Below are 144,179 nucleotides of genomic sequence, written 5' to 3'. Positions count from 1 at the left end.
TGCAAATAAGCTGAGGAGTCCAGGGTGAAATACGGATATTCTGAGCTCTGGGATCACCACAGGACAACCACACCCCCATCCTCCACAGACACCCCAGAGCACAGCCCTCACCATGGACTGGAGCTGTGGAGCCCTCTTCCTGGTGGCAGTGGCTGCAGGTGAGGGGGTCCCCAGGCTCTGGGATGAGGGGGGATCGGGAACCAGTCGGTGGGTATCTCATCCAGTTGTGTCTCTTGTCGCCAGGTTCCCACTTGCAGGTCCAGCTGGTGCAGCCAGGGCTGAGCTGAGGAAGCCTGGGGCTTCAGTGAAGGTCTCCTGCAAGGCTTCTGGATACACCTTCACCAGCTACTACATAGACTGGGTGCGACAGGCCCCTGGACAAGGGCTTTGGTGGGTGGGAAGAACTGACCCTGAAGATGGTGAAACAAAGTATGCACAGAAGTTCCAGGGCAGAGTCACCTTGACTGCAGACACGTCCACCAGCACAGCCTACATGGAGCTGAGCAGTCTGAGATCTGAGGACATGGCCGTGTGTTACTGTGCGAGAGACACAGTGTGACCACCCATGTCCTGAGTGTGACAGAAACCCTGAGGGACAGGGAGGCTGGGCTGGGTTGAGGTGATGACAAAGCCATTTAGGTGGCTTCTGCCATAGAAAGTGGGGTTAAGTAGTTTAAACTTGCAAAATAGATACATGTATTCACTAGTTATATGGGAAGATTTCCATAAATGAACCGTCATTTCAGAAAATTTCAGGGACTGAAAAAATGCTCTAGTCAAAAAGCTGATGTAAGCATTCCCACCATGGTAACTGGGTGAACATGAATTTTCAGTGGACTTGGGTCAATTCATTGTAGTCACTGCGCACTCACATGGTAAGAGTACATCCAAATCCAACAGAAATCTTGAGCATCTTCTATAGTGGCTGCCGTGTGCACTCCCACCACCAGGTGGATGGGATTCCCTGTGGCCCCACATCCTCACCCACAGCTGCTTCTGTCAACATGCTGTGCTTCAGCCACCCTGACATGTGACTCAGAGCATCACATTGTCGTGTCACTTTATATTTCACTACTTATAAGACCAAGCCAATCAGCTATTCATAGTTTAATTAACGAGGTATCTCTTCAGCTTGTTTGACACATTTTGGTTGTATTTTTTTTAAATTAAGTGTTAGTCCTTGTTTATGTGATAACATGATCCCTTTAGGAAACATGCAGTTGGACTCGGAGAAGACGGCGGAGTAGAAGGGCACTCGCAGCCCACCCTCTCCCACACATGCACCGAGACCCACATCCACAGACCCACTCAGCCGACCAGAGCACCTGCGGAACTCCGACAGAACATCGCCCTCTTTAAAAGGTAAAGACGCCAAAAATCTGGTAGGAGAAAAGGAGAAAAGAAAGAACAAAACGCAAAGCAGTGCGGGATGGGTCCCACGGGGAGGGAGCGGCAAAGGAGGACTGGCGCTCGCTCGCTGGGTCTCCCCTCTCCAACTGAGAGGCCAGCGGGACGGAGGGGGAGCCTCTAAGGCTCGGATCTAAACGGAGCAGCCCTTGACTGACAGAACTAAGTTAAACGGGCACAGAGGGTCCCCCCAACACCCAGCCTGAGACGCGGGCCGGCAGCGGGGGGCAGGGCCAGGCTGCCCAAGCCGGATAGAGGACGGGGGCGGCTGCACGGAGGCAGCCCTGGGGGAACGCAAGGGGCTGCGCGACGTGGCTGTGGGTGCACAGGGCAGAACAATCTGGGCCCTCCATAATACAGCATGGTTGATGTGCCCTGGGGGGAAGGGTGCACACCCCCATCTCTGAAAACCCGCGGAAACTTTTCGGGGGAAGAGAGGCGGGGCTCAGGCACAGCCGCCATATCCTCCGGCGCTTAGCATCCAGGCCGGGGCAGGGGCGAAACCTGCATCCGCACCGAAGGGCTTAGCAGCCTCAAAGGCCAGACTGAGACTGGCCTGCACCCCGGGGCAGATAGGATCCTTCCATCCTGGTCCCTCAGAGAACTTGCTCTGCCAAGACAAACAAGAAGCTGAACTCTGGCCCGGAGCAGAGACAAGGCTGTCCCTCGGTCTTCCCCAAGGCCACCTGCGTAGCGCCGACCAGGGCGGGGCGCCGACCACGGCGGAGAGCGCAGCCACACAGAGCAGCGGAGCTACCGGCAATGCAGGGAGAGGGAGAGCGGCCCCCCGCCTTTCGGGCAGGAACGCAGCCCCTGACCGAGGTGCTGGGAGGGGGCACGACCCGCCCTCCTACCCGGCCAGTCTGCAACATCTGACCGCGGCATCGGGAGGGGCAGTGACCCGTCCGCCCACAGCAGAGGAGAGCTGCACCTGACCCAGTGTTAGGAGGAGGCGCGATCTGCTTGCCGACAGCTACTGGGAGCAGCACAGGAGAGGGAGCCTACGGAGGTCCTCTGAAAACAGCAAGCTGAGCTTCCAAAACAGGACAAAGACAGAAAGACTTCACACAGACTCCAGAAGAACACCGACAACCCCCTCTTTTTTTCTTTTATCTGTTTTTACCTGTTTTACTTTCTATTACCCTCTTAATTTTTACTTCTTAATTCATTTCTATTTCTCTTGGGTTTTGATGTCCTGTTATTGATTAGACACAGGTTTCAAATACATCTATTCATCACCCCCCCTTTTTTTAAAAGGTTTTAAAAGGACGTCTCAACCCGATTGATACTCTGCTTCAACTCGCTCTTCTATTATTCACTACACACTGTTTTCAAACCTTCTTTCTCCCTTCTTTTAAAATTCTTTCTCTCTCTCTCTTATTTTTTCTAAGTCTTATTCCTACATAGGCATTAGATAGATAAACTCCTTGAGGACCAAAATAGACAACTGATACTCCATAAACCACAGTGCCAGAGAGGTTTGTGCAAGATGAAGAAGCAGAGAAACCTTTCCCAATTAAAGCAAAAAGAGAAATCCCCTGAAAGAAAGGTCAATGAAATAGATATCGATAGCCTACTAGATCAAGATTTCAAAAAAGGAGTGATCAAGTTGCTGAAGGAATTAAAAGAGATAGTGTTTAGAGACATAAAATATATCAAAAATGAAATTGAAGCTATAAAGAAGAGCCAAGTAGAATGGGTAAACTCATTGACAGAGATGAGGAATGATCTAATAGCTGTGCAAAGCCGACTAGATAATGCAGAGGAACGAATTAGTGATCTAGAAGACAGGACAATAGAAAGCACCCAATCAGAAGAACTACAAGATAAGCAAATAAAAAATAATGAAAATAGCATAAGGGACTTATGGGATAATATAAAGCATCCCAATCTTCGCATAATAGGGGTCCCAGAAGGGGAAGAAAGATCAAAGGGGATTGAAAAGGTTTTTGAAGAAATCATGACTGAAAATTTCCCAAACTTAAAGAAGGAATCAGATATCCAAGTACAGGAAACTCAGAGGGTCCCAAACAGGAAGAACCCAAATAGACCCACACCAAGACATATCATAATCAAGATGGCCAGAGTCAAGGATAAAGAAATGATCCTAAAGGCAGCAAGAGAAAAGCAAAGAGTAAGTTACAAGGGAACCCCCATAAGGCTCTCAGCTGATTTCTCTACACAAACACTACAGGCCAGAAGGGAGTGGCAAGATATATTCAAAGCCCTGAGTGAAAAAAAAGATGTAGCCTAGGATCCTTTATCCAGCAAGGCTATCCTTTAGGATAGAAGGAGAAATAAAGAGTTTCACAGACAAAAAAAAAAAAAGCTCCAGGAGTTTAGCAAACTAAACCCATGCTAAAAGGAGTATTGAAAGGGCTGTTCTAAATAGAAAAGCAGCAGGATGCTACAGAAATGAGAAACTCACAACTGGAAAGGTGATAACTCATGAATTACAAATAAAGTAAACACGAAATTATAAAAGAAGACGTACAAATCACTGAGAGTGGGAGAGGGAGGCAGGGAAATATAGAATATATTTTTTTCTTTCTTTTTAAAATTTTTTTAACAGTAGGATGGGTTTGAGATCATGTTACTATCAGTTTAATAAAAACAGTTATACTAATGGGCTAATAGATTTACAAAAAAGGGTAACCACAAGCCAAAAACTTACACGGGAGTCACAAAAATTACATAAAATCCATGATAATACAAAGGAAAATTACTAAACCACAAAAGGAAGAAGAAAGGAACAAAGAAGATATACCAATTCAACTGAAAAGGTAAGTTCAAAATGGCAATAAACACACATCTATCATTAATTACTGTAAATGTTAATGGACTAAATGCTCCAGTCAAAAGACATAGAGGGGCAGACTGGATAATAAAGCAAGAACCTTCAATATGCTGCATACAAGAGACCCACTTTAGGGAGAAGGACACATATAGATTGAGAGTGAAAGGATGGAAAAGCATATTCCATGCAAGTGGAAAAGCCAAAAAAGCAGGTGTTGCAGTACTGATTTCAGACAAAATAGACTTTAAAACAAAGGCCATAAAGAAAGATAAAGAAGGACATTTTATAATGATTAAAGGAATGATACAAGATGAGGATATTACACGCGTTAATATATGTGCACCCAATATAGGAGTACCTAAGTACATACAAGAATTACTAACAGAGATAAAGGGGGATATTGATGGGAATACAATCATAGTTGGAGATTTTAACACTGCATTAACATCACTAGACAGATCTTCCAGACAGAAAATAAACAAGGCAACAGAGAAATTAAATAATACAATAGAAAAACTAGATTTGGTGGATAATTGCAGAGCATTACACCCACAAAAAATAGGATATACATTCTTCTCAAGTGCACATGGAACATTTTCCAAGATCGATCATGTACTTGGGCACATAAGAAACCTCACCAATTTTAAGAAGATAGAAATTATCTCAAGCATCTTTACTGACCACAACGCCATGAAACTGGAAAACAACAACAGAGAAACAAAGGAGAAAAAAAGCAAAGCATGGAGATTAAACAATATGTTATTGAAAAAACAATGGGTCAATGAGGAAATCAAAGCTGGAATTAAAAAATACCTTGAGACAAATGATAACGAAAGCACAACCACTCAAAACCTATGGGACACAGCAAAGGCAGTGCTAAGAGGGAAGTTTATAGCGATATAGGCCTTCCTCAAAAAAGAAGAACAATCTCAAATAAACAATTTAACCCACCAACTGAATGAATTAGAAAAAGAAGAACAAACAGCCCCAAAAAGCAGCAGAAGGAAGGGAATAATCAAGATCAGAGAGGAATTAAATACAATAGAGATTAACAAGACCATAGAAAAAATCAACCAAACCAAAAGCTGGTTTTTTGAAAAAGTAAATAAAATCGACAAACCTCTGGCCAAACTCACAAAGAAGAAAAAAGAGAGAGCACAAATTAGCAAAATAAGAAAGGAAAATGGAGAAATTACAACAAACAAAATAGAAATACAGAATATCATATGAGAATATTATGAAAAACTATATGGAACCAAACTGGATAACCTAGAGGAGATGGACAAGTTTCTGGAAACATACTGTCCACCAAGACTGAATCAAGAAGAATCTGAACACTTGAACAATCCGATCACTAGAAAGGAGGTAGAAATAGCAATTAAAAACGTCCCTACTAATAAAAGTCCAGGACTGGACAGCTTCACCGGGGAATTCTACCAAACATACAAGGAAGAACTCATACCAGTCCTTCTCAAACTCTTCCAGATGATTGAAAAGGAGGGAATACTCCCAAACTCATTCTATGAAGCCACCATCACCCTGATACCAAAACCAGGCAAAGACACTACAAAAAAAAAGAGAATTATAGGCCAATATCACTGATGAATATAGACGCCAAAATCCTCACCAAAATTTTAGCAAATAGAATCCAACAACACATAAAAAAGATTATACATCATGACCAAGTGGGGTTCATCCCAGGGACACAAGGCTGGTTCAACATACACAAATCAATCAATGTAATACATCACATCAACAAGAGAAAGGACAAAAACCACACGATCATCTCAATCGATGCAGAAAAAGCATTTGATAAAATTCAACACCCATTTATGATAAAAACTCTCGCCAAAGTGGGTATAGAGGGAACATATCTCAACATCATAAAAGCTATATATGACAAACCTACAGCCAGCGTAGCACTCAACGGTGAAAAACTCAAAAGCTTCCCACTAAAATCTGGGACAAGACAAGGATGCCCACTATCACCACGCCTATTCAACATAGTCTTGGAAGTCCTCAACACAGCAATCAGGCAAGAGAAAGAAATAAAAGGGATCCAAATTGGAAGAGAAGTGGTAAAAGTGTCACTGTATACTGATGACATGTTACTAAATGTAGAAAACCCTAAAAGGTCCACACAAAAGCTACTAGAGCTGATTGAGGAATTCAGCAAGGTAGCAGGTTACAAACTTAAGGTTCCAAAATCAGTTGCATTTCTTTACAGTAACGATGAGTCAACAGAAGAAGAAAGTAAAGAAACAATCCCCTTTAAAATAGCACCCAAAATAATAAAATATCTGGGAATAAATCTAACTAAGGAGGTGAAAGAATTATAAACAGAAAATTATAAACCATTGATGAAGGAAATTAAAGAAGACTTTAAAAAATGGAAAGATATTCCATGCTCTTGGATTGGAAGAATTAATATTGTTAAAATGGTCACACTGCCCAAGGCAATCTACAGATAGAATGCAATCCCTATCCAATTACCCAGGACATATTTCACAGAACTAGAAAAAATCATAATAAAATTTATATGGAACCATCAAAGACCTAGAATTGCCAAAGCATTCCTGAAGAGAAAGAAAGAGGCTGGAGGAATAACTCTCCCAGACTTCAGACAATACTATAGAGCTACGGTAATCAAAACAGCATGGTATTGGTACAAAAACAGACATAGGGTCCAATGGAACAGAATAGAGAGCCCAGAAATGAACCCACAAGCTTTTCATCAACTAATCTTCAACAAAGGAGGCAAGAATATACAATGGAATAAAGACAGTCTCTTCAGCAAATGGTGTTGGGAAAACTGGACAGCAGCATGTAAAACAATGAAGCTAGAACACTCCCTTACACCATATACAAAAATCAACTCAAAATGGATCAAAGACTTAAACATAAGACAAGATACAATAAACCTCCTAGAGGAAAACATAGGCAAAACATTATCTGACATACATTTCAAAATTTTCTACTAGAAGAAATAAAACAAGAATAAACAAATGGGACCTAATGAAACTTACAAGCTTCTGCACAGCAAAGGAAACCAGAAGTAAAACAAGAAGGCAACCTACGGAATGGGAGAAAATTTTTGCAAATGAAACTGACAAAGGCTTGATCTCCCGAATATATAAGCAGCTCATACGACTCAATAAAAAAAAATAAACAACCCAAATCAAAAATGGGCAGAAGACCTAAACAAGCAATTCTCCAAGGAAGACATACAAATGATCAAAAGGCACGTGAAAAAATGCTCAATATCACCAATTATCAGAGAAATGCAAATCAAAACTACAATGAGGTATCATCTCACACCAGTCAGAATAGTCATCAGTCAAAAATCCACAACTGACAAAGGCTGGAGAGGCTGTGGAGAAAGGGGAACCCTCCTACACTGCTGGTGGGAATGCAGTTTGGTGCAGCCACTATGGAGGACAGTGTGGAGATTCCTCAAAAGACTAGGAATAGACTTACCATATGACCCAGGAATCCCACTCCTGGGCTTGTATCCAGAAGGAACCCTACTTCAGGATGACACCTGCACCCCAATGTTCATAGCAGCACTATTTACAATAGCCAAAACATGGAAACAGCCTAAATGTCCATCAACAGGTGACTGGATAAAGAAGAGGTGGTATATTTATACAATGGAATACTACTCAGCCACAAAAACCGACAACATAATGCCATTTGCAGCAACATGGATGCTCCTGGAGAATGTCATTCTAAGTGAAGTAAGCCAGAAAGAGAAAGAAAAATACCACGTGAGATCACTCATATGTGGAATCTAAAAAACAAACACAAAAACAAACAAACAACAAACAAAAACAAAGTGTAAATACAGGACAGAAATAGACTCATAGACAGAGAATACAGACTTGTGGTTACCAGGGGGGATGGAGGGTGGGAAGGGATAGACTGGGATTTCAAAATTGTAGAGTAGATAAACAAGATTACACTGTATAGCATAGGGAAATACACACAAAATGTTATGGTAACTCACACAGAAAAAAAAGGTGACAATGAGTGTGTATATGTCCATGAATGACTGAAAAATTGCACTGAACACTGGAATTTGACACAACATTGTAAAATGATTATAAATCAATAAAAAATGTTAAAAAAAAAAAAAAGAAAAGAAAGAACATGCAGTTAGAAAGCACATTATCCAAGTCTATTCTGGTCTATTCATTCAATTAATTTTTTTCTCAGAAAAGAGGCTTTAATTTTGATACAGTAAAATTTGTCGCACTGTTCATTCATGGACCATGTTTTATGAAAAACATCAAAAATTGGCTGTGAATTTCAATATCATGTGGAATTTCTAAATGTCCCAAAGCTCAGGCCACAATCGAGGGGTCAGAACTAAATCTCCACCTCCTGGTCAGCAGACAGTCAGCTAAGATTTATTGAATATTTCTTTGTTGAGTTGTCCCTCTTTTAAAAGTGTTTTCACTAATTGAATCATATAGTACTCTCAGTAATGATCAATGTCTCTACATCGCATAATTTGGATTAAGATAAAATGATAAAATATTAATTTTGATGCACAAACATCCGCAGGGTTTAGCCACTGGGAATTCTTTCAGGTTGGCCCCTGCATCACTTTGAAAATGGCCAATCCTTTGGATAGTTGAATACTTTATTACTCTCTGGAAATACTAGAATCTACAGTCTCATCTCTTACTTTCTATTGTCTCTCTCTGTCTCTTCTCCCCAGGAGTGGACAATTCATGGATGGACCAGAGCTCCCTTTTGAGAATGATACTAGGAACCAAGATTCTGAGCACTGAGACATGGGTGTGAGTGCTTCTAGGAGCACACAGCTAACAGACCTCAAGAATAGGTGTGTGTACGAACCCCTGGGAACACACACACCTACATCTATTTCTGGAGCTAAACGTTACCTGTGGAAAGGTCAACATGAGAATGCACAGCTGTCTCCTGTCCTGACTCAACACCACACAGACCACATTAGCCTTAGCTCCTTGCTCGCCTGGAACCACCATCCCCAACCTTGATGAACCTGGCTCCCCCCATATCCCATGTGAGGACTTTATTGATTTCTTCCCTGTGGACAGTGGTGTCAGACTGTGAACCTCTATCCCAGCTGGAAACAGATAACTCAGCTAGAACACAGTGTTTATGTGCAGTTTACCGGCTCTAGTCTTACAGACCCCACTCATGTCCAAAGTAACGTGGGTCAGGATATTTTAGCCCCACCTTCCTTGGAGGAGTCATTTCACAGGTGTGCAGTTGAATTAGATAATTCTACACAGTCTGCACTAAATCCTGGAATCCTGGATCATAAAGAAAGTTCTGTGAGAAAATAAAAGAAACAAAACAAACCATCAAAAACACTCCACAACTGCACATTTGGGTTACATTTGTGCCCTTTAGCTCCATATGTGTTGAAACATCACAGTGTCCTGCATAAATCATCGGAATCTCATAAAGGGTAATCTCACTGCCTACTGAATACCTGCATTTCACCTGCTTTAACCTCTCCTCACATACCTTACATCGTATGGTTCTGCGTTCTACAGAACAAACAAAAAATAAAATCACACAGTATGAACCATTTTTAGACTGATTTCTTTCACTCTGTAGGCATTAAATCTTTTGTGGACATTTCCTAGTTTGGCAGTTCATTTTATAAGTTGCTGAATAGAATTTGACTGCAGAGGTGACCCATAGGTTGTTTGTTCATTCCCTGAGGAAGGACATTGTGTTCCTCCATTTCTGTCATTTCCGAATGGAGCTATGTAATCATTCATGTGCACTTTGTTGTGTGGACATGTCTCAAGGCTAGTTACATAATTACCTAGGAGTGTGGTTGCTGGGTCACAGAGTAAAACTGCATTTAGGTTTGCAGGAAGTTGCCCAGAGTAGCGACTGTGAAGGGGGCACCAGCTGACCCAGTGACCTGTCTGGGGTGCAGCCCCGTGCACAAGAAGAGGCCCACAGGGCTGGATCCCAGGGCTGGCCCTCAGCCCTAACTCTGCTTGCAGCCAAAACCACAGCCAGCATCCAGACACCTGAGCACAAGAGGAACAGACCCTCCAGACATCATCCTGGCACCTCTGAGGGCACTTCTGGGTAGGAAAGCCCTTATTCTCCAGATGCTCTCACATCACAGGGTCCTAAGAATCGAGTGCCTGATGTTGTATCAAGCTGCCAGGGGCTGTGGAAATTTCTTCTGTCACAATCAACACCTGGAACAGAATGATGCACCTTCCACGGAAACCCACTTCTCCACCTCATACCCGAGGGGAAGGTGACAGTCTGGTTAAATGACTGGACAGGGCCACATGCAGGTGGTGCTGCTGGGAAACAGCCCCAGAAGGTCCACGTCCAGAGCCCAAGGTGCTTCCGCTTCACTCTTCAGGGAGGACCTGGGAGCTCAAGGACGCTCATCTGGATCCTACGCAGAAGGGAAACGTGCAGAGACCACCTCCCCTGGTTATGCTTTAGAAACACCAGGTTGGTCACAGCGATGAGATACTCGGGAGACAGGTGTGACAGTAGAGCCCAGAGGTGATGGTAGCCTGGACTCGTTTGCATCCACACCAGGGCGTGAGATTAGGGTGGTTCAGTCCACCCCCCAGCCAGCAGCCTACTGAGCCTGGGGTCTGCGGTCATTACCAGGACCTCTCACGACACCTCAGCTCACCTGTGAGAACTGGGTGATTCTGTGACCACTAGACAGACTCCCAGAAGAGTCTCCTGAGCTCAAACCTGTTGATGAACATGAAGTCTACATGACTTTGTGGCGAACAGTTTATAGACAGGTGAGCATGCCCGCATCAAACATTGACCCTGGGACGTCAGGTGTGTTTCACAGCCTGCTGATCCCCCATTGTCCATGCAGGGTTTATAACAGAGGTAAAGTTAGGCGGAGAATGAGGCAGGAAGGGCACTTGGGAGGCTGAGTGCAAGTCTGTACATTTGACAGTAGGGAGTGGAACGGGGCTGGGATGGGAGTGGCCAAGGGGCTTGAAGCCTGTGTGATTAGGGTTGGTATCACTGCTCCTAGACCATCTAGTAGGAATCCAGTTCCAGACGTGCTGAATCAGTGGTGAACCTGGGGGATTAAAAGCAGAAGTGAGGTCCAGGCTGAATATAGAGCCAGGGAACAGGCAGAAATTGATCAGAGCTTCTCATTTTTAGATGCACTTGTGTCTTAGGGAGGAGTTGGTTTTGAACCCAGCGTGTCTGTCCCCTTCCCTAAAAAATGAGCATGCGCCGTCTGAGTGAGGCATCCGTCCCCCACCTCCCCATCTCTGTCTGCAGAGGCGGGGGTCCTTGGGGAAAGCCCTGAAGCTCTGGCTTGTCAGCACCTGCTTCCCCCTCATCCTGCTGCCTGTTGTTTCTGACTGTGCTCCGATGAGGGTCTCCCTCTCAAGGTTCTGCATCTTGTCTCATTTTGTGTATAACCCCCCCTCTCTGGACTTCCATCATTCTGAATTTGGACACTATCACCTTATTTTCTTTATGAAAATCACCCAATTCTATAAAGAAATGTCTAATAGGATAATTTATTCAAATCAATGTCTTCCCCATCATCAATGCAAACGCTATCCAGGATTCTGACATTAATTTTCTCAAAAGCGTGTAAAACTCAGTGCAGCGCAGCCCTTCTGAGGGTGGTGCTGAGAAGTCAGGATGAAGCCTTGGATTCTGAACCCACATCCTGAGTGTTCCTGGGCTCCTGACAGAACTTCCCTGCGGCTGAGGGCTCAGTGCCAGTTTCATCACCCACCTTCCCCCTAGTCATGCTTTCCTACTTCTGACAACTAAGACCCTCACCTGTATGGCTGAGTCTAGACCAGAATCCTTCACGTGCTGCAGGTCTCTGGTCAGAGGACAGCACAGCTGGTTGGGGAGTGGTTCTGGTGCAAAGCAGTTTGAAATGATGAACCTGAATCTTGGTGGGAATGACCCTCAGTCTTCACACCTGGCAGTTCACACTCTGAAGTTTAACACCTGGGATTTTGCAGTTCATCCAGGAGTTCCAATTGGACCTTCTCCCAGCTCTCATGCCACCTGGAGATGTCAAACTCAGGTAGGGTGAGGCTTGGTCACATTTCTCACGTCACATAAACTTTCTATCCCACTATGTGTAGATTTCAACATGCAACACTGAGGTGAGATTTATAGCATATTCTGTAGTTTGTAACTTGCATAAAAATAAAATTACAAAGTATATAACAAGTATTCATTACAGCCCAATCACTAGTAAAGACATTTTCTTGAATGTTATTATTGATAGAAATGCATTGAAATGCAGAGACTGTTGAAAATAATCCTCATGAATTCTGCTTACAGATTACTGGCCAACAGAGTAACTGTCAAAATCATCAAGATCTCATCCCCGAAGCGGGTTGGGAAACCTGATGAGTCTTGTCCAAAACTCTTTTGATGCTGACTCAGCATCAGTTATGTCCAAGAGGAGGAGTAAAGGTGAAAATGCTGGACAAACTCTCACCTAACATGTGTCCCTGCACAGACCACAATGTGCTACCCGTCTGGGGGCTGCGTACATCACCAATGTGGGAGGAACTCTGGCAGCGACATCACAGCATCCGTGTGCACACGTAATAAAAATACAGGTTCTAAGAGTTTACACTGAAAACTCACACAATAAACATGATATTTCCAAATGTTACCAACACCGGCAAACCACACTCACAGCTGCTCAGGGGCCTGGCCCTCTCTGAGGCCAACAAGGCCCCGACTTGCTATATAGTGAGATGACATGCAAATAGGGCCTCCCTCTGAGGATAAAGCCACCCAGCCCTGGCCCTGCAGCACTGGGAGAGGAGCCCCAGCCCGGGATTCCCAGCTGCTCCCGTTCTCTGATCAGGACTGAGCACAGACGACTCAACATGGAGCTGGGGCTGAGCTGGGTGGTCCTGGCTGCTCTTCTACAAGGTAATTCATGGAGAAAAAGAGCTACTGAGGATGTGGGTGGTCGAGAGTGAAGGAATCAGAGGACGTGTGACAGTCTCCTGATCAGGATGTCTTTGTGTTTGCAGGTGTCCAGGCTGAGGTGCAGCTGGTGGAGTCTGGGGGAGGCTTGGTGCAGCCCGGGGGGTCTCTGAGACTCTCCTGTGCAGCCTCTGGATTCACCTTCAGTAGCTATGCCATGAGCTGGGTCCGCCAGGCTCCAGGGAAGGGGCTCGAGTGGGTCTCAGCTATTAATAGTGGTGGTGGTAGCACATACTATGCAGACTCCGTGAAGGGCCGATTCACCATCTCCAGAGACAACGCCAAGAACACGCTGTATCTGCAATTGAACAGCCTGAAAACTGAGGACACGGCCATGTATTACTGTGCAAAAGACACAGTGAGGGAAAGTCATTGTGAGCCCAGACAAAAACCTTGCTCCCTGGGGCACCCACAGCCCCCAGGGGGTGCTCACGACCCACCAAGGGCAGGGCTGAGCCCCAGAGCAGGTGCAGAGGTGTGGGAGGAGTTTGTAGTTAGAATCCTTGGTTTCCTTTTCCCGCCCATCAACTCTACTACAGACCCTCTGCTGGTTTCTAAATTTTCATTGTTGAGGTATGTGTTGCTTTCTGACAATAATATTTGTAATAAGGATGTAGTTTTACAACTGAAATAAAGCTCCAAACAATGTTAAACTTTAGTATAATTTTAAAGGTGACTCAGAAAGTTTCGAACCTGATGAGTACCCTGAGAAGGCACAGGCACTGGGAAAACACGTGCAAACAGTTGCTCACCTTTGTCTCTGCTCCCGGGGCAGGAGGCTGCACACCCTCCATCTTTCTGTCAAAGGGCACGCAGGGTTTGCAGTGAGCAGGATGCATGTCACAGACGCCAGTTCCAGACTGCCCAGGACTGCGTGTGCAGGGATCCTCATTGCTCACGGAGTCCGCGGTCTACAGATCACATCCGGGCAAAATTTACTTCTAGCAGAAAATGAAAAATGTTGCATTTTCTGAACTCCTGGACATTTACAACGTGGGCAGCACTTTGAATCTCCAACACACTAACATTCCCACCTGAGGTCAGTCGGGGTGATGTTCTGCCCTCTTGTTTCAACTCCCATCACGTAAATGAGTCTCCTTCCAGGTCCAGTTAGTGCCATGTTTTTGACACTTTGTGGTATATGTAAGAATTTTTCCTGTTTCAAATGGCCCATGTGTTGTCCTGAAGTGCAGTCCAGTGTCCCTGAGCACAAAGTGCTGTGAGCTGACTTAAGGAGAGAGTATCTGTGGCAGACAAGCTCCATTCAGGCATGAACTATACTGATGGGGGCTGTGAGTGTGATAATACTGTTTAAAAAATAAACATCATTTTTCTAAATGTAATACAAATCTCACTTTGGGTATTTGTGTCAGCCTTGGAAACTGCACAATTCCAAACACAGATGGTAAAATGAAGTCTTATGGCCAAGAAGATGGTGATGTTGACCGGGCGGAAAACCACTGTGAGGAGACTTCAAGGTCAAGAGGATTCTGGCTACATTATCTCCAGAGGATTCTTGATGAAGGAGGCCAGGGTGGTCAGATGTTCCCTAGGAGATGGTGGATGAGGTGAATTAGATCAAATATTGAGAGCAATCAGATTTCCAGGGTGAGGATTCTCACTAACCAACTCAGCAGGTTTCTTGGTAAAACTGGGACATGCAACGATGGACACAGAATCCCACAGGCCCAGAACTCGTGGAGAAAACATCTCAAGCTGCCTGACTGATGAATGACCAGAGGGTCATTGTCGCCTTCAGAGTCAGGGTTCTTATCTTCACTGACATGATTCTCAGTGAGCAGAAGGCTTAATCCAAAGGGACACGTACTCCTTCTGGTCAATCCACCTCTGGATGGCTCGTCTCAGCTCTGAGCACCTCCTGGGTCTGAGGAACATTGACCTTTGTGGATGGTGCTGTGAAGTGATATTGTCTTTCTGTTTCCAGTCCCCAGGTGTCCTGTCCCAGGTGCTGGAGAAAGAGCTGGGCAGGAACATTGAAGACCCTCCACCTCACCTACTCTGTTTCAGGGCCCCGCCACCTCCATCAAACACAGTGGTTACTGGTGGCTCTGGGTCTGTCTCACCCCAGTGAAAGGACTGTGTGACTCGGGTGCTTTGGGTTTGGGGGTAGCACAGTGTAAACCCTATGTCTCCAAAAAGGCCCCTCTATATCCAGAGACACATTGCGGAATTGTTCTCCCTGCAGCACAGCTCTGGGGTCTCTGAGGACACAGCCATGTGTCATTGTCCCAGGAGGCAGAGTGAGGGAGGGGAAGTCAGGGTGACCCAGACACAACCATCCCTGCAGGGAGGGCTTAGACCACCAGGGAGCACCCAGGGTCATGAGGAAACCAGAGGACCCGTTTCAGAGCAGGTGCAGAAGCAGCCATGGTCGGGTTTCCTCCCAGAGACTGTGGATCCTCCACTGGTTCACCGTCTCCCCTGGAAGCTGATCCATAATAGTTCCAGGGAAGCTTCCTGTTTCAGAACTTGGGCCTTTTTAATGGAGTCAGAATTGTCTGTCTTTCTTTTCCTCATTTATCTTAGGACCAGACACAGAAGAAACATTTCTTCATGGGACTTTCATTTGAAATTTAGTCACTACCCACTCTTTTAGTTGTCGGGTTACAGATACTTAATGACAGAAATGAAACTTCTGCAGAACCTCGAGTCTGCCCTCCACCCTCAATGTATTTCCAGGCATTTCATCCTCAACAGGGTCCCCAGTCCTGTTTCCTGCAGTGCCTTTCCCTACAATAGCATGAGGAAAGTTGTATATTAGGAAATTGATGTCTGTGTGGCACTGGAGTCATTCTGTTCCCCAGAGGACATTTAGAAATGTGTGGAGCCAGGTGGGGCTGTCACATGTGGGCTGTGCTACAGGAACCTAGTTACCCAGTGGGCAGAGTCCATCACTGTGGCCGTGCATCCCTCACTGCACACGGCAGCTCCCACAACAGGAAACTAGCCTCAGATGTCAGTAATGTGGAAAAACTCTGACAGAAAGCTTTGTATCTCATCAACTTCATAAATATGTAGACATGCAGAAGGTAAATTTCTATATGTGCATCAACATCAATGAATGAAAAGATGAACAAACACCAAACCTGAGTCTTCAGTTCACTCACAGGCTCCTTACAGCCTATTCACAACTGTGTGCTGGTTGTGGGCCGGAGGGTCCTGAGCACAGGCCTGCAAGTGAAGGGGACAGTGGAACAGAGAGCCAGCACTGGGGAGGGGCCGTGTTTCTGCTTAACCTGAGTCCCCAGAAGACAAGACATGGCCAAGGCTGGATCTGGTTTATCTATTTACAAAATCCTAGCTAGTTAAATATTTCACATTTTTACTTTGCATTAAAATTAATTTCAGTATTAACTGATATTTAACATGTTTGATTTATATCTAGAATAATTTTGACTGTAATTTTTTAATTCATGTTAATATATCAAAACATGCCATTTGTATAACAGACACATAGTAATAGAAACAGCCAGACCTTCACCAGCATCCACACACCCTCCCCCAGGGGCTCACAGCTACTCTGCCCCTCCCCTCACCTCCTGCAGGCTAGCCATGGCTCCCTGCTGTCTCCTACACAGGGATGCTGCTAGGAATGTCTGTGAAGGTATGACCACATGTGCATCCCAGTGAACTTCTCAGAAAATAACAAAATAAAAAGTAAATAAAGTAAAATAAAAAGTGTTATGGGAAGTAAAGGTTTTTGATGTAAAACTCACTGCCCATTATCTCAATAGCAAAGCTGGGTTTATTTGGGAACAACAGAGAATTACAGTTTGGGGTCTGACGTCCTGGTGAGCCACATGCAAGTCCCCAGTGAAAATAGAGACATGACTCTTCTACAGAATTAAAGGGGAGGCGAGAGGGCTACTGTGAACAGGAGTCCATGGATTTTCATTGGCTGAGTCCTTACCAGGAAAGAAGAGGAGGCCTTGCTTCTCCCTGTTGGGCTCAGACATGAAGTTCCCAGGTTCCAAGGTGGAAGCTGCAGTCCTCCTGCCTGAGAGCCACTGTGAAAAGGCTGCTTAGAGGGGCTTCTTGTAGGTGATCAGGACTCAGGAGGTGGTCACTCGGTGTGACGCAGTCATGAGGGACTTCATTGCTGACGGAGGGGAGAAGCGTAGATGTGCTGAGGTTGAGACAACATAGCACAGCTCTGTGAGGAGCAGGGAACAAAAGGGCATCTTAGGAGGGGAGGCAGCTGACTGAGAAATGTTGGCTGTGATGTGTGGACCTGAACAAAGGGGCAGAGGCCGTGCGGACCCCAAGGCAGTGGGAGTCTCCCTGTGCCACAGCATCCGGCTCACGGCTATGAAACCCTAGAGGTCTGCGGTGGTCCTTGTGAATTTGGTCAACACCCCAAGACCTCCCCTTGCTTTTATACAAAAAGGAGAAAGGGGTCTGCTAATCAGGTTGCCCACAGAAGGATAGGCTCTTAATATGCCCCTTTAAGGACTTGAATCTGTGTCTTCTGTTTCTTCCCTTAAAATGGAGTCAGGATTGCCAGTGTTGAGAAAACTTCATCTAGGTTTCCATGAGAAAGAACTCTGGAGTCTGTCTCTACAATAATCAGCTAGACTCCATCCCAAAAAAGCACTCACATTTCACACTTAATTTTGGGCTTTAGTAAACTCAGAAAACCATGATGCCTTTCTGGATGTAAGTAGTGCCTTGTTATGACATCCGATGCCCTAGACATCAAATATGATGCTGGGAAACTGCAATTTTTCTTTAGCCAACTTTAGTTCCTTAGAGGGTAAAAGTTTGTAACAAGTGAAGGCTGTCTTCCTGCAAGAATGTTCAAGAAGACACTCAGGGCCATGTTGGAGTAGAACAGGATGCTCGTAGCTCACCCTCTCCAAATACACCACAACTCACATCCACAGACCCACCCAGCCAATCAGCGCACCTGCTGAACAACAAAAGAAAATCGCACTCCTCAAAAGACAAAGACACCACGAATCTGGTGGGAGAAAAGGAAAAAGGAAAGAAGAAAAAGCAAAATAGTTCAGGACCAGTCCCACCAGGAAGGACTGGCAAAGGAGGAATAGTGTTCATTAGCTGAATCTCCCCCTCCTCAACAGAGAGCGCAGCGGGACGGAGGGGGCGCCTCTGAAGCTCTGATCTGTACGGAGCACCCCTTGACCAACAGAACCAAGTTCAATGGGCACAAAGGGTCCTCGTGACACCCAACCAGTATATTAGCTGGCGGTGGAGGAAAGGGCAGGTTGCCCGAGCCGGGTAGAGGACTGGGACGGTTGTACTGAGGTACTGAGGCAGCCACGGGGGACTGCAGTGTACTGGACATTGTGGCTGGGAGGGGATACAGAGCAGGACAACCTGACTTCCCCATAAATTACGGATAATAAAAAAGCAAAGCAGCACTGCTGGTGTGCCCTGGGTGAAGGGCGCCGTATCCTTTGTCTCCTCAACCCACAGCACCATTACTGGTGCTTCTCGGGAGAAGAGAGGTGGGGCACAGCCACAGCCGTCATGTCCTCCTGTGCATAGCACCTGGGCAGGGATGGAACCAAGACCTGAATCTGCACCTGGGGGCTCTACAACCTCCTAAGAAGGACTGAGACTAATTCACAGCCCAAGGCACAGAAGATATTTCTGCCCTGGTACCTCAGAGAACTAACACCACCAAGGCAAACAAGGAGCTGAGTTGGGAATGGAGCAGGGGCGGGGCTGTTCTGCATCTTCCTGGAGCCCACCTACGGAGCGCAGACCACAGATAGAGTGCACAGGTGCACAGAGCAGAGGAGCTACCAGGGCCAGGAGAGGGCCCGTGGCCACCCACCTTCCTGGCAGGAGTGCAGCATCTGACTTTGGTGCTGGGAGGGGACGCGATCCACCCACCTACCTCACCCGAGCACAGCATCTGACTGCGGCATCGGAAGGGGGAGTGGCCTGCCCGCCCACCATTTATGAGCGCAGTAACTGACCCAGTGTTGGGAGGCAGCCCGATCTGCTTGCCGACAGGCACTGGGAGCGGCACAGATGAGGGAGCCAGTGGAAGGCCTCTGGAAACAACAAGCAGACTTCGAGAAACACAGCAAGGACAGAAACACTTCCTGATAAAGTCATTAAGAGTGCACAGAATCTATGAGAACACAACCACTTTTTAAAATTTTTTATCTGTTCTAATTTCTATTACCTTTATATCTTCACCTATTAAACACCTGTATATGTCTACAGTTATAATCCCTTTAAAATTTTTCTTTTAAAATCATTTTATTATTATTATTATTTTTAAAAATGCACCTAATTACATTTTTATTTCTATTGGTTTTTATCTCCTATTATTGATAATACACAGGTTTCAAATATTGTTTATTGAATTTTTCTCCTTCTTTTAAGATTTTTAAAAGACATATTAACTGGAATGCTAGTATGCTGCAAATTGTTTTTCTATTATTAACTATACAGTGTTTACAAATCACTTTTCTCCCTTCTTTTAAATTCTCTCTTGTAAAATCTTTTTTAATTTTTTAACATTTTTTATTGATTTATAATCATTTTACAATGTTGTGTCAAATTCCAGGGTAGAGAACAATTTTTCAGGTAGAAATGAACATACATATATTCATTGTCACATTTTTTTCTCTGTGAGCTGCCCTAAGATCTTGTGTATATTTCCCTGTGCTACACAGTATAACCAAACAACCCAATCCAAAAATGAGCAAAATGGGGGCTGCTTTATAACACGTTGTAGACACAGGATGTGAGGTGAAAGCACGAGGGACAGACTAAGGAAATAACAGAGCACGTGCTGTTGAACACGGTTCACTACTGTTGTAACAAAAATGCCAACACACTATCAGGAAATTGCTATTTTTTCAGTCTGACGTCCAGGAAAGAGCACAGCCTTGTTTAACAAGCAGCTCAGAGTCAGAGCAGAGATGCAGAGCAGGTGAGCAGGGAGCAGAGGGGACCGGGGGGGCTGGGGGGCACGAGAGTAGGAGGGAAAGTAGGTCCTGCTCTGCTTATGGTCACTCCCCTGCCCTCCGACTCTCCTTCGCCTGAACTCCCTGCTTTGGGAGGAGAGCATCTGTGGTCAGTGAGCAGAAGGGGGGTCCACCCTGGATATAAACCAGCACCGCCTCCCGAGCCCAGAGACAGTGCCTGACCTGACCCTCCGTGGTCGTGTGGAAACACGACCACACGTGCATGCGAACCACACCCAGGGCTCAGGACCATCACAGCACCTCTGCCACCCAGGGCCAGGGTCTCTCTTCACTGACGTCACCCTCTGAGGGCCAAAGGCTTAGCTGACAAGAACATAGACACCCCTCTCCACCACACACAGTGCCTCCTGGTGGGTCTGGGTCCATCCTCCCCCAGGGAAAGCCCAGCAGAACCTGGGGTGCTTGGGTCTGGGAGCTGGACTGCATACACCCTGCCTCTCCAAAAATTCCCCCCCATCTCCAGAGACACATTCAAGGCCATGTGTCCCTGCAGCTCAGCTCTGGGGTCCCTGAGGACACAGCCGTGTGCTTTTGTCACTGGAAGGAGAGCAAGTGAGGGGACATCAGGGTGACCCAGACACAAAGGTCCCTGCAGGGAGGGCTCAGGCCACCAGGGGGCACCCAGGGTCATGAGGAAACCACAGGAACAGTTTCAGAGCAGGTGCAGAAGCAGCCATGGACGGGTTTCCTCCCAGAGATGGAGGATTCTCCACTGGTTCACCGTCTCCCCTGGAAGCCAATCCAAAATGTTTCCAGGGAAACTTTCTGATCTGAACTCGGGCCTTTTTCATGGATTCAGGCTTGTCTGTCTTTTATTCATCATCTAACTTAGGAACAGACTCACAGAAATATTTCTTCATGGGACTTTACTTGATATTTATGCACTAACTACAGTTTCTAGTCATCAACTTTACAGATACTTAATGACACAAATGATTCTTCTGGGCATCCTTGAGTTTACCTTCCACCCGTCATGTATTTCCAGGCATTTCATCCTCGAGAGTGTCCCCAGTCCTGTTTCCTGCAGTGCCTTTCCCTAGAATAGAATGAGGAATGTTGTATATTTGGAGACTGATGTCTGTGTGACACTGGAGTCATTCTGTCCCCCAGAGGACATGTGGAAATGTCTGGAGACAGGTTGGGCTGTCACATGTGGGGTGGGCTGCAGGTACCCAGTTACCTAGTGGGCAGAGTCCCTCAAAGCTGCTCAACACTCCACAATGCACACGGCCTCTCCCACAGCAAGAAACAGCCTCAAATGTCAATAATGTTGTAAAGCTGTGATAGAATGCTATACATCCAGGCAAATTCATATCAGTGTTGACACGCAGAAGATGAATTTGCTGTATGTAAGTTATTCTCACTAAATGAAAAAGACAGACAAACAGACACCAGACTTAGCCCTTCGGTTCACTCAGAGTCCCCATTACACACTAGTCACACAAGTCTCTAGGTCTGTGGGCAGAAGGGCCCAGAGCATGGACCTATAAGTGGACGGGGCAACAGAGCAGGGACCCAGGACTGGGGAGGGGGCCCACGCCTCTGCTTCAGTGAGTCCCCCGAAACAAGACAGGGCCCAGGCTGGACTTCATTGTTTCAATATTTACAACTTCCTACTTATAATTGTATCAGTCTTAATATTTGCAGAATTTTACTTTTGAGCAATAATTTATTCTAATATTAACAGATTTTCCACATATGGAACATGTCACAAATTATTATTTATTTTACATCTATAATAACATTGCTTGTAATTGTAAAACAATATCAATATACACAAGACACATGTGATTATATCCCTGCCCCACTGTGACCCACTCTCACAGAAATCACTAGACCTTCCCCAGCACCCACATCCCCTCCCCCTCAGGACTAACAGCTCCCCTTCACCTCCCCTCACCCCCTGCAGGCTGGTGGGGGCCACCTTCTCTCCTCTGAGCTTGGATGTGACCAGGAACGTCTGTGGAGCTTGGAGCTCATGTCCATCCCAGGGACCTCCTCGGTAACTTACAAGAAAACCGAAAGGAAATAAGGGAGACAAAAGTCACCATTCTCATGGGAAGTTAGCCTTTTTTGATGTAACACAAATAGACGAGCAGTTGTTTCAATAACAAAAGTGGGCTTACTTTGGTCCAGTAAACAGCTTCAGTATGGCGTCTGCAACCCTGATGAGCCACATGCCCGTCTTCAGTAAAAGGAGACGCCTCCTTCATCAAGGGGGGAAGGGAGCTGAGAGAGCCCGAGGGAACCAGAGCCCGTGCATTTCTCTTGGCTGAGTCCTGCCCAGGAAAGATAGGGAAGCCTTGCTTCCCCCAGCTGGGCTCAGAGGCCATCAAAGGGCATGCGAGCTCCCCTCTGCTCACCCAATTTTACTGAACTGAGGTTTTCCATTTAATTAATTTCTTTAGGTACTTTGATGTCTACTATCAAGTTCTAGAATTATTCTCTCTGTGGAGACACAGTAATTCTAGAATAATATTTCACTAAGGAGCCTCATCCTAGTAAATGGATAGAGCTGGAGTAACTGAAGTGCAAAAGGTGTGCATCCCTCAAAGGCCTAAACACAGGGGGCAGGCTCAGGGCACTGGGCAGGCTCAGGGCACAGACCTGCTGAGGCCCGTCACAGGTCCCCACTGTGGGAGTGGCTTCAGGGCCCTGAGCCTGGGCTGCTCTCAGTCGTTCAGCTGAGCAGGGAGAGTGCGGCTCCATGACCTTCAGGACTGGAGGAGACTCACCTCCAATCTGGAGAGACCTTAGTTGAGAGAAGGGACTGGGGAGACTTCACGTGTTCGCTCAGAGCCACTGGGAACCAGGAGGACGTCGGGAGGGCTGCTCAGAGGGTTGAAGGTGCCTAAAGAGCAAGCATTTGTAACAATCTCTTTCCCAATGTCCTGGATCTAGCAGAACAAAAGCAGAAACTAGGAGGGTCTGGGTTTCTGCAGGCGTTTTAGTTGCCGGAACTCAAGTTTAAGAATTTCAGCATTCCTCCCTCAGGTGACTCTCCTGTAGTGCGAGAGAGACGGTCTGTCAGCTTAAGGAAATCTGGAGAGGACATGGTTGCCCATTCCACCCTGTTCCTCTGTGAATAGAATGGAAATGTCCTGAGTCAAACTATTAATGAACACAGAGTAAAGTGTTGCCTGCGTTGAATAAACATATGAAGCAATACTATGATTTTCTTTTAAAATTACCTGAAGTTGATTGTAATAAACATGACCAGATTCACCCAATTTTCATGGGAAAGCTGGACTTTTATTCCAAATAACAGTGTTGGAAAATTCTCAGGAAATGCCCAGTAAGTTTGCCAAGTTACGACTAGAGATTTTTATATAATAAGTGAGTGGACGCTTCTCCTCGTCGCAATTCTAAACACCTTTCAGGATTCTCCCAGTAAGCAGTTTACACGCAACGCCAGGCCTGACCTTCAGCAATAACTGCAGGAACTGGACGATGTAAGTCAGAGAAGCCGGGCCGATGAGTCTGAGGGGCCCCATTAAATTCCTCAGTGAGGAACGTTGGTCGATTTGGACAATCGTTGACTACAGTTCAGCTTTAGTCCAGGAAAATAAGAAACAAGGGGGTGGCCCTCTGGGTCCTCATAAAGATGAAGTTTAGGATAACAAGACCTGACAAGTTGGAGGAATGAATATGGAGAGAATTTCAGAGGAAGCGGGAAGTTGGCTGAGACACTGACTGTGGAAGATCTGAGGGTACAGAGGAGGTGCAGGAGTAAGAGGAGAGGGAGGAATTGGTGCTGGAGGGGAACCTGAGACACACAGGCCAGGGAAAGGGAGCCCGAGGCTTCAGAGGCCCAGTTTTCTTCCCTTAGTCCCTGTTTGCCTCAGTTAATCTTATGATCATAATTTACAAGAGGTAATTAGATGTTCCAAAACATGTTTGAAAGGCTCAGAATAATGAGGCAAATAGCTGTACCATTCAGTTTTGGAGATTTTACATAGTTCTTCAAGTCGGTTTTAAGAAAAGTAAGTTTGAGATTTTCTAAAGTCCCCCATAATGTCCTTTGACATGTATATATAATGGAAGCATGAATCGCCTTTGGCCAGGCCTGTCCATTTCACTACACATTTCCACAAGGAAGGTCCGTGGTTTTAAAACACAAAAGCAGCTGGGGTTCCTGTAGCAGAGGTGACCTCAGAACAGTTAGATAACTGGGACCCCATTTCTCAAAAGGTTTTCTGGAGAGAAAAGGAATCATTTCCAAGCAGCCTAAAGGGTCAAACAGCTCAAATAGTGCAAATAGCCAGCAGGCCTAACACCAGTCAGATCTAAGGGATCAGTCTGGTTCTGAAGGAGCCAGCCTGAAGGCTGCTCAGCACAGGCCCAGTAGATCAGCCCCTATTCCCAAGGAGTGGGAGGAAGGGCAGCCACTTCCAGCTGGAACATTTTGGTTTCAAAATCAGACTGAATGCCAAATAGTTAATTGTATAAAATATGAGGCCTTATGCCAGAAGGATAAACCTAAAAGTAGTTCTCAGATAAAGCCTGCAGAGCTTCCTACTGCACAGATGTGGAAGCTGGGCTCCAGGAGAATGACTTAGACTCAAACTCCATTGTAGGTGAGAATCACAGGGCGAAGCTATGGGCCCAGTGTGGGTCCCACACCTGTTTGCTCAGCAGCCTCACAGTCATACGGGGTCTTGTCTGATTCCATAAGGGCCATGAAAATGTTGACCTGAAACAAAGGGATGGCCGGTTTTTTCTCCAGCAAAAAGAAATGTTTTAATCAGGGATCAACAAAGATTTGCCCTCAGTGCCTGGAATCACAGTGAGCCACCTGCAGGCCTTAGCGTACACGGGGATAAGAACTATTTTGCAAATGGTAATAGATGTTGGAGGAGGGGCTGTAGTGAACAAGGCACCCAGGGCTTCTCACTGGCTGAGCTGTGACCACCCCTCACTGCCTGAATCTTTGCCTGGAAGAAAGAGGGGGTATTTCTTCTCCATGTTGCTGGACTCTGCCATCCTGGTAAGACATGAGATCTCACCATGCTGTCACCAAACTCTATTTAGTTGAGGTTTCTGTGTATTTAGCATTATTGTTATTTTCCCCAATTTACAAGATTTGATCAGTTTTGTTGCAGAAGCTCGGCTGCCCTTGTCAGGCAACGCTGGGCTTATGAGTTCAACTTCATGGTGAAATAAAAGTGAATCACGTGGATGACAAAAAATGACTTCACGTATTAGAGACACTCATTGGAAGGAAACTCCACACCAGATCTGGATTTTGGAGGTTTTTATATTTAAGACTGGAGTCGGAGCAGAGATCAGACTGTGCTAAACCCAGTACCCAGAGAGCAATTATGTTGTTCCCAGCATGTTCAGATGTTCTGAACAAGGAGCTACATGCAGATGAGACTGTGTTATCAAGACCCCTCCCCATGACTGAAGAATAAGGGATAATGAATGTGATAATTCTGTAATATAAAGAGGATACAGGAATAAAGCAACATTCTGCTGATGGGACTAAAACCTGGAGCCCCAACTACAAAAAAACTGCCACATTTTAGAATTTTTAGCATCAACTCACCATGAAATGAACTATTCCAATACTACCTACATCACTGGGTGAAATCAAAGCTCACGTTCACTGAAAACACTGTGTGCAGGTGCTCGTGGGGCCTTCACACATGCTGAAAAGTGGAAACAAGGACTAAACCCAGAGCTCACTGCAGGGCCATGTGCTGATGGCGTCTGAGGTACAATTAAGCCGAGCATCGCAGCCCTTGTCATGGGATCCAAGAAAACAGAGTCGCTCAGTCATTACTGGAAAATCCTAGAACTCCACTTTCCCTCAGATGCCATCAGTTTCCTGTCACAGGACTATGTCTTGTGTGTGTCGGAGACAATACTTGGACAGAGGAGGTTTGGATGCAGATATGATACAAGAGTGTGAGTCTCCGCATGTATGTGCATGTGCACCTGTGTGCATGTGTGTGTGTGTGTGTCCCTGCACACAGATGGGAGCCCTGGTTACGTGTGTGATGAGGGCTTTCTGGACTTCCGCCTTCCTCTGAATTTGGATAAGCCCAGCTCATTTTCTTTATAAAACCAACAATAGTCTTTACAGAAATTTGTAATAGGAATATTCATTCAAATCACTGTCTTCCCAGTCATCAGTGGAAGCTCGAACCTTTGATCCTCTATCCAGGATTCTGACGTTAATTTTCTCAGAAGCATGTGAGCCTTGGTGCAGCCCAGGCTTTCCAAGAATATTGCTGAGAATTCAGGATGAAACCTGGGACTCTGAATCCACTTTCTGTGTGTCCCTGTGCCTCCTTACAGAACTTCTCTGACTCTCAGTCTCAATGCATATTTAATAAACTCTCCCTCTTCCTCATTATGCTTTCCAACTTCTGAAGCTAAGACCCTCACCTGTGTGGATGAGTCTAACCCATAAGCCTTCGAGCTGCTCCAGGCTTTGGTCTGAGGGCAGCACACGTGGGTGGGGAGTGGTTTCTTGAAAGACTCGGTATGAAAAGATGACACAGAGGAGTTGGCAGTGACCCTCAGGCTGCACACCTGGCAGTTCACACTCAGAAACTTCAGTCACCTGGGATTTGGCAGTTGATCCAGGAGTGCGGGGTGAATCTTCCTCCCAGCTCTCATGTCACATGGAGACGTCAAACACAGGTAGGTGACGTTTGGTCCCATTTCTGACATCACATGGACAATCTCTGCATCTCTGTGTACATTTCAAAGTGCCGAGCAGAGGGGAGATCGACAGCACGTTACATTGTTCATGTCATTTATGTAAAAATAAGACAACACAGTGGAAATTAAGCATCTTTCAATCACAATCCCACAATAAGTAAAGATGTTTTCCTGAATGCTGCCATTGATAGAAAGTCAAATATTAGAGACTCCTGAGAATACATGCATGACCCCTGCTCACACATGATCAGATACACACGACCATAGAACAGAATCGTCATGTTCTCATCACAGGAGGAGGTCCAGGAACCCTCACCAGGCTTGTCCAACTCTGTCTTAGAAGAGATTCTGGACCACTTACGTCCAGACAGGCAGAGCAAACGTGAAAACCCTGGGACAACCCATCACCAAATATGTGTCCCTGGACAATCCACAATGCTCTACACTTCTGGGGTTGCTTAAGTCCCGAGGATGGAGGGAACACTGACAACTACACCACAGGATTTCTGTGCATGTGTAGGAAAAAAAATGAACGTAGCAGGGTGCTAAGAGTTTACCGTGAAACATTCACATAAGAAAAATGATATTTCCAAATGCTACCAACACCAGCAAACCACAGACACTCACAGCTGCTCTGGGGCCTGGCCCTCTCTGAGGCCAGCAAGGCCCTGACTTGCTATATAGTGAGATGACATGCAAATAGGGCCTCCCTCTGAGGATAAAGCCACCCGGCCCTGGCCCTGCAGCTCTGGGAGAGGAGCCCCAGACCCGGGATTCCCAGCTGCTCCAATTCTCTGATCAGGACTGAGCACAGACGACTCACCATGGAGCTGGGGCTGAGCTGGGTGGTCCTGGCTGTTCTTCTACAAGGTAATTCATGGAGAACAAGAGCTACTGAGGATGTGGGTGGTCGTGAGTGAGGGAATGAGAGGACGTGTGACAGTCTCCTGACCAGGATGTCTTTGTGTTTGCAGGTGTCCAGGCTGAGGTGCAGCTGGTGGAGTCTGGGGGAGGCTTGGTGCAGCCTGGGGGGTCTCTGAGACTCTCCTGTGCAGCCTCTGGATTCACCTTCAGTAGCTACTGGATGTACTGGGTCCGCCAGGCTCCAGGGAAGGGGCTGGAGTGGGTGTCCAGTATTTATACTGGTGGTGGTAGCACATACTATGCAGACTCCGTGAAGGGCCGATTCACCATCTCTAAAGACAACGCCAAGAACACGCTGTATCTGCAAATGAACAGCCTGAAACCTGAGGACACGGCCGTGTATTACTGTGCAAGAGACACAGTGAGGGGAAGTCGGTGTGAGCCCAGACACAAACCTCCCTGCAGAGAGAGACAGCGGAGGAGGCAGGGGGCACTGAGGACCCTGCCTACATAGAATCCTAGAGCAGCCACATGTACAGGGGGACTGGTAGGGGCTTCCTCTGGTGATCAGTGATTTCCCCTTCCTCTTCCAGCTCCCAGCTCTCCTCAGGGTCCTTTCCTGTTATGTTCTTTCTGGCTTTATTGTACACATATTGTCTACAGACCCTAGTGGGAGGAGTAACATTCTCTGTTTGCAGATGGGTCCTCCCTTTATCCAGCCCCTTTATGTCCCTGATTCCTTGTCACAAAGAGTCATGGAATTCTAGCCTCAGACATGCACCTGCTATCCCCTCATGGCACTTCCTTCCACCTGCACGAATGACCACACGTGCTTGTGGTCAGCCCCCCTGGTCTCTGTCCTCCTTGAAGCGTGTTGTGCTCCTGGCCCTCGTCCACTCAGGGGGGACATTGGTGTCAGGGATCCTCTTCTGTATCAGCACTTCAGGAATCCCCTGAGGATAAAAGCAGCAACAGGAGGACAAGTAAACCCGTGGCACTAGGAAGATTCTGCACAGAAAAGGAAACAGTATGCATAGTAAAGACGCAAACTATAGACCAGAAGAAACTGTTTGCAAAACATAGTCTAATAAGGGATTAATATCTAAAATACCTAAGAAGTCCTAACAAAAAATAATAACAATACTTTGGTCAAAGTAATTCCAGTTAGGAATTTGAATGGATGTGTCTCTAAAGAAGAGACACACTTAGCCATCAGGTACATGCAAAATGGATCGGTGTCAGTAACCATGGGGGGAATGCAAATCAAAGCCACAGGAAGAAATCACTCTAAAGGTGTCAGGATGGCCCACCTGCAGCGAAAACTTTGTCAGGTGGTTGGGCCAGAAGCCCCCTTGCCTGGTGTCTCCTCTTAGTCCTTTTCCGTCCTCTACCCATCACCCACTTCTTGGATATGGGTTACAGGTTATCCTTGTTTTACTCAGAGCTGAGCCCCATCTCCCCCCTACTGCAACGCTCCATCACAATCCCCCTGGGTTAAGCCTGCCTTGCCTCTCTTAAACCAGTGTGAGCATAAACACTATTTTCCTTTAATGCTCCTCCCCTGGGTGTGTGAGTCGATTATGGAAGGTGTCACACCTGCTGTCAGCTTGGCCCCACCAGGAGAAAACCCACCTTCCACTTGGTGCCCAGCCTTGGTGCCTTCAGATGACACCCAACTTGGCAGGCAGCAATCTGTCCTAACCAGATTCACCACATTGCAGTGCAGCCCTGCTTCTGCTCCTGGGGCTTCCTTCCACCAGAACTGCTGCCCAGGTGCTGGACGTCTGATGCCCTGGTGGGAGGGCCCCTGTGATGTGGTCTGAGGCCAGGAATCTGGTGGTTGTAGAGGGGCACATGGGACCTGGTGGGGAAAAAAGGGGGCTGATCCTCGTGCCTGCAAAGGGGTCACTGTGTGTTTGTCCCCAGATCTTCTAGGGCATAGTCTTCCAGGAGACAACATAAGCCCTAAAGCAAAGTCCACTGTGGGCAGGTCTGCCACGCCCATCTCAGCACAGTGGTCCACATGGAGTGCTGCAGCCCCAGAGTGAGAGCACCAGGTCTGGGAACGGTGGCACAAGTAGAGTTAAGTCCTTTCAGCAGGGATGGTGACCATGTGCAGGATTTGACTTCAGACGCCCACAACTGAGGCTGTGATGACTTACAGGTGCCAGTTCTCAAGAAGGAAGGCTTCCTCAGTGGGCACAGGAAGGCCTCCACTGAGCCTGAGGCTGTGGCTGTTGCCTGGTCTGTTGGTGTCCTCATGACTGTGGCTCAGCCCCAACAGAAAGAGTTACTATACCTGTGTTGATAAGTGACTCCTACTGTGTTTTGAGGTGAGCCGGCCGCTCCCCACAGGGACAGAGAGGAGTCCTCTGGCCTGGGACGTGTCTGTGAGTTTCCCATTCCATTCGACACTCAGAAGGACCCTGGCATGAAGAACACCTGATGGTAGCCGGGTGGGCAAGGGCAGTGGGCACTCAGTGTATGAGGTGTGGGCCACCTGCCAGGCAAACAACACACAGTGGCCCCCTCTGAGAAGAGCCAGGTGCTGAAGAAATGCAGTCTGAGACGGGGAGGGGACGATGGTGGAGGTCAGTAAGGCTGCAGGGCCAGCTGCCCCAGTGGACACTGAAGGCAGACCCACTGACACTGACCTTGTCACTTCTGGGAACAGTGGGGCTGGCCATTGTCTCGAGTCCTTCCTGGCAGAGTGGACTGGACGTGGGACTGTGTGGATGCACCTAGCAAAAGTGGAATTCAGGGACCCACCATGCTGGATTCCTGCTGCTCCTGTTCACGTCCGCAGGTCAGCACAGATTTCAGCAGCAGTTGTGCTGGACAGCTCTGTGCAAGGAGACTGGAGGACACGGGCTGCCCTACTATGGGCAGTGGCCTCCCCAACCCCAAGCCCCTCATCACTTGACTGGCCATTGAAAAGAGAGAGACCCCTACAGGCCTTTCACCAGAGTTCTCAGGGCAGCCTTCCTCGGTGGTGGGGTGTAAGGCTGGGCACCATTTCACTGGGAAGCCACAGAGCCCAGATCAGCAGGGACCGAAGGAAGCATTTCCTGCTCTGGATGGCTCCTTCTCCGTTTCTGGTTGATGGTTTTAGGCTGTTGGTGCTAGATCTATGGGAAAATGTTAAAAAGTGGAAAGAGGGGATCGTGTGGCATGTGCACTCCCAGGCACGTCCTTGTCCCACCCCACCCACCCTGCAACTTGAGGATGACCAGCCTCCCCAGAATCCATGCTTCCAACCACATCTAATTGTGTTTCCACATTCCTGAGGCTGCAGGATTTAACAGCAGATGACTTAAGAGTGGCTGGTTCAGCACTGTTCTCGTTTGCCAATGCCTGACGCCCTGAGTTAAACATAGAAGGGAATTGTGATACAGTTCAGGGGGGCAGAACCCTGGGATCAAGGTGTCAGCAGGGTTGATTTCTTTGGGGTTTTCTCTCATAAGTTTTAGAGGGCGGTGGTGCCCTTCCGCCCTCACATGGCCTTACTCTGTGTGTGTCTGTGTCCTAACGGCCTTCTCTTATAAGGACTGTCATCCTACTGCGTTAGTGTCACCTAATCAGCTCACTTTAATTAATTATCACCACTAAGACCCTGTCTCTGAGTGCAGCCACATTACGAGGCCCTGGGGGCAGCGCTTCAGCATGTGAGCTTTGGGGAAACACATTCCAGCCCTTACCACACTCAAAGTGGGGTTTTATTTCATCCGCACCAGCGTGGGGACGTTCAGGGATAAGCTTCACCCCATTGCTAAGGCTGGGCCAGTATATCTCCACCTGAGGTGCAAGGAGCTGCACCTGCAGAGCATGTTACTGTGCAGCTGCCTCAGTCCTGCCCCGGAGATGCAGGCTCGGGCGTCAGGGCTGGGCCTGCCACTCTGCACCTCAGCCAGGCCCCCTGGAGGCTGCCGTGAAGACCACACAGTGACGGACGCAGGGGTTGAGAACACTGGGCTCACTGGCAGCTGTGCCTCCTGCTCCAGCGCTTCCGTGCAGTGCAGGGCCCTGGGGGCTCCCACCCGAACGGGGTGGGGGAAGGCGGAGTACTGGACATCATCCTGCCCCTCCAGTGAGGCTCAGATGAGGACCTCTCCCTGCCCGAAGGATTCTGGGTTATGAATGCTGGGGAGTCTCACCTGGAGGGTGGGGCAATAAAGATGCAAATTTATGGGGAGGAACTGTCCCTGTAAACCCAGTGCCCCCCTCGACAGTGCAGTCTCCCTCACTGCCCAGCGGGGGTCCTCGAGTGCTGTCCCGTCCTTTCCTCCTCCAGGATGCGGTCTGTCACAGCCATCACCCTGCTCCTGGCTGTCCTCCAAGGTCAGTCAGGGCCCAGGGGTTGTAGGGTCACAGAGGAGGGTGGGCGGGGAGGAGTGAGCCCTGACCTGAGTCTTGCATCTCCCATGCAGATGTCCATGCCCAGGTGCAGCTGGAGCAGCCTGTGGCAGAGCTGAAAAGGCCCGGGGAGGCTCTGAGGATCTCCTGTAAGACTTCAGGGTACAGTTTTACCAGCTACTGGATCGGCTAGGTGCGCCAGATGCCTGGGAAAGGCCTGGAGTGGATGGGGGCCATCTATCCTGGTGACTCAGATACCAGATACAGCCCGTCCTTCCAAGGCCACATCACCATCTCTGCAGACAAGTCCACCAGCACTGCTTACCTGCAGTGGAGCAGCCTGAAGTCCACGGACTCGGCCGTGTATTACTGTGCAAAGGACATAGTGAGGGAAACCACGTCCCGAGAGGGACAGAAACCTGCACCAGTGCACAGCCGCAGAGGAGAGCCCCCAGAGACCTCCCCGGGGGCCTCCCCGATCCAGCACCGGAGGACGCACCATCTGCTGTGCCCGCAGGAGTGAGAACATGAGAGAACAGTTGGAAAAGAGCCTGATCTGACAGGCCTGGAAGGGGTCCCACTCCTGGGTCTGTGATGCCTCCCGTAGGAACATGGTTTCCCTGCAGGAACTCACACTGTGTCCTCAGCAAGATTGGCCCCCACTGTTCTTTCCAGGGTCCCAATCAAGGGCAGCTTGAGCTATGCATCCTACATACACCAGACGGTTTAGTCAGTGCAAAGCCCACACAACACATCACTGCCTGCTGTCCTCCCTTCCCCCTCACGTTCCCTGCTTCCTGCCTTCCTTCCTTCCTCCCACCCCTCTTCTCTTCCTTCCTCCCCCTTTCCCTTGTTAATTGCTTTTTCCTCTTTTCTTTCCCTCCTTCTTTGCTTCCCACTTTTCTCTGTTACATCAATTACACATAAATTTTACACGTTATCATCTCATCAAAGAATGTATGCATTTGCTCCTCTTTGTCAAGATGTGTAAGTGTTTGGTATATTGTACTGGCTTCTTCTCAAAGTTCAGCGCTGCTTTGCTTCATTTCCATCTGTATTTTAACATCCATTTCTATGCTTCCAACTCTAGTGGAGAAACTCTAGTGAAGAAACATGATAACCAGTTGCTGAGCACCGTCCTGCTCTGCATGCCTTGGGCTGGAGTTGGGGGAACCGAGAACTCACAGGATGTGTATTCACAGTGGAAACTGACCAGGAACACAAGCGAGTGAAGACTGCTCAGGCTCCATCCTGCAGTCCGTGTGCGTAAGTACCTGCACATGTGTGCAGAGCTGTGTAGGATTGCCTGCTGACCTGGTCAGGGTGAGTGGGGTGAAATCAATGAGGTAAATCTCTGCAAGGGTCAGAGAACTCCTACGTGGACCACAGCACCACGTTGGCCATGCCCACAGTTCAGGTAGTCCCAGCAATGGACTGGTCTTCAAACCACACCTGCACGTTTGCTCAGGACTCCTAAGCTGTTCCCTGAGGTACTTCCCCTCACAGACACCTGAGCAGTGTTTCTACACAGAACGCTGTGGTGCACTGTTTTCTGACCAGTGTCCTTCTTCTGATAACCCACTGCCTCCAGGGCGATGGTGAAAACCCACAACCCTTTCTAACGCAGCCCTGAATCGCATGGGAAGTCTACGTTTTACTGTGTAAGAAAGTGTCAACGTGTCATCCAAAGACGATGTGCTGTTTCATACTCCCACGAGCAGTGGTGGGGAGTCCCTGTTGCTCCGTGTCCTTGGCAGCACTTGGTGTTGTCAGTGTGCTGGGTGTTGCCCGTTCTAACAGATGGGCAGTAGTGTTTCACGGCTGTCTACAAGTAGACTTGCCTGATGAAAACCATGCTGCACACTTTTTTGTGTCTTCCTCAGCGAGGTGTCTGCTCAGATCCTTGGACTATTTTTCGACTGGTGTGTTCGTTTTCTCTTCTTCCATATTTTTCATGTTATTCATGGTACAGATACACTGTTTGAAAATATATCCTCCTAGGTTATGCCTTGACTTTTCACTCACTCACCAGCATCATTTTCAAAACAAAACATTTTACTTGGATGCAGCAAAGTCTATCTGTTTCTCTTTTCCTTCACTGATTATATATTTGGTGTTATGTCTAAAAGCTCATTGCTAAATTCAAGGTCAGCCTGGAAGTTCTTCCATGACCATAAGTGCAAGCTGCACTTAACAGGAAGTTAAGCTTCACATCCATGAACATGAACAGATGTACCCTCCACTAAACTCTTACTGGAAATGTCCCCAGGGAATAGGAGAGACCCTTGAAAGAGGAGGTATCTATATAAGTTATTTGGAATTATTCTTTAAGAATTATGCTTTATTTATTCAGCCATTGATTCATCTAAGTGTGACTCATATATATTTATTTTATACTTTGATTAAAATTGAATACTATGTGATTAATTTTGGTGTTCGAATTGTTTCAGCTTCTTTGCCTATTGGATACTCTTTCATGTTGGCTCCTGTACCTTTTTGAAATGCCTCTGTGCTTTTGATTTATTTTGGTCACCTCCTTACTGTCTCACTGTACAGGTGTAGCCATAGCCCAAGCTCCTCCACCATGAGCAGCACAGATTTTAAAACTTACATGTATTTTTCTCTCCTGATGAACCTGGAGTGTCTTAGAGGTACAGATAATGATGCGCTAACTCAGAGTGAAATAATTGGCCTTAAGGAGGGGGCAGCTGACCCACCCTGCAGTAAAAGAGGAATCGTGCATAACAGCATTAAGATTACCCTGACCAGAGAGCGTGCCAAGATGGTGGAGTAAAAGGATGCACAGTTCACCCCCTCCCATGAATACAGAGATTTACATCTACAGACTCATCATTTCACACACAACACCTACTGAAATCTGGAAGAATATCTCTCACATCAAAATGCAAGAAGATTCCTCACAAAGACTGGTAGGATTAAAAAAAAAAAGGAAAAAGAACATAAGTGTGGGAGCTGTCCCATGGGTAGGGAGGGACAAAGGAGGAAAAGCACTCTCACACTGGGACCCTGTCACTTCAGCCTGGAGGTCTGCAGGGACAGAACGGGATCCTCTGAGGCCTGGAGGAAAAAACAGCAACCACTGGGTAGACAGAATGAAGAGAAACCAACACAGAGGGTTTCTGTGATCCCCAGCCCTAGACTCGAGCTGGTGGGGGCGGGCAGCCCAGGACTGGCCGCTGGACCTTGGGCTTTCTCGTATGAGCCTTAGGAGAGGACTGGGGCTGAGTGCACACAGGCAGCCTCCGAGGGCTGGAGAGTGGTGTGGGTTGTGGCTGGGAGTGTGTGCAGATCAGAACAGCCTGGGAGCCCCATAAAGAAGCAACACTCCTAGTGCTCATTGAGGAGGAGGGCACAATGCAGCTGGGCCGTAGCCTCCACCTCTGCCCTACACAGTTGTTGAAGTGTCCTCATGAGAAGACAGGTGGGGCTCAGTCATAGCCATCAAAAATGCTGGTGTTCTGCTCCTGTAGTGGTGGAGGGGTTGAAACCTGAATCCATACCCAGGGGTCTGACAACTTCACAGGCAGGGTTAAGATCTGACTACAGCTCCAGGCAGAGGGTGCATATTTGCTCTCCTGGTGCCTTTGTGAAGCCGGCCTTTAAGATCTACAAGCAACCGGTGAAGTTCTGGTGCATGACGGGGGTGGATCCAGGCTTGTAACTGAACTGCCTACCACACACAGGGGTGGGGCTGGTGTCTCTGCTGATCCTGGGGCACTCACTGTGTATCCAGGGGTGTGACTGCACGTGCCCTATGTTGAGTCCTAGCACCTGACATGGGTGGATCTGCACTGGTTGCTGTGTAACAGAGAAACATGGGGACACAAGAGTGGGTTGCTGACATTCCTGTGGCTAAGATGGGGACAAAGACAGCATCAACAAAGAGGAGTCTGTAAGCCTGCATAACAAGTGACAGACAACACCACAGAAATCACTTCTTTGTGAGCAGCTCTAACGGAGGTTTACTCAGCAGCTCTTCTTCCCACCCAAAGTACTCCAACCACACCTACCACACACTCCAATGCAGAAACAGGTCTGTAAGACCCTATTCCAAAAACAGGGGAGTGGGCCTGGCTCCTGTCAGGGCGGTGGCAACCACAGAACAAAAAACGAGGCCCTTCTTAACAACAAAAAAAAGAGGAGGCGCTCATCACCACAAAAGCAACCACACCCACAGTCAAAGGGATAACACCCAACACACATGGGAGAAAGAAGTAGCAACCATCTGCACTAAAAACAGCCCTGAAGACAAAATATAAGATGCACACATTCCAAACAGGAGTGTGCCCACTTCAAAAAAGAAAAAGCCCTTCAAAACTACAGTTGATGACTGTTATTCTTAAATAAATTGAGTCAGAAAAATATAAGTAAAATAAAGAAGCAGAGCAAACACCTCAATTTAAAGAAGAGAAGAAGTGCTTTGAAAGAACAAACAATGAGGCCAACCTCAACAGCCTACTAGATCATGACTTCCAAAAAGGGAAGATAAAAGCACTGAGGGAAATAAGAGATGCTATGAACAGAAGTGCAGAATACTATGAAAAGGAAATAAAAACTATAAAGAGGAGCCAATTACACACAGAAAACTGAATGCTGATACAAGAGCTGAGCTAAAGGCAGTCAAAAGCACACTAGATAATGCAGAGGGATGAATACGTAACTTAGAAGACAGGATAACAGAAGTCACCCCATCAAAACACCAAACAGAAAAGCAAAGAAAAACCAAAGAAAGCAATATAAGGGACTGATGGGATAATATAAAGCATGCCGATCTACACAAAATAGGGGTCCCAGAAGGAGAAGAAAGAGAAAAGATATTTGAAGATATCATGAGTTTAAAATACCCAAACCTAAAGAAGAAAACAGATACCCACGTACAGGAAGCACAGAGGGTCCCAAACAAGAACTCAAACAGACCTACACCAAGACATATGATAATTAAAATGGCCAAAGTTAAAGATAAAGAAATGATTCTAAAGACAGTAAGAGAAAAACAAAGACTTAGCTGCAAGGGAACCCACATAAGTCTTTCAGCCAATTTCTCTACGCAAACACTGCTAATCAGAAGGGAGTGGCAAGTTATAGTCCAAGCCCTGAATGAAAAAAAAAAAAATCTGCTGCGATGAATACACTGTCCAGCAAGACTATCCTTTAGAACAGAAGAAGAGATAAAGAATTTCACAAACAAGGAGAAGGTAAAATAATTCCGAAATACTAAAGCTATCCTAAATAGAAAGGAAACAGAAAGTAATAGAACTGAGAAAACCATCATCGGAAATGTGAAAACTACGATGCATGGCAAGAGAATAAGCAGCAAGATGTAAAGATGGACGTGAAAATCGTAAAAGGTGGCGGAAGGGAAAACGAAATGTGGGGTTTTTTTTCTTTTTTTGATCTTTCTCTAGTGTGTTTGAGCCTATGTGACTACCAATTGAAAGCAAACAAATACAGTAGTGGATTCACATGCTTGAAAAACAGGGTAACCACGAGTCAAAAGCATACAATGGGATCACAAAAACCAAAAAGAAACCGAGCTAATACAAAAGAAAATTATCAAACCACAAAAAGAAAAACAAGAAAAAGAAAGGAACAATGAAGAAAGACCAAATCAACTGGAATACCAAATTCAAAATGGCAATGAACACACATCTATCAATTATTACAAATATTAATGGACTCAGTGCTCCAAAATAAGACATCAAGTGGCAAATAAAACTTGGAGAATAAAACAAGAAGCTATGATATTCTGCCTACAAGAGACCCAATTTAGGGTGAAAGACACATATAGACAGAAAGTGGGAGTTTGGAAAAAGATGTTTCATGCAAATGGAAATGATAAAAAGCAGGAGTAGTAATTCTAATCCATACAAAATGGACTTTTAAAAACTTTTTCAGGTCATGAAAAAGGTAAAGACGGACATCATATAACAATCAAAGGAGCAACACGAGATGAGGATATTACACTCATTAACGTATGTGCACCCAATATAGGAGCACCTATATACATAAAACAAATACTAACAAACATAGTGGGAGAAATAAATGGGAACACAATAATACTAGGAGACTTTAACACCCTACTAACGTCATTTGGACAGATCTTCCAAACAGAAAATCAGTAAGGCAACAGAGATACTAGATGACACATTAGAACAGTTGGACTGAATTGATACTTTTAGGACATTACATATCCAAAAAAACAGAATATACATCGTTTTCAAGAGTGTGTGGAACATTTTTCAGGCTAGACCACATAATTGGGCACAAAGGAAGCCTCAACAAATTTAAGAGGAAAAAAATTACTTCAAGCACCTTTTTTGATAACAACAGCAGAAAACTAAAAATCAATGACAGAAAAACAAACGAGAAAAAAGGAGCTGCATTCCTACTAAATAGCATGCCAGTAAAAAACCAACAGGCAAATGATAAAATCAAAGAAGAAATTTAAAAATTCTTTGAGAGAAACGACAGTGAGAACACAACCACACAGAATTTATGGGATGCAGCAAAGGCAGTGCTAAGATGGAAGTTCACAACGACATAGGGCTTCCTCAGAAAACAACAACTTCAAATAAACAACCTAACCTAAAATCTAAGGTAATTAGAAAAAGAAGAACAAACACAACCTAAAGTCATCAGAAGCAAAGAAACAATAGAGATCAGGGGGGAATTAAATAACGTAGGGACCAAAAAACAATAGAAAAATCAATCCAACCAAGAGTAGTTTTTTCTGAAAGAGTAAACAAAGTTGACAAGCCTCTAGCCAGGCTCACCAAGAAGAAAACAGAGAGGACACAAATGAAAAAATATATGAAATGAAAATGGAGAAATTGCAAGCAGCAACACAGAAATCAAAACAGGGAGAGAGGGAGAGAATATTATGAGCAACTATATGGCAACAGATTGTACAAAATAGAAGAAAGTTTCTAAAAGTACACAGTCCACCAGGATGGAATCAAGGGGGAATAAATCACTTGAACAGACTGATTACTAGAAGTGAAAGAGATTCTACAATAAAAACATCCGTACAAACAAAAGACCAGGACCAGATGTCTTGACTGGAGAATTCCACTAAACGTACAAAGAAGAAGACACACAGATCCTTCTCAAACTCTTCCAAAAGACTGAAGAGGAGGGAATACTCCCAAGCTCATCCAATGAAGCCAACATCCCCCTGATATTAAGACCAGGCAAATAAACTACCAAAAGAGATTACAGGCCAATACCACTGATAAACATAGATGCAAAAATCCTCAAGAAAATTTTAGCAAACAGAATCCATAACACATGAATAAGGTCATATACCATGACCGAGGTGGATTCATCCCAGAAACACAAGGATGGTTCAACATGTGCAAATCAGTCAGTGTCTTATACCACATCAAAAAGAGGACAAAAATCATATGACCATCTCAATAGATGCAGAGAAAGCATTTCATAAAATCCAAGACCCAGTTATGAAAAAAAAAAAAAACTCTTACCAAAGTGGGTATAGAGGGAACATAGCTCAACATAATAAAAACTATTTATGAGAAACCCACAGCCAGCATAATAAGCAAAGGTGAACTTTTGAAAGACTTCCCACTAAAATCTGGAAGAAGACAAGGATGCCCACTCTCACCACTTCTATTCAATGTAGACTTGGAAGGCCTAGCCACAGCAATCAGGCAAGAAAAAGAAATAAAAGGAAGCCACACTGGAAAAGAAGAGGCAAAATTTTCACTATATGCAGATGGCATGACCCTACGTATAGAAACTCATCAAAGCTACACACAAAAACTATCAGAGCTGATAAAAGGATTCAGCAAGGCAGCAAGATACAAGATCAACATAGAAAAATCAGTTGCATTCCTTTACACTAACAAAGAAATATCAGAAAATGAAATTAAAGAAATAATTCCTTTGAAAATCACATCCAAAAAATAAAATATTTAGGAATGAATCTGACCAAGGAGGTGAAAGACATAGTTATGTAAAGAAGTACAAAATACTGTGAAGAAAATTAAAGATGACTTTAAAAATGGTAAGATACCCCATGCCCTAGGATTGGAAGAATTAACATGTGGGAGCTCACATCTCTCTTTGCAGACAGGGCTGAGGTCTCTGGGAAGCAGAGCCATGGTCTAGAAGAAGACGAGGCTGTTGGGTTTTCTCCTCGGCCTGGTGACCGCTGGCAAAGGTGACCTGGGTCTATGGGGATGGTTGTTACTGCAGGTGACTGACTAGGGCTGATTCTCCTTGTCCCCAGGTGTCCTGTCCCAGGTGCAGCTGCAGAAGTCATGCCCAGAGCTGCTGAAGCAATTTCAGACCGTCATCCTCACCTACACTGTCTCTGGTTAGTCCATCACCAGTGGAAGTGGTTGGAGCTGAGTCTGACTGCCTCCAACAAAGGGCTTGCAATGGATAAGTTACATAACTTATGTTTGTAGCACAGGCTATGACCCATCCCTCAGAGCTTCAACTCCATGTTCAGAGGCACAGCCAATATCCAGTTCTCCCTGCGGCTGAGCTCAGTGACCACTGAGGACATGGCTGTCTGTTACTGTGATGGAAGCCATAATGAGGGGTGTCAGTGTGATCCCACACATATTTGTCCCTAATGAGAGACAAGAGCTGCTGGGCTGCAGGGGGCGCTCATGACCACAAGGGGGCGAGCAGGGTCCACAGAGACAGAGAAGTTCCCCTGGAGCAGGAGTAGGGGTGGGGATGTAAGGGGGAGGGGCTTCCTGTTGGAACTGGGGATTCCCTTTTCCCTTCTAACTCTCAGATGGCCCCTAGGGACAAGTTAGACTTTGCTCTTTGTGACTCACATCTCACTTTCTCGATGCATGACAAGAAGGAAGAAATAACATTGTTTATTTGCAGATGAGATTTGAACAGCCCTCAGGACCTTTTCACTCACCAGCTTACCATGGGATGCATATTCCTTCCTGGGAGATGATTCCAAGGATTCTCATGATCTGACCTTTGGGAGAAGATTTTAGTTTATTTCAACATACATGGTCTTTAGAAGGAATGCAATCCCCCTACATGGACCTCTGCCCTCAGAGATGCATATACTCTCCCACATGGGCTTCTAACTTCAGACAGGACCCACCGATCCTCACGGGTTTGTGAACAGCCACCCAGGATCTCTGCCCATGTGAGATGAAATTAACATTCTCTCATCAGAATTAGACCTTCAAGCTCTTTCCATGACTCTTCCTGATCTGTGGCCTGCTAAGCAAGTTTATTGAGAATTCCCTCAGCTTTGACATCAAATACAGATGCTCTTCCTAAGCCATTGACATCTAATCACCTCCACCTACTCTCTCACCGCCAATACTTTACCAAGCTGCCACTAGTAATTTTCCATCAACTCATCAACATACTTTTGGCTGTCAACCCTCACTTGTCCCTCTTGCACTTGGAATTGTGTTAAATCTCTCTGCACTGTTGAAATGGTCTTCAGTAAAGTCTTCATGCCACGTTTAAACAGCTGTCAGAGTTCTGCTGCAGCAACTTCAGCAGGACTGTATATCTATAGATGCCTGAACTTTTTACTCTGGATCCCAGGTGCCCATCATGGAAGCCTTTGCCATCACTCCAGACTCCAGACCAGTTGGTTGGGGATCCATTCGTGAGTTCTGAACGGCTCCCATCTCTGGATGACAGTGTGTTGCAACACGTTAAGGACAGGCTCTGTGTCTCAGGATTCTAATACTCTTGAGGTGGGGTAAAGTCCCAGGCTTTATTGTTTTAAAGTTAGCACTGACTTATGTCATGAGAAATTATCATTTTGACTTTGGTTAAATTATGATTCTTTGCCATTTAAAGATTCATTCTATATAGAAATCACATTTGGCTTTATTTTTTATTTCTTTAAAAGATCTCCTTCAGATTCCTTGTCACTGTTGCTCTTTTGCCCAAGGGAAGTGATCATTCTTTGAATTCCTCTCCTTAGAAGGCATCCACTGACTGTACACTGCAGCCTTCAAACAAGTGGATGCTTGCATTTTCCATGTTCCTTGATTTCATGATTTTACACACACTTTTGAAATTCAGTCTTCTTTTAGGAAGTGTAAGATTTCCCCAGAGTGGCTCATCATTACTTTAATAATTTCCCTCTCCATCACGTCAGGTCCTTCTTCCCTTTTATATCACCTTCCACCTGTACTTCCACTAACTTGATATCCTATTGATAGCCCTCCTCTTCTAAACCCTCTCTCCACCATTCCTCTGTCCACTCCAAGTCATTTCCTTCCCCACTTATACCATTCCAACTCCTATATCCACTCAATATTTAGATTCAACCTTCCAGGATGTGGCTTTTGAAGGACTCAAGAGACCCAGAACCTATCACCTGAGAATGAAAATCATAACTGGGAAACAGTAGTGTAGGCCTGTAAATCTCCCAAACTTATGTGTTGAATCTCTAACCCCCAATATAATTGTATTCAGTTATAGTCATTTGGGAGGTTTTCAGGGTCGGATAAATCTCTGTCCTGGAGGAACTGTTGCAGTTATAAGAAGATGCAAAAGGGTTCTCTATGTCTCTCTCACACTCAGAATGCCATGTGAGGTCACAGCAAGAACTCAGTCATGAACAAGCCAGGAAAGAGCTCTCACAAGGAATCAAATTGTCCAGCACCCTTATCTTGGCCTTCCCAGCCTGTTACTGTGACAAATAAATGTTCTATTGTTTCAGTTACCCACTCTATGGTACTTTGTCATGGAAGCCAAAGCTGACTAGGACACTGTCTCTAACATGACCCATCCATGTCCTCTCCACTCCCATCATCTCTGCTTCTCCCTCATCTCATTAAAACATTTTATCTCCCTTTCAGCTCCCTTGAATCTTTAGACATACCCATCCACACTCCACCTCTTCCATCCCTCTATCACCTCAGATAGACCTTCCCTTGCCACTCACCTTCCTGCAGTCACTCAAGGTTTAGTCCCTTTTCTCCCATCAGGGCTCAAGTGACACTCAATGACTCCAAAAGTAACCACCTTATGATGAAAAGTGTAATTGTGAACAGGCTGGAGAGCTTCTCCATTCAGATTGGTTTTGAAGACGCAGAGAGTCATTTGCATTTCCCAAGTTCCCAATCAAAACAGCATGGTATTGGTAAAAAAACAGACATAAAGAGCAATGGAACAGAATAGAGAGCCCAGAAATGAACTCACAAACTTTTGGTCGACTACTCTTTGACAAAGGATGCAAGAACATACAATGGAATAAAGACAGTCTCTTCAGCAAATGGTGTTGGGAAAACTGGACAGCAGCATGTAAATCAATGAAGCTAGAACACTCCCTTATACCATGCACAAAAATAAACTCAAAATGGATCAAAGACTTAAACATAAGACAAGATACAATAAACCTCCTAGAAGAAAATGTAGACAAAACATTATCTGACATACATCTCAAAAATGTTCTCCTAGAACAGTCTACCCAAGAAATAGAAATAAAAGCAAGAATAAACATATGGGACCTAATGAAACTTACAAGCTTCTGCACAGCAAAGGGAACCAGAAGTAAAACATAAGGACAACATACCGAATGTGAGAAAAGTTTTGCAAATGAAACCGACAAAGGCTTGATCTCCAGAATGTATAAGCAGCTCATACGACTTAACGAGAAAAAAACAAATCATCCAATTCAAAAATAGGCTGAAGACCTACACAAGCAATTCTCCAAGGAAGACATACAAATGATCAAAAGGCACATGAAAAAATGCTCACTATCACTAATTATCAGAGAAATGCAAATCAAAACTACAATGAGACATCACATCACACCAGTCAGAATGGCCGTCATTCAAAAATCCACAAATGACAAATGCTGGAGAGGCTGTGGAGAAAAGGGAACCCTCCCACACTGCTGGTGGGAATGCAGTTTGGTGCAGCCACTGCGGAAAACAGTATGGAGATTCCTCAAAAGACTAGGAATAGACTTACCGTATGACCCAAGAATCCTGCTCCTGGGCATACATCCAGAAGGAACCCTTCTTGAAAATGACACCTGCACCCCAATGTTCATAGCAGCACTATTTACAATAGTCAAGACATGGAAACTGCCCAAATGTCCATCAACAGATGACCGAATAAAGAAGATGTGGTATATTTATATGATGGAATACTATTCAGCCACAAAAACGACAATGTAATGCCATTTGCAGCAACATGGAAGTCCCTGGAGAATGTCATTCTAAGTGAAGTAAGCCAGAAGGAGAAAGAAAAATACTATATGAGATCGCTCATATGTGGAATCTAAAAAAAAAAAACAAACAAACAAAGCATAAATACAAAACAAAAATAGACTCACAGACATAGAATACAACCTTGTGGTTGCCAAGGGGGTGGAGGGTGCAAAGAGATAGACTGGGATTTCAAAATTGTAGAATAGATAAGCAAGATTATACTGTATAGAACAGGGAAATATGTACAAGATCTTATGGTAGCTCACAGAGAAAAAATGTGACAATGAATATGTATATGTTCATGTATAACTGAAAAATTGTGCTCTACACTAGAAATTGGCACAACACTGTAAAATGATTATAAACCAATTAAAAATGTCAAAAAAGTAATCAACTACAGAGAAACAAAGGAGAAAAAAAGGAAAGCATGGAGATTAAACAATATACTATTAAAAAACAAGTGGGTCAACAATGAAATCAAAGTTGAAATTAAAAAAAACCTTGAGACAAATGAATATAAAAGCACAACCACACAAAATTTTTGGGACACAGCAAAGGCAGTGATAAGAGGGAAGTTTATAGCAATACAGGCCTTCCTCAAAAAAGAAGAACAATCTCAAATAAACCATTTAACCCACCAGCTAAAATAACTAGAAAAAGAAGAACAGAAAACCCCAAAAGGCAGCAGAAGGAAGGAAATTATAGAGATCAGGGAGGAAATAAACAAAGTAAAGATTAAAAAAAAAAAAAGTAGAAAGAAATCAATCAAACCAAAAGCTGGTTTTCTGAAAAAGTAAATAAAATCGACAAATTCTGGCCAAACTCACAATGAAGAAAAAAGAGAGAGCACAAATTAGCAAAATAAGAAAGGAAAATGGAGAAATTTCAACAAATAAAATAGAAATACAGAATATACGAGAATACTATGAAAAACTATACGGAACCAAACTGGATAACCTAGAGGAGATGGACAAGTTTCTGGAAACATACAGTCCACCAAGACTGAACCAAGAAGAAACTGAACACTTGAACAAACCGATCACTAGAAAGGAAATAGAAATAGCAATAAAAAACCTCCCTACAAATTAAAGTCCAGGACTGGAGAGCTTCACAGGGGAATTCTACCAAACATACAAAGAAGAACTCATACCAGTCCTTCTCAAACTCTTCCAGACAATTGAAAAGGAGGGAATACTCCCAAACTCATTCTATGAAGCCACCATCACTCTGATACCAAAACCAGGCAAAGACACTACCGAAAAAGAGAATTACATGACAATATCACTGATGAACATAGACGCCAAAATCCTCACCAAAATATTAGCAAATAGAATCCAACATAAAAAAGATTATACATCATGACCAAGTGGGGTTCATCCCTGGGACACAAGGCTGGTTCAACATATGCAAATCAATCAGTGTAATAAATCACATCAACAAGAGAAAGGACAAAAACCACAGGATCATCTCAATAGATGCAGAAAAAGCATTTGATAAAATTCAACACCCATTTATGATAAAAACTCTCGCCAAAGTGGGTATAGAGGGAACATATCTCAACATCATAAAAGCTATATATGACAAACCTACAGCCAGCGTAGCACTCAACGGTGAAAAACTCAAAAGCTTCCCACTAAAATCTGGGACAAGAGAAGGATGCCCACTATCACCACTCCTATTCAACATAGTCCTGGAAGTCCTAGACACAGCAATCAGGCAAGAGAAAGAAATAAAAGGGATCCAAATTAGAAAAGAAGAGGTAAAAGTGTCACTATATGCCAACAACATGTTACTATATGTAGAAAACCCTAGAAGGTCCACACAAAAACTACTAGAGCTGATTGAAGAATTCAGCAAGGTAGCAGGTTACAAGATTAACATTCAAAATCAGTTGCATTTCTTTACACTTATGATGAGTCAACAGAAAAAGAAAGTAAAGAAACAATCCCCTTTAAAACAGCACCCAAATTAATAACATACCTAGGAATAAACCTAACCAAGGAGGTGAAAGAATTATGCAAAGAAAACTATAAACTATTGATGAAGGAAATTAAAGAAGACTTTAAAAAATGGAAAGATATTCCATGCTCCTGGATTGGAAGAATCAATATTGTTAAAATGGTCACACTGCCCAAGGCAATCTACAGATTGAATGCAATCCCTATCCAATTACCCAGGACATATTTCACAGAACTAGAACAAATCATAATAAAATTTACATGGAACCATCAAAGACCTAGAATTGCCAAAGCATCACTGAAGAGAAAGAAAGAGGCTGGAGGAATAACTGTCCCAGACTTCAGACAATACTATAGAGCTACGGTAATCAAAACAGCATGGTATTGGTACAAAAACAGACATACGGACCAATGGAACAGAACAGAGAGCCCAGAAATGAACCCACAAACTTTTGGTCAACTAATCTTCGACAAAGGAGGCAAGAATATACAATGGAATAAAGACAGTCTCTTCAGCAAATGGTGTTGGGAAAACTGGACAGCAGCTTGTAAAGCAGTGAAGCCAGAACACTCCCTTAACCATACACAAAAATAAACTCAAAATGGATCAAAGACTTAAACATAAGACAAGACACAATAAACCTCCTAGAGGAAAATATAGGCAAAACATTATCTGACATACATCTCAAAAATTTTCTCCTAGAAGAAATAAAAGCAAGAATAAACAAATGGGACCTAATGAAACTTAAAAGCTTTTGCACAAAAAGGAAACCGTAAGCAAAACAAAACAACAACTTATGGAATGGGAGAAAATATTTGCAAAAGATGAACTGACAAAGGCTTGAACTCCAGAATATATGAACAGCTCATAGGGCTTAATAAGAAAAAAAACATACAACCCAATCCAGAAATGGGCAGATGACCTATTCTCCAGTGAAAACATATGAATGATCAACAGGCACATGAAAAAATGCTCAATATCACAAATTATCAGAGAAATGCAAATCAAAAGTAGGTATCACTTCATAATGCAAATGCAAAACAAGGTATCACTTCATAAGAGTCTGCTGTTGTTGGATTAGAAGCTGCCAGGCTGTTATAAGCCACAATGTGAGCAGGGTGGGACTGGAGTGCTCCCTCGGGGACAGGCTCCTGCCCTGGAGCTGTCTGCTGGGCCATGTGACTCTGTGACCCTGCCTGCCGCCTGGTGCACACGCCCGAAGAGCTCACTGTTGCTGGTGCTGCCCTCAGGGGCCAGTCCATTGTGGGAGAACCTGTAATCCACTCAGGCCTCCCTCGGGCATGCGTGTGCAGCTCTGGCCCCAAAACTCACCAGCACGAGAACCTGCCAAAGATCCATCACTGCACCTGCTGTGGAAGCACCAGTAATGGGCTCAAATGTCAGCACAGCTTCTGCATATACAAACCCATAAATTTTGCCCACCCCAGTGGCCAGACCCTTGCTTTGCTATAAGCATGCCAACAACAGGGCTCCTCAGGTGGACCCATGCTCCATCCTGCACACATCCCAGCCACAGGCTGGGCCACATTCCAGGCCCTTTGGGCTGTCCCCACACAGCCAAACTAAGTCTCCTCCCTGGGTCTGTTTCCTGAAGTCTGAGTTTCAGCACCCAAGCCCTGGGCAAACCAGGAGGTGTGTGTCTCAGGCTGGGATGTGCAATGAGATGACCAAGACCATCTGTGATGATCTCCCTCTTCCCCGAGGGGCACAAGGCAGCTCCCACACTTACCTCGAGCCCCTGGAGTTCTCTCCCTGTCCTGATGGGAAGACTTCCAGCCAGCAGAGGAGGCTCCCAGGATGAGGGGTCATTTCTCCTCTCATAGCTCCCTCCCGGGTTGGGGAGGGTGCAGCTTACACCCCGGTTCTCTTCTTTGCCCTGTTCCCTTTGTCATACCCTGTAATGTGGGGCTCTTTCTTGCAGCTCTGGTTGTCTCAGATCTTCTGCAGGCTGTCAGAAGGCACGCCGTGAGAACTGTTGCACACACGTAATGTGTCTGGGTGTGTCTATGGGAGAGTTGAGCCCCACGTCCCTCTACTCCACCATCTTGACCTCCTCCCATCTCCCCTGGTTTCTTATAATAAAATATGAGAAGAGAGAAAACTGACTTAAAGACATAATTGATATTGGAGAAACCATAACAGGTTTGCCCAGTTTTGATAAGGAGATGACCATTGACTGCCCAACTTAACAAAACTTAGGAGTCATTTCCCTAGAGGACCTGAGGAGAAGCCAGGCCAATTTTCCACCACAATGGAAGAACAACCCCGGGGCCACTTTGGAGCTCTTTGAGGCTGGCCCTCTCATCACAGACCAGAGTGTGAAAGCCTGAAGGCAGGATGGAGACAAAGCGGGGCCCAGCTGGCCAGCCCCGCCTCATATCAAGGGCTCTGAAAGTGGTGCGTCCTAGCCGTGCTCCTTGTCTTGATCGAGGGCTCCCCAGCCTTCACAACCATGAGAAGTAACTTCCCATGTTTGGAAACTGCCCAGGTGGTGGCATTTCATTGTAGCCAACAGAAGCAGACTAGCGCTCTGTGACGCACCATCTCTGACGGGTGTAAGAAGACTTGCGTCTTCCAGTTTTTCAGCTTTTTGCTTGCAGCTGCACGGGAGTGCTGACTTTTGAGCTTCTTACGTGCTCAACCAGAAACCAAAACTCTGTTTGTCATATTCGAATAATGAAGCTGTTATTTCTTTTCCTAAGATTTTACTTCTTTACTTTTGTGAGTCCCATCAGAAGTGTTGACTAAAGTCCTGCTGGCAGCTGTTTGTCTCATTCATGGCTTCCAAGGAAAGTCATTTCCCTTTATTTTTCTTTTTTCATTTGTGATTCTTCCTTTAGTTTTTATTTACTTTTTACCATTTTTTATTGATTTATAATCACTTCACACAGTTGTGTTAAATTCTAGTGCAGAGCACAATTTTTCAGCTATACATGAACATGCATATATTCGTTGTCACATTTTTTTCTCTGTGAGCTACAAGATCATTTCCCTTTAAAGGTGATGTTCTTGGTTAATAGATAGCCTTTATCTGAATAATTAAAGCTTATTTTCCCATGACTCTTGCATGATTTTTTCTGAAGTCCAATGACTTGAAGTTTTAAATCCAGTCATATGAACTTCAACTGATTAGTAATAAAAAAGAGACTGCAGGGACAAAGCGGGGCCACAAAACCATGACGTGACGCCTAAGTTAATCACATCTTAACCTCTCCCAGCGGTGGAGCCTTAAGACAGTGGGTTTGAAATAGCCTGGTCAGCACTAATGTGATTGTCTACCTAACGGACTCCTTCTGTCCCCCACAGGAAGGTGACATTGCCTGAAAGATCCACTGTTGGCAGTGACTTCCTTGATACCCCCTTCTGTTTACACGAGTTTTTCATTTTGGGCGGCCCTTCAGAGCTCCTTTCTGCCTGCTTGATGGATGCTGCCTGAGTCATGAATCATAAAGCAAATGAGATCTTTAACGTTTACACAGTTGACTTTTATTTAATTAGACAATACTGTGTTGTAACGTGTGCTTTTCCCCCCTTAAACTTTTATTTAGTTTTATTCTTACTGAAGTATAGTCAGTTGACAATGTTGTGTCCATTTCTAGTGTACAGCACAATGTTTCAGTCCTACATACACATACATAGATTGGTTTTTATATTCTTTTCCACTTCAGGTTACTACAAGATATTGAATATAGCTCCCTGTGCTTTGAAGAAGAAACCTTGTTTATCGATTGTATATACAGGAGTTAGGTTCCACAAATCTCTGACTCCTAACTTGCCCCTTCCCATCCCCTTTCCCCCCGGTAACCATGGGTTTGTCTTCTGTGTCTGAGCATATGTTTCTGCTTTGACAATAAGTTCATCTGTGTCTTTTTTTCAGATTCCACATAGGAGTGATCTCACGTGATATTTTCCTTTCTCTTTCTGGCTTACTTCACTTAGAATGATGCTCTCCAAGCCCATCCGTGTTGCTAACATGTAGTTTTCTTGTGGACAATTATGGCTGGTTCATCAACACTTCTTTAGGATGTATGCATTTGACTCCATCAGACACACAATTCAAGGTGACCAGATCCAAATGTGGAAGTTTCCCTACACTGGCACCACTTGTCCACTGGAGAATGAGAGAAGAACAGGGCATCACGGACACTGTTCGACAGGGGCTCTGACCAACCAGGTTTGCTTTTCCAGATTCCCTACTCCTGCATCAGCACCTGCTTCTGTGACTCAGGAACCTGCCCTTTGCAGTGGCCTTCGTGATCCTGCCCTGAGGCTCTAGACTATACTCTCCGAGGCTGGAGACCCACTGGGGCTGTAGATCAGGTGTGACCCTTCCATCATTTTAGAGGCTGAACTAGGGGCATTAATTGTGCACCAGCCCCAGCAAACACTCCTCAGCAAAAGCCTAGGCCCTTCTAACTGTGGCATCTGGAGGGTTCTCCTTGCTGGGAGAACATGCAAACCTGAGCTGGAAGCACTTCCCAGGCTCTGCTTTAGTTTTCTTGGCTTTTGTTCTGTTTATCAAAGCAAGACACACACCCAGGCCTTGGATTACTGTAGCACTACCCAGTTGCCAGATACGGTGAGGAAGATAAGCTTGGGGCCCATTTCTGCAAATATCAGCCCCTGGGTATGTCACATATAGGAACGGCACATGTGGAGGGCTTTGGGGTCGCTGTGATCCTGTAGGTGTGGCTTGTCTTCAATGGGCAGCTCCGGCCAGGGGACCCTAAAGGAAAGGGGAGGTGCCTTCAGAGCCCCAAACACTCGGAATGCAACACGGGTGTCGAGTCAGTGCGCATGGCAGCTCCAGGGAAGGGGGAGCCTGGTGGTTTCATAAAATCCTTGCTTGGGGTCTCCCGCAGAGGGTGTGGGTTCAGAAAGGACAATCCACTATTTCTAGAGAGGGTGTCAGGTGCGTATGGTGTCTCAGAAGTGATCGAGCCAGGGAGCAGCCGTTAAGGCTGGACGAGGGACACTGAGTGGTAACCGCCCTGTGACCCTCCACTGTAGAGGTGGGGCTTGTCTGCAGGGGGGCTCAGGACCCACCCAGCTCAGGGTTCCAGCCCAGGAGCAGGTGCAGGGGGAGCTCAAGAGGGATTTCCTCTCCGGTTTCTAGTCTTTCCCTTTAAAAAAAAATCCAAAATAGAAGTTGGCAAGTGCTTCCATGGTGTCCTTAAGTGAACTATTCTATTTTAAGAACTTACTTGACTCAAGGCAGTGAAAAGCAGATTTAAAAGAGGTTCCTTGGGGCTTTGTTATCAGGAGAAGCTAGAGAGCAGGGTGACGCATGCATTCAATGAGAGCAACATTTCACGGGACACCGTAAACCCAGGATTAAGACATTCAAATATCGGAGTCCAGAGCAGGTGCAGCCAATCCGTGTCGTTCAAAACTGCGTTCATGGCGAGAGGCTTGTTCTGCTTACGCTTGCCCCTCAGGGTGAGGAACTCGGCCGGCACGAAGGTCAGGGATGTGGCAGGGGTCACACCCTCAAACAGGCGTGAGGACGTGCGCCCTCGGCACCCCGGGACTGTGTGGGTTTGGTGTCGTCTGTTGCCTCTCCAGATGGGTCCCTTTGTGATAAGAAATATCCTGCTTTATGAATATGCAAACGAGATGAGGAGTACCAGGTTGAATATGCGAGGATCGGAGCCCTGCGGGCATCATCCAGCAACTCGCCCTCCTCCACAGGCGTCCTGGGAGCTCAGCCCTCACCATGGACGGGACCTGGACAATCCTCTTCCTTCTGACAGTGGTCACAGGTTAGAGGCCCTCGGTCCCTGGGTTGAGGAGGGAAGCAAGGCCAGCCAATGGGGATTCCAGCCACTCTTGCCTCTTCTCCGCAGGCGTCAGCTCCCAGGTGCAGCTGGTGCAGTCTGCGGCTGAGCTGAGGGCGCCTGGGGCCTCAGTGAATGTCTCCTGCAAGGCTTCTGGATACACCTTCACCAGCTGTGCTGAGCTGGGTGTGACAGGCCCCTGGAAAGGGACTGGAGTCTATGGGATGGATCAACACCGACACTGGGAACCCAACATATGCCCAGGGCTTCTCGGACCGATGTGTCTTCTCCATGGACACTTCCATCAGCACAGCCTATCTGCAGATCAGCAGCCTGAAGTCTGAGGGCACGGCCACACGTTACTGTGCGAGAGACAGTGTGACAACCCACATCCGGAGGGTGTCTGGAACCCCAGAGGACAGGGCAGCTGTGCTGGGCTGGGGCAGCGACAGGAGCAACTTGGTTGCAGCCTTCCTTTGACTTCAGGTTATGAATTTAAAGCTGAGAAAACAAGGGAACCTAGCTTTGGGACTGTCAACAAACATTTTTAGTGCTAGTTTGGAAAACCAGCACTTGGGAGGGGAGGAGTAGGGAAACAGAACACAGCACCTGTTTTGGTGCTGCTTCCTGATCTCCTTGGTGTAAATACTGTCACTGTGGGCGATGGGCGTGAGGTCACTGAACACGCAGTTCTCGGAGGGTGCTGGGTCCTCTCTCCTGAGCAGCCAGCTCCCTCCCATGTGGTCAGAGACGATGACCTTCAGTCCAGTCTGTGGGTGACACCTGGAAGGACGTTGGCAGGTGGAGAAGTACACGCAGGTCCTTGACATGTCACCCACGTTGTCACTGGAAATAAGACTCGTGGTCAAGGGCGGGTGTGCAGATCTTGTGTGTAAGTGGCGGTGGCAGCTCTGAGAAAATCACCACAACAGGGGGCTAAAACACGGACTTTGGAAGTCAGAACTGGGAAATCTGTTACACTGGGCCTAAATCAAAGTGTCATCACAGGCCAGGCTTCAAGATGGTGGAGCAGAAGGAGGCAGCGCTCACCGTCTCCCACGAATACATCAGAACCCGCGTCTGCGTCAGGAACAGTTCTCACAGACCACCTGCCAAACACGGCAGAGAGTCTCTTACGATCGCAATTACAAGGGAAAATTCCCACAAAACTCGGAAGGGGAATAAAAAGAAAAATAGAAAGGAAACTGGGGAGGGACATGTGCCCCTGGGGAGTGGGTGGCCGAGAAGGAAGAGCACCCTCTCCCTAGGACGCCCCTTCTCCCACAGGGCGGTCAGCTGGGACAGAAAGGGAGCTTCAGGGGTCGGAGGGGAGAGCAGCAACACGTGGCAGACAGAGTGGAGGGAACCTGCAGAGAGGGTCCGGGTAATCCCCAGCGCAGGACACGGGCTGGGGGTGCAGGCCGGGACCAGGCGCTGGAGTTCAGGCCTCCGAGGACAGACGCAGGGAGAGGGCTGGGGTGGACTGTGCAGAGATAGCCCCAGGGGGCTGGAGGGTGGTGCCTCCTGAGGCTGGGAGAGCGTGCAGAACAGCCCGGGTGCACCATAGCAGTCTCCACTGCGGGCACACGTGGAAGGAGGGGCCCTTCACAGCCCAGCCATAGCCACCGCCTCCTCCAGACCAGAGGGCAGCGCTGGGCACCAGTGTCAGCACTGCTCTCTTTTGAGTGGAGGGGCAGGGTTCAGACGCAGCCGCCTCCCCGGCTTGCTCTGGACGGGCACAGTCGCTGGTGCGTGGGTCTGTCGGCAGCTGCACTGAGCAGTCCTATGTGACCCTGATTCACCTTTGAACTGAGTAAGCCTCACCTCATGTGTGATGTGCAGACTTGCAGCGAGGACGCTGAGGCCCAGAGAGTCATGCAGTTCTGAGGTGCAGCCCCCTCGTTACTCCTACTTCTCCACTTGAAAGTGCCGCTGTCGACGCAGGTACTTTAGACTCTGTGTCCTGTACCACGGGGCGTCTTATGAGAAACGTTTCCACAGACACGGAGCAGGCAGGCTTCTTCCAGCTAGGTCTCACGCTGAAGGCCTAGCTGCTCAGGTAGGACTAAAGCGGTAAGTACGTTCACAACGTACTTTAATGACGGGGATGGGATCTTGAGCAGGACTTTCCTTTGTTTTGGGGTTGGATGTACATATATGAAAATGTAGGTAGGAAAATGCGCCTTTAAATAGGAAAATATGATTTTAAATTGATGAGTGGATATATTTTTGCGTCTTTCTTTGAATTTGAGATGATTGTGATGCTGTAACTTCCTTCTAGCGCATTTTCACTGATCTATGAAATTATGTGTGTGTGTGTGTAACTGTGGTCTGCTCATGTAGCTCAGCTTGTACCCAATCGGGCTGATTTGGGGACTGTAAACACTAAGCGTGCAACTTAGAGGACCTGGAAGTCAGATCCCAATATGTTCTGGTAAGCCACTCCATTTTCTACAATGTATATATTTAACTGTGCGTATGAATCAGGACACATCAGTTGCACGCTTCACATCTGTGCAGGTCATTATATGTCAACTACAGTTCAGTAAAACTATGACAAATTAACAAATGCATAATTAGAGGGAAAGATGACAGAGATGCAGACAATGGCGCAATGCGCACGTGCACAGACCTGATCCACTCCACGTGCTACCAGTAAACGCTAAATGCAGCAACTCACACACATTCCCGTGACAAGTAAGAGACTCTGCAAAGCTCACTGGCAACACTAGCTCTGTCCTGGAGTTGCTTCATCAGAGCAGTTGGGCCCAGCGAGGAGCACAGAGAAATGAGGTTGATCTCACCTCAAGTGTGCTCTCAGATGCGTCACGAGAAGCTCTTTGGGCCTGTTAGATTTTCAACATGAAATGGGGCTAAAACTGATAGCGAAATCGAGTTCTTCGTGTGTACATATAAAAGTAAATCACGTGACAAGTGCTAAGTGCTTATCAAAGCACAATGTCATATTAAAAATGAAAATTTCTGCAAGTTTCTTGTTGGCACAGCTTGCCCAGGACAGTCCCATGTCTGGGTCACTGCCTACTCTGCAGGAGTCCAAGAAGGGAACTTGAAATATAGTGAGATGACATGCAAATAGGGCCTCCCTCTGAGGATAAAGCCACTCAGCCCTGGACCTGCAGCTCTGAGAGAGGAGCCCCAGCCTGGGATTCCCAGCTGCTCCAATTCTCTGAGCAGGACTGAGCACAGACGACTCACCATGGAGCTGGGGCTGAGCTGGGTGGTCCTGGCTGCTCTTTTACAAGGTAATTCATGGAGAAAAAGAGCTACTGAGGATGTGGGTGGTCGTGAGTGAGGGAATCAGAGGACGTGTGACAGTCTCCAGAACATGATGTCTTTGTGTTTGCAGGTGTCCAGGCTGCAGTGCAGCTGGTGGAGTCTGGGGGAGGCTTGGTGCAGCCTGGGGGGTCTCTGAGACTCTCCTGTGCAGCCTCTGGATTCACCTTCAGTAGCCACGACATGAGCTGGGTCCGCCAGGCTCCAGGGAAGGGGCTGGAGAGGGTGTCCAGTATTTATACTGGTGGTGGTAGCACATACTATGCAGACTCCGTGAAGGGCCGATTCACCATCTCTAGAGACAACGCCAAGAACGTGCTGTATCTAAAATGAGCAGCCTGAAACCTGAGGACACGGCCGTGTATTACTGTGTGTGAGACACAGTGAGGGGAAGCCGCTGTGAGCCCAGACGCAAAACTCACTGCAGGGTCACAGGGTAGGTGCCAGGGGCGCACACAACCCACCAGGGGGCACATCTGATCCACCAGGTGGTGCTCAGGGTCCACCTGCTGTGTTCAGGGTCAGCCCAATGAGCAGGTGCATGGGGCGGTGATTGTCTCTTCTCATTAAGAAAACCTTTTGTGGGCTTATAACACTTGGCATTTTTATAGGTGATGGGTTTTTTAATTTTAAACGTTATAATTTGTGTTTATACTGTACCTGTGTTTTCAAGTACTCTACAATAAATGACATAATAACCTCTCTGTATACAGTTTAGGTTTTCCAAGGGAACAGAAACAATTTCTGGAGAAACCAAAACAATAGAACATTCATATGTTTTCTAAATACATGGCCATGGAGGCTGAGCAGTGCCACAAATTACTGTCACAAGCTGGACCCAGGAAAGTGGGGGTGTCTTTCCAGTGTGATTCTGATACTGAGAACCAGGGGAGCCATTGCTGGAAAGCCCAGCCTGAGGGCAGGAGGAGGTACGTGTCCCAGCAGAAGCGTGAACTGCTGTGTTCGCCTTTTCTCACATAAGAAGGGATAAGACATGAAAGAAACAAAGACATAAACACACGCATACACACACGTACACACGGATATACACGCATGCACACACGTATACATGTGGCTGCAGCAAAACAAGGGGAAAGTGCGCGGGACAACTACAGCCCTCTTTCCATAACTGCACAGAAGTCTCGGCTCGTATTGCTGCTTCCTCCTTCCTGCCCCCCTTCTGGGTGCCTTTGCCTTCAGCAAGCACCTCAGCTGTGCGGCCATGACCCAGTGAAGTGACCAGAACCTTCATTTCAATGGATCTGGACCAAAACAGTCATCCTTCGGTTGAGTTGTTGTGGTTTTCTGTTCACCTTGACGACAAGACATCCTAATAGGGAGACACAGAAAGGGACCCCTGTCCCCATAAACCCCTATTCACTCCCATGGCGGGGCAGGGCTCCAGCTCCCTCGGGAGTCACAAGCAGTCACCCAGGCAGCTCAACCTCTCCCTTCTTTGCCTGTAGGTTCAGAGGCTTGAGGAGCCAAAAAGCCCAGAAGACAGACTTAAAGAGCAGGTCAAAGAAATCATCGTCCTCTCTCCTGGTGGAAGTGTCCCTCCCTCGGGGACCAAGGCCATAGGCCAGTAGAGCATAAAGACACAGGGAAAGAAGCCAAGCTAGCTAGTGGTCACTGGGGGTAACAATGAGTGGTGCCACCACCCATCCATTTCCTGATTCTGTGACCCATGAATCAAGGCTGTGAGAGAAGAACAACATACTGAGAGTAAATAGTTCACAGTCGGCCGGAGAACCTCACCTCAGCCCTGCAAGGTGTTACTACCCACCTGGCACTGCTGTTGATCTTCTACAGGCAGCTTGTGTTCTAAAACCCAGCAGCTGTGGGATGGTGAGGAATCTAGGACTGGTGGATCCGTGTGCTCGGGCCGATTGATGCATTTCCTCTGCTGTAAAGTGAGTTCCCGATCAGAAGCAATGCTGGCTGCTGGACTCCCGAGACTGTGGGATCTGAAAGTCCCTGGGTGGTGGTTTTGGCAAGAGAATTGCATTCCCTGCATTTTAAGAAAAAATTTATATCCAGCATAAACATATATTTTTAGTAAGAATAGGAGGTTTCCTGTTCTATGAAGGAAGTGGCCCAAAGTAGCCAACCTGCCAACAGGTGGTGTCTGAGCAGCCCAGGAAATGCTGCCAGTCAGGACGTTAGGATTTCTCTCTGCAGCTGGCAGGAAGGGTCCTCACAAGTGACTGGACCAGGAGGACCCTGGTGAGTGGGTGTCCATGTAATTGAGCCCATGCATGTCCTCCATTCCTGCCACCAAGGCCACAGTGACCATAAGCTCATCAGGTGATGACAGGGGCAGCTGGAAAGAGCCAGGCCAGTACCAACATGACTGGCATCATGTCCACTTGACATGAATCCCTTCCCCTCCAGGTATCACCCTTTGGGGATTATTCTCATGAGTCAGAACATGTTTTGCCTTTTTGCCTATTTAAAGAGGACTATCCACATGTCTCCTCCTAAAATAATTTGTCACAAGATTTTCCAAACCACGCTCCTCTCAAGTCCTTGACCATCCAGCCTAATCATTGGTTACAACCCATGAATTTGTATCATGTCAATTACCTGTTCTTTCTCCTTTCAGAAGGTTGAATATCCAGGTGCACTGCTCAGAGTCCTGCCCACTGGGAGGAGTCCCCCACACCATCCTTCAGGGATGTCCCAGGCAGGAAGACAGGGCGCCCACTGTCCACTGTCAGGAGGTGCCTGTGTACCATGCAGAGCTGTCTGTAGTCCAGGTCTGTGTCCCCTTCTCCTCTGTCAATTGACTGTAAGCAAATCCCCACTGAGTCACAGGTGAAGCTTAGGACAAAGGAGGCACCGATGCAGGAGGAGGCACCATGGGCACATGGGCCACTTCTAGGTGTGCATCAGGCCAGCTCAGGCCTCATCAAGTAGAAATACATCTGTTTGGTGATGGATGGCTGCTGTGTGTGCCCAGCAGTATGGCTTGGAGCCGGGAGGGGTCAGGTAACACCCGGGTCCTGATAGAAAGCCCACCAGTTTTAAACTCTCCACAAATACCTGAAATCATTGAACTTTTTTACTACACATGTGATTCTGCATTCTACAGAACAAACAAAAAATAAAATCACACAATATGAACCATTTTTAGACTGATTTCTTTAACTCTGTGGGCATTAAATCTTTTGTGGACATTTCCTAGTTTGGCAGTTCATTTTATAAGTTGCTGAATAGAATTTGACTGCAGAGGTGACCCATAGGTTCTTTGTTCATTCCCTGAGAAAGGACATTGTGTTCCTCCATTTCTGTCATTTCCGAATGGAGCTATGTAATCATTCATGTGCACTTTGTTGTGTGGACATGTCTGAAGGCTAGTTACATAATTACCTAGGAGTGTGGTTGCTGGGTCACAGAGTAAAACTGCATTTAGGTTTGCAGGAAGTTGCCCAGAGTAGCGACTGTGAAGGGGGCACCAGCTGACCAAGTGACCTGTCTGGGGTGCAGCCCCGTGCACAAGAAGAGGCCCACAGGGCTGGATCCCAGGGCTGGCCCTCAGCCCTAACTCTGCTTGCAGCCAAAACCACAGCCAGCATCCAGACACCTGAGCACAACTGGAACAGACCCTCCAGACATCATCCTGGAACCTCTGAGGGCACTTCTTGGTAGGAAAGCCCTTATTCTCCAGATGCTCTCACATCACAGGGTCCTAAGAATACGAGTGCCTGATGTTGTATCAAGCTGCCAGGGGCTGTGGAAATTTCTTCTGTCACAATCAACACCTGGAACAGAATGATGCACCTTCCACGGAAACCCACTTCTCCACCTCATACCCGAGGGGAAGGTGACAGTCTGGTTAAATGACTGGACAGGGCCACATGCAGGTGGTGCTGCTGGGAAACAGCCCCAGAAGGTCCACGTCCAGAGCCCAAGGTGCTTCCACTTCACTCTTCAGGGAGGACCTGGGAGCTCAAGGACGCTCATCTGGATCCTACGCAGAAGGGAAACGTGCAGAGACCACCTCCCCTGGTTATGCTTTAGAAACACCATGTTGGTCGCAGTGATGAGATACTCGGGAGACAGGTGTGACAGTAGAGCCCAGAGGTGATGGTGGCCTGGATGCGTTTGCATCCACACCAGGACGTGAGGTTAGGGTGGTTCAGTCCACCCCCCAGCCAGCAGCCTTGTGAGCCTGGGGTCTGCGGTCATTACCAGGACCTCTCACGACACCTCAGCTCACCTGTGAGAACTGGGTGATTCTGTGCCCACTAGACAGTCTCCCAGAAGAGTCTCCTGAGCTCGAACCTGTTGACGAACATGGCGTCTACATGACTTTGGGGCGAACAATTTATAGACAGGTGACCATCCCCGCATCAAATATTGACCCTGGGACGTCAGGTGTGTTTCACAGCCTGCTGATCCCCCATTGTCCATGCAGGGTTTATAACAGAGGTAAAGTTAGGCGGAGAATGAGGCAGGAAGGGCACTTGGGAGGCTGAGTGCAAGTCTGTACATTTGACAGTAGGGAGTGGAACGGGGCTGGGATGGGAGTGGCCAAGGGGCTTGAAACCTGTGTGATTAGGGTTGGTATCACTGCTCCTAGACCATCTAGTAGGAATCCAGTTCCAGACGTGCTGAATCAGTGGTGAACCTGGGGGATTAAAAGCAGAAGTGAGGTCCAGGCTGTATGTAGAGCCAGGGAACAGGTAGAAGTTGATCAGAGCTTCTCATTTTTAGATGCACTTGTGTCTTAGGGAGGAGTTGGTTTTGAACTCAGCGTGTCTGTCCCCTTCCCTAAATAACGAGCATGCGCCGTCTGAGCGAGGCATCCGTCCCCCACCTCCCCACCTCTGTCTGCAGAGGCGGGGTCCTTGGGGAAAGCCCTGAAGCTCTGGCTTGTCAGCACCTGCTTCCCCCTCTTCCTGCTGCCTGTTGTTTCTGACTGTGCTCCGATGAGGGTCTCCCTCTCAAGGTTCTGCATCTTGTCTCATTTTGTGTATAACCCCCCTTCTCTCTGTGGGTCCCCACAGGAGCGTGAATAGACCATGAGGCCCATGGACAACGTCTAGAACATTGAGGGTGTGAACTGAGAGGGGCTGGGTGTGATGAACGAAATGCGGCTTCATGGGTTTGACACAATGGGGTTCCTGAGGGCCCACCTCACAAGACAGCTTTTCTAATCCCAGAGCACAGGAAGAGTGGAGCAGAATGCGGGCCTCTATCTCACATGAAAACTGCAAGCTGACCATGCGACACTCACACGTCCAATGACGAAGAAACACAGAGGAGAGTCCAGGGAAACACAGGGGGATCTGTCCTGGGCTCAGTTCTGGGGAAAAGGAACAGGTTCTGAGTGGATGAGGAGCACTGGGCCGGGAAAGGAAGGGCGGGAGGGAAGATGGGCTTGAAGGAGAGCAGCTCTTGTCCCAGAGGGAGGGGCTGCCCTTTGACTGGTGTCCAAGGGGTCCCATGGACAGGTCACCTCCCCTCCCTGATGCACAAGCCACATAAGCCAAGAGAAGTGACACTCACAGGGGTTCTCAAAGAAACAGGAGAGCCTAACTCAGCCCTTCCCTATTTACGAAGACAGGGCCCCTCCACATGCAAATTCCCCTTCAAGCTCGAGGGTAAAATCCATGCTGGGGAGGTGGGAGCTCACAGCTCTGTCCTCACACAGGGCTGAGGTCTCTGGGGAAGGCAGGGCTGTGGTCTAGAGGAAGATGAGACTGTTGGGTCTTCTCCTGTGCCTGGTGGCAGGTCCCCAAGGTGAGTGTCTCAGGTGTCAGGCACGGGTCTGTGGGGATGGAAGTGGTGGAGGTGACTCACAATGACTGATTCTCCGTGTCCCCAGGTGTCCTGTCCCAGGTGCAGCTGCAGGAGTCGGGCCCAGGCCTGGTGAAGCCCTCGCAGACGCTCTCCCTCACCTGTACTGTCTCTGGTGGCTCCATCACAACCAGCTATTACTACTGGAGCTGGATCTGCCAGCCTCCAGGGAAGGGGCTGGAGTGGATGGGAGCCATAGCTTATGAAGGCAGCACTTACTACAGCCCATCCCTCAAGAGCCGCACCTCCATCTCCAGGGACACGTCCAAGAACCAGTTCTCCCTGCAGCTGAGCTCTGTGACCCCTGAGGACACGGCCGTGTATTACTGTGCCAGAGACACGGTGAGGGGAAGTCAGGGTGCGCCCACACACAAACCTCCCCTCCTGGGGAGCCCAGGACCCCCGGGGGGTGCTCAGGACCCACCAAGGGCAGGGCTGAGCCCCAGAGCAGGTGCAGAGGGGCCGGGAGGGGTTTGCGGTTAGAATCCCTGGTTTCCTTTTCCTGCTCATCTGCTCTACCATAGACCCCCTGCTGGACACTAATTTTTCATTCTTTTGACTCATTTGTTTCCAACAATAATATTGTACTCAGGATATATTTTATTTTCTTCTCAAAAAGGTCCAAAGGATGCTAGGTTTTAACATAAATTTCCAGGTGAGTCTGGATGTCTCAGAACTGTTGAATGTTCTGAGAAGGCCCAGGCACTTGTACTACACGTGTAAACTGTTATTCATCTTTGTCTTTGCTCCCAGGGCAGGAGGCTGCACACCCTCCATCTTCCTGTCAAAGGGCACAAAGGTTTGCATTGTGCAGGATGCGTTTTACAGACGCTAATGCCAGGGTGCCCCGGACAGCATGTGCAGGGATCCTCATTACTCACGGGGCACGTGGTCTACAGTTCAAATATGGGATAAAATTAATTTGCAGCCCAATATGAAAACTGCTGTTGTATTTAAACACCTCATGGACAATTGCAATGTGGGCAGCACTTTGAATCGCCCAACACACTAACATTCCCCCCTGAGGTCGGTCAGGGTGATGCTCTGCCCTCTTATTTCAACTCCCATCACGTAAATGAGTCTCGTTTCAGGTCCAGTTAGTGCCAGGTTTTTCCCTCTTTGTGGTAGAAGGAGACAGTTTGCCTGTTTGAGCTGGTCCATGTGTTGTCCTGAAGTGCAGTGTAGTGTCCCTGAGCACAGAGTGCTGCGCGTGACTTAGCAGAAATTATCTGTGACAGACAAGCTCCATCCAGGCATGAGTTATACTGATGGGGGCATTGAGCTTGAAATAAAGCTTCAATATAAATTTTCTTCAAATAAACAAATTCACATCTCACTTTGGGTATTTGTGTCAGCCTTGGAAACTTGTCTCAATTACAAACACAGACGGTAAAATGGAGATTTATGGCCAAGAAGATGGTGACATAGACTGGGTGGAAAACCACTGTGAGGAGGCTTCAAGGTCAGGGGGATTCTGGGCAGACTGTCTCCAGAGGATTCTTGATACCGGAGGCCAGAGTGGTCAGATGTTCCCTTGGAGATGGTGGATTAGGTGAATTAGATCAAATATTGAGGGTGATCAGATTTCCAGGTAAGGATTATCTCTAACATGACTCAGCAGGTTTCTTGATAAAACTGGGACATGCAAAGATGGACCCAGAATCCCGCAGGCCCAGACCTCGTGGAGAAAAGCATCTCAAGGGCCTGACTGATGAATGGTCCGAGGGTCATTGTCACCTTCAGAGTCAGGGTTCTTATCTTCACTGACATGACTCTCTGAGAGCCGAAGGCTTAGTCCAAAGGGACACAGACTCCTTCTGGTCATTCCTCCTCTTGATGGCTCGTCTCAGCTGTGAGCACCTCCTGGGTCTGAGGAAAGTAGACTTACGTGCATGGTGCTGTGAAGTGAGTGTGTCTTTATGTCCCCAGTCTCCAGGTGTCCTGCCCCAGGTGCTGGTGCAGGAGTCAGGCCAGGACTATTGAACACCTTCCCCTCCACCTGCTCTGTCTCTGGGACCCCCTCCATCACACACAGTGGTTACTGCTGAGTCTGGATCCATCACACCTCAGGGAAAGGGCTGGATGACTGAGATGTTTGGATGAGGGGGCTCCACAGTGAACCCCCCGTCTGTCCTATAATGACTCTTGATCTCCAGAGACACATTGAAGAACGAGTTCTCCCTGCAGCTCAGCTCTAGGGTCTCTCAGGACACAGCCATGTGTCATTGTCCCAGGAGGCAGAGTGAGGGAGGGGAAGTCAGGGTGACCCTGATGAAACCATCTCTGCAGGGAGGGCTCAGGCCAACAGGGGGCACCCAGGATCAAGAGGGAAATGGTAGTACCAGGTTCAGAGCAGGTGCAGAAGCCATGGACGGGTTTCCTCCCAGACACTGGGGATGCTCTTCTGGACCATCACCTTCCCTGGAAGCCCATCCATAATGATTCCAGGCAAACATCTTCTTTCTGAACTTGGGCTTTTTTTCCCACGGAGTCAGAATTGTCTGTCCTTTTTCCCTCATTTGTTGTAGGATCATACAAAGAAGAAATGTTTTTTCATTGGAAATTTCTTTGAAATTTATCCACTAACTACTCTTTTTCATTGTCAAATTTACAGATGTTAAATGACACAAATGATTCTTCTGTGCATCCTTCCCTGGGTTTAAAACAAAAACTCCGTGCTGGTTCCTACTGCAGAAGTGACTTCAAAGCAGTTAGATAACTGGGACCCCATTACTCAAGGTGATTTCTGGAGAGTAAAGGAATTATTTCCAAGCAGCCTAAAAGGTCAAACAGCTCAAATAGCCAGCAGGGCTAACACCAGTCAGGTCTAAGGGAACAGTCTGGTTCTGAAGGAGCCAGGATGAAGGGTGCTCAGCACAGGCTCAGTAGATCAGCCACTATTCCCAAAGAGTGGGAGGAAGGCCGGCCACTTCCAGCTGGAACAACCTGCTTTCAAAGTCAGAGTGAATGCCAATTAAGTACTTGCCTACAGTGCAAGGTCTTACGTACGAAGGACACACCTTACAATAGTTCTCAGGCAAAGCCTGCAGAGCTTCCTACTGCACAGATGTGGAAGCTGGGACCCAGGAGAATGACTTAGACTCAAACTCCAGGGTGGGGGAGAAACACAGGGCGCAGCCATGGGCCCAGTGTGGGTCCCACACCTGTTTGCTCAGCAGCCTCACAGTCACACGGAGACTTGTCTGATTCCATAAGGGCCGTGAAAATTTTGACCTGAAACAAGGAGATGGCCAGTTATTTCTCCAGAAAAAAGAAATGTTTTCATCTGGAATCAACAACGACTTGCGTTCTGTGCCTGGAATCACAGTGAGCCATCGGCAAGTTCCTAGCATACACGGGAATAACAACTATTTTGCAGATGGGAATAGATGTTGGAGGAGGGGCTGTAGTGAACAAGGCACCCAGGGCTTCTCACCGGCTGAGCTGTGACCACCCCTCACTGCCTGAGTCCTTGCCAGGAGGGAACAGGGGCTCTTTCTGCTTCACACAGCTGGACTCTGCTGTCCTGGTAGGACATGAGAGCCCACAGTGCTATCACCAAACTCTATTTAACTGAGGTTTCTGTGTATTCAGTATTGTTATCATTTTTCCCATTTTGTGAGATTAGATCAGTTTTGTTGCCGAAGCCAGGGTGCCCCAGTCAGGCAATGCTGGGTTAACGGGTTAATCTTCATGGTCAAATACAAGTGAATCATGTGGATGGAAAAAACAAATTCACATATAGAGACACTCATTGGAAGGAAACTCCACACTAGATCTGTATTTTGCAGGTTTTTGTATTTAAGCCTGGAGATGGAGCAGAGATCAGACTGTGGCTAAACCCAGAACCCAGAGAGCAACTGTGTTGTTCCCAGCATGTTCAGATGTTCTGAACAAGGAGCTACATGCAGGTGAGACTGTGTTATCCAGACCTTCCCTCATGTCTGAAGAATAAACAATAAAGAATGTGATAATTTTCTAATATAAAGAGAATACAGGAGCAAACCAAACTTCTGCTGATGGGACAAAAATATTGGAGCCCCCTCCGTGGAAAACTGCCATTTCTTACAAGGTTTAGGACCAACTCATCATAAAACCAGCCATTTCAATAGTAGGTGTGTCTCTAGGTGAATTTAAAGCTCACATTCACTGAAAACACTGTGTGCAGGTGCTTGTGGGGCCTTCACACATGCTGTAAAGTGGAAACAAGGACTAAACCCAGAGCTCAGTGCAGGGCTATGTGCTGATGGTGTCTCAGGTACTATTAAGCCCAGCATTGCAGCCCTTGTCGTGGGATCCAAGAAAACAGAGTCGCTCATTCATTACTGGAAAATACGGGTCCTCAATGTTTCCTCAGGTGCCAGCAGTTTCCTGCCCCAGGATTATATCTTATGTGTGTCCAAGACAGTAGCTTGGAAAGAGGAGGACTTGGATGCAGATATGATAGAAAAGTTTGCTCAGCAGCCCCACAGGGTCCCTGCATGTATGTGCATGTGCACCTGAGTGTGCATGTGTGTGTGCATGTCCCTGCACACAGACGGGAGCTCTGGTTACATGTGTGATGAGGGCTTTCTGGACTTCCATCATCCTTCTGAATTTGGACACTATCAGCTAATGTTCTTTATGAAAATCACCCAATTCTATAAAGAAATCTCTAATAGGATTATTTATTAAATTCAGTGTCTTCCCCATCATCAATGGAAACTCTATCCAGGATTCTGACATTAATTTTCTCAGAAGCATGTGAACCTCGGTGCAGCCCAGCCCTTCTGAGGACAGTGCTGCAAAGTCATGATGAATCCTTGGATTCTGAACCCACATCCTGAGTGTTCCAGGGCTCCTGACAGAACTTCCCTGCGGCTGAGGGCTCAGTGCCAGTTTCATCACCCCACCTTCCCCCTAGTCATGCTTTCCTACTTCTGGCAGCTAAGACCCTCACCTGTATGGATGAGTCTAGAACAGAATCCTTCAGGTGCTGCAGGTCTCTGGTCAGAGGACAGCACAGCTGGGTGGGGAGTGGTTCTGGTGCAAGAAGCAGTTTGAAATGATGAGCCTGAATCCGGGTGGGAATGACCCTCAGCCTTCACATCTGGCAGTTCACAATCTGAAGTTTAACACCTGGGATTATGCAGTTCATCCAAGTGTTCCAATCGGACCTTCTCCCAGCTCACATGCCACCTGGAGATGTCAAATACAGGTAGGGTGAGGCTTGGTCACATTTCTCACGTCACATAAACTTTCTAACCCACTACGTGTAGATTTCAACATGCAACAACAAAAAAAAGATTTATACCACATTCTGTAGTTTGTAACTTGCATAAAAATAAAATTACAAAGTATGTAATAATTATTCATTACAGCACCATCATCACAAGTAAAGACATTATCTTGAATGTTATTACTGATAGAAATGCATTGAAATGCAGAGACAGTTGAAAACAATCCTCATGAACTCTGCTTACTGATTACTGGTCAACACACTAACACTCAAAATCATCATGATCTCATCACCAAAGTGGGTCTGGGAAACTTGACCAGCCTTGTCCACAACTCTCTTGATGCTGACTCAGCATCACTTATGTACAAGAGGAGGAGCACAGGTGAAAATGCTGGACAAACTCTCACCTAACATGTGTCCCTGCACAGACCACAATGCGCTACCCATCTGGGGGCTGCGTTCATCACTAACGTGGGAGGAACTCTGGCAGCGACATCACAGAATCCGTGTGCACACGTAAAAAAAATTCAGGTTCTAATAGTTTACCCTGAAAACTCACACAATAAACGTGATATTTCCAAATGCTACAAACACCAGCAAACAGAGACACTCACAGCTTCTCAGGGACCTGGCCCTCTCTGAGGCCAGCAAGGCCACGACTATCTATATAGTGAGATGGCATGCAAATAGGGCCTCCCTCTGAGGATAAAACCACCCAGCCCTGGCCTTGCAGCACTGGGAGAGGAGCCCCAGCCCAGGATTCTCAGCTGCTCCTGTTCTCTAACCAGGACTGAGCACAGACGACTCACCATGGAGCTGGGGCTGAGCTGGGTGGTCCTGGCTGCTCTTCTACAAGGTAATTCATGGAGAATGAGAGCTACTGAGGATGTGGGTGGTCATGAGTGAGGGAATCAGAGGACGTGTGACAGTCTCCTGACCAGGATGTCTTTGTGTTTGCAGGTGTCCAGGCTGAGGTGCAGCTGGTGGAGTCTGGGGGAGGCTCGGTGCAGGCTGGAGGGTCTCTGAGACTCTCCTGTACAGCCTCTGGATTCACTTTTGATGATTCTGACATGGGCTGGTACCACCAGGCTCCAGGGAATGAGTGCGAGTTGGTCTCAACTATTAGTAGTGATGGTAGCACATACTATGCAGACTCCGTGAAGGGCCGATTCACCATCTCCAGAGACAACGCCAAGAACACGGTGTATCTGCAAATGAACAGCCTGAAACCTGAGGACACGGCCATGTATTACTGTGCGGCAGACACAGTGAGGGAAAGTCATTGTGAGCCCAGACAAAAACCTCACTCCCTGGGGCACCCACAACCCCCAGGGGGTGCTCATGACCCACCAAGGGCAGGGCTGAGCCCCAGAGCAGGTGCAGAGGTGTGGGAGGAGTTTGTAGTTACAATCTTTGTTTTCCTTTTCCCGCCGGTCAACTCTACTACAGACCCTCTGCTGGATTCTAAATTTTCATTGTTGAGGTATGTGTTGCTTTCTGACAATAATATTTGTAATCAGGATGTATTTTCACAACTGAAATAAAGCTCCAAACAATGTTAAACTTTAGTGTAATTTTAAAGGTGACTCAGAAATTTTCAAACCTGATGAATACCCTGAGAAGGCACAGGCACTGGGAAAACACGTGCAAACAGTTGCTCACCTTTGTCTCTGCTCCTGGGGCAGGAGGCTGCACACCCTCCATCTTTCTGTCAAAGGGCACGCAGGGTTTGCTGTGAGCAGGATGCATGTCACAGACGCCAGTTCCAGACTGCCCAGGACTGCGTGTGCAGGGATCCTCATTGCTCACGGAGTCCGCGGTCTACAGATCACATCCGGGCAAAATTTATTTCCAGCACAAAACAAAAAATGTTGCATTTTCTGAACTCCTGGACATTTACAACGTGGGCAGCACTTTGAATCCCCAACACACTAACATTCCCACCTGAGGTCGGTCGGGGTGATGCTCTGCCCTCTTGTTTCCACTCCCATCACGTAAATGAGTCTCCTTCCAGGTCCAGTTAGTGCCATGTTTTTGACACTTTCTGGTATATGTAGAATATTTTCCTGTTTAAATTGGCCCATGTGTTGTCCTGAAGTGCGGTCCAGTGTCCCTGAGCACAAAGTGCTGTGAGCTGACTTAAGGAGAGAGTATCTGTGGCAGACAAGCTCCATTCAGGCATGAACTATACTGATGGGGGCTGTGTGCGTGATAATACTGTTAAAAAATGAACATTATTTTTCTGAATGTAATACAAATCTCACGTTGGTTATTTGTGTCAGCCTTGGAAACTTGGCGGAATTCCAAACACAGACGGTAAAATGGAGATTTATGGCAAAGAAGATGGTGATGTTGACTGGGTGGAAAATTACTGTGATGAGGCTTTAAGGTCAGGGGGATTCTGGCTACATTCTCCCCAGAGGATTCTTGATGAAGGAGGCCAGGATGATCAGATGTTCCCTAGGAGATGGTGGATTAGGTGAATTGGATCAAATATTGACAGTGATCAGATTTCCAACGTAAGGATACTCACTAACCAGACTCAGCAGGTTTCTTGATAAAACTGGGACATGCAACGATGGACACAGAATCCCACAGGCCCAGTCCTCGTGAAGAAAAGCATCTCAAGGGCCTGACTGATGAATGGCCCGAGGGTCATTGTTGCCTTCAGAGTCAGGGTTCTTATTTTCACTGACATGATTCTCTGAGAGTCAAAGCTTTAATCCAAAGGGACACGGACTCCTTCTGGTCATTCATCCTCTTGATGGCTCGTCTCAGCTCTGAGCACCTCCTGGGTCTGAGGATCATTGACCTATGTGAATGGTGCTGTGAAGTGATATTGTCTTTCTGTTTCCAGTCCCCAGGTGTACTGTCCCAGGTGCTGGAGAAGGACCTGGGCAGGAACATTGAAGACCCTCCACCTCACCTACTCTGTTTCAGGGCCCCGCAACCTCCATCAAACACAGTGGTTACTGGTGGCTCTGGGTCTGTCTCACCCCAGTGAAAGGACTGTGTGACTTGGGTGCTTTGGGTTTGGGGGTAGCACAGTGTGAACCCTATGTCTCCAAAAAGGCCCCTCTATATCCAGAGACACATTGCGGAATTGTTCTCCCTGCAGCACAGCTCTGGGGTCTCTGAGGACACAGCCATGTGTCATTGTCCCAGGAGGCAGAGTGAGGGAGGGGAAGTCAGGGTGACCCAGACACAACCATCCCTGCAGGGAGGGCTCAGGACACCCGGGGGCACCCAGGGTCATGAGGAAACCAGAGACCCATTTCAGAGCAGGTGCAGAAGCAGCCATGGACGGGTTTCCTCCCAGAGACTGTGGATCCTCCGCTGGTTCACCGTCTCCCCTGGAAGCCCATCCATAATGGTTCCAGGGCAGCTTCCTGTTTCAGAACTTGGGCCTTTTTAATGGAGTCAGAATTGTCTGTCTTTCTTTTCCTCATTTATCTTAGGACCAGACACAGAAGAAACATTTCTTCATGGGACTTTCATTTGAAATTTAGTCACTACCCACTCTTTCAGTTGTCGGGTTACAGATACTTAATGACAGAAATGAAACTTCTGCAGAACCTCGAGTCTGCCCTCCACCCTCAATGTATTTCCAGGCATTTCATCCTCAACAGGGTCCCCAGTCCTGTTTCCTGCAGTGCCTTTCCCTACAATAGCATGAGGAAAGTTGTATATTTGGAAATTGATGTCTGTGTGGCACTGCAGTCATTCTGTCCCCCAGAGGACATTTAGAAATGTGTGGAGCCAGGTGGGGCTGTCACATGTGGGCTGTGCTACAGGAACCTAGTTACCCAGTGGGCAGAGTCCATCACTGTGGCCGTGCATCCCTCACTGCACACGGCAGCTCCCACAACAGGAAACTAGCCTCAGATGTCAGTAGTGTGGAAAAACTCTGAGAGAAAGCTTTGTATCTCATCAACTTCATAAAAATGTAGACATGCAGAAGGTAAATTTCTATATGTGAATCCTCATCAATGAATGAAAAGATGAACAAACACCAAACCTGAGTCTTCAGTTCACTCACAGGCACCTTACAGCCTATTCACAACTGTGTGCTGGTTGTGGGCCGGAGGGTCCTGAGCACAGGCCTGCAAGCGAAGGGGACAGTGGAACAGAGAGCCAGCACTGGGGAGGGGCCGTGTCTCTGCTTCACCTCAGTCCCCAGAAGACAAGACAGGGCCAAGTTTGGATCTGGTTGGTCTATTTACAAAATCCTACCTAGTTAACTATTTCAGATTTTCATTTTGCATTAAAATTAATTTCAGTATTAACTGCTATTTAAGATGTTTGATTTATATCTAGAATAATTTTGACTGTAATTTTTTATTTCATATTAGTATATTCAAACATGCCATTTGTATGACAGACACATAGTAACACAAACAGCAGGACCTTCACCAGCATCCACCACCTCCTCCAGGGGCTCACAGCTAGTCTGCACCTCCCCTCACCTCCTGCAGGCTAGACGCGGTCCACTGCTGTCTCCTACACAGGGTTGCTGCTAGGAATGTCTGTGAACGTAGGACCACATGTGCATCCCAGTAAACGGCTCAGAAAGTTGTAAGATATAAAAAGGAAATAAAATAAGAAAAATAAAAAGTTTTTTGGGAAGTAAATGTTTTTGACACAAAACAGACTGCAAATGATTTATTAGAAAAATGGGTTTATTTGGAACCAACAAAGAATTACGGTTTGGGGTCTGCTTTCCTGGTGAGCCACATGCAAGTCCCCAGTGAAAACAGAGACATGACTCTTTTACAGAATGAAGGGGGAGGTGAGAGGGCTCCTGTGAACAGGAGTCCATGGATTTTCATTGGCTGAGTCCTTACCAGGAATGAAGAGGAGGCCTCGCTTCTCCCTGTTGGGCTCAGACATGAAGTTCCCAGGTTACAGGCTCCTCCTGCCTGAGAGCCACTGTGAAAAGGCTGCTTAGAGGGGCTTCTTGTAGGTGATCAGGACTCAGGAGGTGGTCACTCAGTGTGACGCAGTCACGAGGGACTTCATTGCTGACGGAGGGGAGAAGCGTGGATGTGCTGAGGTTGAGACTACATAGCACAGCTCTGTGAGGAACAGAGAACAAAAGAGCATCTTAGGAGGGGAGGCAGCTGACTGAGACATGTTGGCTGTGATGTGTGGACCTGAGCAAAGGGGCAGAGGCCGTGCGGACCCCAAGGCAGTGGGAGTCTCCCTGTGCCACAGCATCCGGCTCACGGCTATGAAACCCTAGAGGTCTGCGGTGGTCCTTGTGAATTTGGTCAACACCCCAAGATCTCCCCTTGCTTTTATACAAAAAGGAGAAAGGGGTCTGCTAATCAGGTTGCCCACAGAAGGATAGGCTCTTTATATGCCCCTTTAAGGACTTGAATCTGTGTCTTCTGTTTCTTCCCTTAAAATGGAGTCGGGATTGCCAGTGTTGAGAAAACTTCATCTAGGTTTCCATGAGAAAGAACTCTGGAGTCTGTCTCTACAATAATCAGCTAGACTCCATCCCAAAAAAGCACTCACATTTCACACTTAACTTTGGGCTTTAGTAAACTCAGAACACCATGATGCCTTTCTGGATGTAAGTAGTGCCTTGTTATGACATCCGATGCCCTAGACATCAAATATGATGCTGGGAAACTGCAATTTTTCTTTAGCCAACTTTAGTTCCTTAGAGGGTAAAAGTTTGTAACAAGTGAAGGCTGTCTTCCTGCCAGAATGTTCAAGAAGACACTCAGGGCCAAGGTGGTGGAGAACAGGATGCTCGTAGCTCACCCTCTCCAAATACACCACAACTCACATCCACAGACCCACCCAGCCAATCAGCGCACCTGCTGAACAACAAAAGAAAATCGCACTCCTCAAAAGACAAAGACACCACGAATCTGGTGGGAGAAAAGGAAAAAGGAAAGAAGAAAAAGCAAAATAGTGCAGGACCAGTCCCACCAGGAAGGACTGGCAAAGGAGGAATAGTGCTCATTAGCTGAATCTCCCCCTCTTCAACAGAGAGGTCAGCGGGATGGAGGGGGAGCCTCTGAAGCTCTGATCTGTACGGAGCACTCCTTGACCAACAGAACTAAGTTAAATGGGCACAAAGGGTCCTCGTGACACCCAACCAGAATACTAGCTGGCAGTGGAGGACAGGGCAGGCTGCCCGAGCCTGGTAGAGGACTGGGACGGCTGTACTGAGGTACTGAGGCAGCCACGGGGGACTGCAGTGTACTGGACATTGTGGCTGGGAGGGGATACAGAGCAGGACAACCTGACTTCCCCATAAATTACGGATAATAAAAAAGCAAAGCAGCACTGCTGGTGTGCCCTGGGTGAAGGGCGCCGTATCCTTTGTCTCCTCAACCCACAGCACCATTACTGGTGCTTCTCGGGAGAAGAGAGGTGGGGCACAGCCACAGCCGTCATGTCCTCCTGTGCATAGCACCTGGGCAGGGATGGAACCAAGACCTGAATCTGCACCTGGGGGCTCTACAACCTCCTAAGAAGGACTGAGACTAATTCACAGCCCAAGGCACAGAAGATATTTCTGCCCTGGTACCTCAGAGAACTAACACCACCAAGGCAAACAAGGAGCTGAGTTGGGAATGGAGCAGGGGCGGGGCTGTTCTGCATCTTCCTGGAGACCACCTACGGAGCGCAGACCTGACATGGAGCGCACAGGTGCACAGAGCAGGGGAGCTACAGGGCCAGCAGAGGGCCTGTGGCCACCCACCTTCCTGGCAGGAGTGCAGCATCTGACTTTGGTGCTGGGAGGGGACGCGATCCACCCACCTACCTCACCCGAGCACAGCATCTGACTGCGGCATCGGAAGGGGGAGTGGCCTGCCCGCCCACCATTTATGAGCGCAGTAACTGACCCAGTGTTGGGAGGCAGCCCGATCTGCTTGCCGACAGGCACTGGGAGCGGCACAGATGAGGGAGCCAGTGGAAGGCCTCTGGAAACAACAAGCAGACTTCGAGAAACACAGCAAGGACAGAAACACTTCCTGATAAAGTCATTAAGAGTGCACAGAATCTATGAGAACACAACCACTTTTTAAAATTTTTTATCTGTTCTAATTTCTATTACCTTTATATCTTCACCTATTAAACACCTGTATATGTCTACAGTTATAATCCCTTTAAAATTTTTCTTTTAAAATCATTTTATTATTATTATTATTTTTAAAAATGCACCTAATTACATTTTTATTTCTATTGGTTTTTATCTCCTATTGTTGATAATGCACAGGTTTCAAATATTGTTTATTGAATTTTTCTCCTTCTTTTAAGATTTTTAAAAGACATATTAACTGGAATGCTAGTATGCTGCAAATTGTTCTTCTATTATTAACTATACAGTGTTTACAAATCACTTTTCTCCCTTCTTTTAAATTCTCTCTTATAAAATCTTTTTTAATTTTTTAACATTTTTTATTGATTTATAATCATTTTACAATGTTGTGTCAAATTCCAGGGTAGAGAACAATTTTTCAGGTAGAAATGAACATACATATATTCATTGTCACATTTTTTTCTCTGTGAGCTGCCCTAAGATCTTGTGTATATTTCCCTGTGCTACACAGTATAACCAAACAACCCAATCCAAAAATGAGCAAAATGGGGGCTGCTTTATAACACGTTGTAGACACAGGATGTGAGGTGAAAGCACGAGGGACAGACTAAGGAAATAACAGAGCACGTGCTGTTGAACACGGTTCACTACTGTTGTAACAAAAATGCCAACACACTATCAGGAAATTGCTATTTTTTCAGTCTGACGTCCAGGAAAGAGCACAGCCTTGTTTAACAAGCAGCTCAGAGTCAGAGCAGAGATGCAGAGCAGGTGAGCAGGGAGCAGAGGGGAACGGGGGGGCTGGGGGGCACGAGAGTAGGAGGGAAAGTAGGTCCTGCTCTGCTTATGGTCACTCCCCTGCCCTCCGACTCTCCTTCGCCTGAACTCCCTGCTTTGGGAGGAGAGCATCTGTGGTCAGTGAGCAGAAGGGGAGTCCACCCTGGATATAAACCAGCACCGCCTCCCGAGCCCAGAGACAGGGCCTGACCTGACCCTCCATGGTCGTGTGGAAACAAGACCACACGTGCATGCGAACCACACCCAGGGCTCAGGACCATCACAGCACCTCTGCCACCCAGGGCCGGGGTCTCTCTTCACTGACGTCATCCTCTGAGGGCCAAAGGCTTAGCTGACAAGAACATAAACCCCCCTCTCCACCACACACAGTGCCTCCTGGTGGGTCTGGGTCCATCCTCCCCCAGGGAAAGCCCAGCAGAACCTGGGGTGCTTGGGTCTGGGAACTGGACTGCATACACCCTGCCTCTCCAAAAATTCCCCCCCATCTCCAGAGACACATTCAAGGCCATGTGTCCCTGCAGCTCAGCTCTGGGGTCCCTGAGGACACAGCCGTGTGCTTTTGTCACTGGAAGGAGAGCAAGTGAGGGGACATCAGGGTGACCCAGACACAAAGGTCCCTGCAGGGAGGGCTCAGGCCACCAGGGGGCACCCAGGGTCATGAGGAAACCACAGGAACAGTTTCAGAGCAGGTGCAGAAGCAGCCATGGACGGGTTTCCTCCCAGAGATGGAGGATTCTCCACTGGTTCACCGTCTCCCCTGGAAGCCAATCCAAAATGTTTCCAGGGAAACTTTCTGATCTGAACTCGGGCCTTTTTCATGGATTCAGGCTTGTCTGTCTTTTATTCATCATCTAACTTAGGAACAGACTCACAGAAATATTTCTTCATGGGACTTGATATTTATGCACTAACTACAGTTTCTAGTCATCAACTTTACAGATACTTAATGACACAAATGATTCTTCTGGGCATCCTTGAGTTTACCTTCCACCCGTCATGTATTTCCAGGCATTTCATCCTCGAGAGTGTCCCCAGTCCTGTTTCCTGCAGTGCCTTTCCCTAGAATAGAATGAGGAATGTTGTATATTTGGAGACTGATGTCTGTGTGACACTGGAGTCATTCTGTCCCCCAGAGGACATGTGGAAATGTCTGGAGACAGGTTGGGCTGTCACATGTGGGGTGGGCTGCAGGTACCCAGTTACCTAGTGGGCAGAGTCCCTCAAAGCTGCTCAACACTCCACAATGCACACGGCCTCTCCCACAGCAAGAAACAGCCTCAAATGTCAATAATGTTGTAAAGCTGTGATAGAATGCTATACATCCAGGCAAATTCATATCAGTGTTGACACGCAGAAGATGAATTTGCTGTATGTAAGTTATTCTCACTAAATGAAAAAGACAGACAAACAGACACCAGACTTAGCCCTTCGGTTCACTCAGAGTCCCCATTACACACTAGTCACACAAGTCTCTAGGTCTGTGGGCAGAAGGGCCCAGAGCATGGACCTATAAGTGGACGGGGCAACAGAGCAGGGACCCAGGACTGGGGAGGGGGCCCACGCCTCTGCTTCAGTGAGTCCCCCGAAACAAGACAGGGCCCAGGCTGGACTTCATTGTTTCAATATTTACAACTTCCTACTTATAATTGTATCAGTCTTAATATTTGCAGAATTTTACTTTTGAGCAATAATTTATTCTAATATTAACAGATTTTCCACATATGGAACATGTCACAAATTATTATTTATTTTACATCTATAATAACATTGCTTGTAATTGTAAAACAATATCAATATACACAAGACACATGCGATTATATCCCTGCCCCACTGTGACCCACTCTCACAGAAATCACTAGACCTTCCCCAGCACCCACATCCCCTCCCCCTCAGGAGTCACAGCTCCCCTTCACCTCCCCTCACACCCTGCAGGCTGGTGGGTGCCATCTTCTCTCCTCTGAGCTTGGATGTGACCAGGAACGTCTGTGGAGGTGGGAGCTCACGTCCATCCCAGGGACCTCCTCGGTAACTTACAAGGAAATTGAAAGGAAATAAGGGAGATAAAATTCAACATTCTCATGGGAAGTTAGCCTTTTTTGATGTAACACAAATAGACGAGCAGTTGTTTCAATAACAAAAGTGGGCTTACTTTGGTCCAGTAAACAGCTTCAGTATGGCGTCTGCAACCCTGATGAGCCACATGCAGGTCTTCAGTAAAAGGAGACACCTCCTTCATCAAGGTGGGAAGGGGGCTGAGAGAGCCCGAGGGAACCAGAGCCCGTGCATTTCTCTTGGCTGAGTCCTGCCCAGGAAAGACGGAGAAGCCTTGCTTCCCCGAGCTGGGCTCTGAGGCCATCAAAGGGCATGAGAGCTCCCCTCTGCACCCAATTTTACTGAACTGAGGTTTTCCATTTAATTAATTTCTTTAGGTACTTTGATGTCTACTATCAAGTTCTAGAATTATTCTCTCTGTGGAGACACAGTAATTCTAGAATAATATTTCACTAAGGAGCCTCATCCTAGTAAATGGATAGAGCTGGAGTAACTGAAGTGCGAAAGGTGTGCATCCCTCAAAGGCCTAAACACAGGGGGCAGGCTCAGGGCACTGGGCAGGCTCAGGGCACAGACCTGCCGAGGCCCGTCACAGGTCCCCACTGTGGGAGTGGCTTTAGGGCCCTGAGCCTGGGCTGCTCTCAGTCGTTCAGCTGAGCAGGGAGAGTGCGGCTCCATGACCTTTAGGACTGGAGGAGACTCACCTTCAATCTGGAGAGACCTTTGTTGAGAGAAGGGACTGGGGAGACTTCACGTGTTCACTCAGAGCCACTGGGAACCAGGAGGATGTCGGGAGGGCTGCTCAGAGGGTTGAAGGTGCCTAAAGAGCAAGCATTTGTAACAATCTCTTTCCCAATGTCCTGGATCTAGCAGAACAAAAGCAGAAACTAGGAGGGTCTGGGTTTCTGCAGGCGTTTTACTTGCCGGAACTCAAGTTTAAGAATTTCAGCATTCCTCCCTCAGGTGACTCTCCTGTAGTGCGAGAGAGACGGTCTGTCAGCTTAAGGAAATCTGGGGAGGTCATGGTTGCCCATTCCACCCTGTTCCTCTGTGAATAGAATGGAAATGTCCTGAGTCAAACTATTAATGAACACAGAGTAAAGTGTTGCCTGCGTTGAATAAACATATGAAGCAATACTATGATTTTCTTTCAAAATTACCTGAAGTTAATTGTAATAAACATGACCAGATTCACCTGATTTTCATGGGAAAGCTGGACTTTTATTCCAAATAACAGTGTTGGAAAATTCTCAGGAAATGCCCAGTAAGTTTGCCAAGTTACGACTAGAGATTTTTATATAATAAGTGAGTGGACGCTTCTCCTCGTCGCAATTCTAAACACCTTTCAGGATTCTCCCAGTAAGCAGTTTACACGCAACGCCAGGCCTGACCTTCAGCAATAACTGCAGGAACTGGACGATGTAAGTCAGAGAAGCCGGGACGATGAGTCTGAGGGGCCCCATTAAATTCCTCAGTGAGGAACGTTGGTCGGTTTGGACAATCGTTGACTACAGTTCAGCTTTAGTCCAGGAAAATAAGAAACGAGGGGGTGGCCCTCTGGGTCCTCATAAGGATGAAATTTAGGATAACAAGACCTGACAAGTTGGAGGAATGAATATGGGGAGAATTTCAGAGGAAGCGGGAAGTTGTCTGAGACACTGACTGTGGAAGACCTGAGGGAACAGAGGAGGTGCAGGAGTAAGAGGAGAGGGAGGAATTGGTGCTGGAGGGGAACCTGAGACACACAGGCCAGGGAAAGGGAGCCCGAGGCTTCAGAGGCCCAGTTTTCTTCCCTTAGTCCCTGTTTGCCTCAGTTAATCGTATGACCATAGTTTACAGCAGAAGATGTAAGGCTCCCAGGCATAATTCAAAGGTGCATAATAATGAGGGAAGACGGCATTCCATGCAGACTTGGAGATTTTATGTATTTGTCTGACTTGATTTCAAGAAAAGCAAGTTTGAGGACTCCAGCAGCTCTTCATAACAGCCGATGAGACATACGTTTAATGGAAGCATGATTGCCTCTGGCCAAGTCTGTCCATTTCACTAGAAACTTGCATAAGGCAGCTCCCTGTTTTTGACACACAAACTCAGCTGGGGTTCCTGTAGCAAAGGTGACCTCAGAACAGTTAGATCACTGGGACCCCTTTTCTCAAAAGGTTTTCTGGAGAGAAAAGGAATCTTTTCAATGCAGCCTAAAGGGTCAAACTGCTCAAATAGCACAAATAGCCAGCAAGCCCAACACCAGTCAGGTCTAAGGGATCAGTCTGGTTCTGAAGGAGCCAGGCTGAAGGATGCTCAGCACAGGCCCAGTAGATCAGCCCCTATTCCCAAGGAGTGGGAGGAAGGCCGGCCACTTCCAGCTGGAACAACCTGCTTTCAAATTCAGACTGAATGCCAATTAAGTACTTGCCTACAGTACAAGGTCTTACCTACGAAGGACACACCTTACAATAGTTCTCAGACAAAGCCTGCAGAGTTTCCTACTGCACAGATGTGGAAGCTGGGTTCCAGGAGAATGACTTAGACTCAAACTCCAGGGTGGGGGAGAATCACAGGGCGCAGCCATGGGCCCAGTGTGGGTCCCACACCTGTTTGCTCCGCAGCCCCACAGTCATACGGGGTCTTCTCTGATTCCATAAGGGCCATGAAAATGTTGACCTGAAACAAAGAGATGGCAAGTTATTTCTCCAGGAAGAAGAAATGTTTTCATCAGGGGTCAACAACGATTTACGTTCAGTGCCTGGAATCACAGTGAGCCACCTGCAGCTCCTAGCATACACAGGGATAAGAACTATTTTGCAGATGGGAATGGATGTTGGAGGAGGGGCTGTAGTGAACAAGGCACCCAGGGCTTCTCACCGGCTGAGCTATGACCACCACTCACTGCCTGAGTCCTTGCCAGGAAGGAAGAGGGCATCTTTCTTCTTCACACAGCTGGACTCTGCTATCCTGTAGGACATGAGAGCCCACAGTGCTGTCACCAAACTCTATTTAACTGAGGTTTCTGTATATTCATTATTATTGTTATGTTTCCCAGTTTGTGAGATTGGGTCAGTTTTTTTGCAGAAGCCAGGCTGCCCCAGTCAGGCAATGCTGGGTTAATGGGTTAATTTTCATGGTCAAATAAAAGTGAATCATGTGGATGGCAAAAACAAATTCACATATAGAGACACTCATTGGAAGGAAACTGCACACCAGATCTGAATTATGCAGGTTATTATATTTAAGCTTGGAGATTGAGCAGAGATCAGACTGTGGCTAAACCCAGAACCCAGAGAGCAATTATGTTGTTCCCAACATGTTCAGATGTTCTGAACTAGGAGCGACATTCAGGTGAGACTGTTTTATCCAGACCCCTCCCCATGACTGAAGAATAATGGATAAAGGATGTGATAATTTTCTAACATAAAGAGGTACAGGAATAAAGCAAAATTCTGCTGATAGGACTGAAAAATTGGAGCCCCCACCGTGTAAAACTGCCACTTTCTTACAATGTTTAGGAACAACTCACCATAAAACCAGCCATTTCAATAGTAGGTGTATCTGTAGGTGAATTTAAAGCTCACGTTCACTGAAAACACTGTGTGCAGGTGCTCGTGGGGCCTTCACACATGCTGTAAAGTGGAAACAAGGACTAAACCCAGAGCTCAGTGCAGGGCCGTGTGCTGATGGCGTCTGAGGTACTGTTAAGTCCAGCATTGCAGCCCCTGTCGTGGGATCCAAGAAAAGTAGAGTCGCTCATTCATTACTGGAAAATACGGGTCCTCCATTTTCGCTCCTATACCAGCAGTTTCCTGTCAGAGGATTATGTTTAGTGTGTGTCAAAGACAATATCATGGACAGAGGAAGTTTTTCATGCAGATACGATACAAGACTGGGTGTCTCTACACGTATGCACCTGTGCACCTGTGTGTGCATGTGTGTGTATTTGTGTTCCTGCACATACCGAGGGGAGCCCAGTTCATGTGTCTCATGATGGCTTTCAGACTTCCACCTTCCTTCTGAATTTGGATAAAGCCAGCTACTTTTCTTTATAAAAACAACAGTATTCTTCACAGAAATTTGTAATGGGAATATCTATTCAAATCAATATCTTCCCAATCATCAAAGGAAACTCTATCCATTGATCCTCTATCCAGGATACTGACATTAATTTTCTCAGAAGCATGTGAGCCTTGATTAAGCCCAGTCTTTCCAAGGACAGTGCTTAAAACTCAATATGAAGCCTGGGATTCTGATCCAACGTAATGTGGGTTCCTGTGCCTTCTTACTGAAATTCTCTGACTCTCAGTCTCAATGCATATTTAATAAACTCTCCCTCTTCCTCGTTATGTTTCCAGCTTCTGATGCTAAGACCCTCACCAGTGTGGATGAGTCTAAACCATAAGCCTTCGAGCTGCTCCAGGTCTCTGGTCTGAGGACAGCACACCTGGGTGGGGAGTGGTTTCACGAAAGACTCAGTTTGAAAAGATGACACAGAGGAGTTGGCACTGATCCTCAGGCTGCACACCTGGCAGTTCACACTCAGAGCCTTAGGTCACCTGGGATTTGGCAGTTGATCCAGGAGTGTGGGGTGAATCTTCCTCCCAGCTCTCATGCCACATGGAGACGTCAAACACAGGTAGGTGACGTTTGTTCCCATTTCTCACATCACATGGACAATCTCTGCATCTCTGTGTGCATTTCAAAGTGCCGAGCAGAGGGGAGATCGACAGCACGTTACATTGTTCATGTCATTTATGTAAAAATAAGACAACACAGTGGAAATTAAGCATCTTTCAATCACAATCCTACGATAAGTAAAGATGTTTTCCTGAATGCTGCCATTGATAGAAAGTCAAATATTAGAGACTCCTGAGAATGCATTCATGACCCCTGTTCACACATGATCAGATACACACGACCATAGAACAGAATCATCATGTTCTCATCACAGGAGGGGGTCCAGGAACCCTCACCAGGCTTGTCCAACTCTGTCTTAGAAGTGATTCTGGACCACTTACGTCCAGACAGGCAGAGCAAACGTGAAAACCCTGGGACAACTCCTCACAAAGCTGTGTCCCTGGACTGTCCACAAATGACTTACTCTTCGGGGGTTGTTTAAGTCTCCAATATGGGAGGAACACTGAGGGCTACACCAAAGGATTTGTGGGCATGTGTAGAAAACAGAAGAATGAAGCAGGACGCTAAGTGATTACCCTGAAAATTTCGCATAAGAGAACAGATATTTCCAAATGCTACCAACAAAAGCACAGCATAGACACTCACAGGTGCTCCAGGGCACAGTCACCTCCGAGGCCAACGATGCCCCAAATTTCTATATATTTAGATGACATGCAAATAGGGCCTCCCTTTGAGGATAAAGCCACCCGGCCCTGGCCCTGCAGCTCTGAGAGAGGAGCCCCAGCCCGGGATTCCCAGCTGCTCCAATTCTCTGAGCAGGACTGAGCACAGACGAAACACCATGGAGCTGGGGCTGAGCTGGGTGGTCCTGGCTGCTCTTCTACAAGGTAATTCATGGAGAAGGATAGATACGGAGGATGTGAGTGGTCGGGAGTGAGGGAATCAGAGCATGTGTGACAGTCTCCTGACCAGGATGTCTTTGTGTTTGCAGGTGTCCAGGCTGAGGTGCAGCTGGTGGAGTCTGGGGGAGGCTCGGTGCAGGCTGGAGGGTCTCTGAGACTCTCCTGTGCAGCCTCTGGATACACCTACAGTAGCTGCAGCATGGGCTGGTACCGCCAGGCTCCAGGGAAGGAGCGCGAGTTGGTCTCAACTATTATTAGTGATGGTAGCACATACTATGCAGACTCCGTGAAGGGCCGATTCACCATCTCCCAAGACAACGCCAAGAACACGGTGTATCTGCAAATGAACAGCCTGAAACCTGAGGACACGGCCATGTATTACTGTAACACAGACACAGTGAGGGGAAGTCATTGTGAGCCCAGACAAAAACCTCACTCCCTGGGGCACCCACAACTCCCAGGGGATGCTAACGACCCACCAAGGGCAGGGCTGAGCCCCAGAGCAGGTGCAGAGGTGTGGGAGGAGTTTGTAGTGAGAATCCTTGGTTTTTTTTCCTGCCCATCAACTCTACTAAACACCATCTGCTGGATTCTAAATTTTCATTGTTGAGGTATGTGTTGCTTTCTGACAATAATATTTGTAATCAGGATATATATTTACAACTGAAAAAAAGGTCCAAACAATGTTAAACTTTAGTATAATTTTAAAGGTGACTCAGAAAGTTTCAAACCTGATGAGTACCCTGAGAAGGCACAGGCACTGGGAAAACACGTGCAAACAATTGCTCACCTTTGTCTCTGCTCCCGGGGCAGGAGGCTGCACACCGTCCATCTTTCTGTCATAGGGCACGCAGGGTTTGCTGTGAGCAGGATGCATGTCACAGACGCCAGTTCCAGACTGCCCAGGACTGCGTGTGCAGGGATCCTCATTGTTCACGGAGTCCGGGGTCTACACATCACATCTGGGCAAAATTTATTTCTAGCCCAAAACGAAAAATGTTGCATTTTCTGAACTCCTGGACATTTACAACTTGGGCAGCACTTTGAATCCCCAACACACTAACATTCCCACCTGAGGTCGGTCGGGGTGATGCTCTGCCCTCTTGTTTCAACTCCCATCATGTAAATGAGTCTCCTTCCAGGTCCAGTTAGTGCCATGTTTTTGACACTTTGTGGTATATGCAGGAATTTTTCCTGTTTAAATTGGCCCACGTGTAGTCCTGAAGTGCAGTCCAGTGTCCCTGAGCACAAAGTGCTGTGAGCTGACTTAAGGAGAAAGTATTTCGAACAGACAAGATCCATTCAGGGATGAATTAAAATGATGTGGGCTGTGAGGTTGATAATAAAATTTAGGTATAAATTTTATTTCAATAAAGGAATGCAAATCTCACTTTGGGTATTTGTGGCAGTTTGGGTTACCTGGTTCAGTTTCAAATTCAGGTGATAAATGGAGGTTTATGGTCAAGAAGGTGGTGATGCTGACCGGGTGGAAAATTACCGTGCGGAGACTTCAAGTTCGGGGGACACTGGGCAGAATGTCTCCAGAGGATTCATGGTACAGGAGACCGGGGTGGTCAAATATTCCCTGGGGGATGATAGGTGTAGTGAATTGGATCACATATTGAGGGTGATCAGAGTTCCAGGTGAGGATTCCCACTAACAAGACTCAGCAGGTTTCTTGATAAACCTGGGACTTGCAAAGATGGACACAGAATCCCGCAGGTCCAGAACTAATTGAGGAAAGCATTTCAAGGAACTTCAGTGATGTGTGGTCGAATGGTCAGTGTCAACTTCAGAGTCAGGGTTCTTATCTTCACTGACATGATTCTCTGAGAGCCGAATCTAACTCCAAAGAACATGGAAACCTCTGGTCATTCCTCCTTTTGGTGACACTGCCGCCTTTCAGAAGAAGAAAGCAGATGCACAGAGGCGTCATGGATGCACAGACACGGGAGAAAAGTGCATCTGAGGCTCAGTGAGGACGGGGCCCCTGCAGGCAAAGGAGAAAGGCCTCAGAAGAACCCAAACTTCTGGGCACCTTGATCTTGGACTTCCGGCCTCCAGATCTGAGAGAAATGCATTTCTGCTGTTTGGGCTGCCCATTCTGTAATGGAATCTCTACCCAAGTAATACACAAATGATGAGTCTTTCAGGTATATATGGGTAAGTAAGTGTCATACTGCAAAGGAAAAATCATCTTTTCTTCACAGATGTGCTATGATCATCTCCAAGAGTCACATGAACTTCTACTGAAAAATGGTTTTGGCCTCACAGGAGTGGGTAGAATGATCCTGAACATATTAATGTCCAATATCTATCAGTTTTGGTATAATTTGGAAATAACGATATAAAATGTACTCAAATCGAGAACCAACCAAATCTCAGAGCAGCAAGGAATGGACGTCTTAAAGTCTGTTCATGATTTCTAAGCGGGGTCTGAGGAACACACTGTAGACAGAGGATGTGAGGTGAAGCATTGAGGAGGAGATTAAGAAAATAACAGAACATGTGCTGTTGAACTGAGTTCACTAATTTGTAATAAATGCCAACACGGTGGCAGGAAATGTGTAAAACCTTTGGTGTGACGTCCAGGAAAGAGCACAGCTTTTGTTTAACAAGCAGCTGAGAGTCAGAGCAGAGATGCCGAGCAGGTGAGCAGGGAGCAGAGGGGACCGGGGGGCTGGGGGGCACGAGAGGAGGAGTGTGGGAGGCGCCCACTCCAGTTGTTAGTATCAGGCGTGACTTCAGGACGTTTTCACATGAAACACTGGGAGGGAAAGTAGGTCCTGCTCTGCTGACGGTCACTCCCCTGCCCTCCGACTCTCCTTGGACTGAACTCCCTGCTCTGGGAGGAGAGCAGCTGTGGTCAGTGAGCAGAAGGTGGGTCCACCCTAGATATAAGCCAGCACCGCCTCCCGTGCCCAGAGACAGGGCCTGACCTGACCCTCCATGTTCGTGCGGAAACACGACCCCACGTGCATTAGAACCACATGGAGGCCTCAGGGCCATCACAGCACCTCTGCCACCCAGGGCCGGGGTCTCCTCTTCACTGACGTCATCCTCTGAGGGCCAAAGGCTTAAATGACAAGAACATAAACCCCCCTCTCCACCACACACAGTGCCTCCTGGTGGGTCTGGGTCCATCCTCCTCCAGGGAAAGCCCAGCAGAGCCTGGGGTGCTTGGGTCTGGGTTCTGGACAGCATACACCCTGCCTCTCCAAAAATTCCCCCCCATCTCCAGAGACACATTGAAGGCCATGTGTCCCTACAGCTCATCTCTGGGGTCCCTGAGGACACAGCCGTGTGCTTTTGTCACAGGAAGGAGAGCGAGTGAGGGGACATCAGGGTGAGCCAGACACAACCATCCCTGCAGGGAGGGCTCAGGCCACCAGGGGGCACCCAGGGCCATGAGGAAACCAGAGGACCCGTTTCAGAGCAGGTGCAGAATCAGCCGTGGACGGGTTTCCTCTCAGAGATGGAGGATTCTCCACTGGTTCACCGTCTCTCCTGGAAACCCACCCATAATTTTCCAGGGAAACTTCCTGATCTGAACTTGGGCCTTTTTCATGGATTCAGGCTTGTGTGTGATTTATTCCTCATCTAACTTAGGAACAGATTCACAGAAATATTTCTCCATGGGACCTTTATTTGATATTTATTCACTAACTACAATTGTAGTTGTCAACTTTACAGATGCTTAATGACACAAATGATTCTTCTGGGCATCCTTGACTCTGCCCTCCACCCTTGATGTATTTCCATGCATTTCATCCTCAACAGTGTCCCCAGTCCTGTTTCCTGCAGTGCCTTTCCCTAGATTAGAATGAGGAATGTTGTATATTTGGAAATTGATGTCTGTGTGACACTGGAGTCATTTTGTTTCCCAGCGGACATTTAGAAATGTCTGGAGACAGGGTGGCCCATCACATGTGGGGTGGGCTGCAGGTACCCAGTTCCCTAGTGGGCAGATTCACTGCATGTGGCCGTGCATCCCACACTGCACACGGCAGCTCCCACAACAGGAAACTAGACTCAAATGCCAATAATGGTGAAAAACTAAGATAAAATATTTACATGTTGTCAAATTTACATAATTGTTGACATACAGAGTCTACATTTGCTGTGTGTAAATTATTCTCACTTAATGGAAAGGCAGACACCAGACTTTGTTCTTCAGTGCACTCAGAGTCCACATTACACTCCGTTCACACAACGTTCCCGCTCTGTGGGCAGGAGGGAGCCGAGCATAGACATACAAGACAAGGGGGCACCAGACCAGACCCCAGGACTGGGGAGGGGTTCGTGGTTCGCATGGATTATGGGACCTGGATGTCAGAGCTGTCTTTTCTGAGCCTGAGTCTGCAGAAGCCCCGACAGAGCCCAGGCTGGACTGGATTCTTGCAACATTTAAAATTTCCTGCCTTTGTATCTGGAATAACTAAGGATTTTACCTGAGAACAATAATTTGTTACAATATTAATAAATGTTTCACATATGAGACATGTAACAAATTGTTACTTGTTTTACAACTGTAATAACAGTGCTTGTAATTCTTAAAACCGTATCAGTATATCCAACACACTTGCTCTTGTATCCCTGCCCCACTGTGACCCACCCTGACAGAAATCACTAGACCTTCCCCAGCACCCACATCCCCTCCCCCTCAGGACTCACAGCTCCCCTTCACCTCCCCTCACACCCTGCAGGCTGGTGGGGGCCACCTTCTCTCCTCTGAGCATGGATGTGACCAGGAACGTCTGTGGAGGTGGGAGCTCACGTCCATCCCAGGGACCTCCTCGGTAACTTACAAGGAAATCGAAAGGAAATAAGGGAGATAAAAGTCAACATTCTTATGGGAAGTTAGCTTTTTTTGATGTAACACAAATAGATGAGCAGTTGTTTCAATAACAAAAGTGGGCTTACTTTGGACCAGTAAACAGCTTCATTATGGCGTCTGCAACCCTGAAGAGCCACATGCAGGTCTTCAGTAAAAGGAGACGCCTCCTTCATCAAGGGGGGAAGGGGGCTGAGGGAGCCCGAGGGAAACAGAGCCCGTGCATTTCTCTTGGCTGAGTCCTGACCAGGAAAGACGGGGAAGCCTTGCTTCCCCCAGCTGGGCTCTGAGGCCATCAAAGGGCATGAGAGCTCCCCTCTGCTCACCCAATTTTACTAAACTGAGGATTTCTTTATATTTTGCCTTTTGCCATTTGATCAAGGTTGAGAACTTTCTCTGAAAACATCACTGATGAAGACTTAGGATTTCTGGGTTTTTTTTCACGTTTTTGTCTGTCAGCGCCAGGAAGGAACTCCTCTGGGTGTAACGTCTCATGTCAGATGGAAAGTGCTCTTATTGAGGCCACATTCCAGTAACATGGAGGAGTGAGAGGGAGAGCGCGCAGGCTCTCTCACCTTAAGTCCCTGTGTTATCAAGACCGGAGGCTGGAGATCACCTGACATGTTATATTCTCATCAGAGACTCGGCAGGAAATTGTCCAATAGGTCTGGCACAGATGCCTTGGGAAGCTGTCTCAGCTGATGTTGCCCTCAATTCTGAGAGTCTCCGCAGTCGGGTCGCCAGATGAGCAGGAATGTTCAGGGCCAGCTGCCTTCTTAGGTGTGTCACGTGGACCCAAGTTCTCACTCTCGGGAGACTGGTGGCACAAGGGCTGGTGAGCAGCACCTGCTGGAGACTTTTCCACTGAGGTTGAGGAGTTCTTCTGGAAGTGTCTTTCCCAGTAGATAAGCTATCCAGCTTGCAAGGTGTGACGCTTGCTTGTCTGTCTCCTGAGAGGTACTGTGAAAAGACGGCTTCTGAGGAGAATCTTGGAGACGACCAGGAGGCGGAAAGTGGTCCATCAGTTTTCAGCAATCATGAGGGACTTCACTGGTGAAGCGGGGGAGCAGACAGGCTCCAGTACAGGTTTTGCTGTTGAGCGAATCATGCTGAGGTCGGGCCATATGAACAAAAGTTGGACGCAGGTCTCGGCAGTGTCCAGGTAGCTGGGAGAGTCTCACATTTAGCCCGTAGATCAGGGTGTTGATCAGCCAAGACCCGATGGAGCACATCTGCGTGGAAGTACATCTGGATGTAAGTGGAGCCCTGGTTCTCATGTCAGGTATCCTAAACATTGAGTGTGCATTTGGGTAAACTGCAATTTTCCTCAAGAAACCGATTGCCCCTTTAAGAATAAAAACTGTAGCAAGTGGTAGATGTCTTCCTTCAAGGAGGATTGAGAAGGAGATAAGGGAAAAACATCCACAAACTAGAACTTCCAAAAGATGTTACATCATTCAGAAGAGCCTCCAGGCTTACCCAGAATTAGAGGGGCTCTCAATATGGGAAGGAAAAGCTGGGCTGGTCTAACAAGATAACTCACAGGTCTAAGTATTGGAATACTGATCTGAGTTCTGGTGGACTAACTTGTAAATCTAAGTTTATCAGCATTGGTTTGCTGTTTATGTTTTTTGCTGGCCAGCTGGATTTTCAAAGATACATATGTGGCTTTGGAATGTTTGTTTGCTGCCTCCCTGCTCCGCTTTTGTGATGATAATGCTGCTAAAGCTGTTCCATGCCTATTGGCCAAATACCCCAAGCTTGTACTTTACCCTATAAAACCTCACGTGCACATCTTGAAGGTGCTCAGAGTTTCGGAGCAGAAGCCCCTCTGAGCCCGCAGGCGTAATACATCTGAGTACTCCAGCCCTCTGAGTGGTGCTTGTTTCTTGACTGGCCTGTCATTCCCGTTACATTTCTGGAGGCCCCAGCGAGATACAACCACACTGGCCCCTTGAGCCGCTGGACTGGTGGCTCTGGCTGACCGGGGGATGGAATTCCAGCAGCGAATGAGGTGGCGCCACCCGACGATATTCCGGGTTCTCCTTCGTGATGGCAACTCCGCCCCTTGGGTGGCTGAGCTACAACCAGATCCAGACTCCATGGAGGGACGGATAGACTCACCAGGTGGCCGTCCGGACAAGGTAGGAACCCCCGGGAGGTATCAGGTCCTGTCCCACTGAACAGAAGAGGAAGCTGACCCCCTCCTAAAGACTCTCTGTCTGATGGTATTTCAGATGGGAAATCAGGTCAGGTATCAGGTCCTGTCCCAGTGGACAGAAGAGGAGGCGGATCCCCTCCTACAGGAAACAGGATATTGGTATTGGTGGGAGGAATGATATTAACCTCTCTGTGTGTCTGCGGGAGTGAATGAGCAGCCTGTGAAGCATGCGATCAGGCTCGAGTTGGTAGCTCCACGGCATTCTGCTACGGAGTTTGAGTGAGTCCCAACCTGCGGTTCCGTTCTGACCTCATATGTCTCAGGGCGGTATCAGTCCCTCAGGGTCCCGATCGGAGTCTGCAGCTTATACTGACCCGCCAAAGCTAAGAGGCACCTTCGTCCCTGGTAGGGGAGTGGCCAGGCGGACGCTATGAAAACCCTCCCTTGTCTTGTCTGTGACACCGGCACAGGGTGGCCACACTGGGAGGGAAAAGGACATAGACAGCCAATGGGTCAACACCCCTGTGCCCTCGGAGGCTAGGATGCTTTTTCTTTGAGAAAGTCTCCTACCTGATTCTGTCACAGAACACCTGAGACTTAGTGTTCCCCTACTGAACTGACCCAAGTAGTGCCCCTTTTGCCTAGCCCCAGACCCCCAGGACTCGCGTTTAGAAGATGAATTCCTTCCGGACTGGGCTCACCCGGCCTTGGAGGTCCCTTTTCTAGTCCATTTGTTTTACCATCTGCCGTCAGTCCCATGCCTCTGATAATTTACTTCAGGATATAGAAAGGATTTAATGAAGAAAGTCCCTGGAACTGCTTGAGACCTTGAGCTCCAGAGGCATCAGCTGTGACTGGAACCCAGAGACCCTGACCAAGTTAGCCTTAAAACAACTCATAGACCCAGCAAGAGAGCAGTCTCTCTGGGAACTCCGGTGTTTTGAGGAGTGAAGAAAGAAAATATATAAAGGCTACCTTCCCAAACATCTAAAAAAATGGGAGGCTCTAAGTTTAAACCCACCACTATAGACTGCATGATTAAGAATTTCAAAAAGGGGTTCTCAGGGGACTATGGAATTCGAATGATCCCCGGCAGGCTCCGCACTTTGTGTGAGCTTGAATCGCCGGCCTTTGGAGACGGGTGGCCCTCAGGAGGAACTCTGGACCTAGCAACAGTGTGAGCAGTCTATCAAATAATCAGTGGAACCCCAGGCCACCCAGATCAATTCCCTTACACTGACTCCTGGCTGAATATCACCCAGACTCTACCCCCATGGGTTCGGTTCTGCTCAAATGGACCTGGACAATGCAAGATATTTGCAGCCCAGCCAGTCCAGGCCAAAAAGACAGACAGAAAAAAGCCTATTTTCCAGGGAGATGCAGAAGACAGATATGCCCACAACCTCCGTATGACCCCGGGGCACCAACACCTCCCGTCTGAGGACCCAGAAGCAGAGCCCAGCCCCCAGCCTGAGCCATAGGCAGGAGACTCCGCTCAGCACAAGCCGGGAGGCCAGCACCACCGGCCCTCCAAATGCTGCTGCGGGAGACACAAGGGCCACAGCAAGTTGGGGAAGACGGGACTGTTCAGCCTGGGCACCCTGTACTCTACTGCAAACCCTTTAGCACCACAGACCTTCTCAATTGGTGCCATGATACTCCTTCCTACTCCGAAAAGCTGCAGGCTATGAGTGACCTCGTAGAGTCTATCTTCCATTCTCACTGGCCCACCTGGAAAGATGTCCGCCAGCTGCTTCTGACTCTGTTCAATACAGAGGAGAGGAGACACATTCTCCTTGAAGCACAAAAATGGCTGCAGGGCTGAGCCCCTGAAGACACAATGGATGTTGAGGGGTGGGCCATGACACCAGGCCAGATTGGGACTTTAACACCCAACAAGAAAGAGAAGCACTGCGTGAGCACCAGGAGGCCATCCTACAAGGGCTAAGAGCAGGAGCCAAGAAGCCAACTAACATGTCTAAAACGACCACAGTGACCCAGAGGCCAGACGGAACCCCCACTGACTTCTATGAGAGACTAAGTGAAGCATTCCGAGTCTACATTCCTCTTGATCCTGAGGCCCAAGAAAACCAGTGGATGGTCAACGCTGCCTTCATAACCCAATCATACCCAGATATACGCCAGAAACCCCAAAAACTGGATGGATTCGCCGGGATGAATGCTACACAGCTGCTGGAAGTTGCAAACAAAGTTTTTGTAAACCGAAAATGGAAAGCCCAACGAGAAGCAGACCAGCGAATGAAGCAGAAAGCCACATTCCTTGCAGCAGCCCTGAGGAAAACAAGCTTCAGCCAGAATCCTGCACCACCCCGGAAGAGGGGACCCCAACCATGGATGCCCCTGGGCCAAGACCAGTGTGCATACTGCCGGGAGACAGGACACTGGAAGAACGAGTGCCCAAACAGAAAGGATGGAAAGAGAGCACCCCCAAAAGGCCTACTTATCAGCTGGAGCCACCAGCCAGTAATCACATCGGACTGGCTGGGGTCAACTCAGAATAGGAGAGACCGGCCCCCTGCCCCTGGGCCCCCGGGAGCCCAAGGTCAAGATGTTTATAGGGGGCCAACCAATGACTTATATGGTAGACACAGGAGCAGAGTATTCTGTGGTGACCCAACCTGTAGCCCCCCCGACCAAGAAAAAGACAACTATTATAGGGGCTACTGGGGACTCAACTGCCTGCCATTTCTGCCAACCAGATCCTGTCAAGTAGGGGGCCATCTAGTGACACATGCCTTTATTCACTGTAAGGGACCATATTTAGTGGTATTAACTACCCCTAAAGCTGTTAAAGTTGCAGGAATCATCCCTTGGATCCACCACTCCAGGGTTAAGAGAGCGACTTCCCCTCAGACAGAGGGTCCCTGGGAAATTGAGTGTGTCCCAGGAGACCTGCTCAAGATCAAGAGGGACCAGAAAAGGATCGACAAGCCCTGCTCTAGCCACACCTGGAAGCTGGCTAGCCAATGCACGGCTGAAGCTTGAGGATCGACGAGCCCTGCTCTAGCCACTCCCGGAGACTGGCTAGTCAATGCATGGCCGAAGCCTGAGGAAAGCTCAACACAGCTGTTAAATGTATTTCTTTTGTGCTCCCTTGCCTCTTTCCTTGTTTGCTATACTAGTCTGCGTACTAGCAGTGGGGCTAGCTAGCGCCGCCCCACCTGACTGGAACATAGGCCATAGAATCCTGGTAGCTATTTTATACCTTGGTATAATTAGTGCCATCACTGCAGCATCATGTCTAAGATAATCATAAGGCTGATGCTACTGACGCTAATGCCCTCACTCCCCTTGGCTGCACGATGCACCTGCATGGAACCGGGTGAAAAATGGTCCATGTACCAACTTGTATTTTCAGCTTACAGATGAATTCAGCCATGATCTTCAATGAATAGCAGAAACCCTGTGAACTCTGCAAAATCAGATTGACTCTCTGGCCGAGGTGGTCTTACAAAACAGGAGGGGTCTGGACCTACTCAAGGCCAAAGAGGGGGGACTATGCCTCTTCCTAAATGAAGAGTGCTGTTTTATGCCAATCAATCAGGAATTGTTACAGGGATAGTTCAAGAGCTACAAGACCGAGTAGAAAAGAGAAAACATATTTTAGATAAGAGCCCATGGACAGGCCCCTGGGGCTGGACCTCCTGGCTGGCACCGTTCATAGGCCCCTTGCTCCTGATTTTTGCAGTTCTGCTAATTGGGCCCCGTGTACTAAACTTCCTGACCCGCTTTGTCAGTGAGCGGATAGAGGCTATAAAACTTCAGATGTTAGCCTCCAATTATGAGCCCCTGCAAAAGCTAAGTGATGATGCTTACACCAACTAGGGTTGTGAAAGCATCAAGAGGGGGGAATGTGAAGGAAAAGCTGGGCTGGTCTAACAAGATGATTCACAGGTCTAGGAATGTGAAGGGGAGGCTGGGCTGGGCTAACAAGATAACTCACAAGTCTAAGTTTTGGAATACTGATCTGAGTACTGCTAGACTAACTTGTAAATCTAAGTTTATCAGTGTTGGTTTGCTGTTTATGTTTTTTTGCTGGCCAGCTGGATTTTCAAAGATACATATCTGGCTTTGGAATGTTTGTTTGCTGCCTCGCCAACTCCACTTTTGTGATGATAATGCTGCTAAAGCTGTTCCATGCCTATTGGCCAAATACCCCAAGCTTCTACTTTACCCTATAAAACCTCATGTGCACACCTTGAAGGTGCTCAGAGTTTCAGAGCAGAAGCCCCTCTGAGCCCGCCGGCGTAATACATCTGAGTACTCCAACCCTCCGTGTGGTGCTTGTTTCTTGACTGGCCTGTCATTTTCGGAACAAACAAATTCCTGGAACAGTAATGACCCGGTAAGTTTAATTCTCCCCATTGAAGGCAAAAAGGGACTGGCCAGCTCTAGCAACTGGAATAATAAAGAATGCAGTTCACTAATCAATCACAGTGAAGAATTTAGGAACATGGGGGTAGCTGTTATTGTTGTGAGAGGGTTCGCGACAACACAGTGCTGCTGCAATTACTGTGCACTTTCCTGCCCGGAGGGCCTGACGGGGCTCCACCCTCGGCCCCGAGGTTGTCTCCTCAGGAAACCGAGGAACCACAGGGACATGTTCAAGGAATGATGAGGCCTTGAGGCTTGTAATCTTCTCTTTGTGGCTCTATGGCTTGAAGGATTTCTTTACTTGTAGGAGATTCATTAATCCTAGGAAGATGTTTACGAGAATATATTTGAACCCTGAAGGAAGGTGCACTGTGAATTTTGCAAATACCAGCGTGAGGCTTTGTCAACATGGAAGGTGATAGCTGATTCGATGGGAGAAAAAAATCAATTCTTCCAGAATTTGCTTTAGTACTGTTAGAGACAGAACGGATAAAAATGCTTTCAGTTCATGTAATTTAATGTATTCTATCAAGTTCTACAATAACTTCTCTCTTTGGAGATACAGTAATTCTACCATAATATTTCACTGAACAGTCTTAACCGTAAAATGGACAAAGGTGGAAAAATGAATGAATAAACTGTGTGCATCTCTCGAAGGGCCTAAATATAAGGGGAGGCTCAGGGCACAGATGTGTCGTGGCTCGTCACAGGTCCCCACTGTGGGAACTGCTCTAGTTCCCTGAGCCTGGGCTGCTCTCAGTCGTTCAGCTGAGCAGGGAGAGTGCGGCTCCATGACCGTTAGGACGGAAGGAAGCTCACCATCAACCTGGAGAAACTTCTGTTAAGAGAAGGGACTGGGGAGACTCCATGTCTTTCCTCAGAGCCACTGGGGACCTGGAGGATGTTGGGAGGGCTGCTCAGAGGGCTGACAGTGCCTGAAGCGCATGCATTTATAAGAGTCTCTTTTTCAAAGTCCTGGATCTTGCCAATAATAGCAGAACCAGGAGGGATTTGGGATTTTCTGGGGCCTTCATTCGCTGTAAATGAAGTTTAAGTATCTTAGCATGTGTCCTTCTAGGTGTCTCACCTACACTGTGACAGAGGTGGTTTGCCACATTAAGAAAATAAGAGGTGGACACGGTTTCCCATTCCATCCTGCACCTCTTCCCTACAGTTGAAATGTCCTGTGTCAGCTTATTTGTAAACTAGGTTTAAAAGTGTCCCAGGTGGAATAAACATATGGAGCAAAACAGCAATTTTCTTCTAAAATTATTTGCAGTTGATTGAAATAAACATGAACACATTCAACAGATTTTCATGGGAAAACTGAATTTTTATTCCAAATAAAAGAGTTGAGAAAATCTCAGGAATTGCCCAATGAATTTGCCTAGTTGCTGCTAGAGAATTTCTATATAACAAGTTAGTGGACTCTCCTCCTGGCTGAAATTCTGAACACCTTTTAGGATTCTCCCAGCAAGCAGTTTACAAAAGTGCTAAGCATGACACAACAATACCTGCAGGAACAGGACGATGTAAGTCAGAGAAACCCAGCTGAAGAGTCTGAGGGGCCACATTAAATTACTCTGTGAGGAACGTTGGTTTGGAAAATCTTTGACTACATTTCAGGTTTAGTACAGAAAAAAAAAAAAAGAAATGACGAGATGGCCCTTTGGGTCCTCATAAGGATGAAGTTTAGGATAACAAGACCTGACAAGTTGGAGGAATAGAATATGGGGAAAATTTCAGAGGAAGTGGGAAGTTGGCTGAGTCACTGACTATGGAAGACCTGAGGGTACAGAGGAGGTTCAAGAGTAAGAGGAGAGGGAGGAATTGGTGCTGGAGGGGAAGCCTGAGACACACAGGCCAGGGAAGTGGAGCCCGAGGCTTCAGAAGCCCAGTTTTCTTCCCTTAGTCCCTGTTTGCCTCAGTTAATCTTATGATCATAATTTACAAGAGGTAATTAGAGGTTCCAAAACATGTTTATAAGGCACAGAACAATGAGGCAAATAGGTGTACCATTCAGTTTTGGAGATTTTACATAGTTTTCCAAGTCATTTTTAAGAAAAGTTAGTTTGAGTTTTTCTAAAGTCCCCCATAATGGCCATTGACATGTATATATAATGGAAGCATGAATCGCCTTTGGCCAGGCCTGTCCAATTCACTACACATTTCCACAGGGAAGTTTCATGGTTTTAAAACACAAAATCAGCTGGGGTTCCTGTAGCAGAGGTGACCTCAGAACAGTTAGATAACTGGGACCCCATTTCTCAAAAGGTTTTCTGCAGAATAAAGGAATAATTTCCAAACAGCATAAAGGGTCAAACTGCTCAAATAGCGCAAATAACCAGCAGGACCAACACAAGTCAGGTCTAAGGGATCAGTCTGGTTGTGAAGGAGCCAGGATGAAGGATGCTCAGCACAGGCCCGGTAGAACAGCCCCTATTCCCAAGGAGTGGGAGGAAGGCCGGCCACTTCCAGCTGGAACACCCTGATTTCAAAATCAGACTGAATGCCCAATAAGTACTTGCCTACAGTACAAGGTCTTACCTATGAAGGACACACCTTACAATAGTTCTCAGGCAAAGCCTGCAGAGCTTCCTACTGCACAGATGTGGAAGCTGGGTTCCAGGAGAATGATTTAGACTCAAACTCCAGGGTGGGGGAGAAACACAGGGCGCAGCCATGGGCCCAGTGTGGGTCCCACACCTGTTTGCTCAGCGGCCCCACAGTCATACAGGGTCTTGCCTGATTCCATAAGGACCATGAAAATGTTGACCTGACACAAAGAAATGGCCAGTTATTTCTCCAGCAAAAAGAAGTGTTTTCATCTGGTATCAACAACGATTTGCCTTCAGGGCCTGGAATCACAGTGAGCCACCTGCAGCTCCTAGCATACACGGGGATAAGAACAACTTTGCAGATGGGAATGGATGTTGCAGGAGGTGCTGTAGTGAACAAGGCACCCAGGGCTTCTCACTGGCTGAGCTGTGACCACCCCTCACTGCCTGAGTCCTTGCCAGGAGGGAACAGGGCATCTTTCTACTTCACACAGCTGGACTCTGCTATCCTGCTAGGACATCAGAGACCACCGTGCTGTCACCAAACTCTATTTAACTGAGGCTTCTGTGTATTCAGTATGATTGTTATTTTTCCCACTTTGTGAGATTGGGTCAGTTTTCTTGCAGAAGCCAGGCTGCCCCAATCAGGCAATGCTGGGAAAATGGGTTAATCTTCATGGTGAAATAAAAGTGAATCATGTGGAGGGCAAAAAACAAATTCACATATAGAGACACTCATTGGAAGGAAAATCCACACCAGATCTGAATTATGCAGGTTTTTGTATTTAAGCCTGGAGATGGAGCAGAGATCAGACTGTGGCTACACCGAGAACCCAGAGAGCAATTGTGTTGTTCCCAGCATGTTCAGATGTTCTGAACAAGGAGCTACATGCAGGTGAGGCTGTGTTATCCAGATCCCTCCCTACAACTGAAGATTAAGGGATAAAGAATGAGATAATTTTGTAATATAAAGAGGATACAGGAATAAAGAAACATTCTGCTGATGGAACTAAAATATTGAAGCCCCCATCGCGGAAAATTGCTACTTTCTTACAAAGTTTAGGAAGCACTCAACATAAATCCAGCCATTTAATAGTAAATATGTCTCTAGGTGAAATTAAAGCTCACGTTCAATGAAAACACTGTGTGCAGGTGCTCGTGGGGCCTTCACACATGCTGTAAAGTGGAAACAAAGGCTAAACCCATAGCGCAGTGAAGGGCCATGTGCTGATGGCGTCTGAGGTACAATTAAGCCAAGCATCGCAGCCCTTGTCATGGGATCTAAGAAAACAGAGTCGCTCAGTCCTTACTGGAAAATCCTAGAACTCCACTTTCCCTCAGATCCCATCAGTTTCCTGTCACAGGACTATGTCTTGTGTGTGTTGGAGACAATACTTGGACAGAGGAGGTTTGGATGCAGATATGATACAAGAGTGTGAGTCTCCGCATGTATGTGCATGTGCACCTACGTGTCTGTGTGTGTGTGTGTCCCTGCGCACACTGAGGGGAGACCAGGTCATATGTCTCATGATGGTTTCCAGGACTTCCACCTTCTTCTGAATTTGTATAAGCCCAGCTCATTTTCTTTATAAAACTAAAGTATTCTTTACAGAAATTTGTAATAGGAGTATTCATTCAAATCAATATCTTTCCAGTCATCAATGTAAACTCTATCCATTGATCCTCTATCCAGGATTCTGACATTAATTTTCTCAGAAGCATGTGAACCTCGGTGCAGCCCAGTCTTTCCAAGAATACTTCTGAGAATTCAGGATGAAGCCAGGGATTCTAAACATGCTTTCTGTGTGTTCCAGTGCCTCCTTAATGAACTTCTCTGACTCTCAGTCTCAATGCATATTTCATAAACTCACCCTCTTCCTCATTATGCTTTAAAGTTTCTGAAGCTAAGACCCTCGCCTGTGTGGATGAGTCTAACCCATAAGCCTTCGAGCTGCTCCAGGCTTTGGTCTGAGGGCAGCACACCTGGGTGGGGAGTGGTTTATTGAAAGACTCAGTATGAAAAGATGACACAGAAGAGTTGGCAGTGACCCTCAGGCTGCACACCTGGCAGTTCACACTCAGAAACTTTAGTCACCTGGGATTTGGCAGTCGATCCAGGAGTGCGGGGTGAATCTTCCTCCCAGCTCTCATGCCGCCTGGAGACGTCAAACACAGGTAGGGGAGGTGTGGTCCCATTTCTCACATCACATGGACAATCTCTGCACCTCTGTGTAGATTTAAACATGCAGAGCAGAGGGGAGATTGAGAGCACGTAACATTGTTCATGTCATTTATGTAAAAATAAGACAACACAGTGGAAATTAAGCATCTTTCAATCACAATCCCACGATAAGTAAAGGTATATTCCTGAATGCTGCCATTGATAGAAAGTCAACTATTAGAGACTCCTGAGAATACGTGCATGACCCCTGCTCACAAATGATCAGATACAAACGACCATAGAACAGAATCGTCATGTTCTCATCACAGGAGGGGGTCCAGGAACCCTCACCAGGCTTGTCCAACTCTGTCTTAGAAGTGATTCTGGACCAGTTACGTCCAGACAGGCAGAGCAAACATGAAAATACGGGGTCAAAATCTCACTTTATATGTGTCTCTGGACTGTCCACAAATGACTTACTCTTCTGGGAATCTTTAAATCTCCAATATGGGAGGAACACTGACAACTACAGCACAGGATTTGTGTGCATGTGTAGAAACAAAAGAACATAGCAGGGTGCTAAGAGTTTACCCTGAAAAATTCACGTAATAAACATGATATTTCCAAATACTACCAACACCAGCAAACCACAGACACTCACAGCTGCTCAGGGGCTGGGCCCTCTCTGAGTCCAGCAAGGTCCTAACCTCCTATATAGTGAGATGACATGCAAATAGGGCCTCCCTCTGAGGATAAAGCCACCCAGCCCTGGACCTGCAGCTCTGGGAGAGCAGCCCCAGCCCGGGATTCCCAGCTGCTCCCATTCTCTGATCAGGACTGAACTCAGATGACTCACCATGGAGCTGGGGCTGAGCTGGGTGGTCCTGGCTGCTCTTCTACAAGGTAATTCATGGAGAAGGAGAGATACTGATTATGTGAGTGGTTGGGAGTCATGGAATCAGAGCATGTGTGGCAGACTCCTGACCAGGATGTCTTTGTGTTTGCAGGTGTCCAGGCTGAGGTGCAGCTGGTGGAGTCTGGGGGAGGCTTGGTGCAGCCTGGGGGGTCTCTGAGACTCTCCTGTGCAGCCTCTGGATTCACCTTCAGTAGCTACTGGATGTACTGGGTCCGCCAGGCTCCAGGGAAGGGGCTCGAGTGGGTCTCAACTATTAATAGTGGTGGTGGTAGCACATACTATGCAGACTCAGTGAAGGGCCGATTCACCATCTCCAGAGACAACGCCAAGAACATGCTGTATCTGCAAATGAACAGCCTGAAACCTGAGGACACGGCCCTGTATTACTGTGTGAGAGACACAGTGAGGGGAAGTCGGTGTGAGCCCAGATGCAAACCTCCCTGCAGGGACACAGGGTGGGTGCAGGGGGCGCACACGACCCACCAGGGGGCATATCTGATCCACCAGGTGGTGCTCAGGGTCCACCTGCTGTGTTCAGGGTCAGCCCAATGAGCAGGTGCATGGGGCGGTGATTGTCTCTTCTCATTAAGAAAACTTTTTTTGGGCTTATAACACTTGGCATTTTATAGGTGATGGGTTTTTTAATTTTAAACGTTATAATTTGTGTTTATACTGTACCTGTGTTTTCAAGTACTCTACAATAAATGAGATAATAACCTCTCTGTGTACAATTTAGTTTTTCCAAGGGAACAGAACCAATGTCTGGAGAAACCAAAACAATAGATCATTCATAAGTTTTCTAAATACATGGCCATGGAGGCTGAGCAGTGCCACAAATTACTGTCACAAGCTGGACCCAGGAAACTGGGGGTGTCTTTCCAGTGTGATTCTGATGCTGAGAACCAGGGGAGCCATTGCTGGAAAGCCCAGCCTGAGGGCAGGAGGAGGTACGTGTCCCAGCAGAAGCGTGAACTGCTGTGTTCGCATTTTCTCACATAAGAAGGGATAAGACATGAAAGAAACAAAGACATAAACACACGCATACACACACTTACACACGGATATACACGCATGCACACACGTATACATGTACCTGCAGCAAAACAAGGGGAAAGTGCGCAGGACAACTACAGCCCTCTTTCCATAACTGCACAGAAGTCTCGGCTCGTATTGCTGCTTCCTCCTTCCTGCCCCCCTTCTGGGTGCCTTTGCCTTCAGCAAGCACCTCAGCTGTGCGGCCATGACCCAGTGAAGTGACCAGAACCTTCATTTCAATGGATCAGGACCAAAACAGTCATCCTTGGGTTGAGTTGTTGTGGTTTTCTGTTCACCTTGACGACAAGACATCCTAATACGGAGACACAGGAAGGGACCCCTGTCCCCAGAAACCCCTCTTCACTCCCATGGCGGGGCAGGGCTCCAGCTCCCCCGGGAGTCAGAAGCAGTCACCCAGGCAGCTCATCCTCTCCCTTCTTTGCCTGTAGGTTCAGAGGCTTGAGGAGCCAAAAAGCCCAGAAGACAGACTTAAAGAGCAGGTCAAAGAAATCATCGTCCTCTCTCCTGGTGGAAGTGTCCCTCCCTCGGGGACCAAGGCCATAGGCCAGCAGAGCATAAAGACACAGGGAAAGAAGCCAAGCTAGCTAGTGGTCACTGGGGGTAACAATGAGTGGTGCCACCACCCATCCATTTCCTGATTCTGTGACCCATGAATCAAGGCTGTGAGAGAAGAACAACATACTGAGAGTAAATAGTTCACAGTCGGCCGGAGAACCTCACCTCAGCCCTGCAAGGTGTTACTACCCACCTGGCACTGCTGTTGATCTTCTACAGGCAGCTTGTGTTCTAAAACCCAGCAGCTGTGGGATGGTGAGGAATCTAGGACTGGTGGATCCGTGCGCTCGGGCCGATTGATGCATTTCCTCTGCTGTAAAGTGAGTTCCCGATCAGAAGCAATGCTGGCTGCTGGACTCCCGAGACTGTGGGATCTGAAAGTCCCTGGGTGGTGGTTTTGGCAAGAGAATTGCATTCCCTGCATTTTAAGAAAAAAGTTTATATCCAGCATAAACATATATTTTTACCAAGAACAGGAGGTTTCCTGTTCTATGAAGGAAGTGGCCCAAAGTAGCCAACCTGCCAACAGGTGGTGTCTGAGCAGCCCAGGAAATGGTGCCAGTCAGGACGTTAGGATTTCTCTCTGCAGCTGGCAGGAAGGGTCCTCACAAGTGACTGGACCAGGAGGACCCTGGTGAGTGGGTGTCCATGTAATTGAGCCCAAGCACATCCTGCATTCCTGCCACCAAGGCCACAGTGACCATAAGCTCATCAGGTGATGACAGGGGCAGCTGGAAAGAGCCAGGCCAGTACTAACATCACTGACATCATGTCCACTTGACATGAATCCCTTCCTCTCCAGGTATCACACTTTGGGGATTATTCTCATGAGTCAGAACATGTTTTGCCTTTTTGCCTATTTAAAGAGGACTATCCACATGTTCTCCTCCTAAAATAATTTGTCACATTTTTTTCCAAACCACGCTCCTCTCAAGTCCTTGACCATCCAGCCTAATCATTGGTTACAACCCATGAATTTGTATCATGTCAATTACTGTTCTTTCTCCTTCCAGAAGGGTGAACATCCAGGTGCACTGCTCAGAGTCCTGCCCACTGGGAGGAGTCCCCCACACCATCCTTCAGGGATGTCCCAGGCAGGAAGACAGGGCGCCCACTGTCCACTGTCAGGAGGTGCCTGTGTACCATGCAGAGCTGTCTGTAGTCCAGGTCTGCGTCCTCTTCTCCTCTGTCAGCTGACTGTAGGCAAATCCCCACTGGGTCACAGGTGAAGCTTAGGACAAAGGAGGCACCAATGCAGGAGGAGGCACCACGGGCACATGGGCCACTTCTAGGTGTGCATCAGGCCAGCTCAGGCCTCATCACGTAGAAATACGTCTGTTTGGTGATGGATTGCTGCTGTGTGTGCCCAGCAGTATGGCTTGGAGCCGGGAGGGGTCAGATAACACCCAGGTCCTGATAGAAGCCCACCAGTTTTAAACTCTCCACAAATACCTGAAATCATTGAACTTTTTTACTACACATGTGGTTCTGCGTTCTACAGAACAAACAAAAAATAAAATCACACAGTATGAACCATTTTTAGACTGATTTCCTTCACTCTGTAGGCATTGAATCTTATTTGGTCTTTTCCTAGTTTGGCAGTTCATTTTATAAGTTGCTGAATTGAATTTGACTGCAGAGGTGACCCATAGGTTGTTTGTTCATTCCCTGAGGAAGGACATTGTGTTCCTCCATTTCTGTCATTTCCGAATGGAGCTATGTAATCATTCATGTGCACTTTGTTGTGTGGACATGTCTCAAGGCTAGTTACATAATTACCTAGGAGTGTGGTTGCTGGGTCACAGAGTAAAACTGCATTTAGGTTTGCAGGAAGTTGCCCTGAGTAGCGACTGGGAAGGGGGCACCAGCTGACCCAGTGACCTGTCTGGGGTGCAGCCCCGTGCACAAGAAGAGGCCCACAGGGCTGGATCCCAGGGCTGGCCCTCAGCCCTAACTCTGCTTGCAGCCAAAACCACAGCCAGCATCCAGACACCTGAGCACAACTGGAACAGACCCTCCAGACATCATCCTGGAACCTCTGAGGGCACTTCTTGGTAGGAAAGCCCTTATTCTCCAGATGCTCTCACATCACAGGGTCCTAAGAATACGAGTGCCTGATGTTGTATCAAGCTGCCAGGGGCTGTGGAAATTTCTTCTGTCACAATCAACACCTGGAACAGAATGATGCACCTTCCACGGAAACCCACTTCTCCACCTCATACCCGAGGGGAAGGTGACAGTCTGGTTAAATGACTGGACAGGGCCACATGCAGGTGGTGCTGCTGGGAAACAGCCCCAGAAGGTCCACGTCCAGAGCCCAAGGTGCTTCCGCTTCACTTTTCAGGGAGGACTTGGGAGCTCAAGGACGCTCATCTGGATCCTACGCAGAAGGGAAACGTGCAGAGACCACCTCCCCTGGTTATGCTTTAGAAACACCATGTTGGTCACAGCGATGAGATACTCGGGAGGCAGGTGTGACAGTAGAGCCCAGAGGTGATGGTGGCCTGGATGCGTTTGCATCCACACCAGGGCGTGAGGTTAGGGTGGTTCAGTCCACCCCCCAGCCGGCAGCCTTGTGAGCCTGGGGTCTGAGGTCATTACCAGGACCTCTCACGACACCTCAGCTCACCTGTGAGAACTGGGTGATTCTGTGCCCACTAGACACACTCCCAGAAGAGTCTCCTGAGCTTGAACTTGTTGACGAACATGGCGTCTACATGACTTTGGGGCGAACAGTTTATAGACAGGTGACCATCCCCGCATCAAACATTGACCCTGGTACGTCAGGTGTGTTTCACAGCCTGCTGATCCCCCATTGTCCATGCAGGGTTTATAACAGAGGTAAAGTTAGGCAGAGAATGAGGCAGGATGGGCACTTGGGAGGCTGAGAGCAAGTCTGTACATTTGACAGGAGGGAGTGGAACGGGGCTGGGATGGGAGTGGCCAAGGGGATTGAAACCTGTGTGATTAGGGTTGGTATCACTGCTCCTAGACCATCTAGTAGGAATCCAGTTCCAGACGTGCTGAATCAGTGGAGAACCTGGGGTTCAGGAATGAGGTCCAGGCTGGAGTGAATGGGAGCCATAGCTTATGAAGGCAGCACTTACTACAGCCCATCCCTCAAGAGCCGCACCTCCATCTCCAGGGACAAGTCCAAGAACCAGTTCTCCCTGCAGCTGAGCTCTGTGACCCCTGAGGACACGGCCGTGTATTACTGTGCCACAGACACTGTGAGGGGAAGTCAGCATGCGCCCACACACAAACCTCCCCGCCTGGGGAGCCCAGGACCCCCGGGGGGTGCTCAGGACCCACCAAGGGCAGGGCTGAGCCCCAGAGCAGGTGCAGAGGGGCTGGGAGGGGTTTGCGGTTAGAATCCCTGGTTTCCTTTTCCTGTTCATCTGCTCTACCAGAGACCCCCTGCTGGACACTTATTTTTCATTCTTTTGACTCATTTGTTTCCAACAATAATATTGTACTCAGGATATATTTTATTTTCTTCTCAAAAAGGTCCAAAGGATGCTAGATTTTAACATAATTTTCCAGGTGAGTCTGGATGTCTGAAAACTGTTGAATGTTCTGAGAAGTCCCAGGCACTTGTACTACACGTGTAAACTGTTATTCATTTTCGTCTTTGCTCCCAGGGCAGGAGGCTGCACACCCTCCATCTTCCTGTCAAAGGGCACAAGGGTTTGCATTGTGCAGGATGCGTTTTACAGACGCTAATGACAGGGTGCCCCGGACAGCATGTGCAGGGATCCTCATTACTCATGGGGCTTGGGGTCTACAGTTCAAATATGGGATAAAATTAATTTGCAGCCCAATATGAAAACTGCTGTTGTATTTAAACACCTCATGGACAATTGCAATGTGGGCAGCACTTTGAATCGCCCAACACACTAACATTCCCCCTTGAGGTCGGTCAGGGCGATGCTCTGCCCTCTTGTTTCAACTCCCATCACGTAAATGAGTCTCCTTTCAGGTCCAGTTAGTGCCAGGTTTTTCTCTCTTTGTGGTAGAAGGAGACAGTTTGCCTGTTTGAGCTGGTCCATGTGTTGTCCTGAAGTGCAGTGCAGCGTCCCTGAGCACAAAGTGCTGTGAGTGACTTAGCAGAAATTATCTGTGACAGACAAGCTCCATCCAGGCATGAGTTATACTGATGGGGGCAGTGAGATTGATAATAAAGCTTCAATATAAATTTTATTTAAATAAAGAAATTCAAGTCTCATTTTGGGTCTTTGCAGCAGCCTTGGATACCTGGTTCAATTCTAAGTGCAGATGGCAACATGGAGATTTATGCCCCAATAATGATGACGTTGACAAGGTGGAAAATGACTGTGAGGAGACTTCAAGGTCAGGGGGATTCTGGGCAAAATGTCTCCAGAGGATTCTTGATACAGGAGGTCAGGGTGGTCAGATGTTCCCTGAAGATCATAGGTTAGGGGAATTGGATCAAATATTGAGGGTGATCAGATTTCCAGGGTGAGGAGTCTCACTAACCTGACTCAGCAGGTTTCTTGATAAAACTGGGACATGCAAAGATGGACCCAGAATCCCGCAGGCTCAGATCTCATGAAGAAAATCATTTCAAGGAGCCTGAGTGATGAATGGTCAGAGGGTCTTTGTGAGTTTCGAGTCAGGGTTCTTATCTTCACTGGCGTGATTCTCTGAGAGCCAATGGTTTAATCCAAAGGGACACGGACTCCTTCTGGTCATTCCTTCTCTTGATGGCTCGTCTCAGCTCTGAGCACCTCCTGGGTATGAGGAACACTGACCTATGTGGATGGTGCCGTGAAGTGATTGTGTCTTTGTGTTTCCATTCCCCAGGTGTCCTGTCACGGGTGCTGGTGTAGGAGTTGGTCAAAGAGTATTGAAGACTCTCCCCCGCACCTACTCTGTCTCTGGGACCCCCTCCATCACACACAGTGGTTACTGGGGGATCTGTCACACCCCCAGGGAAAGGACTGGGTAACTCACCTGGTTTGGGTGTATGGTCTATGTCTCTTAAAAGGCGCCTCCATCTCCAGACATATTGGAGATGAGGTTTCCCTGCAGCACAGCTCTGGGGTCTCTGACGGTACAGCCATGTGTCACTCTTAAAGGAGGGAGAGTGAGTGAGGGGAGGTCAGGGTGGCCCAGTTGAATCCAGCCCTGCAGGGAGGGCTCAGGCCACCAGGGGTCACCCAGGATCATGAGGAAACAAGAGGGACAGTTTCAGAGCAGGTGCAGGAGAAGCCATTGGGGGTTTCCTCCCAGACACTGGGGATGCTCCACTGGAACATCACCTTCCCTGGAAGCCCATCCAAAATGATTCAAGGCAAACATCTTCTTTCTGAACTTCAGCTTTTTTTCAGGGAGTCAGAATTGTCTGTCCTTTTTCCCTCATTTGTTGTAGGACCAGACACAGAAGAAATGTTTTTCATGGGACCTTTAGTTGAAATGTATCCACTAACTACTCTTTTTCATTGTCAAATTTACAGATGTTAAATGACACAAATGATTCTTCTGTGCATCCTTGAGTCTGCCCTCCACCTTCCAATGTATTTCCAGGCATTTCATCCTCGAGAGTGTCCTGAGTCCTGTTTCCTGCAGTGCCTTTCCCTAGAATAGCATGAGGAATGTTGTGTAGTTGGAAATTGATGTTTGTGTCATGCTGGAGTCATTCTGTCCCCCAGAGGACATGTGGAAATGTCTGCAGACAGGTTGGGCTGTCACATGTGGCGTGTGCTACAGGAACCTAGTTACCCAGAGGGCAGAGTCCATCGATGCTGCTCAACACTCCACAATGCACACAGAAACTAGCCTCAAATGTCAATAATGTGGAAAAACTCTGAGAGAAACCTTTGTATCTTGTCAACTTCATAAAAATGTTGACATACAGAAGGTAAATTTCTATATGTAAATAATTTTCACTGAATGAAAACATGAACAAACACCAAAATTGGGCCTTCAGTTCACTCACAGGCACCTTACAGCCTCTTCATCCCTGTGTGCTGGTTGTGGGCCGGAGGGTCCTGAGCACAGGCCTGCAGGTGAAGGGGACATTGGAGCAGAGAGCCAGCACTGGGGAGGGGCCGTGTCCCTGCTTCACCTGATCCCCAAACAAGACAGGGCAAGGCTGAACCTGGATGTTATAATATTCACTAAAATCCAACCTATATCAGCTATTTTAGGTTTTTAATTTGCATTAATAATTAATCTCAATATTAACTGATATTTAACATGTTTGTCTTATATCTAGAATAATTTTGAATGTAATTTCTCAATTCATGTTAATATATCCAAACATGCCATTTGTATCACAGACACATTGTGTCAGAAACACCCAGACATTCACCAGCATCCACACCCCCTCCCCCAGGGGCTCACAGCTAGTCTGCACCTCCCCTCACCTCCACAGGCTAGACGTGGCCCCCTGCTGTCTCCTACACAGGGCTGCTGCTAGGAATGTCTGTGAACGTAGGACCACATGTGCATCCCAGTGACTAGCTCACAAAATTATAGGAAATAAAAGATAAATAAATCGGATAAAAGTGTCTCAGAAGTTAATGAGGCTCACAGCAAAAGAGAATGTGACAATGAATATATATATATGTTCATGTATAACTGAAAAATTGTGCTCTACACTGAAATATGACACTACATTGTAAAATGACTATAACTCAATAAAAATAGTTTATATATATAAAAAAAGAAGTAAAAGGTTTTCACATACAACAGACTGAAAGTTATTTCAAAGGCGAAAATGGGTTTATTTGGAACAAACAGAGAATTACGGTTTGGGTTCTGCCGTCCTGGTGAGCCACATGCAAGTCCCCAGTGAAAACAGAGTCACGACTCTTTTACAGAATGAAAGGGGAGGTGAGAGGGCTCCTGTGAACAGGAGTCCATGGATTTTCATTGGCTGAGTCCTTACCAGGAAAGAAGAGGAGGCTCTGCTTCTCCCTGTTGGGCTCAGACATGAAGTTCCCAGGTTCCAAGCTGGAAGCTGCAGTCCTCCTGCCTGAGAGTCACTGTGAAAAGGCTGCTTAGAGGGGCTTCTCGTAGGTGATCAGGACTCAGGAGGTGGTCACTGGGTGTGACGCAGTCACGAGGGACTTCATTGCTGACGGAGGGGAGAAGCGTGGATGTGCTGAGGTTGAGACAACATAGCACAGCTCTGTGAGGACCAGGGAACAAAAGGGCATCTTAGGAGGGGAGGCGGCTGACTGAGACATGTTGACTGTGATGCGGGGACCTGAACAAAGGGTCAGAGGCCATGAGGACCCCAAGGCAGTGGGAGTCTCCCTGTGCCACAGCATCCGGCTCACGGCTATAAAACCCTAGAGGTCTGCAGAGGCCCCTGTGGTTTTGGTCAACACCCCAAGACAGCCCCTTGCTTTTATACAAGAAGGAGAAAGGGGTCTGGTAATCAGGTTGCCCACAGCAGGACGGGATCTTCAAACGCTCCTTTAAGGCCTTGAATCTGTATCTTCTGGTTCCTCCCTTAAAATGGAGTCGGGATTGCCAGTGCTGAGAAAACTTCATGTAGGTTTTCCTTGAGAGAGAAGTGTGGAATCTGTCTCAACAGTAATCAGCTAGTCTTCCAAAATCCCTCATATTTGGCGATTAGTGTTGCATTTAGGAAACGTAAAAACACCATGGATGTAAGTAGAGGCTTGTTCTGACGTCAGATGCCCTAGACATCAAATATGATGCTGGGAAACTGCACATTTTCTGTAGCCACATTTAGTCCCTTAGAGGCTAAAAGTTTATAAGGAGTAGATGCTGTCTTCCTGCAAGAACGTTTGAGAAGAAGAGCAAAGAAGCATATTATCCACATATTGCAGCCAAGCAGAAACTCTAGAAACTTCACTTCATCCAGACCAGCCTCCGGTGGCTCCAGAAATGAGAAGGACGCTCAACAAATCCCTGAAGCACTAATGTCCTGGTGAGCTTTTCTCTTCCCACTGAAGGCTAAAAGGTAATGGCTACCTCCATCGGCTGGAACAGTAACTAGTGCACAGTGGACACCAGTTACAGTAAAGGCTTCACTGCCAGTGGGAGTGGATGTTAGCACCACAGGAGGGTTAGGGATGACAGGGTGATAAAGGGTAAAATGCAGTTATTTTTGTTATTATCTTTACAATTATTTTGCTTTTTTTTTACACGTGCTTCATTTCCAATGTCAGTTTTTGGTGCATAGCAGACAGATGCAGTTCTGCACACACGTAGGTATATTTTCATAGATTACTTTCCGTATGTTATGTACAAATCGTAGAACACAGTTCCCTGCACTATACGGTAGCTCTTTGTTTTATATCTGTGTTATGCATAGTAATGTGTATCTGTTAATCCCAAACTCTTAATTTATCCCTCCCCTGCCCTTTGCACTTTGGTGAACATAGTATGTTTTCTGCGGCCATGAGTCTACTTTTGTCTTTTAAGTAAGGGTTTATGCATTTTTTAATTCCACATCATGGGATAAGTCTTTTGCTATCTGACTTAACTCAGTTAATATGATTGTGTTTATATCCATCTGTGTTGCTGCCGATGGCATTATTTTACCCTTTTTAAAGTACACGTGGAACACATACATGATGAAGTATTGCTCAGCCATATTTCAATGCAGTCTGCTGATCCGAGGTCCTACACATCACTCCCCTCTTGGCACTGGGGTTTTCTCTCCAGGAAAATGAGAGTATCTCAGAAACGCCTACAAGGGCCAATGAAGGCTTCAGCCTTGGAATCTGCTCCTCTGGGCTTCATGGCCTGAAGGGCTTCCTTCCTTGCAGGACATTGATTAATCCTGGGAAGGTGTTAAATTCTGTTTGAATCTTGAAGGAGGCTGCACTGTGAAGTTTACGAAAATCATTTGGAGATTTTGCCCAAAAACAGGTGGTAGCTAACTCAGTAGGAAAAATGGTCGCTGCTTGTACAATTGGCTGTGGTATCGTTAGAGACAAAACAAATCAATGATGTCTTAAGGCCACTATATCAATTTCATACATACTCTGATGGCTGCTCTCACATGCCAGAATCATTTCCCCCTTTGGGGAGACAGAAACTGTAGCAGGATGCTTCACTGTGAAGTCTCATTAAGTAAATGGATAGGAGTTGAATAACTAAGGAGCAAAACGTGTACATCTCTCAAAGGGCCTAAATATAAGGGGGAGGTCCAGAGGCAGAGACCCCTTGAGGCTCGTCACAGGTCCCCACTGTGTGAACTGCTTTAGTTCCCTGAGCCTGGGCTGCCCTCAGTAGCTCAGCTGAGCAGGGAGAGTCCGGCTTCAGTGCCCAATATGACTGGGGGAGACTCATCCCCAATCTGAGAAATGTGTGTCCACGCCTATTGAGAGAAAAGACTGGGGCAAGCCCAGCTATTCCCTCAGAGCCTGTCACTGGGGATCAGGAGGATGCTGGGAAGGCTGGTCAGAGGGCTGATGGTGCCTGAAGTGCACACACTTGTAACAACCTCTTTCCCAATGTCCTGTGTCTTGTCAATAATAGCGGAGAGAAGGAGGATTTTGGTTTTGTTTAGGAGCCCTCAGTTGCTGGACTTCAAGTTTAATAATGTAAGATTCATCCCTTTGGGAGACTCATCTTCAGTGTGAGACAGGTGGTTTGCAAGGGTAAGTAAATCTGGGTCTGCACAGGGTACAGCTTTGCATTCCAGCTTGGAACTTCTCACTACAAAAGAAATGTCCTGCCTCAGCTTATTAATAGACACACATTTAAAAGGTACCTAAGTGGAACAAACTTCAGGAGCAGGAACATAACTTTCTTTTAAAAGTATCTGAAGTTGTTAGTGATAAACATGGACATATTCAACCGATTTTTATGGGAAACCTGGATTTTGATTCCAAATAAAAGTCCTGAAAATGTCTCAGGAATTGCCCAGTGAATTTGCCTAAATAATACTAGAGCCTTTTTGTATAATAAGTTACTGGACGCTTCTCCTGGTCACAAATCTAAACACCTTTCAGGATTCTCCCAGAAGCAAGTTACCCCAACGCCAGGACTGACCTGCACAATAACTGCAGGAACTGGATGATGGAAGTCCCAGACGCCAGGCCGATGAGTCTGAGGGACCCCATTAAACTCCTCAGCGAGGATCTTTGGTTGCTTTGGGGAAATCTTTGAATACGGTTTGCACTTTACTTTCATCCAGGAAAGAAAGTAATTGTGAGATTACCCTCTGGGTCCTCAGAGGAATTAACTTCAGAGGAACAAGTTCTGACAAGTTGGAGGAAAAGTGCGTGGGGAGAATTTCAGAGGAAGCGGGAAGTTCGAGGAGACCCTGACTGTGGAAGACCTGAGGGAACAGCGGAGGTGCAGGAGTAAGAGGCGAGGGAGGAATTGGTGCTGGAGGGAAGCCTGAGACCCACAGGCCAGGGAAGGGGAGCCCGAGGCTTCAGAGGCCCAGATTTCCTTCCTTAGTCCCTGTTTGCCTGAGTTAATCTTGTGATCATGTTTTAGAACAGGCAACTTAAGGTTCCTAAATGTGTTTCTAAGGCACAGAATAATGAGGGAAACAGGTGTTCCATTAAATTTTGAAGATGTTTCATAGTTCTCCAACTTGGTTTCAAGAAAAGTAAGTTTGAGTTTTTCTAAAGTTCCCCATCATGGCCATTGACATGTGTATTTAATGGAAGCTTGAATCGCCTTTCGCCAGGTCTGTCCATCTCACTACAAATTTCCACAAGGGAGGTCTCTGGGATTAATACAAAAACTCAGCCGTGGTTCCTACTGCAGAAGTGACCTCAGAGCAGTTAAATAACTGGGACCCCATTTCTCAAGGTGTTTTCTGGAGAAAAAAGGAATAATTTCCAAGCAGCCTAAAGGGTCAAACAGCTCAAATAGCGCAAATAGCCAGCAGGGCTAACACCAGTCAGGTCTAAGGGATCAGTCTGGTTCTGACGGAGCCAGGATGAAGGATGCTCAGCAAAGGCTCAGTAGATCTGCCCTTATTTCCAAGGAGTAGGAGGAAGGCCGGCCACTTCCAGCTGGAACATCCTGATTTCAAACTCAGACTAAATGCCAAATAAGTAATTGTATAAAATTTAAGAACTTATGTCGGAAGGGTAAACCTTAAGCAGTTCTCAGACAAAGCCTGCACAGATGTGGAAGCTGGGCTCCAGGAGAATGATTTAGACTCAAACTCCACTGTAGGTGAGAATCACAGGGTGCAGCCATTGGCCCAGTGTGGGTCCCACACCTGTTTGCTCAGCAGCCTCACAGTCATACGGGGTCTTGTCTCATTCCATAAGGGCCATGAAAATGTTGACCTGAAACAAAGAGATGGCCAGTTATTTCTCCAGCAAAAAGAAATGTTTTCATCTGGAATCAACAGCGATTTACGTTCAGTGCCTGGAATCACAGTGAGCCACCTGCAGGTCCTAGCATACACGGGGATAAGAATTATTTTGCAGATGGGAATGGATGTTGCAGGAGGGGCTGTAGTGAACAAGGCACCCAGGGCTTCTCACTGGCTGAGCTGTGACCACCCCTCACTGCCTGGTTCCTTGCCAGGAGGGAACACGGTGTCTTTCTTCTTCTCTGGTAGGACATGAGAGCCCACTGTGCTGTCACCAAACTCTATTTAACTGAGGCTTCTGTGTATTCAGTATTATTGTTATTTTTCCCACTTTGTGAGATTGGATCAGTTTTGTTGTAGAAGCCAGGATACCCTAGTCAGGCAGTGCTGGGTTTATGAGTTCAACTTCATGGTGAAATAAAAGTGAATCATGTGGATGACAAAAAATGACTTCGCTTATTAAAGACACTCATTGAAAGGAAACTCCACACGAAATCTGAATTATGCAGGTTTTTATATTTAAGCCTGGAGATGGAGCCGAAAACAGACTGTGGCTTATCTCTGAGTCCAGAGAGCAATTGTGTTGTTCTCAGCATGTTGAGATGTTTTGAACAAGGAGCAACACGCAGGTGAGACTGTGTTATCCAGACCTTTCCTCATGTCTGAAGAATTAGGAATACAAAATGTGATAATTTTCTAATATAAAGAGAATATACGAACAAACCAAAATTCTGCTGATGGGACAAAAATATTGGAGCCCCCTCCTTGGAAAACAGCCACTTTCATACAAGGTTTAGGACCAACTCACCATAAAACAAGCCATTTCAATAGTAGGTGTGTCTCTAGGTGAAATTAAAGCTCACATTCACTGAAAACACTGTGTGCATGTGCTCGTGGGGCCTTCACACATGCTGTAAAGTGGAAACAAGGACTAAGCCCAGAGCTCAGTGCAGGGCCGTGTGCTGATGGCATCTGAGGTACAATTAAGTCCAGCATTGCAGCCCTTGTCATGGGATCCAATGAAACAGAGTCGCTCATTCATTACTGGAAAATACGGGTCCTCCATGTTTCCTCAAATGCCAGCAGTTTCCTGTCCCAGGATTATGTCTTATATGTGTCCGAGACACTATCTTGGATGAAGGAGGACTTGGATGAAGATATGACAGAAAAGTGTGGGTCCCTGCATGTATGTGCATGTGCACAAAGTGTGCATGTGTGTGTGCGTGTCCCTGCACACAGACGGGAGCCCGGGTTACTCATGTGATGACGGCTTTCTGGACTTCCATCATCCTTCTGAATTGGGACACTATCAGCTAATTTTCTTTCTGAAAATCACCCAATTCTATAAAGAAACATCTAATAGGATTATTTATTCAGATCAATGTCTTCCCCATCATCAGTGGAATATATACCCAAGATTCTGACATTAATTTTCTCAGAAGTGGGTGAACCTCGGTGCAGCCCAGCCCTTCTGAGGACAGTGCTGCAAAGTCAGGATGAAGCCTTGGATTCTGAACCCACATCCTGAGAGTTCCTGGGCTCCTGACAGAACTTCCCTGCGGCTGAGGGCTCAGTGCCAGGTTCATCACCCACCTTCCCCCTAGTTGTGCTTTCCTACTTCTGGCAGCTAAGACCCTCACATATATGGCTGAGTCTAGACGAGAATCCTTCAGGTGCTGCAGGTCTGTGGTCAGAGGACAGCACAGCTGGGTGGGGAGTGGTTCTGGTGCAAGAAGCAGTTTGAAATGATGAGCCTGAATCGGGGTGGGAATGGCCCTCAGCCTTCACACCTGGCAGTTCACACTCTGAAGTTTAACACCTGGGATTTTGCAGTTCATCCAAGAGTTCCAGTTGAACTTCTCCCAGCTCTCATGCCACCTGGAGACGTCAATCTCATGTAGGGTGAGGCTTGGTCACATTTCTCACGTCACATAACCTTTCTAACCCACTATGTGTAGACTTCAATGTGCAACACTGTGGTGAGATTTATAGCATATTTTGTAGTTTGTAACTTGCATAAAAATAAAATTACAAAGTATATAACAAGTATTCATTACAGCCCAATCACTAGTAAAGACATTTTCTAGAATGTTATTATTGATAGAAATGCATTGAAATGCAGAGACTGTTGAAAACAATCCTCATGAACTCTGCTTACACATTACTGGTCAACACACTAACAGTCAAAATCATCATGAACTCATCACTGAAGGGGGTCTGGGAAACCTGACCAGTCTTTTCCAAAACTCTCTTCATGCTGACTCAGCATCAGGAGAAGCACAGGTGAAAATGCTGGACAAACTCTCACCTAACATGTGTCCCTGCACAGACCACAATGCGCTACCCGTCTGGGGGCTGCGTTCATCACCAACGTGGGAGGAACTCTGGCAGCGACATCACAGAATCCGTGTGCACACGTAAAATATACAGGTTCTATGTGTTTGCCCTGAAAACTCACACAATAAACATGATATTTCCAAATGCTACCAACACCAGCAAATCACAGACACTCACAGCTGCTCAGGGACCTGGCCCTCTCTGAGGCCAGCAAGGCCACGACTATCTATATAGTGAGATGACATGCAAATAGGGCCTCCCTCTGAGGATAAAGACACCCGGCCCTGGCCCTGCAGCACTGGGAGAGGAGCCCCAGCCCGGGATTCCCAGCTGCTCCCGTTCTCTGATCAGGACTGAGCACAGACAATACACCATGGAACTGGGGCTGAGCTGGGTGGTCCTGGCTGCTCTTCTACAAGGTAATTCATGGACAACAAGAGCTACTGAGGATGTGGGTGGTCGTGAGTGAGGGAATGAGAGGACGTGTGACAGTCTGCTGACCAGGATGTCTTTGTGTTTGCAGGTGTCCAGGCTGATGTGCAGCTGGTGGAGTCTGGGGGAGGCTCGGTGCAGGCTGGAGGGTCTCTGAGACTCTCCTGTGCAGCCTCTGGATACACCTACAGTAGCTACTGCATGGGCTGGTTCCGCCAGGCTCCAGGGAAGGAGCGTGAGGGGGTCGCAGCTATTAATAGTGGTGGTGGTAGCACATACTACGCCGACTCCGTGAAGGGCCGATTCACCATCTCCCAAGACAACGCCAAGAACACGGTGTATCTGCAAATGAACAGCCTGAAACCTGAGGACACGGCCATCTATTACTGTGCGGCAGACACAGTGAGGGAAAGTCATTGTGAGCCCAGACAAAAACCTCACTCCCTGGGGCACCCACAGCCCCCAGGGGGTGCTCACGACCCACCAAGGGCAGGGCTGAGCCCCAGAGCAGGTGCAGAGTTGCGAGATGAGTTTGTAGTTACAATCCTTGATTTCCTTTTCCCTCCCATCAACTCTACTACAGACCCTCTGCTGGATTCTAAATTTTCATTGTTGAGGTATGTGTTGCTTTCTGACAATAATATTCATAATCAGGATGTATTTTTACAACTGAAATAAAGCTCCAAACAATGTTAAACTTTAGTGTAATTTTAAAGGTGACTCAGAAAGTTTCGAACCTGATGAGTACCCTGAGAAGGCACAGGCACTGGGAAAACACGTGCAAACAGTTGCTCACCTTTGTCTCTGCTCCCGGGGCAGGAGGCTGCACACCCTCCATCTTTCTGTCAAAGGGCACGCAGGGTTTCCAGTGAGCAGGATGCAAGTCACAGATGCCAGTTCCAGACTGCCCAGGACTGCGTGTGCAGGGATCCTCATTGCTCACTGAGTCCGGGATCTACAGATCACATCAGGGCAATATTTATTTCCAGCCCAAAACGAAAAATGTTGCATTTTCTGAACTCCTGGACATTTACAACGCGGGCAGCACTTTGAATCCCCAACACACTAACATTCCCACCTGAGGTCGGTCGGGGTGATGCTCTGCCCTCTTGTTTCAACTCCCATCACGTAAATGAGTCTCCTTCCAGGTCCAGTTAGTGCCATGTTTTTGACACTTTCTAGTATATGTAGAAAATTTTACTGCTTAAATTTGCCCATGTTTTGTCCTGAAGTGCGGTCCAGTGTCCCTGAGCACAAAGTGCTGTGAGCTCACTTAAGTAGAGAGTATTTCGAACAGACAAGCTCCATTCAGGCATGAACTATACTGATGGGGGCTGTGAGCTTGATAATAAAGTTTATGTATAAATTTTATTTTAATAAAGGAACGCAAATCTCCCTTTGGGTATTTGTGGCAGTTTCGGTTACCTGGTTCAATTTCAAATTCAGATGATAAATGGAGGTTTATGGTCAAGAAGATGGTGATGCTGACCGGGTGGAAAATTACCGTGAGGAGATTTCAAGTTCGGGGAACACTGGGCAGACTGTCTCCAGAGGATTCGTGGTACAGGAGGCCGGGCTGGTTAAATATTCACTGGGGGATGATAGGTGTAGTGAATTGGATCACATATTGAGGGTGATCGAAGTTTCAGGTGAGGATTCCCACTAACACGACTCAGCAGGTTTCTTGATAAACCTGGGACATGCAAAGATGGACACAGAAACCCGCAGGTCCAGAACTAATTGAGGAAAGCATTTCAAGGAACTTCACTGATGTGTGGTCAAATGGTCAGTGTCAACTTCAGAGTCAGGGTTCTTATCTTCACTGACACGCTTCTCTGAGAGCCGGAAAATAAATCCGAAGAACATGAAAACCTCTGGTCATTCCTCCTTTTGGTGACACTGCCACCTTTCAGAAGAAGAAAGCAGATGCACAGAGGCGTCATGGATGCACAGACACGGGAGAAAAGTCCATCTCAGGCTCAGTGAGGACGGGGCCCCTGCAGGCAAAGGAGAAAGGCCTCAGAAGAACCCAAACCTCTGGGCACCTTGATCTTGGACTTCCGGCCTCCAGATCTGAGAGAAATGCATTTCTGCTGTTTGAGCTGCCCAGTCTGTTATTCTGTAACGGAATCTCTACCCAAGTAATACACAAATGATGAGTCTTTCAGGTATATATGGGAAAGTAAGTGTCGTACAGCAAAGGAAAACTCGTCTTTTCTTCACAGATGTGCTATGATCATCTACAAGAGTCACATGAACTTCTACTGAAAAATGGTTTTGGCCTCACAGGAGTGGGTAGAATGATCCTGAACATATTAATGTCCAATATCTATCAGTTTTGGTATAATTTGGAAATCACGATATAAAATGTACTCAAATTGAGAACCAACCAAATCTCAGAGCAGCAAGGAATGGACGTCTTAAAGTCTGTTCATGATTTCTAAGCGGGGTCTGAGGAACACACTGTAGACAGAGGATGTGAGGTGAAGCATTGAGGAACAGATTAAGAAAATAACAGAACATGTGCTGTTGAACTGAGTTCACTTATTTGCAATAATGCCAACACGGTGGCAGGAAATGTGTAAAACCTTTGGTGTGACGTCCAGGAAAGAGCACAGCTTTTGTTTAACAAGCAGCTGAGAGTCAGAGCAGAGATGCCGAGCAGGTGAGCAGGGAGCAGAGGGGACCGGGGGGCTGGGGGGCACGAGAGGAGGAGTGTGGGAGACGCCCACTCCAGTTTTAGTATCAGGCGTGACTTCAGGACGTTTTCACATGAAACACTGGGAGGGAAAATAGGTCCTGCTCTGCTGATGGTCACTCCCCTGCCCTCCGACTCTCCTTGGACTGAACTCCCTGCTCTGGGAGGAGAGCATCTGTGGTCAGTGAGCAGAAGGTGGGTCCACCCTAGATATAAGCCAGCACCACCTCCCGAGCCCAGAGACAGGGCCTGACCTGACCCTCCATGTTCGTGCGGAAACACGACCCCACGTGCATGAGAACGACATGCAGGGCTCAGGGCCATCACAGAACCTCTGCCACCCAGGGCCGGGGTCTCCTCTTCACTGACGTCATCCTCTGAGGGCCAAAGGCTTAGCTGACAAGAACATAAACCCCCCTCTCCACCACACACAGTGCCTCCTGGTGGGTCAGGGTCCATCCTCCCCCAGGGAAAGCCCAGCAGAGCCTGCGGTGCTTGGGTCTGGGAGCTGGACTGCATACACCCTGCCTCTCCAAAAATTCACCCCCATCTCCAGAGACACATTCAAGGCCATGTGTCCCTGCAGCTCAGCTCTGGGGTCCCTGAGGACAGAGCCGTGTGCTTTTGTCACTGGAATGAGAGCGAGTGAGGGGACATCAGGGTGAGCCAGACACAAAGGTCCCTGCATGTAGGGCTCAGGCCACCAGGGGGCACCCAGGGTCATGAGGAAACCAGAGGACCCATTTCAGAGCAGGTGCAGAAGCAGCCATGGACGGGTTTCCTCCCAGAGACGGAGGATTCTCCACTGGTTCACCGTCTCCCCTGGAAGCCGATCCATAATGTTTCCAGGGAAACTTCCTGATCTGAACTTGGGCTATTTTCATGGAGTCAGGCTTGTCTGCCTTTATTTCCTCATCTACCTTAGGAACAGATTCACAGAAATATTTCTCCATGGGACCTTTATTTGATATTTATACACTAACTACAATTGTAGTTGTCAACTTTACAGGTGCATAATGACACAAATGATTTTTCTGGGCATCCTCAAGTCTGCCCACCACCTTCCAATGTATTTCCAGGCATTTCATCCACAAGTGGGTCCCCAGTCCTGTTTCCTTCAGTGCCTTTCACAAGCATAGCATGAAGAATGTTGCATATTTGGAAAATGATGTCTGTGTGACACTGGAGTCATTTTGTCCCCCAGAGGACATTTAGAAATCTCTGAGACAGAGTGGGCCATCACATGTGGGTTGGGATGCAGGTGCCTGGCTCCCTAGTGGGCAGAGTCCATCAATGTGGCCGTGCATCCCACACAGCACACGGCAGCTCCCACAACAGGAAACTAGACTCAAATGCCAATAATGGTGAAAAACTACGATAAAATATTTCTATGTTGTCAAATTCATATCACTGTTGACATACAGAGTCTACATTTGCTGTGTGTAAATTATTCTCACTTAGTGGAAAGGCAGACACCAGACTTTGGTCTTCAGTGCACTCAGGGTCCACATTACACTCTCTTCACACAACGTTCCCGCTCTGTGGGCAGGAGGGCCCAAGCATGGACATACAAGACAAGGGGGCACCAGACCACACCCCGGGACTGGGGAGGGGCTCGTGTTTCGCATGGATTATGGGACCTAGATGTCAGAGCTGTCTTTTCTGAGCCCAAGTCTGCAGAAGCCCCGACAGGGCACAGGCTGGACTGGATTCTTGCAACATTTAAAATTTCCTGCCTTTGTATCTTGAATAACTGAGGATTTTACCTCAGAACAATAATTTGTTACAATATTAATAAATGTTTCACATATGAGACACGTAGCAAATTGTTACTTGTTTTACAACTTGTAAAAACAGTGCTTGTAATTTTTAAAACCGTATCAGTATATCCAACACACTTGCTCTTGTATCCCTGCCCCACTGTGACCCACCCTGACAGAAATCACTAGACCTTCCCCAGCACCCACATCCCCTCCCCCTCAGGAGTCACAGCTCCCCTTCACCTCCCCTCACCCCCTGCAGGCTGGTGGGGGCCACCTTCTTTCCTCTGAGCATGGATGTGACCAGGAACGACTGTGGAGGTGGGAGCTCACGTCCATCCCAGGGACCTCCTCGGTAACTTACAAGGAAATCGAAAGGAAATAAGGGAGATAAAAGTCAACATTCTCATGGGAAGTTAGCTTTTTTTAATGTAACACAAACAGACGAGCAGTTGTTTCAATAACAAAAGTGGGCTTACTTTGGACCAGTAAACAGCTTCAGTATGGCGTCTGCAACCCTGATGAGACACATGCGCGTCTTCAGTAAAAGGAGACACCTCCTTCATCAAGGGGGGAAGGGAGCTGAGAGAGCCCAAGGGAACCAAAGCCCCTGCGTTTCTCTTGGCTGAGTCCTGCCCAGGAAAGACGGGGAAGCCTTGCTTCCCCCAGCTGGGCTCTGAGGCCATCAAAGGGCATGAGAGCTCCCCTCTGCTCACCCAATTTTACTAAACTGAGGTTTTCTTTATATTTTGCCTTTTGCCATTTGATCAAGGTTGAGAACTTTCTCTGAAAACATCACTGATGAACACTTAGGATTTCTGGGTTTTTTCACATTTTTGTCTGTCAGCGCCAGGAAGGAACTCTTCTGGGTGTAACGTCTCATGTCAGATGGAAAGTGCTCTTATTGAGGCCACATTCCAGCAACATGGAGGAGTGAGAGGGAGAGCGCGCAGGCTCTCTCACCGTAAGTCCCTGTGTTATCAAGACCGGAGGCTGGAGATCACTTGACATGTTATATTCTCATCAGAGACTCGGCAGGAAATTGTCCAATAGGTCTGGCACAGATGCCTTGGGAAGCTGTCTCAGCTGATGTTGCCCTCAATTCTGAGAGTCTCCGCAGTCGGGTCGCCACATGAGCAGGAATGTTCAGGGCCCAGCTGCCTTCTTAGGTGTGTCACCTGGACCCAAGTTCTCACTCTCGGGAGACTGGTGGCACAAGGGCTGGTGAGCAGCACCTGCTGGAGATCTTTCCACTGAGGTTGAGGAGTTCTTCTGGAAGTGTCTTTCCCAGTAGATAAGCTATCCAGGTTGCAAGGTGTGACGCTTGCATCTCTGTCTCCTGAGAGGTACTGTGAAAAGACGGCTTCTGAGGAGAATCTTGGAGACGACCAGGAGGCAGAAATTGGTCCATCAGTTTTCAGCAATCATGAGGGACTTCAGTGGTGAAGCGGGGGAGCAGACAGGCTCCAGTACAGGTTTTGCTGTTGAGTGAATCATGCTGAGGTCGGCCGTATGAACAAAAGTTGGACGCAGGTCTCGGCAGTGTCCCGGTAGCTGGGAGAGTCTCACATTTAGCCCGTAGATCAGGGTGTTGATCAGCCAAGACCCGATGGAGCCCATCTGCATGGAAGTACATCTGGATGTAAGTGGAGCCCTGGTTCTCATGCCAGGTATCCTGAACTTTGACTCTGCATTTGGGTAAACTGCAATTTTCCTCAAGAAACCGATTGCCCCTTTAAGAATAAAAACTGTAGCAAGTGGTAGATGTCTTCCTTCAAGGAGGATTGAGAAGGAGATAAGGGAAACACATTATCCACAAACTAGAACTTCCAAAAGATGTTACATCATTCAGAAGAGCCTCCAGGCTTACCCAGAATTAGAGGGGCTCTCAATATGGGAAGGAAAAGCTGGGCTGGTCTAACAAGTTAACTCACAGGTCTAAGTATTGGAATACTGATCTGAGTTCTGCTGGACTAACTTGTAAATCTAAGTTTATCAGCATTGGTTTGCTGTTTATGTTTTTTTGCTGGCCAGCTGGATTTTCAAAGATACATATGTGGCTTTGGAATGTTTGTTTGCTGCCTCCCTGCTCCGCTTTTGTGATGATAATGCTGCTAAAGCTGTTCCATGCCTATTGGCCAAATACCCCAAGCTTGTACTTTACCCTATAAAACCTCATGTGCACATCTTGAAGGTGCTCAGAGTTTCGAAGCAGAAGCCCCTCTGAGCCCGCAGGCGTAATACATCTGAGTACTCCAACCCTCCGTGTGGTGCTTGTTTCTTGACTGGCCTGTCATTTTCAGAACAAACGAATTCCTGGAACAGTAATGACCCGGTAAGTTTAATTCTCCCCATTGAAGGCAAAAAGGGACTGGCCAGCTCTAGCAACTGGAATAATAAAGAATGCAGTTCACTAATCAATTACAGTAAACAATTCAGGAACACGGGGTGGCTGTTAGTGTTGTGTGAGGGTTCAAGGCAACACAGTGCTGCTGCATTTACTGTGCAATTTCCTGCCCGGAGGGCCTGATGCGGCTCCAACCTAAGCCCCGAGTTTGTCTCCTCAGGAAACCGAGGAACCACAGGGACAAGTTCAAAGAATGATGAGGTCTTGAGCCTTGCAACATTCTCTTTTGGGCTCTATGGCTTGAAGGATTTCTTTACTTGTAGGAGATTGATTAATCCTAGGTAGATGTTTATGGAATATATTGAACCCTGAAGGAAGGTGCACTGTGAATTTTGCAAATACCAGCGTGAGGCTTTGTCAACATGGAAGGTGATAGCTGATTCGATGGGAGAAAAAAATCAATTCTTCCAGAACTTGCTTTAGTACCATCAGAGACAGAATGAATAAAAATGCTTTTAGTTCATTTAATTTAATGTCTTCTATCAAGTTCTAGAATTACTTCTCTCTTTGGAGATACAGTAATTCTACCATAATATTTCACTGAACAGTCTTAACCGTAAAATGGACAAAGGTGGAAAAATGAATGAATAAACTGTGTGCATCTCTCGAAGGGCCTAAATATAAGGGGAGGCTCAGGGCACAGACGTGTCGTGGCTCGTCACAGGTCCCCACTGTGGGAACTGCTCTAGTTCCCTGAGCCTGGGCTGCTCTCAGTCGTTCAGCTGAGCAGGGAGAGTGCGGCTCCATGACCGTTAGGACGGAAGGAAGCTCATCATCAACCTGGAGAAACTTCTGTTAAGAGAAGGGACTGGGGAGACTCCATGCCTTTCCTCACAGCCACTGGGGACTAGGAGGATGTTGGGAGGGCTGCTCAGAGGGCTGACAGTGCCTGAAGTGCATGCATTTATAAGAGTCTCTTTTTCAAAGTCCTGGATCTTGCCAATAATAGCAGAACCAGGAGGGATTTGGGATTTTCTGGGGCCTTCATTCGCTGTAAATGCAGTTTAGGAATCTTAGCATGTGTCCTTCTAGGTGTCTCAGCTACACTGTGACAGAGGTGGTTTGCCACATTAAGAAAATAAGAGGTGGACACGGTTTCCCATTCCATCCTGCACCTCTTCCCTACAGTTGAAATGTCCTGTGTCAGCTTATTTGTAAACTAGGTTTAAAAGCGGCCCAGGTGGAATAAACATATGAAGCAAAACAGCAATTTTCTTCTAAAATTATTTGCAGTTGATTGAAATAAACATGAACACATTCAACAGATTTTCATGGGAAAACTGAATTTTTATTCCAAATAAAAGAGCTGAGAAAGTCTCAGGAATTGCCCAATGAATTTGCCTAGTTTCTGCTAGAGAATTTCTATATAACAAGTTAGTGGACTCTTCTCCTGGCTGAAATTCTGAACACCTTTTAGGATTCTCCCAGCAAGCGGTTTACAAAAGTGCTACGCATGACTTCAACAATACCTGCAGGAACAGGACGATGTAAGTCAGAGAAGCCGTGCTGAACAGTCTGAGGGGCCACATTAAATTTCTCTGTGAGGAACGTTGGTTTGGAAAATCTTTGACTACAGTTCAGGTTTAGTCCAGAGGAAAAAAAAAATAAAGAAATGAGGAGATGGCCCTCTGGGTCCTCATAAGGATGAAGATTAAGATAACAAGACCTGACAAGTTGGAGGAATGAATATGGGGAGAATTTCAGAGGAAGCGGGAAGTTGGCTGAGACACTGACTGTGGAAGACCTGAGGGAACAGAGGAGGTGCAGGAGTAAGAGGAGAGGGAGGAATTGGTGCTGGAGGGGAACCTGAGACACACAGGCCAGGGAAGGGGAGCCCGAGGCACAGAGGCCCAGTTTTCTTCCCTTAGTCCCTGTTTGCCTCAGTTAATCGTATGACAATAGTTTACAACAGAAGATGTAAGGCTCCCAGGCATAATTCAAAGGTGCATAATAATGAGGGAAGTCAGCGTTCCATGCAGACTTGGAGATTTTATGTATTTGTCTGACTTGATTTCAAGAAAAGCAAGTTTGAGGACTCCAGCAGCTCTTCATAACAGCCGATGAGACATACGTTTAATTGAAGCATGATTGCCTCTGGCCAGGACTGTCCATTTCACTACAAATTTGCATAAGGCAGCTCCATGTTTTTGACACAAACTCAGCTGGGGTTCCTACTGCTGAAGTGACCTCAAAACAGTTAGATATTGGGACCCCATTTCTCAAAAGGTTTTCTGGAGAGAAAAGGAATAATTTCCAAGCAGCATAAAGGGTCAAACTGCTCAAATAGCGCAAATAGCCAGCAAGCCCGACACCAGTCAGGTCTAAGGGATCAGTCTGGTTATAAAGGAACCAGGCTGAAGGCTGCTCAGCACACGCCCAGTAGATCAGCCCCTATTTCCATGGAGTGGGAGGAAGGCCGGCCACTTCCAGCTGGAACAACCTGCTTTCAAAGTCAGAGTGAATGCCAATTAAGTACTTCATACAGTACATGGTCTTTCCTACGAAGGACACACCTTACAATAGTTCTCAGGCAAAGCCTGCAGAGCTTCCTACTGCACAGATGTGGAAGCTGGGACCCAGGAGAATGATTTAGACTCAAACTCCAGGGTCGGGGAGAAACACAGGGCGCAGCCATGGGCCCAGTGTGGGTCCTACACCTGTTTGCTTAGCAGCCTCACAGTCATACGGGGTCTTGTCTGATTCCATTATGGCAATGAAAATGTTGACCTGAAACAAAGAGATGGCCAGTTATTTCTCCAGCAAGAAGAAATGTTTTCATCTGGGATCAACAAAGATTTGCCTGGATTTGTGATCCCTGGAATCACAGTGAGCCACCTGCAGGCCTTAGCATACACGGGGATAAGAACTATTTTGCAAATGGTAATAGATGTTGGAGGAGGGGCTGTAGTGAACAAGGCACCCAGGGCTTCTCACTGGCTGAGCTGTGACCACCCCTCATTGCCTGAGTCCTTGCCAGGAAGAAAGAGGAGGTATTTCTTCTCCATGTTGCTGGACTCTTCCATCCTGGTAAGACATGAGATCTCACCATGCTGTCACCAAACTCTACTTAGTTGAGATTTCTGAGTATTTAGTATTATTGTTATTTTCCCCAATTTATAAGATTTGGTTAGTTTTGTTGCAGAAGCTAAGCTGCTCTTGTCAGGCAATGCTGGGATTATGAGTTCAACTTCATGGTGAAATAAAAGTGAATCACGTGGATGACAAAAAATGACTTCACGTATTAGAGACACTCATTGGAAGGAAACTCCACACCAGATCTGGATTATGCAGGTTTTTATATTTAAGCCTGGAGATGGAGCAGAGATCAGACTGTGCTAAACCCAGTACCCAGAGAGCAATTATGTTGTTCCCAGCATGTTCACATGTTCTGAACTAGGAGCTACATGCAGGTGAGACTGTGTTATCCAGATCCATCCCCATGACTGAAGAATAAGGGATAAAGAATGAGATAATTTTGTAATATAAAGAGGATATTGGAGCAAAGTAGAATTCTGCTGATGGGACTAAAAACTGGAGCCCCAACTACAAAAAAAGTGCCACATTTTAGAATTTTTAGCATCAACTCACCATGAAACCAACTATTCCAATACTACGTATAACACTGGGTGAAATTAAAGCTCACGTTCACTGAAAACACTGTGTGCAGGTGCTCGTGTGGCCTTCACACATGCTGTAAAGTGGAAACAAGGACTAAACCCAGAGCTCAGTGCAGGGCCGTGTGCTGATGGCATCTGAGGTACTGTTAAGCCCAGCATTGCAGCCCTTGTCGTGGGATCCAAGAAAACTAGAGTCGCTCATTCAATACTGGAAAATACGTGTCCTCCATATTTCCTCAGATCCAACAGTTTCCTGTCACAGGACTATGACTTTGTGTGTGTCAGAGACAGTATCTTGGAGGGAGGAGGTTTTGGATGCAGATATGATACAAGAGTGTGAGTCTCTGCACGTACGTGCATGTGCACCTGTGTGTGCATGTGTGTGTGTGTGTCCCTGTTCACACTAAGGGGAGCCCAGGTCATATGTTTCATGATGGCTTCCAGGACTTCCACCTTCCTCTGAATTTGGATAAGACCAGCTACTTTGCTCTATATAAAAAACAGTATTCTTTACTGCAATTTGTAATGAGAATATTTATTCAAATCAATGACTTCCCAATCAGCAATGGAAGCTCTATCCAATGATCCTCTATCCAGGATTCTGACATTAATTTTCTCAGAAACATGTGAACCTCGGTGCATCCCATCTTTCCAAGAATATTGCTGAGAATTCAGGATGAAGCCTGGGTGTCTGAATCCACTTTCTGTGTGTTCCTGTGCCTCCTGACAGAACTTCTCTGACTCTCAGTCTCAACGTATATTTCATAACCTCACCCTTTTCCTCGTTATGCTTTCCAGCTTCTGAAGCTAAGACCCTCGCCTGTGTGGATGAGTCTAACCCATAAGCCTTCGAGCTGCTCCAGGCTTTGGTCTGAGGGCAGCACACCTGGGTGGGGAGTGGTTTATTGAAAGACTCAGTTTGAAATGATGACACAGAGGAGTTGGCAGTGACCCTCAGGCTGCACACCTGGCAGTTCACACTCAGAATCTTCAGTCACCTGCGATTTTGCAGTTGATCCAGGAGTGTGGGGTGAATCTTCCTCCCAGCTCTCATGCCGCCTGGAGACGTCAAACACAGGTAGATGACGTTTGGTCCCATTTCTCACATCACATGGACAATCTCTGCATCTCTGTGTAGATTTTAATATGCAGAGCAGAGGTGAGTTTGACAGTGCGTTACATTGTTCATGTCATTTAAGTAAAAATAAGACAACACAATGGAAATTAAGCATCTTTCAATCACAATCCCCTGATAAGTAAAGATGTTTTCCTGAATGTTGCCATTGATAGAAAGCCAAATATTAGAGACTCCTGATAATACGTGCATGACCCCTGCTCACACATGATCAGACACACACGACCATAGGACAGAATCGTCGTGTTCTCATCGCAGGAGGGGGTCCAGGAACCCTCACCAGGCTTGTCCAACTCTGTCTTTGAATTGATTCTAGATCAGTTATGTCCAAAGAGGCAGAATGCACATGAAACCACTGGGATGACCCCTCACCAAATATGGTCCCTGGACAGTCCACAACGCTCTATACTTCTGGGGTTGTGTAACTCTCCAGTACGAAAGGAACACTGACAACTGCAGAAAAGGATTTGTGTTCATGTGTAGAAACAAAAGAACATAGCAGGGTGCTAAGAGTTTACCCTGAAAAATTCACGTAATAAAAATGGTATTTCCAAATGCTACCAACACCAGCAAACCACAGACACTCACAGCTGCTCAGGGGCCTGGCCCTCACTGAGGCCAGCAAGGCCCTGACTTTCAATATAGTGAGATGACATGCAAATAGGGCCTCGCTCTGAGGATAAAGCTCCCTGGCCCTGGCCCTGCAGCTCTGGGAGAGGAGCCCAAGCCCCGGGATTCCCAGCTACTCCTGTTCTCTGAGCAGGACTGAGCACAGACGACTCACCATGGAGCTGGGGATGCGCTGAGTGGTCCTGGCTGCTCTTCTACAAGGTAATTCATGGAGAACAAGAGCTACTGAGGATGTGGGTGGTCGTGAGTGAGGGAATCAGAGGACGTGTGACAGTCTCCTGACCAGGATGTCTTTGTGTTTGCAGGTGTCCAGGCTGAGGTGCAGCTGGTGGAGTCTGGGGGAGGCTTGGTGCAGCCTGGGGGGTCTCTGAGACTCTCCTGTGCAGCCTCTGGATTCACTTTTGATGATTATGCCATGGGCTGGGTCCGCCAGGCTCCAGGGAAGGGGCTGGAGTGGGTCTCAGCTATTAGCTGGAGTGGTGATAGCACAAACTATGCAGACTCCGTGAAGGGCCAATTCACCATCTCCAGAGACAACGCCAAGAACACGGTGTATCTGCAAATGAACAGCCTGAAACCTGAGGACACAGCCGTGTATTACTGTGCCACAGGCACAGTGAGGGGAAGTCATTGTGATCCCAGACACAAACCTCCCTGCAGGGTCACAGGGGACACTTAGGACCCCCAGGGGCACTCAGGACACCCCAGTTGTGCCGTTCAGCCCCAGGGGCAGGTGCAGGAAGTGCTGGTTTCATGGTTTCCTGTCAGGCTCTGGGGTTTCCTCTCCACAGAGCAGGAACCCCTCTGGGTCCAGGAATCTGTGCTTGGACATTTAGTGTCTAAATTAGAAAGGTTTTCTAAAAGGAAAAACAACAGTTAAACAAATATTCTCTCCTGCACAAAAGGTGGAGAGTCTCTTGTTTTAAATACTCTTGTTGGCCCCTGTCCATTTATGGTCAATGAGCAGCAGTTTCAAAACCATTTAGTGGATTTACTGACAGTTAAACACACTCTACCCTCCTCCCCTGTGAACTCTCAGCCCCACCCTACTGATGGGGACACTTGTCCCTGCCAGGTGGGGGCTCCTGGCTGACATCCTGCATGAGAAGCCCGGTGAGCCTGGCAGCCCCCCAGGACCACAAGCGGGTCACAGGGAAGGACGCCAGTGAGAGGGAACGGGTGGGGCCGTGGCCACGTGTGCTCCTCCTCCAGGTCCAGAGAATCCCTGAAGAATAGAGGCACCTGCTCCCTGTTCCCTGTGCAGGTTACGTTGGGTCACGTGCTCACTGATCAATTATCACCGATAAACACACAGATAATTGGGAGGGAACAGTTACACACAGGTGGGCACTGACGTGTGCAATTTCAGAAACTACTGCAGACCCACTGCAGGACGCTTTCTTCACCGTGCAGTCTCAGGTGAGCACCAGAAGCAGGAAAGCCACCCGCGCTCTCACTCCAGGAAGAGGGCTCTGCATCCTCACCAGGCACGCCCGGCTTGTCCAGGATCCCCTTCGGGGCGGTCAGGTCCCGTGCTTACAAGCCCAGGTCTGGCCGGGAGGGCTCTGGCCCCCTGCTGTGTGCTCTCCCGCACCCCGCACGCACGCGAGGCTGCACAGTGCAGCTCACACCTGGAAAAGCAGGTAAAGCTGGTACCTGCATCACACGCCGGCTGTGCAGAGGTAAACACAAACGCTGCAGCACACACCAAGTGCGGGGTCCAGGGCGTTCCACCCAGAATGTGCCCCAGTGCCATGCCGATTACTGTGACTTACAGTGGCTTAAGGAGCAGCCACCACAAGAGGGACACTCGGACCTTCCCCTCTGTCTCCCAGCGCTAGACTTACGCCTCTCCTGTGAAAGGCACGCTCCCTGCGTCTGGAGGTGGAAGGACACCCGTCACCCCACGTGGGGACCCAGCCTGGCGGCTCCTGGCGGCAGACTCTGCTCCTTCCCTGATGCGCTAACCCCCACACAAGCTCTTCTCAGGTTCTTCACTAATTGAGCCCCAAACCACAGATTTCTTCACCCTGTCAGTTCCTCATGATACTGTGTAGCTTTGTCCAAAAGGATGCGAGCTGCCTGCTTTGGTGTCTTCTCATCCATTTCTATGTCACACCCAAGAGCATGATTAATATTTACTACTTTTCTCCCATTAATCTGTCCTTGTGAATTTTATTATGAGCCCAGCCTCGAGAACGCAAGACGTCTGGGGAGGAAATTTCCCTCCTGACAACCCCACGCTGTCTTCCCTTCAGTCTGACTCTGCACAACGGTTAGGAGCCTCCGTCCTCCCTGGCCACGTTCACATTCTGGAAATAACCCGGCCAGTTTTGCTCTGGAATTTTAGCATTTCCACCACTTCCTTTGATGTTCCTTCCAATTATTTGACATTTCATTGTCCATTTTCTGGGTGAACAGTGTTCATTATTCATTTATTATGAAAGCACATCTTGCTTGCTTCCAAATTTCTACAAATATGAATAAAGCCGAGGGAACCTCGTGTGCAGGTATTTGGACATAAATCGCATTCTCCTTCGTGTGCATACAAAAGAGCACTATGCTGGAGCACATGACGGGAGTGTGTTTAGTTTTGTAAGAAGCCACCAAAACGTCCCCGAGGGGGCTTCCCATTCTGCACCCCCACCTGAGGGAAGGGGCTTCCTGCCGCTCCACCTCCTCCCATTGTTTGATGTCCTCAGTGTCCTGGGAGTCAGTCACTCGAATGCTTTGCAGTGATGCACACTTGCTGTTTAACTTGCACTTCCCTGGGGCATATGCCCTTTCTTAGCCTTCTTTGGGATCTGTATGTGTTTTGGTGAAATGTCTGTTAAGGAATTTGGCCCATTTTTAATAGTCTTGTTTTCTCCTATTGTTGAGTGTGTCTTCCTGGCATAATTCAGACAACAGTCAGATATAATAGATGTGCCTTTTGCAGATAAGCCTTTCTAGTCTGTGGCTTGTCTTTGGGTAAATTTCAAATGTACCCTGTTTTCTCTTCTTGCTTTTCAGTTATTCATTGTTTCTGTCTCAGTGAAATGTGAAGCTAAATGAACTTTCACAGCATAAACCTTGGGGAACTTAAGTTATGAACACGTGACAGGAGACTCAAAGGCCTCCATCACATATGATGATGCATGAGTAAATGGAGGGGGAAATGCTCCTGAAATGCTCTTCTGGCAAAAGAGAAAAGCCCCAACAGCCCCGCCCTCCAGCCTCACTGACGAGAACGGTGCTGCCCATCCACGGACTCAGGTCCTTGAAGAGAAGCCTGAGGTCTCTTCATCAGACGGAGCCTCTTCTAGCCCTAACTTCTATCTGAGATGCATCCGAATCTGTGAGTGGTTTTTACATGAATGCATCTACGGTTTTGAGCAATGACTGGAGAAAACAATGCTTTTTATTATTATTAATTTTTTATTTTATTATTAATATAAATATTATTATTGTTAACTTTAATTTGTGTTGCTCCCTAGTGGAGATTGACAATGCCAATGCCAATGCCAACAGCAGGTTTCCATAAATCTGACTTATACCATTACAATTTACGCACCACCTTGTTTCACAATAAATGAGCTTCCTCTTCACCCCTGATGTTCGAATCTGGTCATCCAAATGCAGCTACAGGATGAAATGTGAGGACAGTGACCCCTGCACACGCCATAGCATGGAACTCAGATAACCCAACAGCCCCTGGGCACAGTGTGAGTTTTCCACGGACAGTTCATGCTCCCTTTTTCTGAGTGAATCCAGGAAAGACCCCACATGTCCTCAAGAATCTGACCTCAATGACCCTGAAGTCCACACCCCATTCTGGGCTTACCCCCTCCAGTAAGCACCAGGGAAACACAGAAGCCACCAGGCAGACCTCACCCGTGTGCTCAGTGTGACACCCATCACCATCGTTCTTTCCCCTTCCCACCACGCTGGCTGGGAACTCCCACCATGGTCACCCCTGGTCACCCATGGAAGGGTGTTACTTAGATCTCACTGGTTCTGTTCACTGTCCCACACTGGTCATCTCACATGAATATTAACTCCAGGATTATATGATCTAATCTCCAGACATAATTGCATGGAATATCAACTCGGTCCACAAATGACAAGATACCTCATTTGTAGCACTGGTGATTTAGCACGTTTTCCCTGGGGCTAAATAAACCGTAACAACACATCCCCACCCACTGAAACACTAGGGTGCTTATTGTATGCCTTTCTGTGTGAAGATGGATCCATTTCAGGCTCCTCCAGCCACCTGCTCATGAGGCCAGGACAGGTGATTGTGCACCTGGTCAGATGCAGGCTTTGATTTCACCTGGTGGAAATGGCAGGCAGGTTCTTAGTATGTAATTTACTCTACCAACACTATAGAAAAGCTAGTAGCAATCTGGTACTCTCGGGTCTCCATTCATTAGATATTATGGAGGAAAGAGCTTTTCAGGGACACATGGTTCTACTTCCCTCAGTGTACAGGTGGGATCACTGGGCTGAGGGAGAGCAGACCTGCCCCAGACCCACAGGTGTGTCATCTCAGGCCAGGAGTGGAGTTAATGTTCAAAGGTGTCCATCAGAGATGAAGAGACATATTGGTCTTTTCTGGTTCCAGGAGAGACAGTACGACTGATGACATTGATGACATCATGTAACACCCCTGGCAAACCCACTCTAAAGTCCAGACTTCTGTTGCTGTCCTAATCCCCAATTTACATCCCTCAGACCGAGATGAGGATGGTGCAGCCACAACCTCAGTGTCCTGAGTGAGATGGGATGGTGCTGTGCTCTGCTCTCCAGCACCTCCTGCTTATGTGATTGTGGGCACCGTCCCAGGATTCAGTGACACAGGGACCCAGCAAAGCTGCTCTCAGCTGGAGGTTTCAAGGGGACCCACTTCCCGAGTTTGGGATCTTTCCTCTGACTATGATGACCTCATTACTCTGCAGACCACTCACTGTGAAGGTTTCCTTCCAAAAATCATGTATGTTCTCACCCAACATCTGAGACTCTGTTCACTGAGGGCATGTTTCACTGGCAGTGACATAGAGTGACAGAGAGTAAGATTAGACCCTTAAAAGTGACTCAGTATGTGCACTGTGACCCAGCCATTTTCCCAGAGTATTGGGGTGCTGAGGATTTCCACAATCTGTCTGTTCTTAGTTCTCAGTAACCTCAGGGACCCCTCACTGCTCAGCCTCAAGGAGGGAGGCCTCAGGTCCACAGTGTTCCTGCAGACGGTCACTTGTGCACAGGAGAAGAGCAGGACATGCTACTACCTAAGAGGACAACCTGGGAAAGATGACCAACTAAGCAGAAATGTCCACCTTGTCCTTCCTATAAGTGCAAGGTGAGTGTTTATGATCAGACGCACCTGCAAAACAACTCTTCCCAATACTTCAGCTGCATGAGCTGAAAAATTCACCCAGTTTAAGTGAAGGAATATGTTTATTGTGAAATATGACATACATTAAATTTTACCCAACTTGTGCAATATTTGCATATCTAATAAGTAAACAAGAGCCAATACAGAATAGAAAAAATAAGAATGTGTCTCTGACAATGCATAGGAACCAGAGTGTGTGGTGGGCATTTGATAAATTGAGATCTATATCTCCACAGGATTAAAATGTATTCCCAAAATCTCCCATTGACCCTTGACCACCTCTGATTTCCTGACCTGTCCTTTAGCATAACTTCTCTCCTGGACAAATAGGTCCTCAGGCACAGTGAGGGGGACCTCAGGTTGAGCCCTGAGTTCTGAGAGGACAAGGCCAGAGCACACCCCACAGTGGGGCCCCAGAGAAAGAGAGCTCCCTTCACTACTTTGCCCTTTTATACAAGGGCACCTCCCCTATGCAAATCCCCCCGTAGACCAAAAGCTGAAAACAAAGTAGGCCTCTACTTAAATTCCAGGTTCCCTGCATGCCAGAAAAGATCTTCCAGGAATCCTGAGTCTCATCTGCAGAAGATGAATCATTGGTGGTTCTTCCTCTTTCTGGTGTCAGCTCCCAGAAGTGAGTCCCAGGGATTCAGACATGGACAAATGGGGATGCTGCACCTGAGCACATGTCTCACTGTAATTACTTCTGTCCACAGGGGTCCTGTCCCAGGTGCAGCTGCAGGAGTCAGGACCCAGCCTGGTGAAGGCCTCGCAGACCCTCTCCATCACCTGCACTGTCTCTGGGCCCTCTTTAAGCAGCTATGGTGTACACTGGGCACGCCAGGCTCCAGGAGAGGGGCTGGAGTGGCTTGGTGTCATCTGGAGTGATGGGAGCACAAATTATAACCCCAGTCTTCAGTCCCGGCTGAGCATCACCAGGGACACCTCTAAGAGCCAAGTCTCTTTATCCTCAAGAACCTGAAAACTGAGGACTCGGCTGTGTATTACTGTGCAAGAGACACAGTGAGGGGAGGTCAGTGTGAGCCCAGACACAAACCTCCCAGCCTGGGGAGCCCAGAACCTCCAGGGGGTGCTCAGGACCCACCAAGTGCAGGCTGAGCCCCAGGAGCAGGTGCAGAGGGGGTTGGGAGGGGAGCCTTGTTAGAACCTGTGGTTTCCTCTTCCTGCCCAGGAGCTCGACTAGAGACCCTCTTCTGTGTCCTAATGTTTCATTTGTTTTCTTTTACGTTGCTTCAGATAATATGTATTTCAGACTGGAACAAATCATAATAAAATTCGTATGGAACCATCAAAGATCTAGAATTTCCAAAGCATTACTGAAGAAAAAGAAAGAGGCTGGAGGAATAACTCTCCCAGGCTTCACACAATTCTATAGAGCTTCAGTCATCAAGACAGCATGGTATTGGTACAAAAACAGACATATGGACCAATGGAACATAATAGAGAGCCCAGAAATGAACCCACAAATTTTTGGTCAACTAATCTTCAACAAAGGAGGCAAGAATACACAATGGAATAAAGACAGTCTCTTCAGCAAATGGTGTTGGGAAAACTGGACAGCAGCATGTAAATCAGTGAAGCTAGAACACTCCCTTACACCATACACAAAAATCAACTCAAAATGGATTAAAGACTCAAACATAAGACAAGATACAATAAACCTCCCAGAAGAAAATATAGGCAAAACATTATCTGATATATATCTCAAAAATATTCTCCGAGAGCAGTCTACCCAAGCAATAGAAATAAAAGCAAGAATAAACAAATGGGACGTAATTAAACTTACAAGCTTCTGCACAGCAAAGGAAACCATAAGTATAGCAAAAAGACAACCTATGGAATGGGAGAAAATTTTTGCAAATGAAACTGACAAAGGCTTGATCTCCAGAATATATAAGCAGCTCATACGACTTCATAAGGAAAACACAAATAACCCAATCCAAACATGGGCAGAAGCCCTAAACAAACAATTCTCCAAGGAAGACATACAAATGATCAATACGCACGTGAAAAAATGCTCAATATCACTAATTATCAAAGAAATGCAAATCAGAACTACAGTGAGGTATCACCTCACACCAGCCAGAATGGCCATCATTCAAAAGTCCACAAATGACAAATGCTGGAGAGGCTGTGGAGAAAGGGGAACCCTCCTTCCCTGCTGGCGGGAATGCAGTTTGGTGCAGCCACTATGGAAAACAGTGTGGAGATTCCTCAAAAGACTAGGAATAGACTTACCATATGACCCAGGAATCCCACTCCTGGGCTTGTATCCAGAAGGAAATCTACTTCAGGATGACACCTGCACCCCAATGTTCATAGCAGCACTATTTACAACAGCCGAGACATGGATACAGCCTAAATGTCCATCAACAGATGACTGGATAAAGAAGATGTGGTATATTTATACAAAGATATACTATTCAGCCATAAAGACAGATAACATAACGCCATTTGCAGCAACTTGGATGTTCCTGGAGAACGTCATTCTACATGAAATAAACCAGAAGGAGAAAGAAAAATACTATATGAGATCGCTCATATGCGGAATCTAAAAAAAAAAAAAAAAAGACACAAATGAAACAGACTCATAGACATAGAACACAAACTTGTGGTTCCCAGGGGGATGGGGGGGTGGGGAGGGACTGGGATTTTAAATGTAGAATAGATAAACAAGATTGTACTGTGTAGCAGAAGGAAGTATACGCAGGATCTTGTGGTGGCTCACAGCGAAAGACAACGTGAGAATGAATGTATACATCTTCACGTATAACCGACAAGGTGTGCTCTACACTGGAATTTCACACAACATTGTAAAATGACTATAACTCAATAAAAAATGTTTATATATATATAATGAAAGTCAAATATTAGAGATTCCTGAGAATATTTTTATAAACCCTGCTTAAATATAATTAGATAAACACCGTAATAGAACAAAATCATCATGTTCTCATCACAGTAGGGGGTCCAGGAATCCTCACCAGACTTGTCCAACTCTGTCTTATAATTGATTCTAGATCAGTTATCTCCAGAGAGGCAGAGCACACCTGAAAACAATGGGACAAACGCTCCTCAAATATGGTCCCTGGACAGTCCACAATGCTCTACACTTCTGGGGTTGCTTAAGTCTCCGGTATGGAAGGATCACTGACAACTACACCACAGGATTTGTTTCCAAGAGCAGAAACAAAAGAACATATGGGTTCTAAGTGTTTGTCCTGAAAAAATCACATAATAAAAATGATATTTTCAAATGCTACCAACACAAGCAAACCACAGACACTCAAAGCTGCTAAGGGGCACGGCCATCTCTGAGGGCAGCAATGCCCCAATTTTCTATATAGGAAGATGACATGCAAAAGGGCCTCCCTCTGAAGATAAAGCAACCCAGCCCTGGACCTGCAGCTCTGGAAGAGGAGCCCAAGCCCCGGGATTCCCAGATGCTCCCATTCTCTGAGCAGGACTGAGCACAGACGACTCACCATGGAGCTGGGGCTGAGCTGGGTGGTCCTGACTGCTCTTCTACAAGGTAATTCATGGAGAACAAGAGCTACTGAGGATGTGGGTGGTCATGAGTGAGGGAATCAGAGGACGTGTGAGTCTCCTGACCAGGATGTCTTTGTGTTTGCTGGTGTCCAGGCTCAGGTGCAGCTGGTGGAGTCTGGGGGAGGCTTGGTGCAGCCTGGGGGGTCTCTGAGACTCTCCTGTGCAGCCTCTGGATTCACCTTCAGTAGCTACTACATGAGCTGGGTCCGCCAGGCTCCAGGGAAGGGGCTGGAGTGGGTGTCCGGTATTTATAGTGACGGTAGCACATACTATGGAGACTCGGTGAAGGGCCGATTCACCATCTCCAGAGACAACGCCAAGAACATGCTGTATCTGCAAATGAACAGCCTGAAAACTGAGGACACGGCCGTGTATTACTGTGCAGGAGACACAGTGAGGGGAAGCTGCTGTGAGCCCAGACACAAACCTCACTGCAGGGTCACAAGGTGGGTGCCGGGGGCACACATGACCCACCAGGGGGCGCACCTGATCCACCAGGTGGTGCTCAGGGTCCACCTGCTGTGTTCAGGGTCAGCCCAATGAGCAGGTGCATGGGGCGGTGATTGTCTCTTCTCATTAAGAAAACCTTTTGTGGGCTTATAACACTTGGCATTTTATAGGTGATGGGTTTTTTACTTTTAAACGTTATAATTTGTGTTTATACTGTACCTGTGTTTTCAAGTACTCTACAATAAATGAGATAATAACCTCTCTGTGTACAGTTTAGTTTTTCCAAGGAAACAGAACCAATGTCTGGAGAAACCAAAACAATAGAACATTCATATGTTTTCTACATACATGGCCATGGAGGCTGAGCAGTCCCACAAATTACTGTCACAAGCTGGACCCAGGAAACTGGGGGTGTCTTTCCAGTGTGATTCTGATGCTGAGAACCAGGGGAGCCATTGCTGGAAAGCCCAGCCTGAGGGCAGGAGGAGGTACGTGTCCCAGCAGAAGCGTGAAGGCGAGAAGGAAGCTGTGGTGAATTACTGCTGTGTTCGCCTTTAGTCACATAAGAAGGGATAAGACATGAAAGAAACAAAGACATAAACACACGCATACACACACTTACACACGGATATACACGCATGCACACACATATACATGTGGCTGCAGCAAAACAAGGGGAAAGTGCGCAGGACAACTACAGCCCTCTTTCCATAACTGCTCAGAAGTCTCGGCTCGTATTGCTGCTTCCTCCTTCCTGCCCCCCTTCTGGGTGCCTTTGCCTTCAGCAAGCACCTCAGCTGTGCGGCCATGACCCAGTGAAGTGACCAGAACCTTCATTTCAATGGATCTGGACCAAAACAGTCATCCTTCGGTTGAGTTGTTGTGGTTTTCTTTTCACCTTGACGACAAGACATCCTAATAGGGAGACACAGGAAGGGACCCCTGTCCCCATAAACCCCTCTTCACTCCCATGGCGGGGCAGGGCTCCAGCTCCCCCGGGAGTCAGAAGCAGTCACCCAGGCAGCTCATCCTCTCCCTTCTTTGCCTGTAGGTTCAGAGGCTTGAGGAGCCAAAAAGCCCAGAAGACAGACTTAAAGAGCAGGTCAAAGAAATCATCGTCCTCTCTCCTGGTGGAAGTGTCCCTCCCTCGGGGAACAAGGCCATAGGCCAGTAGAGCATAAAGACACAGGGAAAGAAGCCAAGCTAGCTAGTGGTCACTGGGGGTAACAATGAGTGGTGCCACCACCCATCCATTTCCTGATTCTGTGACCCATGAATCAAGGCTGTGAGAGAAGAACAACATACTGAGAGTAAATAGTTCACAGTCGGCCGGAGAACCTCACCTCAGCCCTGCAAGGTGTTACTACCCACCTGGCACTGCTGTTGATCTTCTACAGGCAGCTTGTGTTCTAAAACCCAGCAGCTGTGGGATGGTGAGGAATCTAGGACTGGTGGATCCGTGCGCTCGGGCCGATTGATGCATTTCCTCTGCTGTAAAGTGAGTTCCCGATCAGAAGCAATGCTGGCTGCTGGACTCCCGAGACTGTGGGATCTGAAAGTCCCTGGGTGGTGGTTTTGGCAAGAGAATTGCATTCCCTGCTTTCTAAGAAAGAAAATTTATATCCAGTATAGATATATAGATTTAGTAAGAACAGGAGGTTACCTGTTCTATGATGGAAGTGGCCCAAAGTAGCCAACCTGCCAACAGGTGGTGGCTGATCAGCCCAGGAAATGCTGCCAGTCAGGACGTTAGGATTTCTCTCTGCAGCTGGCAGGAAGGGTCCTCACAAGTGACTCTACCAGGAGGACCTTGGTGAGTGGACGTCCATGTCACTGAGTCCATGCATGACCTCCATCCTGCCACCAAGGCCTCAGTGACCATGAGCACATTGCGTGATGACAGAGGCAGCTGTGGAAACAGACAGGCCAGTACCTCCATCACTGGCCAACTTGTCCCTTTGAGTATTAAACTCTTCCTCTCCAGAGGTCACCTTGTGGGAATTATAATCATGGGATGAAAATGTTTTCACCTTTTTGCCTATTTAGAGAGGACGAGCCACATGTCTCCTTTTAACACTTTTAGTCACAAATTTTTCCAAACCATGCTCCTTTAAGTCCTTGACCATCCAGCCTGATCCCGCCCAGGACACAACCCACGATTTGTCTAATTGTGGGAGCCCATGATTGGGGCCATAAGTTGTAACAGACCCCAGCTGCCTGTGACCTTTAAGAAGAACAAGTGTGCTTATTTAAAAAGAGTCCCAAACGTTTTGCTAGCCGGCACCTGTGCACCTGCAGCCCTGTCGCCTTGCCGTAAAAAGCAGAGACAATGCCTTGCTTGCAGAGATGAGGTTTTAGCTTAGGGCTGCTTCCACATGGCAAAGCCATCGTGTGCCCCTTGCTATAAATGCAGGACACGGCTTGTTTCTCATAAGCATAGGTCCGTGTTCAGGGTTTACTCTGCTTGTGGCAAAGCGCCCACCTATGCCCTCATCTGTAAGTTCTGGGAATGCTTGCTGCTGTTTAGTTAGTCTGTAGCCCCCAAGACAAGAAACCGGAGGCCTGGAGGTCTGTTTTGTAACCATCTTCTTATATCTGATTCCTGAAGAGTGTACCTTGTTCCCCTCCCCCATGCTGCCCGGAAGATAAATAAAGCCTTTGTACACGTTGTGGAATTTATGGTCTCTACCAGATCCTGCTTTTCCTTAAGCTCCTGTGTTCCATGACACAATTGTTTGTGGTCTTTTCCCTGAATGTGCACAGTAAATATGGGAGTGTTTGAGAGGTTCGGGGAGTTGGTCTCTGAATCCTTCTCACTCCCTTGACTTCCCACAGCATCTTGAGTAAATCTTTCCATCACGGTGGGACTTCTGTCAGACAGAACCCACATATCACATCAATTATCTGTTCTTTCTCCTTCCAGGAGGGTGAACATCCAGGTGCACTGCCCAGAGTCCTGCCCACTGGGAGGAGTCCCCCACACCATCCTTCAGGGATGTCCCAGGCAGGACGACAGGGCGCCCACTGTCCACTGTCAGGAGGTGCCTGTGTACCATGCAGACCTGTCTGTAGTCCAGGTCTGTGTCCCCTTCTCCTCTGTCAATTGACTGTAGGCAAATCCCCACTGGGTCACAGGTGAAGCTTAGGACAAAGGAGGCACTGATGCAGGAGGAGGCACCAGGGGCACATGGGCCACTTCTAGGGGTGCATCAGGCCAGCTCAGGCCTCATCACGTAGAAATACGTCTGTTTGGTGATGGATTGCTGCTGTGTGTGCCCAGCAATATGGCTTGGAGCCAAGGAGGGGTCAGATAACACCCAGGTCCTGATAGAAAGCCCACCAGTTTTAAACTCTCCACAAATACCTGAAATCATTGAACTTTTTTACTACACATGTGGTTCTGCATTCTACAGAACAAGCAAAAAATAAAATCACACAGTATGAACCATTTTTACACTGATTTCTTTCACTCTGTAGGCATTAAATCTTTTGTGGACATTTCCTAGTTCGGCAGTTCATTTTATAAGTTGCTGAATAGAATTTGACTGCAGAGGTGACCCATAGGTTGTTTGTTCATTCCCTGAGGAAAGACATTGTGTTCCTCCATTTCTGTCATTTCCGAATGAAGCTATGTAATCATTCATGTGCACTTTGTTGTGTGGACATGTCTCAAGGCTAGTTACATAATTACCTAGGAGTGTGGTTGCTGGGTCACAGAGTAAAACTGCATTTAGGTTTGCAGGAAGTTGCCCTGAGTAGCGACTGGGAAGGGGGCACCAGCTGACCCAGTGACCTGTCTGGGGTGCAGCCCCGTGCACAAGAAGAGGCCCACAGGGCTGGATCCCAGTTCTGGCCCTCAGCCCTAACTCTGCTTGCAGCCAAAACCACAGCCAGCATCCAGACACCTGAGCACAACTGGAACAGGCCCTCCAGACATCATCCCGGCACCTCTGGGGGCACTTCTGGGTAGGAATGTGCCTCCCCCTCCAGACGCGCTCACATCACAGGGTCCTGAAGAATACGAGTGCCTGATGTTGTATCAAGCTGCCAGGGGCTGTGGAAATTTCTTCTGTCACAATCAACACCTGGAACAGAATGATGCACCTTCCATGGAAACCCACTTCTCCACCTCATACCCGAGGGGAAGGTGACAGTCTGGTTAAATGACTGGACAGGGCCACATGCAGGTGGTGCTGCTGGGAAACAGCCCCAGAAGGTCCACGTCCAGAGCCCAAGGTGCTTCCTCTTCACTCTTCAGGGAGGACCTGGGAGCTCAAGGACGCTCATCTGGATCCTACGCAGAAGGGAAACGTGCAGAGACCACCTCCCCTGGTTATGCTTTTGAAACACCAGGTTGGTCACAGCGATGAGATACTCGGGAGGCAGGTGTGACAGTAGAGCCCAGAGGTGATGGTGGCCTGGACTCGTTTGCATCCACACCAGGGCATGAGGTTAGGGTGGTTCAGTCCACCCCCCAGCCAGCAGCCTTGTGAGCCTGGGGTCTGCGGTCATTACCAGGACCTCTCACGACACCTCAGCTCACCTGTGAGAACTGGGTGATTCTGTGCCCACTAGACAGACTCCCAGAAGAGTCTTCTGAGCTCGAACCTGTTGACGAACATGACGTCTACATGACTTTGTGGCGAACAGTTTATAGACAGGTGACCATGCCCGCATCAAACATTGACCCTGGGACATCAGGTGTGTTTCACAGCCTGCTGATCCCCCATTGTCCATGCAGGGTTTATAACAGAGGTAAAGGTAGGCAGAGAATGAGGCAGGATGGGCACTAGGGTGGCTGAGTGCAAGTCTGTACATTTGACAGGAGGGAGTGGAAGGGGGCTGGGATGGGAGTGGCCAAGGGGCTTGAAGCCTGTGTGATTAGGGTTGGTATCACTGCTCCTAGACCATCTAGTAGGAATCCAGTTCCAGACGTGCTGAATCAGTGGAGAACCTGGGGTTCATGAGTGAGGTCCAGGCTGGAGTGGATGGGAGCCATAGCTTATGAAGGCAGCACTTACTACAGCCCATCCCTCAAGAGCCGCACCTCCATCTCCAGGGACACGTCCAAGAACCAGTTCTCCCTGCAGCTGAGCTCTGTGACCCCTGAGGACACGGCCGTGTATTACTGTGCCACAGACACGGTGAGGGGAAGTCAGGGTGCGCCCAGACACAAACCTCCCTGCCTGGGGAGCCCAGGACCCCCGGGGGGCGCTCAGGAGCCGCCAAGGGCAAGGCTGAGCCCCAGAGCAGGTGCAGAGGGGCCAGGAGGGTTTGCGGTTAGAATCCCTGGTTTCCTTTTCCTGCTCATCAGCTCTACCAGAGACTCCCTGCTGGACACTAATTTTTCATTGTTTTGACTCATTTGTTTCCAACAATAATATTGTACTCAGGATATATTTTATTTTCTTCTCAAAAAGGTCCAAAGGATGCTAGATTTTAACATAATTTTCCGGGTGAGTCTGGATGTCTCAGAACTGCTGAATGTTCTGAGAAGGCCCAGGCACTTGTACTACACGTGTAAACTGTTATTCATCTTTGTCTTTGCTCCCAGGGCAGGAGGCTGCACACCCTCCATCTTCTTGTCAAAGGGCACAAGGGTTTGCATTGTGCAGGATGCGTTTTACAGACGCTAATGCCAGGGTGCCCCGGACAGCATGTGCAGGGATCCTCATTACTCACGGGGTACGGGGTCTACAGTTCAAATATGGGATAAAATTTATTTGCAGCCAAATATGAAAACTGCTGTTGTATTTAAACACCTCATGGACAATTGCAATGTGGGCAGCACTTTGAATCGCCCATCACACTAACATTCCCCCTTGAGGTCGGTCAAGGTGAGATGCTCAGCCCTCTTGTTTCAACACCCATCACGTAAATGAGTCTCCTTTCAGGTCCAGTTAGTGCCACGTTTTTCCCTCTTTGTGGTAGAAGGAGTCAGTTTGCCTGTTTGAGCTGGTCCATGTGTTGTCCTGAAGCGCAGTGCAGCGTCCCTGAGCACAAAGTGCTGTGAGTGACTTAGCAGAAATTATCTGTGGCAGATAAGCCCCATCCAGGCATGAGTTATACTGATGGGGGCATTGAGCTTGAAATAAAGCTTCAATATAAATTTTCTTCAAATAAACAAATTCACATCTCACTTTGGGTATTTGTGTCAGCCTTGGAGACTTGTCTCAATTACAAACACAGACGGTAAAATGGAGATTTATGCCCCAAAAGTGATGACGTTGACTGGGTGGAAAATGACTGTGAGGAGGCTTCAAGGTCAGGGGGATTCTGGGCAGACTGTCTCCAGAGGATTCTTGATACAGGAGGTCAGGGTGGGCAGATGTTCCCTGAAGATCATAGGTTAGGGGAATTGGATCAAATATTGAGGGCGATCAGATTTCCAGGGTGAGGAGTCTCACTAACCTGACTCAGCAGGTTTCTTGATAAAACTGGGACATGCAAAGATGGACCCAGAATCCCGCAGGCCCAGACCTCGTGGAGAAAAGCATCTCAAGGAGCCTGAGTGATGAATGGTCAGAGGGTCTTTGTGAGCTTCGAGTCAGGGTTCTTATCTTCACTGGCGTGATTCTCTGAGAGCAGAAGGCTTAATCCAAAGGGACACGGGCTCCTTCTGTTCATTCCTCCTCTTGATGGCTCGTCTCAGCTGTGAGCACCTCCTTGGTCTGAGGAACACTGACCTATGTGGATGGTGCTGTGAAGTGATTGTGTCTTTGTGTTTCCAGTCCCCAGGTGTCCTGTCATGGGTGCTGGTGTAGGAGTTGGTCAAAGAGTATTGAAGACTCTCCTCCGCACCTACTCTGTCTCTGGGACCCCCTCCATCACACACAGTGGTTACTGGGGGATCTGTCACACCCCCAGGGAAAGGACTGGGTAACTCACTTGCTTTGGGTGTACGGTCTATGTCTCTTAAAAGGCGCCTCCATCTCCACAGACATATTGGAGATGAGGTTTCCCTGCAGCACAGCTCTGGGGTCTCTGAGGGCACAGCCATGTGTCACTTTCACACGAGGGAGAGTGAGTGAGAGGAGGTCAGGGTGGCTCAGATGAAACCAGCCCTGCAGGGAGGGCTCAGGCCACCAGGGGTCACCCAGGATCATGAGGAAACAAGAGGGACAGTTTCAGAGCAGGTGCAGGAGAAGCCATGGGGGGTTTCCTCCCAGACACTGGGGATGCTCTTCTGGACCATCACCTTCCCTGGAAGCCCATCCGAAATGATTCCAGGCAAACATCTTCTTTCTGAACTTGAGCTTTTTTTCCCACGGAGTCAGAATTGTCTGTCCTTTTTCCCTCATTTGTTGTAGGACCAGACACAGAAGAAATGTTTTTTCATGGGACCTTTAGTTGAAATGTATCCACTAACTACTCTTTTACATTGTCAAATTTACAGATGTTAAATGACACAAATGATTCTTCTGTGCATCCTTGAGTCTGCCCTCCACCTTCCAATGTATTTCCAGGCATTTCATCCTCGAGAGTGTCCTGAGTCCTGTTTCCTGCAGTGCCTTTCCCTAGAATAGCATGAGGAATGTTGTGTAGTTGGAAATTGATGTTTGTGTCATGCTGGAGTCGTTTGACCCCCAGACGACACTTGGAAATGTCTGCAGACAGGTTGGGCTGTCACATGTGGCGTGTGCTACAGGAACCTAGTTACCCAGAGGGCAGAGTCCATCGATGCTGCTCAACACTCCACAATGCACACAGAAACTCCCAAAATGAGAAACTAGCCTCAAATGTCAATAATGTGGAAAAACTCTGAGAGAAACCTTTGTATCTTGTCAACTTCATAAAAATGTTGACATGCAGAAGGTAAATTTCTATATGTAAATAATTTTCACTGAATGAAAACATGAACAAACACCAAAATTGGGCCTTCAGTTCACTCACAGGCACCTTACAGCCTCTTCACCCCTGTGTGCTGGTTGTGGGCCGGAGGGTCCTGAGCACAGGCCTGCAGGTGAAGGGGACATTGGAGCAGAGAGCCAGCACTGGGGAGGGGCCGTGTCCCTGCTTCACCTGATCCCCAAACAAGACAGG

General features: G+C 47.3%; 1 protein-coding gene, 1 pseudogene and 3 gene segments (V, D, J or C); all 5 read left to right on the top strand.

The window, feature by feature from the left end:
• Nucleotides 1-182: 182 nt before the first annotated feature.
• On the top strand, nt 183-608 carry LOC105104141 (immunoglobulin heavy variable 1-46-like; annotated as a pseudogene).
• Nucleotides 609-31,975: 31,367 nt separating this feature from the next.
• Nucleotides 31,976-41,727, top strand: LOC135321377 (immunoglobulin heavy variable 5-51-like). The segment is given in 3 exon segments: nt 31,976-32,061; nt 32,151-32,461; nt 41,653-41,727. Coding segments are annotated over 3 exon segments (432 nt in total).
• A 13,469-nt stretch (nt 41,728-55,196) lies between these two features.
• Nucleotides 55,197-55,699, top strand: LOC105096265 (immunoglobulin heavy variable 3-23-like). The segment is given in 2 exon segments: nt 55,197-55,302; nt 55,407-55,699. Coding segments are annotated over 2 exon segments (306 nt in total).
• Nucleotides 55,700-81,649: 25,950 nt separating this feature from the next.
• On the top strand, nt 81,650-92,638 carry LOC135321376 (immunoglobulin heavy variable 3-66-like). The segment is given in 3 exon segments: nt 81,650-81,782; nt 81,887-82,210; nt 92,502-92,638. Coding segments are annotated over 3 exon segments (507 nt in total).
• A 6,064-nt stretch (nt 92,639-98,702) lies between these two features.
• On the top strand, nt 98,703-120,399 carry LOC135321375 (uncharacterized). The gene is made up of 8 exons (XM_064486386.1): nt 98,703-98,809; nt 98,914-99,371; nt 100,307-100,421; nt 103,095-103,211; nt 103,521-103,663; nt 114,338-114,482; nt 114,587-115,112; nt 120,300-120,399. Exons 1-8 carry the CDS (start codon nt 98,764-98,766, stop codon nt 120,397-120,399), a joined length of 1,650 nt encoding a protein of 549 aa, XP_064342456.1. The 5' UTR covers nt 98,703-98,763.
• The last annotated feature ends 23,780 nt before the right edge of the window (nt 120,400-144,179 follow it).

Source organism: Camelus dromedarius, chromosome 5, assembly GCF_036321535.1.
Source record: "Camelus dromedarius isolate mCamDro1 chromosome 5, mCamDro1.pat, whole genome shotgun sequence".
NCBI classification, from domain to species: Eukaryota; Metazoa; Chordata; class Mammalia; order Artiodactyla; family Camelidae; genus Camelus; species Camelus dromedarius.
Note: the sequence above shows the minus strand (reverse complement) of the source record. Positions and strands in the feature narration are given on the sequence as shown.

Coding starts and splice junctions, on each gene's coding strand:
- LOC135321375 (XM_064486386.1), top strand. CDS start 98,764: ATGGAGCTGGGGCTGAGCTGGGTGGTCCTGGCTGCTCTTCTACAAG. Junction 99,372..100,306: donor TGTGTTCAGGGTCAGCCCAA/TGAGCAGGTGCA, acceptor CTTTGCCTGTAG/GTTCAGAGGCTTGAGGAGCC. Junction 103,212..103,520: donor CGCATCAAACATTGACCCTG/GTACGTCAGGTG, acceptor TGGGAGCCATAG/CTTATGAAGGCAGCACTTAC.